Genomic DNA, 114,360 nt, shown 5'->3' with positions numbered 1-114,360 from the left:
AAATCTGACTGTTTTCTCTCACACCTAAATCCCATGTAAAGCATTTTGTTTCATTGATTATTATCTTACTGCATCATTTAATTCATTATAATTTTGCTTGTAGATCAGTACCTCCTGCTCCCGTGTTCTTCTGTCTCAAGCTTTATATGTCTACACACGTCTTCTTGGAGGTGAACATCATACTCATTTTTCCCAGGTCCTCTAGAAATTCTACTCACATTGTTTCATATTTCCCCTTCCCACTCCCAGTACACCTGCACATCTCCACTACATGGACCTATACTGAGCTCTTCTGCACTGTGCTCTCAGAGCAGTTATACCACTCTTAATGATGCTCCTGTCATGTTGTGCTGCACTGTAGCTGTTGCTTGTCTATCTGATTTCTCCCATCCCCCAAACCTGAAACATCCCACCTCCCTGTGTTCGTCCCAGTTGTGGGGGATCTGTCTTCTTCATCATTATATCCCAGATGTAGTGCATGAAACATATAGATGAACAAAATGTGTGATGACTGAATAAGGAAATTATCATATCTGTCAGAGCTTGTTTCCTTAGTTATATGTGAGGATATTAATATTATATATTAATATATATTAATATATATTTTATAATATATTAATATAATATATAACATTGATATATTAGTATATAATATTAATATATAATATTATATATTAATGTATATTATATAATATTAATATTAATTTCAGTGAGTTGACATGAGGCACAAAGAAGGTATAAGGGCAGTTGGCATGGTGTGCTAGCAATAAGACTCCACTTTTCCTACTTTTAGAATAGGAGTGTAGGTGTTTTCTAGTAAACAAGAGTTTAAATGTCAGTCATTAATTTGAGTCCGGGATCCAACAGTGACTAGCTATGTTTGCTTACGTCTTGAGTGTGGAGAGGGCGACCTAAGTAATGAGAAGCAGCCAGGTGGTGGAATGAATTTGTGCCAGTAGCACTACCCACCTCACATACATTAATGAGAATAAAATGAGATAGGTTAATCCCACCCAGTGCTTGGCCTGCAGCAGACATTCAAATATGAATTCTTTTTTCCCCAGCACATAATTTGTTTGAAGATCTAATCTGTCAGAACAAGAAACATCAAGTGGAGTGTCTTCAGCTGCAGTGCTCCTTCCAGTGTTTAATTTGATTAAGATTTCAGTAAATGTGTAAATTAATGAAGGAGTTAAAGCAATCCCATAGAATCAAAATCAGATTCACAAACAGGTTCATTTCACCACACAGTTACCTCCTGTTCCTCCAGGTCAACCCCCAATACAGAGGACAGACTCTTGGTTTCATCTTTTAGTTTTCTCTCAATTCCAATAAATGTTTGTTTTTAACGTGAACTTCGGTTAAATGATTAGTGAATGTTTTTTGAAAGATGTTTTCTCTAGGCTTTTTTGTTTCTTTTTTTACTGCCAGTTTTTAACTTATGTTCTCTTTGAAAAATTCTAGCCTTATTCTGAATAAACTGAGGGAAAAGGAGTTCACCCAGACCTCTGCAGTGATACTAGAGAGAGCCAGTAATCTACCCAGGGTTCCATCCAGGACTGAAACTAGAGTGAGGCAAGAGAGGAACCCAGGGTAGAATGGAAATTGAGAGTGAGAGAGTGCTTAAATTTTGTACTCTAGGTGCCTCACTTGTTTCACCCTAATTTCAGCCCTACTTTCAGCTTCGGCTAAAAATCCCGAGGAATGGGCCAGTCCATCTCTAATCCATTGATTACAGAGAGAAGGGCAGCTGAGATCACTGGGTCTCTCTTGCCTGGCATTTTCCCCTGACCCTTTCCTTTTAGCTGGCTCATCTTTGGCTAAGAGAATATGTCTTTTGAGGGAGTCTTTTGAAATCTGGTGGGTGATACTTGCCAACGAAGAAAGGGGGTGGGTGGTATTTCTCCTCTTGCCCTCTTCTTTCTTTTGCCTAGTCAAATAATTAAAATGACATAAGACAGATTAACAGTAGAAAATCAAATTTAATACATATATATGGAGGATTAACACAAGCATGAGAAATTTGAAAGACAGTAAGGCAAGATGAGGTACATTTATTTATTTTACAGGACTAAGGAGAAGGAGGTAGGGGTCTGGGATTTCAAAGGGAAGTAAGGTGATTCACAGGGAAATGTAGAGATTTAATGTTTGTTAAACAAATGTTTACTGGGCCATCTAGAGAGAATAGGATACAGAAGGACTTTGATCAAACTGGCCTTGCTACCACTACCCTGTCTACCACTCCTCGTTCATAATATACTGTAGTTATCTATAGTGTTATATAGTTATCTATCGTGATATCTCCCTCCTGGAACAGTCTGTCTATATTAAATTATCTTAGGCAGTTAGGTGGAAGTTCCAAGGTTCTTCCTGAGTCTTTTGGACCTTGCTTGTCTGGAAATAATCTGCATGGCAGCATGGCACATCTTGGGGCAAGCTTCACTGAATCCCATCAAAAGAGAGGAAGACGGGGAAGAAAACTCAGATAACCTAGGTGTTTTAGTAAAAACACAGTTTTCCTTTGTTTCAGTGCCAGATGCATGGAGGGTTTTCCCCACAGCAAGCAATTCTGCAACACCAGCCTGTTGTCCTACAATTTAACTTGATTCTGACACTATGTATCTTCCTAGATATACTGTTGGATCCCACAGTTTAAGGGCTCAGTCCCAGGAGACTGCTGCTGGCTTCAGATGCCAATTGCAAGTAGTAGGTCCCCAGGTTACCCTCAAATTCTGTCTGACTTGGCTACAAATCAGAAGTTCCCAAGACCGCCTCTTCAGGTTTGATGTATTTGCTAGAGCGGCTCAAGGAATTCAGGGAACACTTACTTATGTTTACTAAAGGTCTGGGTGGGTTTTGAGTGCAGGAGATTCTGTCTCTGTGGAGTTGGGGTACATCACCCTCTTGGTATGTGGATGTGTTCACCAAACTGAAAACTCTCCAAACCCCATGCTATTGGGATTTTATGGAGGCTATCACACATAATATTGATCTATTGTTAATTTCATTTCCAACCCCTCTCTCCTCTCTGGAGAATGGAGGGTGGAGGCCTGAAAATATGAAACTTCTAATCATGGCTTTGTCTTTCTGGTGACCATCACCCATCCAGGAGCCCACCCAGAGTTGCCTCATTAGAACAAAATATACTTCTACTACTCTTATAACTTAGGAATTTATGAGTTTGGAGAACCCTGTGTCAGGAACTGGGACAAAGATCAAGTATATATTTCTTATTATAAATCACTATATCATAGAGGGAAAGACATTAGTCTCCTTGAAGTCATGTATTTATATGGAAAGTGGACTTAAACTCCATTGTCACCACTTTCTAATTATGCAACGTTGGGCCACTCATTTAATCTTTCAGTTTTTCAGTAACTAAGCTGGACCCTATGAGGCCTTCCCAGGACAGAACTGCCTGCCCTCCCATGTGCTCAAACTGCCTTGTTTGTAGAAAAGCTTTAGTCTCCCAGGAGTCCCCTGAGGAGGCATGACTCAAGAATTAATGATTGAAAGAATGTAAACTTGTAGTAACAAAAAAATAGCAGTTGGGCCAGGAGAACTGGTAACAGTAGGTCAGCCATATAGCAAAGTCACAGAATCTTTAGTTCCCTCCTGAAGTACATAGATAATGGTGTCTGATGCAACTTCCTGAGTTGTTTTGCAGATACTATAAAACACCCACCAGATTTAAGAAGTTAACTGCATGATGACTGTGAGCACATGGCCCCCAGACTGACTGGAGTCTGAAGATTGACAATTTTAACCCCTGTGACACCACCCTGTTACCTCACCTTCAACCAATCTGAGAATTATGCACAAGCTGATCATGCACCTGTGATTCTCTCCCTCACCTTGCCTTAAAAAAAAAGATTTTCCTGAAATCCATTGGAGAATTTGGACCTTTTGAGCATTAGCTGCTCATACTCCTTGTGTGGCCCTGAAATGAGCACAGCACATTCCTTCACCACAACCTGATGTCAATAGATTGGCTTTACTATGTGAGTGCTAGCGGACTCAAGTTTAGTTCAGTAACATTTCATCTTACTACTTTTCATTGTATTGATGAAATGAGACAATTCTGGGCTTAACCTAAAGTAGGGGCTCAAAAAATTAATTCTTTCCATCTCTTCTTCCCATTCAAGTCCTGCTTAAAGGACCCTCCAGTGTAAACTCCATCTCAGCCTCAGATGGGGATATTGAAACTGTTTATGAAAAACAGAAGATGGAATTCAAGGAAGCTTCCATCACCAAGCCAAGAGGAGAACCTCCTATGCCTTTCTAGACATTATGACAATTTTTATAATTGATGATATTGAATACTCTAGAATCCAGGATAAATATACACCAATATGAATCTAGAAAAGTAAATGTAGAGAATTTGTAGGGGATGGGGATTTAGGGTGGCCCCTATTTGAAGAACCTGAGGGATTTTCAGAATGGCCAGGTGGAGTGCAAAGGGCAATCAAGTCAGAAGCTTAATTCGGAGGAGTGGCCACCATGGAAGTGGTAAGGATGGACTTAGGGAATAGCTGCCAGTAATATGGGAGCAGTTGTGGACTTTGCTCACTCTGAAAGGGATTCAACTGCATTCTGGTACCATTAGTGAATATTGAGAGCATTAGAAGAGATTACTAATTACTAACGGTACCCCTTGGGTTTGGGGTCATATTGAGGGGGAAGCAGACCCAGGATTTTTGTTAGTTTGGTCAAATAGAGACTTGGAGTTGATGTAATTTGGGATACCATTTTAGGGGAATATTTTTGAACCCTCAAACTGGCTATCCCAGATATCTTGTTTACATATCCAATTCAAGCAAGTCTTATTGGTTCTACCATCAAATATATCCTGAATCAGGCCACAGACCATGTGTAGCACTAACCACCATCCTTATAGAAGCTGCTATCATCTCTTTCCTGGATTGTTGCAGTAGTCTTCTAACTCATTCCCTTGTATTGTCATTGTCATTGTAGTCTACCCCATCTCTCTCAGTCTATTCTCCACACGGTATGGAGAGTGACCCTTTTAAATTGAAAGCAAGATATCACTCCTCTGCTTAGAAGTCTCCAGGAGCTTCCCATCTCACTCTTAGCAAAAGTAACATTTCTTGCAATGTCCCACAAGGCCCTATATCAGTTTCCTCTCTGACCACTCTGTCCCTTGTTTTTGTGTGCTACAGCTATACTGGCTTCCTTGTTGGTCTTCAGGCATGCTTCCATCTTGGGGCCTTTGCTCTTATTCTGTTTGAAGAATTTTTTTTTTCCCAGTCATACCTTCACTTTCTTCAGAATTATGCTCATATTTCACTGTACCCGGAAAAGTCTTTCCTGATGACCCTATATTAAATAGCAATCCTTTATGCCCAGTACTCATTAACCTCTTTATTTTGCTATAATTTTTTCTTCTTAACACTTATCATCATCTAACATGCTATTTATTTGCTTGTTTATTTATTGTCTCTTTCCACTAGAATGTAAGTTTTATAAAAATAGGGACTTTATCTTTTTCTTCGTTTTAACTCTTGAGTCACTACCTTTTAGAATAGTAGCTAGAACAGAGAATGCGGCTCAATGACTTTTGAACATATAAAATAGTAATAGTTTCTTTATTTTACCAAAATTGGATCATATTATATACATCTATTTATAATTTACTTTGTTTATTTAATATGTTCTCATATTTTTTCTCTGTAGATGTACAAGGAGTTGCCTCATTTTTCTTAATTTCTGTATTAAATTCTGTTGAAAAGATGGACCACTTTTCTTCTTAGCAAGCTCAAAGTAATGAACTTTTAAATGTTTTTCACATTTTGTTTTTATGTGCAATTCTATGACAAGTACTTTCCATAATTAGCTTGTATGTGTTTATATATTTACTTAGAATAAATTCCTAGAAGTAAAACTGTTAGGTCATGTCCTTTTTTAAGGCTTTTGATATACATTATGAAATTGTCCTCCAATGTACTAGTTTATATTTCTACCAGCAGTATATAGACTTTTCCATTTCCATACTTGCTGGTTAACAGTGGCATAATTATTTATTTTAACTTCTGTTAACTTTTTATTTTGTTTCTTTTTAAGCTTATTTGGATATTAATGACATCTAAGATTTATTTATATTTTTTATTTCAGCTGTTTGGTTATGCATTTTAATATTCTACCCATTATCCTATGATGTGTTTATTTTTTCATGTTTACTTATACATTTTAAAATAAACTACATATTAAGGATGGCAAAATTTTGTCTTTATTATATACAGCAGATATTTTTTCTTTTCTGTTGTATCTTTAAATGTAATTGTTTTTGTTTTGCTTTATTTTTGCTATGTAAAAGTTTTAAATTTATATGAAATCAGATCTGTCGATATTTTCCTTAATATTGTCTGGTTTTGGTTTTAGGTCTTTCTCACTGAAATAGTATAAGTTACTCAAAATATTTGTCACTTCTATGGGATTTTTGTACATTTGGATTTTTATGTAAAGTATGTGTCATTATCAAATATTTTTCTAAATGATATACCATTTTTTTCCACTCCCATTTGTTGAACACCCCTCCTTTCTGTACTTACATGAAATGCTGACTTTATCTTATATCAAATTTCTGTTTTTGGTCTTTTTCACTGAATTCTTTGATCTTTTAACTTTTGCTTAATAGCATACCATTTTAGTTGCTTGTGCTTTATAAATAAGTGTAATATAGCATAAAATGTGAGCAATTTTCTCATCATTATTAATCTTTTAATTGTTATTTAATGGATATTCTTATAAAATTATCCTTTCAGGTGGTCTTTATAATTATTTGGTCAAATTCTCTTATGAATTCTGAATATAATTTTTAGTATCTTCTTCTAGCCAAAGATCCACCTGAAGGGAACTTCTTAAGGTCTCTCTCTCTTTCTGCCTCTGACCTGACCTCATCTTTTTGATGACTTTATAAGTGGCTGTGTGATCTTTTTAGTAATTTTTGTTTGTCTGTCTGTGCTTTGTCACTCCCACTAAGGATGTGATGCTCTTGTATTCATTTTTATTCTGCTTGCAGTTGGCAGAGCTCTTGGATTATAATATGTGGTCAGGAGATAATTTCTGAATGAATTGATGATTTTTCTCTCTGTCCTTCTCTAAACTGAAGTTTCTGCAGCTTTATGGGGGGATAATACCGTGCAGAAGTTTCACTAAGAGAAACAGATAGAATAACAAGTTTAGTGGGCCTAGCACAGGGCCCTACCAAACAGTTAAGCTTTGTTTTTTGTTTCCCTCTCCTTTGCTGTGGCATCATCATGGTAAGAAAAGAATGAGGATTTTTCAGCCAGATATATTTAGCTTCATTATCTTTTTGTTTTGTTTTTGAAGGTGACTTTATTGAAGTATAATTCTTAAAATAAAATTCACCAATTTTAAGTACATAATTGATGAGTCTTAATGAGTATATTCCATCACATAATCACCACTAGGATAACAATATAGAACATTTCCATCATTCACAATTCCCCTCTTGCCCCTGTGCAGTGGATCACCTCTCCCAACCCAGAGCCCCAGGAGACTACTGATCTGCTTTTCATCACTATAGTTGTGTTTGTTGTAGAATTTCACTTAAATTGAGTCATATAGTGCATATTTTATGGTGTCTGGCTTCCGTCATTTTGTTTTTGACATTATGGTTGCATGTAGCAGTGGTTTCTTTAATCACCTGTTTGGTTTTTTGTTTGTTTGCTTGCTTGTTTATTACTGAGTATTCTATTGTATGGATATACCACAATTTGTTTATCTATTAATTCTTGATAGCTGAAGGTTATTTCCAGTTTGAAGTTACCACGAAGAAGCTGCAATGGGCATTAGATTATAACTCTTCCTATGGATATGTTTTCATTTCTCTTGGTTAAATAACAGTAAATAGGAATGCTGTGTTCTGTTTTGTTTTGTTTTCTTTGGCATCTTTATTGGAGTATAATTGCTGTACAGTGTTGTGTTAGTGTCTTCTGTACAACACAGTGGATCAGCTATATGTATACATATATCCCCATATCCCCTCCCTCTTGAGCCTCCCTCTCACCCTCCCTGTCTCACCCCTCTAGGTCCTCACAAAGCTTCAAGATGATCTCCCTGTGCTATGCAGCAGCTTCCCACTAGCTACCGATTTTACATTTGGTAGTGAATATATGTCAGTGCTACTCTCTCACTTCGTCCCTAGCTTCATTATTGAACCTCCCTGGTTCAATACTGTATGGGTTAATGCAGATATATCCCTCATTTTATGGTCTATATCTTAGTCTACACTCAAACCAGGTTGTAATCCTGAAGATCACATCTGGGCAGACAGGATCCCTTTTCTTGTATTTGTAATTTGAACTTCTGTGACCCTCTAGAAGGAAGAGACCACATAACTTGTTCTATGCCTTTCAGGCTTTTCTTCACTATCTTGTGCTTAATTGTGCTCCGATTTGTGAATATGTCTTTGCTGTCCCTCTGTGCTCAGAGGATGCAGTGGGTGGAACCAGACCAGATGTTGCCCTGCTTCTCATTTCCCCGAAATGAAACTTCAGCGTGGCTTTGCAAGTAATGTTTGTTTGTCTCAGTCATTTAAATCATTTAATGGAGAAAATATCCATAGATTCAAAAACAGTCTTACACAAATGTTCACATTTCTTACTTGGCTTCTTCCTTGTTAATCATTGCAGAATTTCTGTTTCATTTCTCAGTACCCAGAAATAAGCCGACTTTTACTGTCAGTAGGGATTTTGGCTAGAGCAGAAAACATTTGTCTAAAATATGGCTTTAAGTGAATAGATATTGTACTCTTTTCTTTACTTCATAATTGAAAAACCCCAGGACATCTCTGAGAAGGAAACAAACTTTCAAACATTGATCCAGTGACAGCTGCCTTTCAACCAAGTTAGAGTTTGGAAAGATAAAGGCTCTAGCATTTGAAAAAGTTGAAGTTGACCTGTTTTTCTAAGTATAAAGTATAGAAATTGTGATATTTGAGTCACCAGGTAGTCTACTCATTTCCCATTTGTAGTATCTGGTGATGTTAGAAGGCTGCAGCAATGAGCTGTCTCCTGATTAGGTTCCCTGGATTTTCACCTGTCTCTCTTTATCTTCCCTCCACTCCACCTTCAGGACACTGGGGGTTAGAAGATTGTAGTGGGTAGGAGATAGAATTCACTTTGTGGAATTCCTGGCTCCAGGCTTTCTGAGCAGGGGAGCATGTTCTTCATTGTATGGGTTGTCTTTGAGTTTCTGACTCAGTTGATTCTCTTGTGTATGTTTGTGTGGGGGTGAATCTGCTCATCTTCTGTGAGCAGCTCAGGCTGTGGCTTACCCTGGCCTGCTTTGTCCACTATCAGTCTTGCATCCATTTTCAAAATCTCCCATCCCCTCACAGACCCTCTTCTGTTCTCATCGTTATATTTACATCAAAAAGGTTTCTGTGTTTGTTACTATCATTTTGTGTTTGTTACTCTGAAGGGAAAGGGAATAAATATGTGAGTTCAGTCTGTCATCTTTCCTTGGAACCCTACTGGCTATTAAACTGGCTAATATCAGGAATTCCCTGGTGGTCCAGTGATGAGGTCTTGGCACGTCCACTGCTGAGGGCAGAGGTTCAATCCCTCGTTGGGGAAGTAAGGGAAGTAAGATCCCGTAGGCCGTACAGCGTGGCCAAAAAAATTAAAAAATATATATACAAAACATACACAGGCTAACGACTCTTTCTTTTTCAAAAATCCCTTCATCTGCCACCTCGTATACGTTCACCTATCACTCTGCCTTCATCCTTGGCTTCTCAGAAACTTTGTGAAAGAATTATCTATGCTCATTATCTTTACTTTCTCACATTCTACTCTCTCCTACCCGCTCCTGGCTGATATCTGCTGTGTCAGTGTACTTAAACAGCTCTGGATACGGCCGTCAGTAGCTTCCATATTGCTCAAGAGGCAGGTTTTCTTTTTTCTTTGTTTTGTTTTAGTGTTCTCCTTATACTTAGGAGGTGTTAAGTTCAACTGAGTAAATTTTAAAGATCTCTTTGGCTTTATTTAATGATTCATGTGCAGGTCAGAGTCCAATCTAGTAGACAGAAGAGATCTCTGAAGAGCTATACAGTGAAGTAATTTTATAGACAGTGGGGAAAAGGAACAAGGAAGCTGTACTAGGCAAAAAGGCAGATTGGTTATTTCCTTATAGGAATGGCAAAGATTTATCAGGCAGATTACCTAACCAGTGCTGATCAGGCAATTCCTGATTGACTGACTCAATTCTGGACCTGTTATCTTGTTGTTGTTGTTGTTTTTGCGGTACGCGGGCCTCTCACTGTTGTGGCCTCTCCCGTTGCGGAGCACAGGCTCCGGACGCGCAGGCTCCGGACGCGCAGGCTCAGCGGCCATGGCTCACGGGCCCAGCCGTTCCGCGGCATGTGGGATCCTCCCGGACCGGCGCACGAACCCATGTCCCCTGCATCGGCAGGCGGACTCTCAACCACTGCGCCCCCAGGGAAGCCCTGTTATCTTGTTTTTTAACAGAGCGTGTGATAATGTTCCTGTTTCTTGAAACCACCATTGACTTTAATGACGCAGCACTTTTCTTGTTTCCCCCTTTGCGAATCTGGCTGCACTTCTCTTCTGCTGGCTTTGCAAGCTCATCGCACTCTGTAGAGACATGCACTACTGTATTTCGTTATGGCCTCATTGTAAAACCTTCCTCATCTACTCTGTACTCTCACTCTAAATGACCCCTTGTCTTCACTGGTCAACCATATGCAAATTATTTTCTTATTTGTCTGTCAAGCGTTGTGTCAGAGTTCTATCCAAGAGATTTATTACAGGGTTGTGATCTCATGCAATAAAATGACTGTTGCATCTGTGATTAGTGCTGGGCCTGAAGCCACCAGGACAGGCACTTGGGGAGGTAAGATGAACATGACATGGGGGAGGATAATGGTAAACTGGAATCCGTGAGGATGAGCTGAAGACTGTTTTGGTCTCTTACAGCCTCCAGTCATCCTATCACCTAACTCTGATAATTCAGGTGATCTGCAAAAGAAGCTGGTGCCCTTTATCACAATATTAAACTCCTACCTAGCTTACATGTCGGAGAAGATGAAAGAGGGAAGCTGGATGGGAGCTGATGGAGGTGTCGCCTGAACCACTGCCCCACATCTACAAGGTGAGTCAGTGACAACATCTGTGAGCTGCAATAGTGTCCCTAATCAGCTTTCTACGTGGAATACAAAGAATATAGCTGCTTCACCTCTGCCTTCTAAATCTCACACAGAATATCTCTGTGGTCTACACTAACCTTGAACTACAAAGGGAAGGAAGTTCTAGAAAATGTAGTTTCACTTTAACTAAGTAGACACAGGACAACTTCACTATAAGTCTTGAGTTACAGGCCCAGAAAACTAGGGTGACCACATAGTTTGCTTTTAAAATGGGGCACTTTGGAGAGTGAAACATGATGGGGCAAATGCTACAATCCTCACAACAATCCAGGCCATCTATTTCAGAACATATACTCTAAACCTGCAAATCATCTACTCTAGAGTGGACCTCTCAAAGTATTTCCTCTAAGTGCAGTTTCTGACGCTAGTCAACTTTACTCTTATTTGCTGTAATCCTATAATCATTCTAAGTTGTATTAAAGAGACACATTTCTATGGCAACCAAAATTTTTTCCCTGGCTTTTACAGTCTCCTGCCATGATGGTCTCTCTAATAATGCGCTCTAAACATATTGTTTTCCTATTTTCCTGTTTTCCATTTACTTCCGCTTTTGTCCCCCATGGAATCTTCTCAGTTTAAGTGAGTTTTAAACTTTGGCTTCTTTGTTTTTTTTTTTAAATCGGTATTTGGGCTTTGTGTACGTACTAATGGCCTTGTAGTTTAATTTGGGGGGCACCATAATTTCAGGAGTTTGTCTAAATTACATCAATTCATTTGGTGATTAAAAACCTATTTGTTTTCAAATTCACATTTGAAAGTTTTTCATTACTTTTGTTTTTTTGCGGTACGTGGGCCTCTCACTGCTGTGGCCTCTCCCGTTGCGGAGCACAGGCTCCGGACGCGCAGGCTCAGTGGCCATGGCTCACGGGCCCAGCCGCTCCGCGGCATGTGGGATCTTCCCGGACCGGGGCACGAACCCGTGTCCCCTGCATCGGCAGGCGGACTCTCGACCACTGCGCCACCAGGGAAGCCCTTTCATTACTTTTTGATCTCAGAGAAGCATCCCACCTAAAATATTTTTCAGAACAGAGATAGAGGATTGGAAATTCCCGGGTTTAGTGGATCTTTTCCTTTGCTAAACAAGATTGTCCTCTCTCTTCAAAATGTTCTCCTTGATGAGTCAATATTCCATCATTCTCAGGAAAATGGGAGAAATTTTAAAAAGGAATTAAAAGCCAGATAGGAAAGCAGAGATTCATGGCTGAATGCTAGAAAATTTATCTCAAATGACTGCTTTATGTTTATAGTGATCATTTAAGAAATATGGATACCTAAAAACTTGGAGGAAAAATCCAAAAAGAGGAGGAAACCAGATCAGGAACAGACTAATGTAAGATGAGCCATGGTCTGAAGTAGAACACAGCTGAATCTGTATTCCATGCATGGAGTCAACACACACAGGAAAATAACCAAGAAGTGACCTTTTCAACAGTATGATTCAAAGACATGTTTGGTAGAAGAGGAAGTCATGTCTTTGAATGACACTGAGAAGTAGCCACTTTAAACTGTCACAAATAAATATCATTACTAGCTTTCTTGGGAAGTATAACTTATTGAAATGATAAATATTTCTTAATTAAAAATATAACTTGAAGCAATAGTTTTCCTGCAGACTAGATCTTGGAGTAACTGTTTCTTCTAGGAGTGGTCAGATTTACCAAGTACGTGAAGAAAAACTTTCTGTCCTCTTGACTTCAGTGCTTCCACCTGCACAAGTGGAGAAGGAGCCCCAGAGCTCTGTGTTATCTTGGCAAGATCCCTTTACTTCTCAGTAGTTTCCCAAACTCACAACTCTGCCGTCACTCTCTGCCTTGAGCCTAAACAGTTAACCCCAGATTTACGGGTTGAATTGTGTCCCTAAAAGATACGTTAATAAATCCTCACCGCCCCCCCCCAGTTGCTCAGAAGGTGACCTTATTTGGAAATAGGGTGATTCCAGATGTAATTAGTTAAGATGAGGTCATATTGGAGTAGGGTGGCCCTTAATCCAATATAACTGGTATCCTTGTCAGAAGAGGAGAAAGAGACACACAGGCAGAATACCATGTGATGATGGAGGCAGAGATTGAGGTGCTGTAACTGCAAGTCCGGGAATGCCAAAGGTTGCCAGCAAATCACTAAAAAATTTGAAGAGGCAAAGGAAGATTCTTCCCTACCGGTTTCAGATAAAGGATGGCTCTGCTGACACCTTGATTTTGAACTTCTAGCCTCCAGAAACTTGAGACAATGAATTTCTGTTGTTTTAAGCCACCCAGTCTGTGGTACTTTGTTACTGTAGCCCTAGGCAACTAATATACACGGTATATGCTTATGTCCTTCATCTCTATGCTTGATACAAGAAACCCACGGCGTACAGTTCAGCATATACCTCTGTATGTTAAATTCTCATACGATTTAAACAGCCTCCTTTTGACTATATCTCATGCCCCTGTCTAAATCTGAAATCTTTTTCTTGTGTCCTGTGGAACATGAGGTCAGACAGCAAAACGAAACCAGACTTTCCTGTGAAGTCAAAGCTTCCTGTACTAACATCTCAAATACATCTGGCACATTCCCTTCTAAGGAATTTTAAACTTGCTGTTATCTTCGTTCAGAATGCTCTTCTCTCAGATAACTGAATGACTCCCTCTTTCAATTCCTTTAGGTCTTTAATTCAATATAACTTTCTCAGAAAGGCCTTTCTAATCACTTTATGTGAAGTTGCCATCCTATGCTTGCTATTCCCTTTCTATTTCTCTTCCCTGATGTATTTTTTGGAAGTATAGTTGATTTACAATATTATATTAGTTTCTGGTGTACAATACAGTGATTCAATATTTTTATAGGTTATACTCAATTTAAACTTATTACAAAATAATGGCCATATTTCCCTCTGCTGTACAATATATCCTTTTTGCTTATTTATTTTATACATAGTAGTTTGTATCTCTTAATCCCTTACCCTTTTCATCCCTGATGTGTTTTTTACCTTAGCACTTTCCACCATAAAATGTAATTTATAATTTGTTTGGAAGGAAAAATTCAATAGGGTGTTGTATAAAATTGATATAAACACCTAATAATAATGAACTATTAAAAAGTGCTGACCTGAAAGAAATAGACTGTAAGATATTTCTCCAACAAAGATGGGTTTATTCAGGATTAGCAGAGAATTGCAGTTTGGGGTCTGCATCTTTGGCAAGCCACATGCAAGTCCCCACACAGTAAGGGAAGGAGAATACTTTTATAGAAGGAGCAAGGAAGTTGGGAAGGCCATAGTAAACAAAGAATCCATGGCTTTTCATTTTGAGTCCTTGACAGGAACAAAGAGGAATCTTCCTTCTTCCTGTTGGACTCTGCTATTGTCCCAGAGTGTGAGAGCTTCCTCTTTGGTCTCCTGACTCTATTTAATTGAGGTTGCTGTTTATTATTTTTTTTACACTTTTCCCCTTTTTATCAAGATTTTTCTCTGAAAGGATTGCTGATCGAGTCAGGTTTTCCAATTTCAGTGGCTTTTTTGCCCATCTGTGCCAGGAAGCACCTTTCTTCCTGTAAGTGTACTGTGAGTGCAGCGTCTCACATTGGAGGGAAAGTGCACAGATTGGAAACCTATTGGAGTCACATCTGAGTAACGAGGGGTAAGAGGGAGAACTCTCAGGCACTTTTTATCTGAAGCCCATATGTTATCAAGATCATAGACATTGGAGGTCATCTGAAGTTTTACGTCATCGTCAAAGGTTTGGTGACAAACTTCCAACAAACCTAATCTGGATATCTTGGGAAAACTGTCTCATCCAATGTCATCTGATTCAGTTCTGTGAAATCTTTACTTTCAGGTCACCAGTTGATGTGCTGTCCAATCAGGATTTGATGCTTTCTTTACATATGTCATGTGAATCCAATCTTGGAGTTTGGTGACACAAGGATTGGTTAGCAGTGCCTGAAAGAGACCTCTCCAACTAGGTTGAGGAGACCTCTTCTGGAGGTATCTTTTCCAAAAGATGAAATCTCCAGGTTGCAAACTTTGATGCTTAAGATCTTTGTCTCTTGAGAGTGCACTATGAAATGATTGATGTACCAAAATATGGTTATTTTTAATAGAAGCAATTAGGCCTTTGCAATATCAGAGTATCTCTCCTTTTATCAGTTTTGGATCAAAAGAATCAGGAGCCAAGTGCATTGGGCATCCTGTGACTCTCTCAAAGGGTGAGAGCTTATGAGTTCCAAAAAGGGTAGATCTGAAATGTAGAAGGACCAACAGCAATGATATTGGCCAAGGTATTTGGAGGGCCTGTACAAATTTTGCAAATTGAATCTCGATAATGCTCTTAGTTTGTTTGACCAAACCAGAACATTGAGGGTGATAAGCAAAGTGAATATGTTGTAAAACCAGCATAGTTGTTGAAGTATCTGTCCAGTAAAATGGGTTTCTTGGTCATTATTAAGTTTGAGAGGAGTTTCCTAGGTAGGGATTATCTTTTCCAGAAGGACTTTGGCCAGAGAAAAGGCCTTTCTGCAAGGGGAGGCTTCAGTCTAGTGTGAAGATATACAGATCATGACTAAAACATATTTCTACCCATTAGACAGAGGAAGTTGTATGAAATATATTGACCAGACCTCAAATGATCCATTAGGCAGTTTAAATTGTTTAGTAACAGTACAAACAGGCTTCCTTGCGTTGCACTTTGGGCAAGTGGAACAAGTGAGGTAGGCACTCTTTGCAACCTTGTTACTCTTTCCCACCAATATTGATTCATGAATGCCATCATTTTGTCAGTGGACCAACAGTGGTGAGGAATGGGCATTTTAGAGTCTCCAGGAGGACTGGTGTTACTGAACCAAACTTGGGTCTGCTTGCCCATGCACAGTAAACTCGATATACTGACACCTGGCTGTGGTGAAGAGAATTGAAGCATTTATTGCAAGGCCAAGCAAGGAGTATGGGCAGCTAATGCTCAAAAGACCAGAACTCCCCAATGGATTTAAGGGAAGGGTTTTTAAAGACAGGGTGAGTGGGAGTGTTGCAGGGTGCCTGATCAGCTTGTGGACTTTCTTCTGATTGGTTGGTGGTGAGGTAATTGGAAGTCAACATCATCAACCTTATGGTACCAACTGTTCTGGGTCTGCGTGCTTGTGGTCAGCATGCAGTTAACTTCTTCTACCTGGTCGTGGTTTCAGTATCTGCAAAACAGCTCAAGATATGGCTCAGATATTATATATAGCCTTTGAGAGGAACAAAAGTCCTTGACTTTGTTGCATGGCTAAACTATTATTGTCTTGTCTTGCTTGACTGTTTCCCTTCGTTTCTGTATTTTCTCAGTTCTCTGATTAAATTTACTCTTTGGAACTTGGGCGAGGCCTAGGAGGCTAAAGTTTTTCTACAAACAAGTGACAGGGGACATGGCAGGGTCCTGCTCAGTTACACTGGGTTTTTACTTAGTCCAAAGTGGAACTTTCTCTTGTTATAAAATCCATGATAAGAAGAAATGGGACTGTGGCTTCACAGTCAGCTTCAGTTGAAACTGTCTAATCTCAAATCAGAACAAAGTACCAAATGAGTACTGGCATAGAGAACAAGGCCTTAATGGGAATGTTAAACCTCAACATAAATCCTGAACAATGCCTTGAGAGCTTCAAACGCAAAGACAGCATGAGCTCAGATGCAGGAGAAAGAAATACCTTCAAACTCCAGGGTCAGTGAGAAAAGCAGTGAGCCTATGGGGTCAACTGTGGCTATGGCACCTGTTTACTCACCATCTCCACAGCCTTCAGGGGTCTTCTCTGGTTCTTATATGGGCCACCAAAATGTTGGCCTAAAATAAATAAACTGCCAGATATTTCTCCAGCAAAGATGGGCTTATTCAGGATTAGCAGAGAATTGCAATTTGAGATTGGCAACCATGGCAAGCCATGTGCATCTCCCCACACAGCAAGGGAAGGAGAATGCTTTTACAGAGGGAGGAAAGAAGTTGGGAGTGCTATAGTAAAAAAAGAGTCCATGGCTTTGTATTTAATTTTTGCCAGTTTGATTAATATGTGTCTTGGCGTGTTTCTCCTTGGGTTTATCCTGTATGGGACTCTCTGTGCTTCCTGGACTTGATTAACTATTTCCTTTCCCATATTAGGGAAGTTTTCAACTATAATCTCTTCAAATATTTTCTCAGTCCCTTTCTTTTTCTCTTCTTCTTCTGGAACCCCTATAATTCGAATGTTGGTGCGTTTAATGTTGTCCCAGAGGTCTCTGAGACTGTCCTCAGTTGTTTTCATTCTTTTTTCTTTATTCTGCTCTGCAGTAGTTATTTCCACTATTTTATCTTCCAGGTCACTTATCCATTCTTCTGCCTCAGTTATTCTGCTATTGATCCCTTCTAGAGTATTTTTACTTTCATTTATTGTGTTGTTCATCGTTGCTTGTTTCATCTTTAGTTCTTCTATGTCCTTGTTAAATGTTTTTTGCCTTTTGTCTATTCTATTTCCAAGATTTTGGATCATCTTTACTATCATTATTCTGAATTCTTTTTCAGGTAGACTGCCTATTTCCTCTTCATTTGTTAGGTCTGGTGGGTTTTTATCTTGCTCCTTCATTTGCTGTGTGTTTTTCTGTCTTCTCATTTTGCTTATCTTACTGTGTTTGGGGTCTCCGTTTTGCAGGCTGCAGGTTCGTAGTTCCCATTGTTTTTGGTGTCTGTCCCCAGTGGCTAAAGTTGGTTCAGTGGGTTGTGTAGGCTTCCTGGTGGAGGGGACTAGTGCCTGTGTTCTGGTGGATGAGGCTGGATCTTGTCTTTCTGGTGGGCAGGTCCATGTCTGGTGGTGTGTTTTGGGGTGTCTGTGGACTTATTATGATTTTAGGCAGCCTTTCTGCTAATGGGTGGGGTTGTGTTCCTGTCTTGCTAGTTGTTTGGCATAGGGTGTCCAGCACTGTAGCTTGCTGGTCGTTGAGTGAAGCTGGGTGCTGGCGTTGAGATGGAGATCTCTGGGAGATATTTACCGTTTGATATTACGTGGAGCTGGGAGGTCTCTTGTGGACCAGTGTCCTGAAGTTGGCTCTCCCACCTCAGAGGCACAGCACTGACTCCTGGTTGCAGCACCAAGAGCCTTTCATCCACACGGCTCAGAATAAAAGGGAGAAAAAGTAGAAAGAAAGAAAGAGGATAAAATAAAATAAAGTAAGGTAAAATAAAATAATTAAAATAAAAAAATAATTATTAAGAAAAAAAAATTTTTTTAAGTAAAAAAAAAAGGATGGATAGAACCCTCAGACAAATGGTGAAAGCAAAGCTATACAGACAAAATCTCACACACAAGCATACACATACACACTCACAAAAAGAGGAAAAGGGGAAAAAAATAATAAATCTTGCTCTCAAAGTCCACCTCCTCAATTAGGGATGATTCGTTGTCTATTCAGGTATTCCACAGATGCAGGGTCCATCAAGTTGATGGTGGAGATTTAATCCGCTGCTCCTGAGGCTGCTGGGAGAGATTTCCCTTTCTCTTCTTTGTTCGCACAGCTCCCGGGGTTCAGCTTTGGTTTTGGCCCTGCCTCTGCGTGTAGGTCACCGGAGGGCGTCTGTTCTTCGCTCAGACAGGACGGGGTTAAAGGAGTCGCTGATTTGGGGGCTCTGGCTCACTCAGGCCGGGGGGAGGGAGGGGTACGGAGTGCGGGGCGAGCCTGCAGCTGCAGAGGCCGGCATGACATTGCACCAGCCTGAGGCGCGCCGTGCGTTCTCCCGGGGAAGTTGTCCCTGGATCCCGGGACCCTGGCAGTGGCTGGCTGCACAGGCTCCCCGGAAGGGAGGTGTGGAGAGTGACCTGTGCTCGCACACAGGCTTCTTGGTGGCGGCAGCAGCAGCCTTAGCGTCTCATGCCCATCTCTAGGGTCCGCCTCTGGGGTCTGCGCTGTTAGCCCCAGCTCACGCCAGTCTCTGGAGCTCCTTTAAGCAGCACTCTTAATCCCCTCTCCTCGCGCACCAGGAAACAAAGAGGGAAGAAAAAGTCTCTTGCCTCTTCGGCAGGTCCAGACTTTTTCCCGGACTCCCTCTCGGCTAGCTGTGGCGCACTAACCCCCTGCAGGCTGTGTTCACTCCGCCAACCCCAGTCCTCTCCCTGGGCTCCGACTGAAGCCCGAGCCTCAGATCCCAGGTCCGCCCGCCCCGGCGGGTGAGCAGACAAGCCTCTCGGGCTGGTGAGTGCTGGTCAGCACCGATCCTCTGTGCGGGAATCTCTCCACTTTGCCCTCTGCACCCCTGTTGCTGCGCTCTCCTCCGTGGCTCCGAAGCTTACCCCCTCCGCCACCCGCAGTCTCTGCCCGAGAAGGGGCTTTTAGTGTGTGGAAACCTTTCCTCCTTCCCAGCTCCCTCCCACTGGTGCGGGTCCCGTCCCTATTCTTTTGTCTCTGTTTTGTCTTTTTTTTTTCTTTTGCCCTACCCAGGTACATGGGGGAGTTTCTTGCCTTTTGGGAGGTCTGAGGTCTTCTGCCAGCGTTCAGTAGGTGTTCTGTAGGAGTTGTTCCACATGTAGATGTATTTCTGATGTATCTGTGGGGAGGAAGGTGATCTCTGCGTCTTCCTCTTCTGCCATCTTCCCCCTCTCTCCCATGGCTCCAAATTATATTCATTTATTATATTTCTTTATAGCTACCATGTGCTAGATACTATTCTGGGCCCTGGTAATAAAATGATGAACAAACAAATGTGATCCCTAGTTTCATGGAGCTTATAGTCTAATTAGAGAGACTGAAGATTAAATATACAACTGCAATCAGCCACTCCACTAGTTCAGTGTGGGCACTGACCTTGGTAAATCAGGAAATGAAGCTCTAAACCCCTGTAGTCCAGGAGGTGATATGTTGCCAATACAAAAATCCACAGTTTCCTATCTCCTTGCCTTGTAATTCACACTAGGTGATCACATGGGGCCCCACTACATCATAGGCTACAGTTGGTGTCCTTCGGCTAGAAGACATCTCATCCAGAGGTCTCCTGATGCTTTTCCATAATGAAGCCTGTGTTTCCTTGAATGGCTTCCTCCTTCCACTTCCCTTTTCTGTATCTTCTGCCTCAGAGCTAAAACCCAGTAACAAACCCAGGAAGAGCCATTTAGAGAGATGCTAGTTCTACATTTTTTTTTTTTGCTTTAAATATTCAAGTTCAGTCATGCCTTGTGCTCATAGTCATCCCTTTCCACCCCACCAGGATGCCTGAGTCATGAACCTGCTCTACGTAAATTACAATAGAGCAGACAACATGGGATCAACTTCTAGCCTGTATGTTAAGACCTTGTCTGGAAGAAATCCAATTTCTAGCTTGTAATCCACCTCTCTTCCTCCTAAACTAGTTCTTTGGTGGTACCTTTGAAACTCTAGTCCCTAATTTAGGCGCTAAGAGCTCCTCTGGACTTTATAGAAGACATAGATCCTGAGTTTAAGAGCATTATCTAAGATTTAACACCTCCCTTCTACCCAACACTGCTAGCTTTCCCAGGCTTAGCATCACGGCCCTGGTATAGGCACGGAGTACGGCATAAGGCTCTCTTTACCTCTTGGTTGCGCAAGCAGTAAATGATAGGGTTGAGCAGTGGTACAATGACAGCGTAGAGTACAGGCACCAGCTTGTCGGTGTCAAAAGCTGAGATTGCCTTTGGGCGGGCATAGACGAAGATACTGGCTGCATAGAAGATGACCACAACAGAGGTGAGAGGCACAGGTGGAAAAGGCTTTATGGAGCCCAGAAGCTGAGGGAACGCACATCACAGCACTGGTGATGGCCATATAGGAGGCCCTGGTGACAGAGAGTGGCCTCAGCAGTATGAAAATGGCCAGGACAAAGTCTGTAAGCTCTGCTGTGGACATGTCAGTGCATGAAAGGTTGAGCAATGGGGGAGACATCACAGAAAAAGTGGTTGATGTTGTTGGGGCCACAGTACGAGAGGTGAGAAATGAGAAAAACTTTGACCATGGAGATGCCAAAACCTCCAGCCCAGGAGCCAGCTACCAGCTGCACACACAGCCGGCCACTGACGATGACAGGGTAGTGGAGAGGACGGCAGATGGCCACATAACAATCATAAGCCATAACTGCGAGGAGGACACACTCAGTGCATCCCAGGCCCAGGAAAAAGCAGAGCTGCGTCATGCAGCCCTCAAAGGAGATTAGCTGCCCATGGCCCTGTTTGGAGCCAACAAAGCCAGCTAGCATCTTGGGAATAGTGATGGTAACGTACCAAATCTCCAGGAAGGACATGTTGGCCAGAAAGAAGTACATGGGTTTGTGGAGGCTGGGGTGGTTCCTGATTGCCATAATGATGAGTGTGTTCTCAGTCAGCACCAACACATGGGCCAGCAGAGGAAGGGCAAATAATAGTGCCTGCAGTGGCACAGGAGCTGGGAAGCCCAGCAACACAGACTCACTCACTCTCCCACTCTGGTTCTTCCTCTCCATGGTGTCAGTCATGCCTGCTGCCCTTCAGAAGAGAATAGAGTGTCCTCAGGAGGCAACAGCAGCAAGAACCCAGACTTCCTCTCGCTGGGTTTGTATTAGTAGAATGCAACGTGTGTAGTGCGTATAATTCATCGCTGAGCTGAGGCCGTCGTTCTCTTCTGTAATCTGGGAATGAGCTAAGATAAAAGTGGACAAAAATAAGCTACTTTGTATTGGGATAGGATAGGAGTGTATTCTGGCCCTTGGAGAAGTATGTATTGATAAGCACCAGTTGGTCCCTTAAAAACACAGATCAAAACCAAAATATTAAGAGTCTGGGCTGCCCTGAAGTGAGAGTTTGTCTATGAGCTGGATTATGACTCTGTTTTGAGGAAATAAGTTACACAGTGGATGAATAACAGTAACATATAACACAATTAAGTGTTTACAATGTGTTATTAGTACAGGAACTATTCTGAAAAATTTATAGATATTAATCCACCTAATCTTCACCCTATGAGTAAGTACTGTTATTAACCCCACTTAACACCTAAGGGAACTGACGCATAGAGAGATTAAGTGACTTGTTCCAGCTCACACAGATAGTAAGAGATGGAAGCAGGAAGTCAGAACCTCAGAGCTTCTAAAATATTCAGGCAACATGAAGGAGGGACTGTAAGATACATCCTGTATTTACACCCAGAGCGGAGGGTCTCTGGGGCTCAGCTAGGGATGCAATTTCCTCCTGCAAGGAAGAGGGAAAAAGTAGAACCCAAGGAGGTTATGGCACCTATAGAATGAAAGTCCTACATAACCTTGTACTTAAGAGGAGGATGTGGGACCCATGTGGAAATCATATTAGGAAGTGGATTCTGGATTTCTGAAGAACTGAGAATTCCTTCAGTTCTGAAGGTTGTGCTAACTATCTTGGAATGAGAGTAGAACACCTTCCTTTAGTATCCCTAACAGCTAAACCAAGTGACTTTAAAATTTTCAATAGTTTATTTGAGCAACATCGATTTATATCGGGCAGTGCCTAACTGAAAATGGTTAGGAGCACTCCACTGTCAAAAGCTAGGGGCAGAGCTTTCATAGAGCAGAGGCTGAAGCAATGCAAGGACATTATTTGATTGGCTATAGCTTGAGTGGTTGCCTTATTTGGGAATGCCTAGTTGGATGTTTGTGATTAGTTCTTAAATTTTGTTGTTTTGGACATAAGTGCATTTGCAATTGACTCTGGTGTAAGGTTTGGTTTGCTCATGTAGGCTACTAAAGCGTGAGAACCACCTCAGTTCAACAGCCTCCTTGTTTAGTTACTTTGACTGTAACAAGATCAATACAAAAGCATACATTTAGTAGAGTACTCTCTTTGTTTACCTTGGTATCAAAAATATAATTTGCCCCTTCAAAACTTCAAGCCTCTACTGGATCAGATGTGGATCTGACATATCCACGTGGGAGTTGGTATGAAGAAAGGGTTGTTGTCACCCTAGTGTCCCTGTATGATCATAAAATTGGATGGGAGTATAAAGATTAGAAAGAATGGGGGAGAACCAGATGAACAACTGGGGGCTACTTTCCCTCAGGAGAGTCTTTACTTTTTAGTCTTAGGCGTGTTCCTTTGAGATTAACAGGGACAGAATGTGCTCACACATCAAGCTTCAACTTGCTAATGATTTTTTCCCAGCTTTATTGAGATATAATTGATATATAACATTGGATAAGTTAAGGTGTACAATGTGATGATTTGATAGAAGTATATATTGTGAAGTCTTTACCACATTAATTAACACATCCTTTACCTCACACAATTACCATTTTGTTGTTACGGTAAGAACGCTAAAGCTCTACGCTCACAGCAACCTTCAGGTATACAATATAGTATTATTAACTATAGTCATCATGCTCTACATTAGATCCCCAGAACTTACCTTACAACTCAAAGTTGGTACCCTTTGACCAACATCTGCCATTTTCCCCAGCCTTCAGCCTCTGACAACCACTATTCTACTTTCTGTTTCTACGAGTAGCCAAGACGTGGAAACAACTTAAGTGTCCATCAATCAATGAAAGGATAAAGAAAATATATACATATACAATGCATTGTTATTTAGCCATAAAAAAGAAGGAAATTCCGCCATTTGTGACAAGATGGTTGGATCTTGAGGGCATTATGTTAAGTAAAATAAGCCAGAGAGAGAAAGGCAGATACTGTGTGTCTCAGTTATATATGGAATCTGAAAACATCAAAACTGCAGATGACTTTATACCTGAGTTCCTCTTCTCTTTATGCTCTGTGAGCAAAACTTGAGCATTACTCAGTACTTGAGACCTTGGCATTCCTCTCAGTACGAGAGTACTTTAATGCAATTACAAAATGCCATATCCCTGGCTTACATTTCCCATCACTCCCAACCTTACTTTCCACACCCACCATTTATTTATTTCAAAAGTATTGCTGGATCAAATATGGCCCAGACCGCAGGCTAAGAGTTGTGGTACAGAAAAAGGTAAATAACACATGTACTAAGTCTTCAAGGAGCTCATTGTCTGGTGGTAGAGACATATCTTTGTCTTCTCATCCCTGAAAGTTTAATCTGCCACGCCTATTCTTACACCATATACTAGCTTCATGTGGGAACCTCTAAACTACAGTTGTTATCCATAACCTTAGCTTTGATCCTTTATCCTCAATACCTGCCTCATATGCCAGTAACTGTTTATTTGACCTTGTTGGCCTCAGACCTTTCTGCTTATCTGTTAATCTTCTCTGCCTCTGCCTTCACATTTGATGTTCTACACACTTGAAAAAAAAAATTAGCCTCCTAATTGGTCTCACTGCCTGTAGTATCTCCCCTAATGCTCAAATCTGAGCATTTCACTACCCTACTTAAAACCTTCCATAGTACCACATTGTCTACACAACCACGTTCAAGCTATTTAACAAGGCATAAGTGCTTCATGACCTGCTACTGCTGTCATCAAAACCTTACCTCTTGTCACGACCTACATTGTATCTTACACCCTGCAGCTCTTGACGTACAGCATGTTTATCACCTAACTCCTCCTTAACCTTCAAATCTTGACTCATGTGGCATCTCCTCATAGAACCATTAGTTGTCCTTTCTTTCTTTTCCTTTTCACTGATTTGGTAATGGGTTCCTCCCATTACTGTTCCCATGAGAGCTCGTGAAAGCCCATATATCATTTACTAGCTGTATCACTGCTGCTACTGCTCAGGTAGATATAAAAGAGGTACTATATGCCAAAGTGGCCACATACATCCTTAATGGTATAGCAAAGAGTGGATATAATTCCCTTGATGCCACATGGGTCCCTCAAATACAATATGTCTAGAAAAAATTGTCTAAGCCTGTTCTTCCTCTATCACAATGAATGATACTAGTTTCTCTGCAGTATATACTGTACTGGAGATCCAGAATTTCCCTATATCTTCTATACCTATCCTCCCCACCCCAACCCCACATCCCACTCACAACTAATCCAGGTTTTATCTAAACTTCCTCTTTAATTATCTCCTAAATTTGTCCCCTTTCTCCTGTCCTATTTCTACTGCCTTCCCCCTAGTCCTTTATACCAGTCACGTCCTTGTTATTTCTTGACTTTATTTCAATAGGCTATTGCCTGGTCTTTTTCCCCCAACCTCAACTTCTTTCAATCTAATTTCCACTTGTTTCTTGAGTGAAATTTTATGTAGAAATTTGACTCCAAGAGCATTTGATTTTGGGGAGCACATACAAAATCCCTCAATAATGTGTCAAATGTGTATTTCCTTTTAACTGTCCTACAGTAATCCAGTCATTGCCTACTACTTTCCTTTTTCTAAACATGCTGTGATATTCTCTAACTCTATGATTTGCACATACTCTTCCTTCTGTCAAAAGTACACCTAGGAATTATTTATCTTTCACATTTCAATTTCTTGGTTATCACCTTCCAAAACTACCCATATTTCTACCGATATAGATTATTTACTGGTATTTCCATCTCTTCTTTTGACAATAGTCCTTATTTTAGGGTCTGCTTTAGCAACTAAATAGTAAACGTGTTATAATGGTTGCATAGATGCATGGATGGAGGGGAAAATTGAGAAAGGAATGATATGGGCAGACTAGATGAATTGCAAATGATAGGAATCAAATATAAAGAGAGCAAAATGTAAAAAGGAGTTGGGTGGAAATGATCAAGAGTAGAGAACTTAAATCAGTTACCAGAAAATCTGACAGAATTGGAATAATATGTAAGGAAAACAGACATTGAATATAGAAGAATCAGCAGACCCACAGAGACAAGATAAAATGTAAGGAAGTTAGAGTAAGAGCAAAGAAATTGGAACTTCTGTTGATCAAATGGATGATATTTGGGTAAAATAAATGTGCTATATTGACAAGAGATTCAATGAGAGAAGATAAGTATAATACAAAGGATATAATTAGGAATGGGAGATCATAAAAGCTGTAGGGAGGCTAGGCAGAGCATGAATGAATACAGAAACAAGCTATGAGTGGAAAAGATAAAGTCATACGGGTCTAAGTATCAGAATGGACCAGACATGAGAAATGCTGATAAGGGTTTGGGTTTTATTAGGTGTAGAGGGGACTAGGAAGATGGGTGTATTGGACAGAAAGAAAACATGGGAGACTTGACCGTTGAAGAGGAATGAAGCAGATAACAGAATCCACTTACTTTATTCAGATGTCTTTGACTCCGGGTCCTCCCAAGATGACCAGTTGGTGAGGAAAAGACTTAGAGAGTGTATACGAAAGAAAGTTGAAGCATCAAGACAAAGAAAGATGCTGCAGAGACTCCACCTTCTCTTCCTCCCATGATCAGAGAACACTGCCACACCAGGAAAGTTTCTTTTATCTTGTACCTCCCTTCTGTAGTCCCCATTTTGCCCTCCTCCTTCTGATGTTTTAGAATGATTCTAAATCCAGAGCCCAAGGGACCACTAGAGATACAAGAAAAAAAAAGACTGGGGAAGAAGACAGGAAAAGATGTGTTTGGGAAGTAGGAAATAGAAGTTTACATGAAGCAGAGGGTGTCTACCCCTACTACCTCGTAGCTTCTTCCCTTGCCTTCTCCTTCCTTCTTTCCATCCTGCCACATTCATGCTCAAAAGAAAGCCTTTGACTTTAGGCCAGGCCAATCTGGGCTTATATTCTGGCTCAATTATGTAATCTTAAGCAAGTTACTTAAGTTTTTTGAGCCTTAGATTCCTAACCTGTAAAATGGAAATAATATACCTCACAAAGTTGTTGAGAGGAATAAATGAAGTGATATGTATACAGTGCTTGGAACATGATAGGGTCTCAACAGTGCTACCCAGTTTCTTCCTTTATCTCCTGAACCCTTGTGGGTAACGTCCCTTTAATTACATGATGTCATAGAAGAAGCACTGAATTGAAAGTTTCTGGGGTTTAGTTCCACGTTTGTAATTGATATTATGTTTAATCAAGGATTTTGTTATATATCAGTTTATTTTCCATAAAATGATAATAACATATACTACAGATGTTTTGAGGATTAAATAAAACAAAATTTGTGAAAAGGTTTGGTACAATCTCAGTCCCTAGTAAGCAGTGTATGTAGAGGTTAATAACGTGGGCTCCACTGAATGTAAATTGATACAGCCACTATGGAGAACAGTATGGAGGTTCCTTAAAAAACTAAAAATAGAATTACCGTATGACCCAGCAATCCCACTACTGGGCATATACCCTGAGAAAACCATAATTCAAAAAGACACATGCACCCCAATGTTCATTGCAACACTATTTACAATAGCCAGGTCGTGGAAGCAACTTAAATGTCCATCGACAGATGAGTGGATAAAGAAGATGTGGTACATATATACAATGGAATATTGCTCAACCATAAAGAGGAACGAAATTGGGTCATTTGTAGACACACAGATGGACTGAGACTGTCATGCAGAATGAAGTTAAGTGAGAAAGAGAAAAATATCATATATTAACTCATACATGGAATCTAGAAAAATGGTACAGATGAACTGGTTTGCAAGGCAGAAATAGAGACACAGATGTAGAGAACAAACATGTGGACACCAAGTGGGGGAAAGTGGGGGGTGGGATGAATTGGGAGATTGGGATTAACATATACACACTAATATTACACTAATATGTATAGAATAGATAACAAATGAGAACCTGCTGTATAGCACAGGGAACTCCACTGTACAGTAGAAACTAACACAACATTGTAAAACAACTATACCCCAATAAAAAAAAATTTTAAAAATTGTGTACATATTTAATTGACAAAAGTAAACAATTAAAAAGAAAAAGCTCTATAATAACCCTCAAATATATAATTGAAAGTGAAAAAACACTACTCTGAAAATTAATAGACAACATTTACACGAATGCTGAAATTATAATAGCTTCACAAGTGTGTGTGCATGTGTGTGTAGCACAGGCTTGGCTTCCTGTGTTGGGAGACAACAGTCCCCAGTCATCTCCCATTTCTGCACATCTTCTAAAAGTTTTTGTTCTGAACTATCTATTCCAGGATGTTTAAACACCCCAATTAAAAAATGGGCAGGGCATCCCTGGTGGCGCAGTGGTTGGGAGTCCGCCTGCCGATGCAGGGGGCACGGGTTTGTGCCCCGGTCCGAGAGGATCCCGCATGCCGTGGAGCGGCTGGGCCCATGGGCCATGGCCGCTGGGCCTGCGCGTCCGGAGCCTGTGCTCCGCAACGGGAAAGACCGCAACAGTGAGAGGTCCGCGTACCGCAAAAAAAAAAAAAATTGGGCAGAAGAACTGAATAGACACTTTTCCAAAGAAAAAAATGTAGATGGCCAACAGGCACATGAAAAGATGCTCAACATCGTTAATCATCAGGGAAATGAAAACCAAAACCACAGTGAGATATCATCTCACACCTTTCAGAATGGCTATCATCAAAAAGAATGCAAATACACATGTTGGCAAAGATGTGGAGAAATGGGAACACTTGTACACTGTTGGTGGGAATGTAAATTGGTGTAGCCACTGAGGAAAGCAGTATGGAGGTGTCTCAAAAAACTGAAAATAGAACTACCATATGACCTAGTATTTCCATTCCTGGGTATATATCTGAAAAAACCCCCAAAATACTAATTTTAAAAGATACATGCACCCCAATGTTCATAGCAGCATTATTTAAAATTGCCAAGATATTGAAGCAACCTAAGTGTTCATCAACAGATTAATGGATAAAGAAGATAAAGAAGATGTGGTATTTATATACAATAGAATAGTACATATCCAAAGATTGCATAAAATTTTTTTTCAAGTTTTTAAAAGAAAAAAAATTAATGTGGACTCCACCATCACGCTGCTTGTGTTCAACTATGAGACTTGAAAAAATTATTTAACATCTCTGTGCCTCTGTTTTCTTCTCTGTGAAATGGGAATAATTCTAATATCCATCTCACAGAATTGTGAAGATTAAATAAATATATGGATGGAAGTTTCTTAGAACAGCACCTGGAGCACAGTTTTCCTCAAAAAATGTTAACTAGTGTTCAAGAAATATTTGTTGAATCTGAGTCTGTTGAAACTGAAGTGGAATTATCAGTGGGAACACTGGAGATTAAGAGAAGGTTCTTTGAGATTCTGAGTTTAAGAGATTCTCATCAGTAACTGGGAGGAAGCTGTTCCTAAAGTTTGAATAATCAGAACAAAATGAGTGTGATTGGGCAGTTTTCATTGTCTGGATTAGTGTGCTGTCCATAAGCCTCACTGACCCCATGATAAGAACAAAACTCAGTTCTCCAGGAACAGAAAAAAATATTGAGATAGTCAAGAGGAAGTTACCATAAGAAAATGATGTAGCAGTGAAGAGGGGCAGAACATAAAATATCTACAAATGCTCTTAAAAACCTGATTTTGAGTGAAATACTGCACCATAGACATTGTAGTAAACCCTATTTTGTTTGTTGTTGTTTTTATTTATTTATTTATTTGCCTGCGCTGGCTGTTAGTTGTGGCACATGAGATCTTCGTTGCCTCATGTGGGATCTTTAGTTGCAGCATGCGAGATCTAGTTCTCCGACCAGGGATTGAACCTGGGCCCCCTGCATTGGGAGCGCTGAGTCTTAACCGCTGGACCACAAGGGAAGTCCCATAAACCCTATTTTGAACAAAGGAAAATATGTATGTGCATAAATACTATTGCCATACTATGCTGTTAGTTAAAAACGATCAAACCCAGCACCTGTTTGAATTAGCATTGATTTGGTTGATTGTGGTAGTATTGTTTAAATGAGGAATATTTGCAAACCTCATTTAGATTTAGAGGTTGTTGTCAGTTTGCCTTTAGTGATTATTATCAGCCAACCGACCACACCAATAGGCTAAATTTAAAAAGCTATAATCGTTCAATATATACACTGTTAAATCCATTTGATAAACATTCATGAGGATAAAGGGGATATGTCCTTAAGATAAAAAAAATACAGGTTTAAATTTCTTTATCCAAAAAAAACATGGGGCACTTGAATTTTTCAGGTTTTAGAAAGGTAATATGCTGCACACACCATACGTTTCCTATCACCTCCAGAGAGTTCTGAAGCAGTATTCTATAATCAAATGCATCAATATCTCTATAGCAAAATAATGTATGACTATACAATGTAGAATAAATAAAGATTATAAATAATCAGTTCACAACAGATTTTTCATCCAATGTGTTAAGACCCCAAACTTAGGAAAAAATACTGTTTCCAAAGCTGCTTGGATTTTTGAATCACAGCTAAGGGCTTATGGAATACATACCTATTTATAACCAAATGCATATGCCAAGAGAAAAAATACTAGATATGTTCTTATTAAAAGAGAAGATGGCAAAAATATTCTTTATCCCCATTATCTCATGTTGCTTTGGTACTTTTTGTCAATAAGATACAACCTGAAAAAAGTGAATAATATTTAAAAGGTAGATGCAAAGTATTATTTGCATATATGATTATACTCAAGAAAAATAAGAGTACTAAACTAAAAACTACTCAGTAGTTATAAGAAATACTATAGAAAGATTCCATGTACCCTTTGCCCAGTTTCCCACATAGTAACATGTTATGAAACTATAGTACATTATCACAGACACGGTATTCACATGGTAATAGGCCGGATACAGAATATCTTCATCACAAGAGTCCTCATTTTGCCCTTTTACAGGCAGACCCATTTCTCTCCTGCCCATATCCTTTCCTTAAGCCCTGTTAACTACTATCTGTTCTCCATTTCTATAATTTGTCATTTCAGAAATGTTCTATAAATGGATTCATACATTATATAATCACTTGAAATGGGCTTTTTTTCTTAGTATGAGTCTCTGAAGATTCATTTCAGTTTGTTGTGTGTATCAATAGTTCTTTTTTTTTTTTTTTTGTATTGCTGAGTAATGCTACATGCTGGATGTACTTAGTTTGTTTAAACATACGCCAGCTGAAGAACATCTGGGTTGTTTCCAGTTTATGCTATTATGAATAAAGCTGCTATAAACATTTATGTAGAAGTTTTCATGTGGCAAAAAAAATCTTGCTCTGATTTTGAGATAAACTGCATTAAACTTGTATATCAATTTAGGGAGAATTGACATCATTACTACTTCAGCATTCCAGTCCATGAACACAGTATGTTTCTCTTTTTATTTAGATCTTCATTCATTTTCTTCGTCAGCATTGTGTATTTTTCAGCACACAAGTCTTGTAAATATATTTTTAGATGTACACCAACTAAATATTGTGTTATTAATTTCAGTGTCTTTGTGTTCATTGCAACTGCATAGAATTACACTTGATTTTTATATATGTTTATTTTGTATCCTGTGATCTTTCTGAACCCACTGTTAGTTCTAGACTTTTTTGATTCTGAGTTCTGATTCTCCACTAGGCATCTTCTGACACAACGTAAGCATTAAAGAGACAGGCGCCTTATTACTGCTCAATGGGTGTGGAAGTCTAGGCTCTCCACTGACACCTGGTGGCAGTGGGGATGAAATTCCTGGCTCCCACCCAGCCTGGTGAGGGTGGAAGTCTAGGCTCCACTGGATTTAACCACAGTTTTTCCTGTTGTGTTTGGATGAGTGGTTATCATCTAAAACATTTCTGTCTTGCTAGGTTGCCCCTTTTCTGGGTCATCTGGCTATAGAGAGCACATTTTGGTTTGGGATTTTTTGTTCGTACATGTTAGATTTTCAGATTTCTGACTTCTCCAATAACAGGCCTAGGATATATGAAGCCAAAAACAAACCCAGGGAACCCACTACCTTTTCATTCCTTGGTCCACAATGTTGCTACCCACTCGCCTTCTTTTTTCTACCTTTCAGAGTCTTATGTTTGTTTTATATATAATATCCAGGGCTTTTTAGTTGTGCTTGGTGGAATCAGTAAAAATGGGCAATCAACTTTTATAGCGAAAATAATAACAATGTGTTGTGTAATTCATAGAAAATGTATGAGTAAAATGTATGGCAAAATGTATGTATGACAAAAGAAAGAGATGTAAATGGAAGTTCACTTTTACAAAATGTTACATTATACATGAACAGTTATGTTTCTTCAGGGTAGATTGCTACATGTTAAGGATGCATATGGTAAACCCTAGAGCAAACACATAAACAAAGAAACAAATAATTTATAGCCATAGGTGAAATAACAAAAGAGAAGAAAAAAATTGGCACACACCCAACTATATCAAAATTTGTAAGTTTAATCTATTTTAACAGAAGTTGAATTTTATACTGAAAAAATTTCACAATAATAAGCAATTACTTGAATGTAATTAGGGAATCATTATATAGTGATCTTTATGTCTACAAAATTTACTTTGTGGGTTATTGATGATAAATGAATAGTATTACTTTATGACACCTATCATGACAAAAGTACTTGTAGATTAAAATATTTCCCATATTTAGAATAAATATTTAACAGAAGTAGACTAAATATTCCTATTAAGAGAGATTGTTACTGTAGATTAGAGCAAGAAAGCAAGCAAGAAAGGAAGGAAGAAAGAAAGAAAGAAAGGAAGGAAAGGCGGAAGAAAGAAACGAAGAAGGAAAGCTAGGAGCAGCTGAGACAAAATCTTGCCATAAACCCCACCCTCAGCACTGTGACCACAGTTGGGAGGGAACTCACAACCCCAAGTTTCTCCCTGAGGAGTGAAGGGTTTTAACTCCACACCAGCCATCCCATTTTAAGACCTGCACCTGAGAGACAAGCCCCCAGAACATGTAGCTTCAAAAGCCAACAGGGCGGGCTTCCCTGGTGGCGCAGTGGTTGAGAGTCCGCCTGCCGATGCAGGGGACACGGGTTCGTACCCCGGTCCGGGAAGATCCCACATGCCGCGGAGCGGCTGGGCCTGTGAACCATGGCCGCTGAGCCTGCGCGTCCGGAGCCTGTGCTCCGCAACGGGAGAGGCCACAACAGTGAGAGTCCCGCGTTGCGCAAAAAAAAAAAAAAAAAAAAAAGCCAACAGGGCTTGTGTCCATGAGACCCACAAGGCTATAGCAATCTGAGAAACAGTTCTTAAAAGGCCCATGCAGCCTCACCCACCCCACAGCCCCAAGGCCCAGAAAAAGGGCCCTGAAAAGAGCTCAGAGGCACTGAGGCAGCTGAAAAGTGCTCAGGCTTTCTGTAAAGTAGGCCTATTTGCTTGTCTTAAAACATTAGCCTGAGGGGCAAGCATGTAATTTAACACACATCTCTCTCCAAAGACGGAGGCCAGCGGGTGCCATCTTTGCACTCTCCCTCTGCCTCACTCCAGCTCACAGGTATCTCTTGAGAAGGAGCTTATGTACTTGTCTGGTACCCTGATTTTTGAGGGTTGTCACCCAGAGGACACCTCTTGGTCACCTGGTTCTGGTGGCCAGCAAGGCTTATGCTCTGAGGTCCCATAGGTCTGCAGTAAACAGAGAAGGAGTTGTTAACTGGCTACCTCCCAAGGCACAGCAGAAAGGCAATAGACTAACTGCCCAGTCTTTCTGTAAAAGAAGCCTGTTAGCTTATCTTCATAGACGCAGCCTGAGGGGCAGGCTTCCTATTAAACACACATCTAAGGGCCCACTGTAATCCTCTTCAGAGACCTCAGACAGTAGGATCTATCTTTGAGCTCTCCCTCTGCTGCACTCCAGGTCACCAGTATCTCCCAGAAAGGAGTCTCTGCCCATATCTGTTGCCCCAGGTGCTGTGGCTGCCACCCAGGGAAAGCCCCTGGATTGCCTGGCTCTGCTGGCCAATAGTTCTTATGTTCATGGATCCCTAGGACTATAAAAAATGGAGAAACATTTCTTAACTGGCTGCTGCCCCCTGGGGCACAGTACAGAGACAGCAGACTGAAATGCACCCCTGTCTTTCTGGGAAAGAGGACGATAAGCTTATCTTCATAGCTGTGGCTTAGCGGGTAGGCTTCTAATTAAACACATGTTGAAGGGCTGACTACAGTCCTCTCCGGAGATTGGGGAATCTAGCAGGTGTCATCTTTGCCTTCTCCCTCTGCTCCTCCCACAGGCCATCAGTGTCTCTGAGAAAACTTGTATACACATCTGGTACACTGACATTTGTGACTGCCACCCAGAGGATACATCCCTTGATAGCCTGGCTCTGGTGGCCAGTGAGACACGTGTTCATGGGTTCAGTGGGATGGTAATAAACAAAAAACAGTTCTGAACTGGTTATCACTCCAAAACTCAACGCAGAGGGAGCAGATAGAAATGTTCATCTCCCAGTCTTCTCCTGAAAGATGTATATTTGAATAAAAGTTGCTGCCTACAGGTCTGACTTCCAATTAACCTGAATCTAGGTGCTAACAGGGATTCTCCCCTTTGGGACACTGATGGCTCTTGGCATACCCTCAACTACTGGGAGCCCACTAACAATAAAGTAGGCTGCTTGGACAATCACAAGGGTTTGAGAGACAGCCAAGAGCTAGAGCAGCATTGAACAATAAGTTTTATCTCCTATATGATGCCACTCCTTCAGACTGAGCGAGGTGGCTGTTTTATCTAATGTATAAAACCCCACACAGAGTCAAGGAAAATGAAGAAAAAGCGGGATATGTTCCAAGTGAAGAGCAAGATAAAACCTCAGAAAAAAAGACGTTATGAAATGGAGATAAGTTATTTACCTGATAAAATTTAAAATAATAGTCATAAAGATGCTCACTGGGCTCAGGAGAACAATGGCTGAACAAAGTGAGAATTTAAACAAAGAGAAAAAGAATTTTTAAAGTAGCAAACAGAAGTCACAGAACTGAAGAATACGTTAACTGAAGTGAAAATTATACTAAAGGGTCTCAAAAACAGACTAGATGAAATGTAAGAAAGGATCAGTGAACTCAAAGATAGGTTAGTGGAATTCAGTCAGAGCAGCAAAAAGAAAAGAGAATGAAAAAGAATGGAGATAGCTTAAGGAACTTAAAGGGCACATCAAGCAGAGTAACATTTGGATTATAGGAATCTCCCCAGAGATGAATGTAATAAGAGACAAAGAAGGTCATCACATAATGATAAAGGGCTCAATCCAACAATATTTGTAAATATTTATGCGCCCAGCTAGGAATACCAAAATATATAAAGCAAAAATTAAAAGACCTTAAGAGAGAAATCAACAGCTATACAATAATAGTAGGGGACTTTAATATCCCAACTTCATCAATGGATAGATCACTCAGATAGAAAATCAATAAGGGAACATTGGCTTTAAATAACATCATAGACTGGATAGACTTAACACACACATAGAGAACATTCCATCGAAAAACAACAAAATACACATTCTTCTCAAGTGCACATGAAACATGCTCAAGGATACTTCATATGTTAGGGCACAAAACAAGTCTTAATAAATATAAGAATATTGAAATTATATCAAGCATCTTTTCTGACCACAGTAGTATGAAACTAGAAACCAGTTACAAGAAGAAAACTGGAAAATTCACAAATATATGGAGATTAAACACCATGCTACTGAACAACCAATGGATCAAAAAAATATATAAAGAAAAAATTTTAAGAAATACCTTGAGACAAATGGAAATGGAAATACACATAAAAAAACTTACAGAATGCAGCAAAAGAATTTCCAAGTGGGAAGTTCATAGCAATAAATGGCTATAATAAGAAACAAGAGAGGTCTCAAATAAACAGCCTAACTTTGAACCTCAAGGAACTAGAAAAAGAAGAACAAATGAAGCCCAAAGTTAGTAGAAGGAGGGAAATAACAAAGATCAGAGTGGAAATAAGTGAAATAGAGGCAAAAAGATAATACAAAATATCAAAGAAACTAAGAGCTTGTTTCTTGAAAAGAAACACTAAATTGGCAAATCTTTAGCTAGACTCCCCAAGAAAAAAAAAGAGGACTCAAAATCAGAAATGAAAGGGGAGATGTTACAACTGATACTACAGAAATACAAAGGCTCATAAGGGATTACTACAAGCACTCATATGCCAACAAATTGGACAAATGGGTGGAAGAAGAAATGGATAAATTTTCAGAAACATACAGTCTACCAAGACTGATTCATGAAGCTATAGAAACTCTGAACAGACCAATTACCAGCTAGGAGATTGAATCAGTAATCAAAAACCTCCAAAACCAAAAGTCCAGGACTAGATGGCTTCACTGGTGAATTCTACCAAACATTTAAAAAAGAATCAATACCAATCCTTCACAACCGTTTACAAAATATATGAGGAGGGAATACTTCCCAACTCATGTGAGGTCAGTATTACCCTGACACTGAAACCAGGAAAAACAATGTTTGTGAATAAGGACAAGAGAGGTAAAAATTGACTGAACAGGTAAGAAGTCAGACCATTCAGAACTTCTTTTTGACCATGTGATAGATTTTAGATATTAATCTAAATGCAGTGGACCACCACTGAAGCATATTAAGCAAGGGACAATTTTTTTAAAAAGATAACCATGTCTACTGGGTAGATAATTTATTGTTAAGTGGCAAGAATGTAAAGAGAGACTGGTATAGGAATGGCAGAAGATCGGGTAAAAGCTGATGGTTTAGGATTGAAAAGGTGTCAAGGCCTATACTCATATTTCTTGCATGAGCAATCATGTTGATAGAGATACCTTTCACTGAAATGGTAAAGTAAGGAGGACAAGCATATATGGCTGTAGAGGCATGGCTGTGAGAGAGGTCAAGAATTTAGTTTCCAGTTTCTCAAAGAGAACACAATATAGTGTATGTTTAAAGTAATATAATAAATACTGAAAGATTCGGTAAAACCGCAGTAACGGTTACTGAACCCAGCTCAATCCAAGCGTAAGAACTTTCAGTCCAGTGGGGAGCAGACATATAAACATTAGGACAATAGGTAATAATACACGCATAATGGTTAGAAGTAGTAGCAAAGTAAGAAGTATAAGAAGGAATGGGAGCCAAGGTTTAAGATTGCATGTGAGATAGGCATTCCAAGACAAATAAGTAGTAAGTGCAGAGGGTACAGAAGTAAGTCTTCTTAATGTGTAAAAGTGTAAACTCTGAAGCCAAAATGCCTGGGTTGTAATCCTGGCTCTCTTCCTGAGTAGCTGTAAGACACTGGACAAATAACACCGCATATGTTGACTCCGTGTCATCTATAAAATACAGATAATCACAGCACCTATTTCATAGCATTGCTGTGAGGTTTAAATGAATTAATATATGTAAAACACTGTTGGACACTTAAGAAGCACTATGGAAATGTTCATTATGCTGATATAATCATGATAATGACGATGGTGATAGCAGTGGTAATAATGATGAAAATAACACGGGAGAGATGTCTGGAGGAGATGAGGGTGGGGAGATAGGCAGGGGCCAAATATTCAAGAGTCTTCTATGCTAGGACTCTGAAACTTATTGTGAACTATCTTCATTTAAAAGTTTTAAGCATGAAGTAACAATCAGCTATGTGTTTGGAAAGACTTTCCTGGTAGTATTGTGGAGAATGGGTGGCTAGGGGACAAAGCCTGTGGGACGGAGACCAGTCAAAAGGCCTATACAATTGTCCATGAGCCATAAACTCAGGGCAACACAAAATTACTTCTTAATCTCAGAACTTGAAGTCCTCCATCAAAATGGGTCAGCAGAGGAAGCAGTAAGCAGACCTGACTGATAAGAGGAAACTCACTGCTTCCCTGGATCCCAGCCACTCCTGTAAGCCTGCAGGCCAGTGAGGACTTGAGCTTCAAAGCTGGGCTGCTTGCCAGCAGGAGTTCATTAAGTGTGGCTCTGCAGCCTGAGTTCGTTAGCCCTCTCCCCAGATCTGATCCTGTCTGTTCACCTAAGCTCTCCCTCCAGGCGCCAGGAGGAGGCCACTGGGAGCCTCCCTCAACTGTGTTCCCTGAACAGCAGTGTGTCTCATTAACAGCTTTTTAATGAGGTCATGGTCTGTGACTGCTCATTAATAGGCTGGTTAGTCTGCAACCCCAGGGGTGGAAGAGACTGAGGATAGAAGCCAGGGGGAACAGAGCTCAGCCCAGCTAGAGCTGAGGAGAGGGAGAGAGAACTAACTCTCTTTAGGGAGAGATTCCAGCCCTGTGCTCTTGGGTCTCCAGGGTCCCTTCCAGCTCTCAGTGACTATGACTCTGCAGATTGAAGTCTGCAGGGACCAGGGACAGGGGTGGGAGGAATTTCAACAGAGTCCAGTGACCCCAGGCTTGGACCAGCTCTTGGTCTAGAGAGACTCTTGAGGAAATCAAGTACTCTTCAGGTTTTCTTTGATGCTTGTGTAAAGGGAATTTCGCTCTTGAAACTTTTTATCATCTTGCCTTCCATAATCATGGATTCCTTTGCTACCCCCTACATGCCCAAGGGCAGATTCTTTGTGCTGTTTTCCAAGTCCTTTTAAACTATACTGGTCCTAGGAGTTCAATTGTTGGCCCTCTTCTCTCTTCCTTGTGTACTATCCCTTAGAGATCCCACCATTGCCAGGGTTTCAACAAATCACTACTGTGAGATGAAACTTCGGTATTGGCTTATATCTCCCACCAGGATTATTACTAGTGCCTCCTAATGGGTCTCCCAGCTTCCAGTCATACTGAAGACTTTCATATACACCCCATTCTCATTCATCCTTCTCACTGTCTCCAGAGTTCTTTCTAAATACATATGTGATGATCTGTCATAATCATGCTTTAAATCCTTACAATTCATCCTCATCTTCACAATGAAACTGTGTTCTTAGCATGTCATACAAGCCCATGTATAGTCCAGCTCAAGCTTATCTTTACAATCTTGTTCTTTCCATACCCCAACCCTGCAGTTGAATGCATAGTCAACAACTATCACACTGATCTATCTTCTTTCCCCTTATACCAAGCATTTCTAGTTTCTCTAAGCATAGTCTTTTTTTTATTCTCCTCAACAATTTAGAGTCTGAAAAACCTGGATTCAAATCCTGTGTCTGGTACTTAACAGCTATGCAAGTTCATAAAAATAACTCTAAATATCTGTCCTTATATTTCATAATCTGTACATGGGATATAATATAATTATATAGCACATTCATAACCAAAATTAATACATAATATATAATAAAATTAAAATTACATGAGCCAACCACTTCCACTCATGGAGCTGTATGATCTTTCTGTAGTATCTTTCAATTGAAAGGGGGGGATTGGTTATGTAGAATTCTCAAGGATGTTTGCTGTAATTGTAACATGAGAAATCTACTTAAATTCTGTCTCCTCCCAGGAAGCAGGGTGAATTAAGTAACTAACATTTATTGACAGAAAAATATGTTACATATTTGTAAATAAAGTATTAATTATTCCTCATGGGTTTCATCACAATTTTTAAAATAGGTAGTTGTTTCAAAAAAGCAAGTAACTTGTTTAATTGTCACAGCAATTTAAGTGTCAGAGCAAGAATATTAATCTAGGTATGAATCCCAAATATCATGTACTTTAAGATTGGGATTGGCATATGTACACTAATATGTATAAAATGGATAACTAATAAGAACCTGCTGTATAAAAAAATAAATTCAGAAAATTCAAAAAAAAAATAAAATAAAAATATTGCATATTCCTTCTTCTAAAATACAGAGGTAGAAGCTCAAAAGAAGTTGTATGAAATAAGTAAATAAAATAATGTTTTACACAGAGATTAAAAGAGTTCTTAGGAGAGTGAAAATTAGCAAAGAAAACAAAACACAACAAAAAACAATGTTGAGATCAACTTCAGTGGAAATTATCTGATCTATTGTGTGATGAGCTATTTCTTTGGGAGAACTAAAAGTACTTATACAATTACTTTTATTTTCTGAATGAAGAAGATACCTGGCACAGAGTAAGTGTTCAATAAATGGTAGAAATTATTATTAACCTGTTGTATCTTTACACATTTTTTTCTGTCTAAAATTCCTCCCTCTCACCACCTCCTCCCCGTACTAAGTTAATTTATACTTACCTTTCAAGACTCAGCTCTAATTTTATTCTTTGGAATACAATTCTAAATGTTTTTCTTCTAGAAACACTTCTAATTCCCCTAGACAAAGCTGAGGTCACTTGCCTTTGTCATACATATCTTGGTCTTATATTACTACTAAAGCATTTAAGATAATGTAATTAATTGTATTTTACATGCATATCTATCAGGTGAGTATAAGGACAACCTCTCATTATGTTCAGATTCCTTTGCCTGGCACTCACTAATACTCAATAAATGTCGAAATGAATGATTAAGACCCAGATCATTACCTCTAGCAGTGATCTCTCACCCAAATGTGTTTCATGTTTCCACGTGCCTCCAAGACATTTCTGCTTAGGCAGCAAGGTATCTGTCTATCACAATGCTCTCAAACTAATGTATGAGATAAACTTTTATGAAGGATGCTTCCTTCTCCCTTATAACAGTGACAATAAACACAGCAAAGATATTTTCCACTAATTTTCTCCCCCAAATGATCTTTTGCTTGTAAATGTTTTCCTCAAAAGCCCCCCAAATTTTAACCCCCAAAGCCCACCAGAATTGTTATCCAAAATGTCCACAAAAAGATGTAAGCACGACTATCCCTTTACTAGTAAACATGCATTGTTTGTGAGGGTTTATTTCCATGCAGTGATATAAACAAGCCACCCCAAAGTGATATCTGCTGTACTCCAAAGTTTTAAACAACTTACGTTACCCATAACGTAACGTAGGAGGACACTTTGAGTACCAACAATCAAAGAGGAATGATGCACCCATGAGTTCATTAGGAAGAAAGAATAGGCATTATATGATATAAAATACTATACAGCTCTTACATTGAAAGGAGGGAAAAAAGTGCATTAAAACTACTACATTCTATAGACGTTCTTCCTGTGCACCCCCTTGCCACTTTTTCTCCTATTTGAGTCACCTCAAAACAAAACATGAAAAAACACGACTTTTTCTACTAATATACACTCTCAAGTTATCTTAGGATTGAAGTCTTTAAATGTATACCAAAAAGGTAAGTACAGCTTTGGGCAGTAGATGGAGAAGATAAACACCATGAATCTTTGAAGAAGGGGGATATATAATAGGTATACATGGAAAATTTATACTGTTTTCCATCTAACTCCACTCCATTTCCGCAGGACACCTTTCATTTAACCCTGCTAAAAAGGTATTAAGTGTGCAGCAGAAAATGGGTGTGTGTAAATGATCTGAGTTGTTTTAGCAAATATGGTAACAAAGTGGAAAATGGATCACAAAGAATAAGAGTGGGGAACAATAAGCCATTTCCCATTTCAGAGCTCAGGCTCTGGCCTTTCTTCCTTGTGTCTTTATTCTTAGACAACACAAGGCCCTTTCTCTTGCAACTGAAATCCTGATCTTGCCTCTTTCCCTGACACTAAGAAGGAGTCTGAAACACAAATCCAGAATCTGACTCTTCCAATCGAGAATCTCTCTCTATGACCACAGCTCGGAATTCATTCCTATATCAATGGCTGAAGGAAACTGGACAAGATTTAGTGAGTTTATCCTCATGAGTTTCTCTTCCCTACCTAGTGAAATACAGTCATTACTCTTCCTGATATTTTTAATCATCTACCTGGTCACCCTGCTGGGAAACAGCCTCATCATTCTGGTTACCTTGGCTGACCCCATGCTGCACAGCCCCATGTAATTCTTCCTCAGGAACTTGTCTTTCATAGAGATTGGCTTCAACTTAGTCATTGTGCCCAAGATGCTGGGGACCCTGATTGCCCAGGACACAACCATCTCCTTTCTTGGCTGTGCCACTCAGATGTATTTCTTCTTCTTCTTTGGGATTTTTGAATGTTTCCTCCTGGCCACAATGGCATATGACCGCTATGTAGCCATCTGCAATCCCTTGCACTACCCAGTCATCATGAACCCTAAGACATGGGCAAAACTGACTGTTGCCTCCTGGTTTCCAGGCATTCCCATGGCTACTGAGCAGACCACATGGCTCTTCAGCTTTCCATTCTGTGGCACCAAGGTGAATCACTTCTTCTGTGACAGCTCACCTGTGCTGAGGCTGGTCTGTGCAGACACGGCACTGTTTGAGATCTATGCCATTGTTGGAACCATTCTGGTCGTCGTGATACCCCGCTTGCTGATCCTTTGTTCCTACACTTGCATCATTGCTGCCATCCTCAAGATTCCATCAGCTAAAGGGAAGCACAAAGCCTTCTCTACCTGCTCCTCCCACCTCCTTGTTGTCTCCCTTTTCTATGTATCTTTAAGCCTCATCTATTTCCGCCCTAAGTCCAATAATTCTCCTGAGAGCAAGAAGGTGCTATCACTGTCCTATACTGTTATGACTCCCATTTTGAACCCCATAATTTACAGCCTGAGAAATAATGAGGTGAAGAATGCCCTTGTCTGGACCTTCTGCAAGGCCCTAGGCCTTAGAGACTGCATCCCATAGACATTAAGAAAAAGACTAAAGTCTTTCGAATAGGGAACAATCAGTTTGATACTTAGAATTCCCCTGCCTCTGCCTATCTCCATTGTGATGAAACCCAGCTGCTGAAATGACTATTGGAAAGCTCAGTGAAAACAGCACAGAGGTAGTTTAGACCTGTCACTACCACCTGGAAACCTCCTCTGCCTGCCCATTATGGACTTACATTCTTTTTCTTATCATCTTGTTAACACTTCTGTGGCCAAGTAATTCCAGATATTCACATTCCTGTGTGCACACTGTGAACAGTATGAAACTGCTTATAATCCTAACATGGGAACACACATAATAAAAGAGAGCACAACCCATCAAAAATCGCCTTGTGACTTTGTCTTCCTTTGGGCAAATCTGACTGCATTCATCAGATAGGAAACCCTATGAGTCCTCCCAATGCATAACTCTCCTCACTGCCTTATTTTAGTTCTCATGTCCTTGAGGGAGTGTTCGTTCTTTCAAGCTCACTCATATGTGTTGTATGGATATATGAAAGTGGGTCAATAATTCCCATACCTATACCTTTATAAATCCAACAGTGATTTATTCCTCATTCTATTTATCCCAGGAAGAATGACCTGAGCTTCCACAGGCTCTCTCTCTAGATTTGGGGTTTCAGTGGTTATTTGTTTAATGATCATTCTTAATCATTAACTTAGGTTCTTACACCTTGTTGAAGTAATATCATAAATTTCAATCATGATGCTGCTTTCATTAAGGATTAAAATGGATCCAGCTAACTCCAACATAGCTCTTCTTTAACCACAAAAAGATTCCTCATTCTTTTTATAACTTCATAGTACTCTGCTTTGTAGATACACCATAGTTTATTTAATGAGTCTTTTACAATTAAAAGAAAAACTTTATGCATGTGCCTTTTTATGCTTTTGCCAGTGTATCTGACATATGGAAATCTAGAAATTGGATTTATTGGGCCAAGTGTAAATACATATATAGTGTTGCTATATTGGCACATTTCCCTCCAAATTGATTGTACCATTTTATACTCTCAACAGCAATTTATGAGAGTTCTTGTTTCCTCACAGCCACATCAATAATATTTGTCATCAGTCATTTGCAGTTTTGCTTATATAATAGGTAAAGAATAATTAAATTTTAATTTGAATGAATAAATCTTGAAGAATACAGAGGGAATACGTGAGTAAATCAGAGAAAAGTCATGCATTTCATTTAGACTTCTGAGTTCATAGGTTAGATGATTAGCAGTTGGTGATGTCTTGGTACTCTATTTTCTCTACTCAAAAGGTTCTTTTGACCTTCATTTTAGCCAAATCCATCTCATCTTTCATGGTCTACTGCAGTTCCTCAGGCAGCATAAATTGCTCATCCTACATGCGTCTATTCTAAGTTTGTCAATACCCAAGTTAAATTCTGTGTCTACTATCCTGTACTTATTTTTACATGTTTGTCTTCCCCCAATGTACCTGTAACTCTTTGAAAATGAATACTGCACAAATGTTTCTGTTTTACTACAGCATAGGCATTCCTGGAAACCTTTTGTTCTGAAAAACTCACACTAAAATACTATGGAGAAATAAGGTTAAGGCAGATCACTGAAAATATATGCAAATTTGAAGCCAGAGCATTAACATAAAGAATAACTGGTACATGGAGAGACAACATAGACTGTCCAGGCATGCAGCTTAGAGAGGCTGGAGATTGCCACAGTAGATAGTCAACATGCACAAACAGTAGAATAAAATTGCCAAAGATGGTTTATTTAGAAAAAGAGTATTTGGTGCTGAGACAATGCAGATGGATGTGATGCTGTAAACCAGTGGGGCAGCCCTTATATGGCCACAGGAGTCAGTACCACTTTCCAGGAGCCACAAGCTACACAGAGCAAGGGGTGCCCCTTTCTGTGGATGAAGCCTAAGGTACAGGCATACTTTAAAAATTCTCTTAGAAACAACTAAGAGAGCTCCTGGTGCCAAGGTCTCAGGACATTTACTTAGATATTGAAGGCTATCACTTTACTCAATCTATTCTGGTTTGCTTTGCCCAATTAAAAGTTACATACAATGAAATTATTTTCCATTTTTTCAATAGTATATGCAAGATAAATAAATGAATGGATAGTCTAGCTGAGAAACGATGATGACTTGGAATAGAGTGGTATTAGTAGAAATTAATTCAAAATATCTTTTACAGGAAGAATTGATAGGACTTGATGGTGCATTGCATGTGGAGAAATATACCACTCAAGAGAGGGGGGTTGATTCTAGAGCTAGACCAGTTCCTATGGTAGAGCACAGGTGTTCTGAAAGTCTAGGGGAGATCCATAAAAGAGGTACAAGAGAGATTTTTTTTTCCAGAAAAGTCAAGCCTAAAGCTTTTTCCTTCATATGCCTGTTATGAATCCCCTTTCACTTTTTAGGAACATCCACCCAAACATGCAGTAACTGATCTTTCCTTGTGACCAGATACTTTCATCATAGGCCAGGTTACCCCAGAATCGGATATGGAGCCAAGGATTCAAGTACAAGTTATATATTAAGGAGAAGCCATTAAGCGAGTGGGGAAAGTGAAAGGGGAATGGAGAACAAGATAAGCAAAATAATTTCAGGGGAAATCCCAGTTCCCTTATGGATCTCCAGAGCATAAATAAATCAGAGTTTGTTCTGCTTCAGGTCATAGGAAGGAGGCCTTTTCATACTCCCAGTTGTAGGGAAGAGGGAGAACTAAAGCCAGGTCGCCAGTGCCCGGGGGCATTCTTCTGAAGGTCTCATTTACAAGCTATTAGAAGTTAGCTTGTAGAAGCTGACACAGAAGGTTGCACTGAGCTGGGCAAAATGACTCAAGGACAGCATCCATTACAATCTGCCCTTCAGACATGCTTTCCGTCATCTGAGTGTTTTGAGTCAACCAAAAACTCCAAGCTTTTAATCAGAACATTAAAAAATGACCACTAAAGAAATGGCCACTGAAACCCCAAATCTTTTTTTTTTAAACATCTTTATTGGAGTATAATTGCTTTACAATGGTGTGTTTCTGTTTTATAACAAACTGAATCAGTTATACATATACATATGTCCCCAGATCTCTTCCCTCTTGCATCTCTCTCTCCCACCCTCCCTATCCCACCCCTCTACGTGGTCACAAAACACCGAGCTGATCTCCCTGTGCTATGCGGCTGCTTCCCACTAGCTGTCTATTTTACGTTTGGTAGTGTATATATGTCCATGCCACTCTCTCACTTTGCCCCAGCTTACCCTTCCCCCTCCCCATATCCTCAAGTCCATTCTCTAGTAGGTCTGCATCTTTATTCCCGTCTTCTAGGTCCATCCACCTCACTACAAATAACTCAGTTTCGTTCCTTTTTATGACTGAGTAATATTCCATTGTATATATGTGCCACATCTTCTGTATCCATTCATCTGTTGATGGACACTTAGGTTGCTTCCATGTCCTGGCTATTGTAAATAGAGCTGCAATGAACATTTTGATACATGACTCTTTTTGAATTATGGTTTTCTCAGGGTTTATGCCCAGTAGTGGGATTGCTGGGTCGTATGGTAGTTCTATTTTTAGTTTTTTAAGGAACCTCCATGCTGTTCTCCATAGTGGCTGTATCAATTTACATTCCCAACAACAGTGCAAGAGTGTTCCCTTTTCTCCACACCTTCTCCAGCATTTATTGTTTGTAGATTTTTTTTTTTTTAAAGAAGATGTTGGGGGTAGGAGTTTATTAATTAATTAATTTTTGCTGTGTTGGGTCTTCGTTTCTGTGTGAGGGCTTTCTCTAGTTGTGGCAAGCGGGGGCCACTCTTCATCGCAGTGCATGGGCCTCTCACTATCGCGGCCTCTTTTTTTGCGGAGCACAGGCTCCAGACGCGCAGGCTCAGTAGTTGTGGCTCATGGGCGCAGTTGCTCCGCAGTATGTGGGATCCTCCCAGAGCAGGGCTCGAATCCATGTCCCCTGCATTAGCAGGCAGACTCTCAACAACTGCGCCACCAGGGAAGCCCCTGTTTGTAGATTTTTTGATGATGGCCATTCTGACCAGTGTGAGATGATATCTCATTGTAGTTTTGATTTGCATTTCTCTAATGATTAATGATGTTGAGCATTCTTTCATGTGTCTGTTGGCAATCTGTATATCTTCTTTGGAGAAATGTCTAGGTCTTCTGCCCATTTTTGGATTGGGTTGTTTGTTTTTTTGATATTGAGCTGCATGAGTTGCTTGTATGTTTTGGAGATTAATCCTTTGTCAGTTGCTTCATTTGCAAATGTTTTCTCCCATTCTGAGGGCTGTCTTTTCGTCTTGTTTATGGTTTCCTTTGCTGTGCAAAAGCTTTGAAGTTTCATTAGGTGCCATTTGTTTATTTTTGTTTTTATTTCCATTTCTCTAAGAGGTGGGTCAAAAAGGATCTTGCTGTGATTTATGTCATAGAGTGTTCTGCCTATGTTTTCCTCTAAGAGTTTGATGGTGTCTGGCCTTACATTTAGGTCTTTAATCCATTTTGAGGTTTTTTTGTGTGTATGGTATTAGGGAGTGTTCTAATTTCATTCTTTTACATGTAGCTGTCCAGTTTTCCCAGCACCACTTATTAAAGAGGCTGTCTTATCTCCACTGTATATTCTTGCCTCCTTTATCAAAGATAAGGTGCCCATATGTGCGTGGGTTTATCTCTGGGCTTTCTATCCTGTTCCATTGATCTATATTTCTGTTTCTGTACCAGTACCGTACTGTCTTGATTACTGTAGCCTTGTAGTATAGTCTGAAGTCAGGGAGCCTGATTCCTCCAGCTCCGTTTTTCTTTCTCAAGATTGCTTTGGCTATTCAGGGTCTTTTGTGTTTCCATACAAATTGTGAATTTTTTTGTTCTAGTTCTGTGAAAAATGCCAGTGGTAGTTTGATAGGGATTGCATTGAATCTGTAGATTGCTTTGGGTAGTAGAGTCGTTTTCACAATGTTGATTCTTCCAATCCAAGAACATGGTATATCTCTCCATCTGTTTATATCATCTTTAATTTCTTTCATCAGTGTCTTATAGTTTTCTGCATACAGGTCTTTTATCTCCTTAGGTAGGTTTATTCCTAGATGTTTTATTCTTTTTGTTGCAATGGTAAATGGGAGTGTTTTCTTAATTTCACTTTCAGATTTTTCATCATTAGTGTATAGGAATGCAAGAGATTTCTGTGCATTAATTTTGTATCCTGCTACTTTACCAAATTCATTGATTAGCTCTAGTAGTTTTCTGGTAGGATCTTTAGGATTCTCTATGTATAGTATCATGTCATCTGCAAACAATGACAGCTTTACTTCTTCTTTTGTGATTTGGATTCCTTTTATTTCTTTTTCTTCTCTGATTGCTGTGGCTAAAACTTCCAAAACTATGTTGAATAATAGTGGTGAGAGTGGGCAACCTTGTCTTGTTCCTGATCTTAGTGGAAATGGTTTCAGTTTTTCACCATTGAGGACGATGTTGGCTGTGGGTTTGTCATATATGGCCTTTATTATGTTGAGGAAATTTCCCTCTATGCCTACTTTCTAGAGAGTTTTTATCATAAATGGGTGTTGAATTTTGTGAAAAGCTTTTTCTGCATCTATTGAGATGATCATATGGTTTTTATCCTTCAGTTCATTAATATGGTGTATTACATTGATTTACTTGCATATATTGAAGAATCCTTGCATTCCTGGGATAAATCCCACTTGATCATGGTGTATGATCCTTTTAATGTGCTGTTGGATTCTGTTTGCTAGTATTTTGTTGAGGATTTTTACATCTATGTTCATCAGTGATATTGGCCTGTAGTTTTCTTTCTTTGTGACATCTTTGGTATCAGAGTGATGGTAGCCTCATAGTATGAGTTTGGGAGTGTTCCTCCCTCTGCTATATTTTGGAAGAGTTTGAGAATGATAGGTATTAGCTCTTCTCTAAATGTTTGATAGAATTCGCCTGTGAAGCCGTCTGGTCCTCGGCTTTTGTTTTTTGGAAGATTTTTAATGACAGTTTCAATTTCAGTGCTTGTGATTGGTGTTCATATTTTCTATTTCTTCCTGGTTCAGTCTCAGAAGGTTGTGCTTTTCTAAGAATTTGTCCATTTCTTCCAAGGTGTCCATTTTATTGGCACATAGTTGCTTGTAGTAATCTCTCATGATCCTTTGTATTTCTGCAGTGTCAGTTGTTACTTCTCCTTTTTTATTCCTAATTTCATTGAGTTGAGTCCTCTCCAATTTTTCTTGATGAGTCTGGCTAATGGTTTATCAATTTTGTTTATCTTCTCAAAGAACCAGCTTTTAGTTTTATTGATCTTTGCTATAAGAGTATTTTAAAATCCTGGAGGAACACAAGGGAGAGAGTAATTAATTATATCCAGTTGGGGATAGGAATGATCAGAAAAGGTTTTATTAAGAAGTTGACATTAGATTTTGGGTTAAAGAATGAGTATGAGTATTAATATGGTTTATCTGCATTTCACTAAGGCATTTGATGAACTCTTTCACAAGACCTTTGTTACTATGTTAAAGAGATATGTTCCAGATGACAGTACATTTAACTGTGTTTATTTATACCCAACACATGTCTGAAATGATTTAAAGTCGCTGATAGAAAAAAGGAGATAGCTTTGCTATTTGCCCAAAGGGTAGAGATTAAAAATTGGTGTCAAACCATTTGGGAATATAGCTTAAGTGATGTGCCCCTAAGATTTGGCTCTGTCCTAAGAAATATTTTGATTAAATATTTGAGGGAATTGGACATTTATGGCACACTGAGTGATGCAAAGCTGTTATAATCGAGTAAAGCTTTAAAAATGTCTTTTCAGCACATAGCAAAAAAAATAAACAAAATAAATATACCTTGGAAGATAAAACCTATAAAACACACACACACACACACACACACACACACTCATCTTATATGACTGTTGGCTCAACTAGAGATCCAATAGTATCATTAAACTGCTTTGAAAAAAGTTAAACCTTAGGCTACATTAATTACAAAACACCTAGAGTTAAGCACTCTGCTGTGTGCAAAAGATACAATGATGAATGAATACATTTGTACTCATGATGTTAATAATTATATAACATAAATAGATGCACACATACACAATTATAAAAATGCTCTAATAGCAGTTTACACAAAGTGTTAAAAGAGAGTAAAAGAATAATCCCTTGATTTGGCCAAGCGAAGACAATGAAACTTCACAAAGAAAATGATTTTTCTGATGAGAGATGAGCAGAAAAGTTATACGTAATTGCAGGAAGATGTTTCCGAGGATAGAGAGCCACATGCACAAAGGCAAGGAGGGGTGAGAGAACACGATGTGTGCACAGAACAGAAAGTATTTTGGTGTGATCAGAGCATCACCTCTGTAGGGGATTTCAAACTGGAAAAATAAGCAGAAATCAGAGAAAAAGACCTTGTCAAGGGTTATACTTATTCCAGGAACAGTAGGGAGTGATTGAAAGACAGTGAGCAGGTAAATAACCCTATCCACGTTGCTGTCAGATCACATACAAGTGAAGGATGGTTTGAAGAGAATGAGTTGGAATCGGGTTCCTACAGTATTCCAGGCCAAAGAAAATAAGAACCAGAACCGAAAGCCGTGGTGACAGGGATGGAGAAGGTGACACTGAATCAGCGTTTAGGAAGAAAAATAATCAAATTTGGGGGACGAATTAAAGGACTTTGATCCCAGTTTGTGGGTTACACAGCTAGGTGGTATCATTTCCTGAAGTGAGGTAGATAAAAGCAGGGAGGTTAGGAAGGAAGAAGATGATGAGCGTAATTTATGACTCTTCACTCTTTAAATCTAAGGCTGTATTGTTGATATATGTAGTCTTTTGTGTCTAAATTCCTTATGAATGTGGCTCACTGTGCCTACACTCTGCCTATAGAGATATTTCCCTGATTATTTTCCGTATCTTCTTCATTCAATAACAATTTACTGAGCATCTACCTTGCAAGGCATTGGGATAAAAAGTTGATTAACATAATCTCTGCTCTCAAGGAGTATACCACCTAGAATATGAGATGAAGACATGTATTCATGATTATTCTAAGATAAGGACTGTAAAAGTGGTATTTCAGGTCTCCAGTGGTGCTAATACCTAGAAATGCTCTGTCCTCCTAGAAATTGTCTTACTTTTTTCAACTTTGCTTCCATCCTATGCCAAACGCTCCACCTTAGTCTCACCTGTGAGCTCAGATTCATTCCCATTCTTAGAGAGTGGGTGAAAGTGCCACCTGACAGGCAAATCCATGGCTTGGAGTCAGACTGACCAGGTTGCATATCCTGATGCCATTTGTTGGCCGCCTAACTGGGAAAATTGCTCCACTTCTCTGTGCCTCAGATTCCTTGGCTGTAAAGTGAAGCTAATAATAGTCCCTACATCTTCCGGTAGTTTGCATAACACTTGCAAAACGCTCAGAGTACTGTCTGGTACTTACTTGGTGCTCAATAAATGTTCATTCTTACTATAAAAATAAATAAGGTATCAAAAAAGTTTTCATAAAAGAAGTGATGGCCAGCTTGAGGTTTCTAAAATGAATAGGAATCAGCAAAAATTTTTAAATAAATCTTTCTCACTATTTTTACTCTTTACCTTCCTCTTTCCTTCACCACCTTGACTTCATGTCTTGCACCTGCTCAGGATTTTACCTAAAAACCATCTCAGTGAAACCTTCTATGACACTCCCAACACCCTAAATCCTGTCTTCTCTACTGCTTTATTCTTCTCTGTTATTCTTGTCACCGTCTAACATACTGTATATTCTATTTACATAATTTGTTATAAATCTGTCTTCCCTGTTAGAAGGTGAGTTGTACGAAGGCAGAGATTTTTGTTTGTTTTATTTACTAACATATTATCTTCAGAATCTAGAGCAGTGTCCGGCACACAAAAGATAATCAATATTTATTGAATAAATTATTTTTTTCCCTTAAGGATTGAAAAGAAAGGGCTACAGTGAGTTTGGGCAATGGGTTAGATAAGAAGTAGATATTGGAAGGTAGATTTAGCTTTATATCGTAATAATTGTAATGTTTAGCATTCATTGAGCATGTATTATAAGCCAGTCACCATATTACGTGATTTAGATTTATTCCTCCATTTAAGTTTATAGTCATCAGAAAAATTTTCACAGTTCCAATTTCGAAGCTTAGTTATTGATGCAGTGGTGAAACCTTCTGATTCTTTTTCACAGGATTTAATAGTATTAGTCAAGCTTGCATGTTTGAGTTGGTCTTTATTTATATGTAAAATTTGTTTCATATTTCTTGAGAGACAAGACAAAAGGCAGCCAGTGGAAGCTAATGAAAGGGTGTATACAGAACACACCTGGATTCTCTCTATTGTCTGACAGTATCTTGAGTCTGTGTTCCCTTTGTCTGATCACATATAGCCACATGGAGAATATTTAGCCCAGTGATCAAGATAAACCACAACTCTATATTATGCATCTTCTTGCTTAAACTGCAATTGTTTGAGTTTAGAAATGAAGATGTCTCTAATATGCTGAACTCTTCCCAAGTATGAGCTGCTCCAGATTAGGACACATTCAGGTCTCCTCCTCAGGGTTCACTGGTAGTTGTTGGTTCACTTTCCTTGACTTTCTCCTTCCCACCCTTTCGTTTTGCAGAAAACATGCCCTGGCTCACCTCACCACTTTTCTGTGCATTAAGACCCCTCCCTTCAGAAATGGTTGGCCTGGCTTCTTTTTAGCACCACTGACTGCTGAAGAGAGATAGAATAGGAGGACAAAAGTGAAGCTGTGACTTTGAACATCCTCTGTCAAGCAAAGAAAAGTTGAGACATTATAGATATATACGGTGTGCCTGAGTTCAGTCTGAAAAAAAGTTAGTATTCTTCAAAGAAAGATGTGAATCCCTTAGTCAGACTTGTTTTTTACATTTTGGAAAGTACAGCTGTTTGACCTTCAACAGCTATAACAAGAGGTTGAAGAATGAGGCCGCAGGAGTTTCCCTTTCTAAGGGTGTAATAGAGGCCTTAGTAACATACGGGGACTTCCACCTTCCTGGAGTGTGGATGCCCAATGAAATCCTGGGCAGAAGAATAACATGGAGAAACTGGACAATTGTCAATGAGTTTGTTCATGTGGGCTTCTCAGCCCTGTCCTCTGAGCTACAAGCTCTGTTGTTTCTCCTTTTTCTGATCATTTACCTGGTTACCCTAATGGGAAATGTCCTCATAATCCTGGTCACTACAGAGGACTCTGCCCTCCAAAGTCCTATGTATTTCTTCCTCAGGAACTTGTCTTTCCTGGAGATAGGTTTCAACTTGGTTTTTCTGTCCAAAGTGCTGGGGACCCTGGTCATCCAAGACACAACCATCTCCTTCCTTGACTGTGCTACCCAGATGTACTTCTTCTTCTTCTTTGGAGCTGCTGAGTGCTGCCTCCTGACCACAATGACGTATGACCGCTATGTGGCCATCTGTGACCCTTTGCACTACCCAGTCATCATGGGTCACAGGGCCTGTGCCCAGCTGGCAACTGCCTCCTAGTTCTCAGGATTTCCAGTGGCTACTGTGCAAACCACATGGATTTTTAGCTTCCCTTTTTGTGGCCCCAACAAGGTGAACCATTTTTTCTGTGACAACCTCCCTGTCATTGCACTGGGCTGTGCTAATATACCTCTCTGTTTGAACTGGAGGCTCTGACAGCCACTGTCCTATTCATCTTCTTCCCTTTCTTGTTGATCCTGGGGTCCTATGTCTGCATCCTCTCCACTATCTTCAGGATGCCCTCAGCCAAGGAGAAGTGCAAAGTCTTCTCCACCTGTTCCTCCCACTTCCTGGTTGTCTCCCTCTTCTACAGCACTGCCATCCTCACATACTTCAGACCCCAGTCCAGTACCTCTCCTGTGAGCAAGAAGCTGCTGTCACTGTCCTACAGGGTGGTGACTCCCATGTTGAACCCTATCATCTACAGCTTAAGAAATAGTGAAGTAAAGACTGCACTGAGGTGGGCCATCCACAGGACCTGGGACCCTCAGAAACTATGACTGACTTAGATGGAAACTGAGCGGGTAGAATGCAAGGACAAAGGAAAGAAAAGCACGTTCCTCAAATAAGTCTTTTGTCTCTACTCTTTCCAGTAGCCACAGTATACCCACTGGGATTTTGGACTTTCCACTGGGAATGAAAGAACATGAGTGATGAATGAACTTCAATAGGCCCAGTATTCTCTGGGACTGGGGTACCAATGTCTCTGAGGATGCTACTAGTTTACACAAATTAGCAGCCTATCGAAGGCTGACAGTTTCACTACAATTTGCCATTTTTTAATTTGTTTTAACTTTTCTTGAACTTCTTCATCCGTGTCATTTTATAATTTTCTGCTTTGCTTTCTTCTATATGTCCAAAAACTCTACTGGTAGCTCAAAGATCTTTTTGTTTATGAGATAAAGTAATGATAATAAATAGTAGTGTTTGTTTCATTCTTTCGCTCATCTTTTAAACAAATTTTTAGTTTAAACTCAAACTTTCAAATTTTCAAAAATTTCAAATTCAAAATTTCAACAAATTTTTATTCAGCGTTCAGCATGTGTCAGAGCTTATTTAGACCCTGAAGACACATGGGTGAATAAAACAGGCTAATTTCTTGCCTCATGAAATTTATATTCTAATGAGAAAAAGAAAATAAAAAGATACTTTAAATCCTCCACTGTCTTGTTAGGTACACATGTTTAGAGGGCTATCAATGGAGGACTTTTTCTGCTACCATAATTGGTCTGTGCCTCATCTGGAGAAAGACTACTTTGCATTGATGACTACCTCAATCTCAAATTATACACCTTGGATATGAGAGTTACTTGACAGAATGGGTGTAAAGGAATCCAAGTTAAGTATAAGTGGATAAATGATGGGAAACTGCTGTGAATAACCCAAAGATTACTTGTTTTCTAGATTTTTTGTGATTTTTATTGTGATTGGATGAAATCAACTGTCCTTTTTAAACTTACATGTCCCTCAACCAATTTAACAGCCCCTCTTTTGATTTTGTCAGGAAACATAGCCCGGTTCTGGATTCTTGGCAAAGAGCAGACTTGGGACACGGGCACCATAGCTTTGTGTAAAGTATTCATAAGAACTTATTGACAGTTAACAGCGTAAACTAGCATTTACTCCATAGACATGTCCTCTCCTCAAGCTCTACAAACGGCTCTCCCTCTGTGTGCCAGGGAGGTACCAGGACCAGTTCGATCTCCCACACAGGGTATCCTTCAGCTCTCGCATAGCAAGGGCTCCAGAAGGACAGCACATTCTGAAATCCCCATAGGAATTTGCAAATGAAAAGGCAGATCAGCGGTTCTATTTGCATGGTGGCAATCACACAACTAGGCAGATTGGCACTATTATAAAATGTTTAGCAAGCTTTTCTCTTTTACATTTATTTTACTTGACCTTGGTATAGTAGGCAGACTAACGGCCCCCCAAAGATGTCCACATCCTACTCCCCAGCACCTGTAAGTATTTTACCTTGCATGGTAAAAAGGACTTTGTAGATATGTTTAAATTAAGGCTCTTCAGATGGGGAGATTATCCTGGATTTTTTTTTTTAATACAGTAACAGGAAATTGGAAGGTAGGTAGAGAATGAGCTTGAAATATTTAAGCTCATGAGGCTTCCTCACCTCCATATACTTAAGTCCACAGCTCCTGTCTGCTGGTCTTTTATATACAGCTACCCTCTCCAAGTTCCAGTTGCCTCCTTTTGCTCCTTTAGGCCTAGGATTGGTAATAGCTTCTCACTCTTCCACCCCTTAGATGTCACTATTTCTTGTTGGTTTCCAAATCCCTGTGTTTACCATTATAAAGAGGTGCCCCAATGGATGCTCATGTCTCTAATAACAGTGTGAGAAGAAGGACAGCAGAGCTCATGTATTCTGCTTCATCATACCCATGCTCTTCATCCTCAACCTCAAACACACATGCAGTTGCATGTACACATACACATACATGTAACACCTAGCTCATAGTAAGTGACTAAGTACTGTTTGTCAATTTATTGGTTATTTGATGATGCAAAGAGATTCAGAAATACCAAAAGATAAAGGAGTTGGAGTAGGATCTTGAATAGATAGATAGTAGTATATAGTATTATTTTTAAAAGATAGATTTTACAGGTTCCCAGGTTTATAAAATGGGAGTGTTTCTCAAGGGATTTTTTTAAATCCCCTGGTACTAAAAGACTGACCAGAAGGAAGCAGACTCTTCTTCCTAATGCTCCATGAATTATTGTCCTTCTTCTTCTACAAAGGTAGTGCTGGATAAAGGATGGAGAGTGAGTCCATGGACAAGTCTCAAGGATAAGAACTGTACCATATTCCAGTCTTGCTGAGGGACCAACTCAGCGATTCTTACAAGTAGGCAGCCAGGAAGGTCTCACTGTCAGTGGAAAATTCCAAGTCTGCAAGGGAAATTCCTTGTGGCTACTTTTCACAGAGTTCCCTTCACATCCTTGTTCCTCAGGCTGTAGATGAGGGGATTAAGCATGGGGGTCTCCACTGCATAGAACACAGAAACCAGCTTTTCCTGTTCTTTGGAAGCCTTTGGTGCCATGTAGGTGACAATTGCTGATCCATAAAAAAAGATGGCCCCCATGAGGTGGGAGCCACAAGTAGAGAATGCCTTGAGCCTCCCCGCAGCTGACTTCATCCTGACCACAGTCACTATGATGTGGCCATAGGATACCAGAATTAGAGAAACAGGTGTGAGGAGAATCACAATCCCCATGAAGAAAATGGCTATCTCTGAAGTGCGGGTGTCTGTGGATGCCAGGATCAACAGTGCAGGGGCCTCACAAAAGAAATGAGCAATATTATTGCTGCCTCAGTAGGGTAGCCTTTGTGTGAAGGTGCTGTCCACCTCAGACAGCAGAATGCCACTGGTCCATGATCCTACAGCCAGCTGGACACACACCCTCCAAGTCATGATGCTGGGGTAATGCAAAGTGTTGCAGATAGCCACATACCGATCATAGGACATCACCGCCAAATGGGCACACTGTGTACACCCAAAAATGAGGAAGAGTAGAAGCTGAGCTGCACAACGTGTGAATGAAATCACTTTCTTACAGGATAGCAGGGCTCTAGGGCCTGAGGAATGATGTTGGCAGAGAAACAGAGGTCAGTCAGAGATAAATTGCAGAGAAAAAAATACATGGGTGTGTGAAGCTGGGAGTCAATCTGAACGAGGAACATGAGAAGTAAATTTCCAAGCACAGTGACCAGGTAGACACCCAGGAATAAGACGAAAAGCAGCTGCTGGGTGTGTTGGTCATCAGAGAGTCCCAGAAGGAGGAATTCTGTCCCCTGTGTCTGATTAGTTTGTCTCTCTTTTTCAGTATGAAGTCACTACACACTATATATAGCCTGTAAAATTATATAATTCAGAATTGGAGGGCTTAGGAATTGCCCGCAAACACTACCAACCATTTCAAGAATCCCCTTTACAAGGTTGTTAGACAATGATTGTGCTGTTTAGTTGGAATGTTTTCAATGTTGCAAAACAATACTTTATAAGATGGTATATTCATTTCTAGTGTCATCTGACAAGGATATAGTAGATCAAAAGACTCATCTTCTTTATTTGAATATCACACTTCTAGTAATACAACAATAGATTGAATTCACCTTTAAAGTTATGCAATTTAATTTCTCTTTATTATTGACAAAAACATTTGAGTCGTATTTTGTTCTTGCGACACCTCCCCCATCTCATGATGGTGTAGATTTTTCTTTTTTAGTCCTTTGGTTGTACAACTCTTCCTGTTGTCTCTTCCCTGAAAATAAAAAACCAAAAACCAGTCACTAAGATATAAGAAAAAGAGCCAAAGTACCTTGCTGAACTGATGGTTTTTCTTGGACAAAATAACCTATTTTGAAAGAGCTAGGAAACCAAGGGATAACTCTGGATGGTGTGCCATAATCTTTTTGACAATCCTGTCCCCAGCTTCAACTGGAGCTCCTGAATATAAATCTTAACCATCAGTGAAACAAAACTAAAGTTTCATTCTACAAAACTGTCTTTTGACGGTAAATTATCTCCACAAAAGAAAAGCTTTGACTTTATGTTCAGTAAAAAGTATACAACTTTAATATAACAGCACACCCTGTTGTCATGTTGATATTAGGACAGCACTAACCAAATTAAACTCCACCACTTAAGGTGATCACATGGCACTAAAACAACCATAAATTGAAACGAAATGCAAGTCCTTCAGCCAAGTTGCATAACTCAATAAGAAAGTGGGCATCTGCATAATACAATATCTGTTCATTTTCATTTCTATTTAATTATCATATAAATGAAAACACAAGTTTTGATGACTTATGAACCTCTGAGACTATATCTGCTGACATCATTTGAATGACAGTGGTATAAAGTTTAAGAGAGGTGATTATGATTTGAAGGCTTTAGTCTGTGATTTCAAATACAACACAAAGTGCCCTAAGGTGTCTCAGAGGATGGAAAGATAATAAAGTTGAAGGATCTTGAAGCTCCAGGGAATGCCCTGTTAACATGAGTCTCAGGACCTCACCTTTAAATGTTCCCTGGAAGGAAAATCCTCTGTTCAGAACTGGGACCTAAGAGAATTGGAGTTTGTACTTTGAATTAATTAGGGAAGAAAGGCTTGGGATGGAGTCGAACTCATAGAATGACTCTAGTGTAGACCTTGGGAGACACTGCTTAGAAGCCTATCCACAACTGGTGATGTCCTTTAGAGTAGATATGCAGGCTATAGAAATCACTCCATCTGGCACTTGATCCTCAGTTCCTTCACCAGTGACTCCTCAGCTTTATCTCTGCCCTCTGGTGAGAGTGAGAAAGTTTGTGATGGACCTCCATCTATAGGATTTTGCAACACTGATTGAGGGTTGAGAGGTGAGCATCGTGTTGGGAAAGATGAACTTTGTCATTCACGCTCTTGTCCATTAATTTTTTTCCTTTCTAGACTCCCAGAGACAATTCTATTTCCACTCTTCTCCTCCAGAATCCCAGCCCCCAAATCCTCTTCCAGACTTTCTCCTTCATTGATGAGGCTGTTTCCAGAGAGATCACGTTATTTTCCTCTTGCTATTGAAAAGCAGCTCTGCCTGATTCTCCCCTACCCTCTGCTGTCAGCTCTTTGGTCTTCACTGTTTTCCCCAGCTTGCATTTGTTCCACCATCTCCCCTTGAACAGGCAGAGAGCTGGAAGGATACTAGGAATCTTGCTTTGAGGAATGCCTTCAAGAGCTTCTTGCCTGTGAACATGCTTTGGGTCTAGGGGATGTGAAGGAACCCAGACTGTATGGTAAACTGTTCCAGGAATGCCGTCACTGCTGCCTCCAATCCCCTTGATGAGTTACAGCAGATGGAGAAGGGTGGGTCCAGCTACATTCAGTGCTGTCCTTCTAGTCCGGAGGAGGATACTAGCCTCCACTGCTAGTGCCATCACTTGTATACCCTGTTTTCCAATCTTCTTCCCATACAAGTCAGGCATGGTGGCTTCCCATATGACCCAGCCTTGTCAGTATCCAATTGGCTCAGTACCTCCTCTGTGACTCCTTTTGTTATGGTACAGATTTGGTGGCCATGAGAGTACATAAGAATATAAAATACTCATGTGAGCATATCCATGATGTGTAGATGTCTGCGTGTTTGTGTGAGATATTGCTTGTGAAGCTGATTGAGTAGGTATATGTAGCACTGTTGTATGTGTATGACAAGGAATAATTCCCATGTATGCACTTGTGTGCACGTGAGACAAAGTCATTAAGAGAAGATATCTGGAAAAGCCATACTGGTTACAATGTTATTAGGGCCTCAGAGGTATAAAAGTTTCATTGCCTGTACTTTTAGTTTGGGAAAACAGCCAAACTTATAGATCTCTTCCTGTAGTCCCTTCCTCCCGCTGCTTTTCTCCACATCTCTGGATTCCTGTTCTCTATGTTCAGCTTCCCCTCCCTGCTTGCTTCTAACTTTTGTTCCCATTCTTTTATTTTTCCTACCCATTTTTCTTCCTCACTTTCTCTCTGTATTAAAGAGAATTAATTAGTCAAGTTGACAAAGTTATATGAAAATTTAGAGTGTGAAAGAATAATTATCCCTGACCTTCCTTGGAATACAAATGATAATACAGTTCATCTTATTTGGCTCCTTTTTCACTCATGTATCTCCTTTCCTGCCTGGAGATTAAACCGCATTCTTCCCCAACCCACATATACACACACATGTGCATTAAATATACAAATCCTACCTTTGACAGATAGAGAGATAACCATTCTTTACCTATACTTTACAGTTCTACCTGGATTCTTAGTTGTTTTTTCTTGTTGTTGTTTTGTTTTTTTCTGCGGTACGCGGGCCTCTCACTGTTGTGACCTCTCCCGTTGTGGAGCACAGGCTCCGGATGCACAGGCTCAGCGGCTATGGCTCACGGGCCCAGCCGCTCCGTGGCATGTGGGATCTTCCCGGACCGGGGCACGAACCCGCGTCCCCTACATCGGCAGGCGGACTCTCAACCACTGTGCCACTAGGGAAGCCCTGGATTCTTAGTTTTATTGTGTGTTAAAAGTTTATCAATGTGATAAGGATGTTATTTAAAGGAATCACTGAGAGAGAGAGAGAGAGAGAGAGAGAGAGAGAGACATACACACACACACACACACACACACACACCCATACATGTTATTTTGTAACCCACTTTTTAAACTCAATTGTGTGTCAGACATCTTTCTGTGGAAAATATCGATCTACTTACCTTTTAATGGCTTATGGTTGTTGTAGCATCACCATCATAAGCATAGCAGGCATTTTTTTAATGTAGCTGCCAGACATTGAGCAAACTATTTTCCATTAAGTTCTTAATTAAATCTTTATATTTGTACAGTGAAGTTGTGACGTTATGTTCATTCTACATTAGGAAACTGTCACATACAAGCAAGAGCTAAATAAATTGTCCAAGGATACAGATCTAAGAAATGAGGGGAAAAGGATCCAACCCATGTCTGTGTGACTCAGTCATCTTCACTTTTACCTGTTTCTCTGTACTGTATAGATTATGTTAAGTAGGAAATCTAAAATTTATTTAACATATCACCTATTGTTAGACTTTTTGTCTGGAGACATTTCTATATGTGAATATCCTTTGAAACAAAAATTTTGCATATCTATAATGCTTTCCAAAATATAAAGTCCTAAAATTAGCGTTGTTCAGAAAAAAATAAAAAAAGCTTATTTTGGAATTTTGTAATATTTTCAGATTACCTTCCAGAGAGATTTTGTAAATATACATGCCTACATAGTTCATATCTGTTTGCCCCACTCTCCAATATAGAGTGGGTGGTTTCAATCTATTTTCACCTTTGCTAATCTTCTTATACAGGATTACATTCTGAGCTGGCTGTTGTTCAATGTCTGAAAGTGACTGTTCTATACTTTGTTTTATATTGGGGGTTTTTTTGTTTGTTTTTTAAGATTTTTTTTGATGTGGACCATTTTTAAAGTCTTATTGAATTTGTTACAATATTGCTTCTTTTTTTTTTTTTATGTTTTTGTATTTTGGCCACGAGGCATGTGGGATCTTAGCTCCCTGCCCAGGGATCGAACCCACAACCCCTGCGTGGGAAGGCGAAGTCTTAACCACTGGACCACCAGGGAAGTCTCTTGTTTTATATTTGCTCCTAGCAAGATGGCTAGTCCTATACTACTTACTTTATCAAGGCTAAAAGTAGAAGCAATAAAGTGACTTCAGTTTAAAGCATACTGTTGAGATTTTCCTACTTTTATATTTTTCCTACATTGTAAATTTATATATGGCCTTTTAAAGAACAACTTTAAAGCACTAAAACATTAGAAAAGAAGAAAAATAAGCCACCTATAATTCCATACCCAGAGTAAACCACTCTCAACATTTTGGACATTTTTTGTTCAGTCTTTTCTTTACATTTTGAATATATGTATTAGCATTGGTCCCTAAGGCACTAGCAAAACCACTTTTGGTAAGTACCAAAGGAAGATTATTGTCACTATTATTATTATTGATATTGATAACCATTATTTGTAGGGTACAGAAGAAATGGTGCTCAGATAACACCTAGGCAACAAGAGAAGGGAAAAAAGAAAATGACAGACTTTACTTTGAAGCTGACATTGCTGAGAACAGGTAAGTTATTCCCTGTAGAATTTCAGAAACAATTGTGGGAGAGGAAATTGTTCTTTGAATAACTGTAGGAACTATGGTGTACAGTACATCTCTAGGACCTACTCACCTTGCATAACTGAAACTTAGTATCATTTGACTAATACCTTCCCATTTCCTCCCTCCACGGCCCCTGGCAACTACCATACATACCACTCTTTGCTTCTATGAGTTTGACTATTTTAGATTCCTCATATAAGTGATATTACGTAGTATTTGTACTTCTGTGTCTGGCTTATTTAACTTAGCATAAGGTCTTCTAAGTTCATCCATGTTGTCACAAATAGCAGGATTTCCTTCTTTTTTAAGGGTAAATAATGTTCCATTGTATGTATATCCAACATTTTCTTTATCCATTTTGTATTGAAGTATAGTTGATTTACAATATTATATTAGTTTCAGGTGTACAACATAGTGATTCAATGTTTTTATAGATTATACTCCAATTAAATTTCTATCAAATGTTGGCTATATTCTCTGTGCTGTAAAATATATCCTTGTAGCTTATTTACTTCACGCAGAGTAGTTGGTTCCTCTTAATCTCCTACCTCTGTCTTGCCCCTCCCTCTTTCCCTCTCCCCTTCAGTAACCACTAGTTTGTTCTCTATATCTGTGAGTCTATTTCTGTTTTGTTATATTCATTTATTAGTTTTATTTCTTAGATTCCACATATAAGTGAAAACATACAGTATTTGTCTTTCTCTGTCTGACATTTCACTAAGCATAATAACTTCTAGGTCCATCCATGTTGTTGCAAATGGCAGAATTTTATTACTTTTTATGGCTGAGTAATATTCCTTTGTGTGTATGTACTACATCTTCTTTATCTATTCATCTGTTGATGGATACTTAGGTTGCTTCCATATACCATAAATAATCCTGCTATGAACATTTATCTTTTCAAATTAGTGTTTTCATTTTCTTCAGATATATACCCAGGAGTGGAATGGCTGGATCATAGGGTAGTTCTATTTTTAGTGTTTTGAGGAACCTCCATACTGTTTTCCATAGTGGCTGCACCAATTTACATTCCCACCAACAGTGTACACGTGTTCCCTTTTCTCCACATTGTTACCAACACTTGTTATCTTCTGGGTGTTTTTTTAATAATAGCCATCCTAACAGGGATGAGGTAATTACTGTGGTTTTGATTTACATTTCAGTCATGATTAGTGATGGTGAGCACTTATTCATGTACCTGTCGGACATTTGTATGTCTTCTTGGAGAAATTTCTATTCAGTTCCTTTCTCCATACTTTAATTGTGTTATTTGCTTTTTCGACATTGACTTGTATGAGTTCCTTATATATTTCAAATATTAACCTTTTTAAAAAATTTTATTAAAGTATAGTTGATTTACAGTGTTGTGTTAATTTCTTCTGTACAGCAAAGTGACTCTGTTATACATATATATAATTCTATTTTTCTTTTTTAGTAGGATCCAAGCTTTATCTTCAAGATACAGCATATATGTATATAAATATGTGGAAATGCAATGTAAGGACATGCAAAATGGCAGGGTATACCATTTACTTTAAATGGTACAGTACCATTTACAGTTTGTAAATACCATTTACATTTTGTAATTTTTCTTTATCTTTTTTTATATTTGAATGTTATTTTATTTTTTGATACAGTAGCTTCTTATTAGTTACCTATTTTATACATATTGGTGTATACATGTCAATCCCAATCTCCCAATTCATCCCACCACCACCCCCACCCCCTGCCACTTTCCCCCTGCCACTTGGTGTCCATATGTTTGTTCTCTACATCTGTGTCTCTATTTCTGCCTTGCAAACCAGTTCATCTGTACCATTTTTCTAGATTCCACATATATGCATTAATATACGATATTTGTTTTTCTCTTTCTGACTTACTTCACTCTGTATAACAGTCTCTAGGTCCATCCACATCTCTACAAATGACCCAATTTCATTCCTTTTTATGGCTGAGTAATATTCCATTGTATACATGTACCACAACTTCTTTATCCATTCGTCTGTTGATGGGCATTTAGGTTGCTTCCATGACATAGCTATTGTAAATAGTGCTGCAATGAACATTGGGGTGCATGTGTCTTTTTGAATTATGGTTTTCTCTGGTTATATGCCCAGTAGTGGGATTGCTAGGGCATATGGTGGTTCTATTTTTAGTTTTTTAAGGAATCTCCATACTGTTCTCCATAGTGGCTGTATCAATTTACTTTCCACCAACAGTGCAAGAGGGTTCCCTTTTCTCCACACCCTCTCCAGCATTTGTTGTTTGTAACTTTTCTGATGATGCCCATTTGGACTGGTGTGAGGTGATACCTCATTGTAGTTTTGATTTGCATTTCTCTAATAATTAGGGATGTTGAGCAGCTTTTCATGTGCTTCTTGGCCATCTGTATGTCTTCTTTGGAGAAATGTCTATTTAGGTCTTCTGCCCATTTTTGGATTCGGTTGTTTGTTTTTTTAATACTGAGCTGCATGAGCTGTTTATATATTTTGGAGATTAATCCTTTGTCAGTTGATTCGTTTCCAAATATTTTCTCCCATTCTGAAGGATGTTTTCTCATCTTGTTTATAGTTTCCTTTGCTATGCAAAAGCTTTTAAGTTTCATTAGGTCCCATTTGTTTCTTTTTCTTTTTCTTTCCATTACTCTAGGACATAATGATCTAGGACAAAAAAGATCTTGCTGTGATTTATGTCATAGAGTGTTCTTTCTATGTTCTCCTCTAAGAGTTTTATAGTGTCCAGTCTTACATTTAGGTCTTTAATCCATTTTGAGTTTGTTTTTCTGTGTGGTGTTAGGGAGTGTTCTAATTTCGTTCTTTTACATGTAGCTGTCCAGTTTTCGCAGCACCACTTATTGAAGAGACTGTCTTTTCTCCATTGTGTATCCTTGCCTCCTTTGTCATAGATTAGTTGACCATAGGTGCGTGGGTTTATCTCTGGACTTTCTATCCTATTCCATTGATCTATATTTCTGTTTTTGTGCCAGTACCATATTGTCTTGATTAATGTAGCTTTGTAGTATAGTCTGAAGTCAGGGAGTCTGATTCCTCCATCTACCTTTTTTTCCTTCAAAATTGCTGTGGCTATTCAGGGTCTTTTGTGTCTCCACACAAGTTTTAAGATTTTTTGTTCTACTTCTCTAAAAACTGCCATTGGTAATTTGATAGGAATTGCATTGAATCTGTAGATTGCTTTGTGTAGTATAATCATTTTCACAATATTGATTCTTCCAATCCAAGAACATGGTATATCTCTCCATCTGTTTGTGTCGTCTTTGATTTCTTTCATGAGTGTCTTATAGTTTTCTGAGTACAGGTCTTTTACCTGCTTAGGTAGGTTTATTCCTAGGTATTTTATTCTTTTTCTTGCAATGGTGAATGGGATTGTTTCTTTAATTTCTCTTTCTGATCTTTCGTTGTTGGTGTATAGGAATGCAAGAGATTTCTGTGATTAATTTTGTATCCTGCAGCTTTACTGAATTCATTGATTAGCTCTAGTAGTTTTCTGGTGGCATCTTTAGGATTCTCAATGTATAGTATCATGTCATGTGCAACCAATGACAGTTTTACATCTTCTTCTCCAACTTGTATTCCTTTTATTTCTTTTTCTTCTCTTGTTGCTGTGGCTAGGACTTGCAAAACTATGTTGAATAATAGTGGTGACAGTGGACATCCTTGTCTTCTTCCTGATCTTACAGGAAATGCTTTCTGTTTTTCACCATTGAAAATGATGTTTGCTGTGGGTTTGTCATATATGGCCTTTATTATGTCGAGGTAGGTTCCCTCTATGCCCACTTCCTGGAAAGTTTTTATCATGAATGGTGTTGAATTTGTCAAAAGCTTTTTCTGCATCTATTGAGATGATCATATGGTTTTTATTCTTCAATTTGTTAATATGGGGTATCACATTGATTGATTTGTGTATATTGAAGAATCCTTGCATCCCTGGAATAAATCTCACTTGATCATGGTGTATGATACTTTTAATGTGTTATTGGATTCTAGTATTTTGCTAGTATTTTGTTGAGGATTTTTGCATCTATATTCATCAGTGATATTGGTCTGTAATTTTCTTTTTCTGTAGTATATTTGTCTGGTTTTGGTATCAGGGTGATGGTGGCCTCAGAGAATGAGTTTGGGAGTGTTCCTTCCTCTGCAAGTTTTTGGAAGAGTTTGAGAAGGATTGGCGTTAGCTGTTCTCTAAATGTTTGACAGAATTCAGCTATGAATCCATCTGGTTTTGGACTATTGTTTGTTGTGAGATTTTTAATCATAGTTTCAATCTCAGTGCTTGTGATTGTTCTGTTCATACTTTCTGTTTCTTCCTGGTTCAGTCTTTGAATGTTATATCTTTCTAAGAATTTGTCCATTTCTTCCAGGTTGTCCATTTTATTGGCACAGGGTTGCTTGTGATAGTCTTTTATGATGCTTTGTATTTCTGTGGTATCTGTTGTAACTTCTCCTTTTTCATTTCTAATTTTATTGATTTGAGTCCTCTCACTCTTTTTCTTGATGAGTCTGGCTAAAGGTTTATCAATTTTGTTTATCTTCTCAAAGAACCAGCTTTTGGTTTTACTGATCTTTGCTATTGTTTTCTTTGTTTCTATTTCATTTATTTCTGCTCTGATCTTTATGATTTCTTTCCTTCTGCTAACTTTGGGTTTTGTTTGTTCTTTTTTCTCTACTTCCTTTAGGTGTAAGGTTAGATTGTTTATTTGAGATTTTTCTTGTTTCTTGAGGTAGGATTTTATTCCTATAAAATTCCCTCTTAGAACTGCTTTTGCTGCATCCCATAGGTTTTGGATCGTCTTGTTTTCATTGTCATTTGTCTGTAGGTATTTATTGATTTCCTCTTTGATTCCTTCAGTGATCTCTCAGTTATTTAGTAACGTATTGTTTAGCCTCCATGTGTTTTGTGTTTTTTACGTTTTTTCCCCCTGTAATTGATTTCTAATCTCATAGTGTTGTGGTCAGAAAAGATGCTTGATATGATTTCAATTTTCTTAAATTTACCAAGGCTTGATTTGTGACTCAAGATGTGACCTATCTTGGAGAATGTTCCATGTACACTTGAGAAGAAAGTGTAATCTGATGTTTTTGGATGGAATGTCCTATGAATATCAGTTAAATCTATCTGGTCTATTGTGTCATTTAAACTTGTGTTTCCTTAGTAATTTTCTGTCTGGATGATCTGTCCATTGGTGTAAGTGAGGTGTTAAAGTCCCCGACTATTATTGTGTTACTGTCGATTTCCTCTTTTATAGCTGTCAACATTTGCCTTATGTATTGAGGTGCTCCTATGTTGGGTGCATATATATTTATAATTGTTACATCTTCTTGGATTGATCCCTTGATCATTATGTAGTTTCCTTCCTTGTCTCTTGTAACGTTCTTTATTTTAAAGTCATTTTATCTGATATGAGTATTGCTACTCCAGCTTTCTTTTGATTTCCATTTGCATGGAATATATTTTTCCATCCCCTCACTTTCAGTCTGTATGTGTCTTAGGTCTGAAGTGGGTCTCTTGTAGACAGCATATATACGGGTCTTGTTTTTGTATCCATTCAGTGAGCCTGTGTCTTTTGGTTGGAGCATTTAATCCACTCACATTTAAGGTAATTTTCCATATGTATGTTCCTATTACCATTTTCTTAATTGTTTTGGGGCTTTTTTGTAGCTCCTTTTCTTCTCTTGTATCTCCCACTTAGACAAGTTCCTTTAACATTTTTTGTAGGGCTGGTTTGGTGGTGCTGAATTCTCTTAGCTTTTGTTTGTCTGTAAAGCTTTTGATTTCTCTGTCGAATCTGAATGAGATCCTTGCTGGCTAGAGTAATCTTGGTTGTAGGTTCTTCCCTTTCATCACTTTAAATATATCATGCCACTCCCTTCTGGCTTGTAGAGTTTCTGCTGAGAAATTGGCTGTTAACCCTATGGGAATTCCCTTGTATGTTATTTTTCATTTTTCCTTTGCGTTTACTAATTTTTCTTTGTCTTTAATTTTTGTCAGTTTGATTACTATGTGTCTCGATGTGTTTCTCCTTGGGTTTGTCCTGCCTGGGACTCTCTGCTCTTCCTGGACTTGGGTGGCTATTTTATTTCCCATGTTAGGGAAGTTTTCGACTATAATCTCTTCAAATATTTTCTTGAGTCCTTTCTCTCTCTCTCCTCCTTCTGGGACCCCTATAATGCGAACGTTGTTGTGTTAAATGTTGTCCCAGAGGTCTCTTAGGCTGTCTTCATTTCTTTTCATTCTTTTTTCTTTATTCTGTTCTGCGGCAGTGAATTCCATCATTCTGTCTTTCAGGTCACTTATCCGTTCTTCTGCTTCAGTTATTCTGTTATTGATTCCTTCTAGTGTATTTTTCATTTCAGTTATTGTATTGTTCATTTCTGTTTGTTTGTTCTTTAATTCTTCTAGGTCTTTGTTAAACATTTCTTGCATCTTCTCGATCTTTGCCTCCATTCTTTTTCCAAGGTCCTGGATCATCCTCACTATCATTATTCTGAATTCTTTTTCTGGAAGGTTCCCTATCTCCACTTCATTTAATTGTTTTTCTGGGGTTTTATCTTGTTCCTTCATCTGGCACATAGTCCTCTGCCTTTTCTTTCTGTCTATCTTTCTGTGAATGTGGTTTTCGTTCCATAGCCTGTGGGATGGTAGTTCTTCCTGCTTCTGCTGTCTTCCTTCTGCTGGATGAGGCTATCTAAGAGGCCTGTGCAAGCTTCCTGATGGGAGGGACTGGTGGTGGGTAGAGCTGGGTGTTGCTCTGGTGGGCAGAGCTCAGTAAAACTTTAATCCACTTGTCTGCTGATGGGTGGGGCTGAGTTCCCTCCCTGTTGGTTGTTTGGCCTGAGGCAACCCAGCACTGGAGGCTACAGGCTCTTTGGTGGGGCTAATGGCAGACTCCAGGAGGGCTCATGCCAAGGAGCACTTCCCAGAACTTCCGCTGCCACTGTCCTCATCCCCACAGTGAGAAACAACCACCCCCTGCATCTGCAGGAGACCCTCCAACACCAGCAGGCAGGTCTGGCTCAGTCTCCTATGGGGTAACTGCTCCTTCTCCCTGGGTCTTGATGCACACACTACTTTGTGTGTGCCCTCCAAGAGTGGAGTCTCTGTTTCCCCCAGTCCTGTGGAAGTCCTGCAATCAAATCCCACAAGCCTTCAAAGTCTGATTCTCTGGAAATTCCTCCTCCCATTGCCAGACCCCCAGGTTGGGAAGCCTGGTGTGGGGCTCAGAACCCTCACTCCAGTGGGTGGACTTCTGTGGTACAGTTTTTCTCCAGTTTGTGAGTCACCCACCCAGCAGTTATAGGACTTGATCTTGTGATTACACCCCTCCTACCATCTCATTGCAGCTTCTCCTTTGTCTTTGGATGTGGGGTATCTTACTTGGTGAGTTCCAGTATCTTCCTGTCAGTGGTTGCCCAGCTGTTAGTTGTGATTCCGGTGCTCTTGCAAGAGGGAGTGACTCAAATATTAACCTTTTATCTGATATATGGTTTGCAAATATTTTCTCCCATTCCACAGGTTACCTTTTCATTTTGTTAATTGTTTCCTTTGGAATGCAGAGACTTTTTAGTTTGATGTAGTTTCACTTGTCTATTTTTGCTTACGTTGCTTGTGCTTTCACTGTCATATCCAAAGAATCATTACCAAGACTAATGTCCAGAAGCTTTTTCCCTATATTTTCTTCTAGGAGTTGTTTTAATTTATTTTGAGTTAATTTTTGTATATGGTGTGAGATAAGGGTCCAATTTCATTCTTTTGTATGTGGATATCCAGTTTTCCTGACACCATTTATTGAAGAAACTATCCTTTCCCCATAATGTATTCTTGGCACCTTGTTGACCATATATGTGTGGGTTTATTTCTGGGCTCTCTATTATGTTTCATTGGTCTGAATGTCTGTTTTTAACCATTATTTCATGACTATGATGTGATAAACGTATTTTCTTCAATTTAGAGTATTTATTTAGAATGGGCTCCTAGAATTGGATTTAGAAATTGGGATAATGTTTGCGAGTAGTAGATGATATTAGGCCTCGGGGATTCAGGAACTCCTAATACTACTCTATTCTTAGTCATTCCTCTCCTTAGAATTATACAAAAGAAATGTGAAGTAATGAAAAATAAGACACTACTTTTTATTAACCAAGCTAGTCCCTAATGTCACTGAAGTTCAGAGCTCTGATAAGCACGGATTGGGCTATGTGGTCTAGTCTACAGTCATTTAAGGCTCCCTTATGGCTTAAATCCATATTGTATCATCATATTACCTTCTGGCTGGCAACATGATACACAAGAACAAAGTGATGTTGAGTACTCCTAGGAACTATTCAAAAACGAGAGGACAGAGCAAGTAAAGTTCTTAAGGGGGACCTTGTTCAGTTTAACAGTCCAGTCCCAGGAAGAAGAGAAGTAGAAATGTGCATGACCTTTTAAAGCACAGTAATCCTACCCAGTGGTAATCACGGACCAATCAACATCCTCAAATGTTATAAATCATATTTTTACTCCTCATGGGGAGAAAGGACTAGTAAAAAAAAAAAAGGAATTTCTCCCTTACCCATACTATTGAGAACTGGGTCAAAGCATATGAATATTTGAGTCATTTAATATATTTGACAAAATTGTTTCTCAGAAATGTTGTACTAACTTTCCTACTCACTTGCATTGTACAAAAATGTCTTTTTCTCTGCACCTTCATTATACATTATACAGCTAATTAATTCTGCCATTTATTAATTGCGTGATTTAACCTCTCTTTGCCTCATTTTTCTTATCTGCAAAATAAGATAAATAGTGTCTACCTCATAATGTTATCAGGACAATATAATAATATAAAACCCTTATAGTAATGCCTGACATGTATTAAATGCTCAATAAAATACTAGTTATTATTTTTTGTTGTGATGTTGCTATTAAAATCTTAGCTAAGGTAAGACAGGAATAAAGACGCAGACCTACTGGAGAACGGACTTGAGGATATGGGGAGGGGGAAGGGTGAGCTTTGACAGGGCGAGAGAGAGTCATGGACATATACACACTAACAAACGTAGTAAGGTAGATAGCTAGTGGGAAGCAGCCGCATGGCACAGGGATATTAGCTCGGTGCTTTGTGACAGCCTGGAGGGGTGGGATAGGGAGAGTGGGAGGGAGGGAGACGCAAGAGGGAAGACATATGGGAACATATGTATATGTATAACTGATTCACTTTGTTATAAAGCAGAAACTAACACACCATTGTAAAGCAATTATACCCCAATAAAGATGTTAAAAAAAAAATCTTAGCTAATTTCCCGGGTAAAAACTGTATCTCTCATTGTTGTAATTGTATTTAGTCATAATAATATTGAATATTTTTCTTATATTTAGTAGCTATTTGCATTTCTTCTTTGTAAATAGTCTTTTCATGTCCTTGGCCCATTATTTCTTGGACTCAACAATTTTCATAGTGTTTTATATGGAATCATAATCTAATAAAGTATTTTAACTTTTATCTGATGTCTCCCTAAAATATTTTCCTCAGTTTGTAGTTTATCTTTTAATTTTGTTCATGATATTATTATCTCACAGAAATCTTTCAGTTTATGTTGTAAACTCTACACATGTTTTCCTTCATGGTTTCTTAGAAGGCTTTTGTGATTTTCAAGTCTGATCCTATCCATATATCACAACAACTTTAACCTATTTTTCCTTTTTTGTATTGTTTTACTTTTAATATTTTATTCTTTAATCCAAACAGAATGGTCCTTAGTGTTGATATGCCAAAGCTTTGTTTTTAAACCCAAGAAAATTTTGTTGTTTTTTAAGAGGTCAAATTAAATTGATGCCCAGAAACTGTTTCATGTTTTTCAAGCATATGTTATAATTAAATATGTGGCATTTTGAACAATTAGTGGTGGAGTTTTATGCAAGGTGGTAGTCCTAACAGTATACATGGTCATTTCCTAATAATATGTGTATAGCAATTTAGTAAAATCCACAGGAACTCTAATATCCTCATATCAGAAGTAGCCAAGAAGGCTTTAACAACATCATGTTCTATCTATAAATAAGAGGCACTGGGGAGAGGAGATTTGGGGAAAATGAGGTGGATTTAAATTACAATCAACTAATAAGAATAAAAATATTCTACTTAGTATCAATTAGAACAAGCTGGATAGCAAAAAGCTAGAAATATCTAATTGGGTTTTTAAATTGAGCTTTAAATGCGCCTCTTCTACAGGACTTGATGTCATAAACCCTAAGTCTGTTCTATTTGTTTGTGCCAAACAGGTAAACAAGCATAAATCTCAATGGGAGAAGAAAACCACACTTTTGTGGCTGAGTTTATCTTCCTTGGCCTTTCACAGGACTTGCAGACCCAGATCCTGCTGTTTATTCTTTTTCTTATCATTTATCTGTTGACTGTGCTTGGAAACCTGCTCATCACTCTTCTCATCTTCATGGATTCTCGACTTCACACCCCCATGTACTTTTTTCTTAGAAATCTCTCTTTCACAGATCTCTGTTTCTCTACTAGTATTGTCCTTCAAGTGTTGGTCCACTTCCTGGTAAAGAGGAAAACTATTTCTTTTTTTGGGTGTATGACACAGATCATTGTTTACCTTCTGGTTGGGGGCACAGAATGCGCACTGCTGGCAGTGATGTCCTATGACTGGCATGTGGCTCTCTGCAAGCCCCTGCACTACTCCACGATCATGACCCCACAAGTGTGTCTCCAGTTGACCATAGGGTCCTGGGCCAGTGGTGCACTGGTGTCTCTGGTAGATACCACCTTTACTTTTCAACTTCCCTATCAAGGACAGAACATTATCACTACTTTTGTGAACCCCCTGCCCTCCTGAAGCTGGCTTCAGCAGAGACTTACAGCACAGAAATGGCCATCTTTGCAATGGGTGTGGTCATCCTCTTAGCTCCTGTCTCCCTGATCCTTGTCTCCTACTGGAATATCATCTCCACTGTGATCCAGATGCAGTCTGGGGAGGGGAGGCTCAAGGCTTTCTCTGCCTGTGGCTCCCATCTCATTGTTGTTGTCCTCTTTTATGGATCAGGAATATTTACCTACATGTGGCCAAATTCCAAGACCACAGAAGAATGGGATAAAATGATATCTGTGTTCTATACAGTGGTGACTCCAATGTTGAACCCCATAATTTATAGCCTGAGAAACAAGGATGTCAAAGGAACTCTCAGGAAACTGGCTGGAAGAAAGTCCTTTTCTCAGAGACGGTGACCTCTAGGTCTGACTTTTTGAGCTATAGTAACATCCTTAAAAGAGGAGCAGGATTTCAGTCGACAGTTACAAGTTAGGTCATTTCAGGAAGAGGCATAAAAGTAAGGAACATGTTCCAGAAACTGTGAATACACCACCCTAAACATACGGAATAAATAAAAGGATGAAAAGTTAGGTTATTTCTTGATTATGAAAAGCACTACATGCTATTTTGAAGGAGTTTTTGGTTAATTCAGCTAACATGGACATGTTTTAAGCTTGATCACCCTTGAATTTAAGAGATTTAAACTGGATTATCCAGAGATAATGTCTAATATGAATTAAATACATGATTCTAACATTAAAGACTTTTCAAGTTTGGATGTCCCAGTTGTACAAAACCAGGAATCGTCTAATCAAAACCATCAGTGTATTTAATACTGGTCTCATTCACTGCCCAAAGCATTTCAGCTTGTAGAAAGGTGCCAGAGGCCACACTACTTCCTAGTTCATGACGTTCTCTCCTGAAAGCTCCAGACGATGAGTTTTTATATCATCACCCCAACGTCCATATAAACACAGACGATCAGAGTAAAAAGTGAATTCAACAGTCATCTAATCCAGACATATGCCTGAGGATTCAACCACTCCATGATAGTGCCATTGAGTAATTGTCCAGCATTCGCATAAACAAGAACGGTGTAGCTAGCGCTCTACGTTCTAGGATCATTCCCTTTCATATAGGTAGATAGTTTTCTTACTGTTAGAAAGATCTTCCTTATGGTAAGTCAAAATCAATTTTCCTATAACTTCAACCCACTTTCCCTAGTTTTACTCCTAGAATAATTTTCATTATCCTTTTATACCACAACTCACTGAAGTCAGTTTCTGTATTTGCCCAAATTCAATTTTCACAGCCAACCACCCACTTGTTCCTTTAAAATTCCTTTATCTAACATGCTTTGGTATCCAATATTCATTCAGGTCATCTTCCTCTGTATGAACCCAGTTAACCCAATGAATATCTCTTCTGAAAGCAAAATGAATTAGAATTTTAGAAATTGGAGTTTACCATCCCTAGACTGACCCCTTAAGCTTAGATGCCTCTAACCACATTTCACTGTGGCTCAACTTGTCTAGAATGGTCAATTCTAGAGTCCACTTTAGGTTCTCATAAACTCTTAGTCCAAATAAACAGACTGACAGCTGCTTCACTCTTTTTTTTTTTTACTCTTTATAATATAATATTTATTCACTTAAAAATACAGTAGATACAAAAAATAAAATGAGGGGGGTGGAGGGAATGGATTGGGAGTTTGGAAGTAGCAGATGAAAACTATTATATATAGAATGGATAAACAAGGTCCCACTATATAGCACAGGGAACTATATTCAATATCTTGTGATAAAACATAATGGAAAAGAATATGAAAAAGAATATATGTATATAAATAACTGAATCACTTTGCTATACAGCAGAAATCAACACAACATTCTATATCAACCATACTTCAGTAAAATAAGTTTTAAAAGATTGAAATTGAAGGGGCTTCCCTGGTGGCACAGTGGTTGAGAGTCCACCTGCCGATGCAGGGGACGCGGGTTTGTGTCCCGGTCTGGGAGGGTCCCACATGCCGCGGAGCGGCTGGGCCTGTGAGCCATGGCCGCTGAGCCTGCGCTCCGCAATGGGAGAGGCCACAACAGTGAGAGGCCCGCGTACCGCAAAAAAAAAAAAAAAATTGAAATGGAAAACAAAAGTTTCCCATCAGATAACCCTTGTTGTTATTTAAAAAGCTACAAAAGTATAGAAGTAGAAATTTTGAATAGTACAGAAAGATATAAAACAAAACATGATAGCCACTCCCTTCTTCCCATGTCTTTCTCCCCATAGATAAATACTATTCTGGGAAAGATAATTTTCTTGCTCATTCTGTCTCTCCCTTTCAATTTTAATTGGAAAATAGAGCACATAGCTTATAAAATGGGGATATGCCCCTCTATTTTTGTCATAGTTTTTATATGACTTTTAGATAATTTTAGAAAGTCCTTTTTTGTTTGTTTTTTTACTTTTATTTTTTAATTTTTTAAAAACATCTTTATTGGAATATAATTGCTTTACAGTGTTGTGCTGGTTTCTGCTGTATAACAAAGTGAATAAGCTACATGTATACATGTATCCCCATATCCCCTCCCTCTTGCGTCTCCCTCCCACCCTCCCTATCCCACCCCTCTAGGTGGTCACAAAGCACCGAACTGTTCTCCCTGTGCTATGCAGCTGCTTCCCACTAGATATCTATTTTACATTTGGTAGTGTATATATGTCACTGCTACTCTCTTCCTTCGTCCCAGCTTACCCTTCCCCCTCCCTGTATCCTCAAGTCCATTCTCTACATCTGCGTCTTTATTCCTGTCCTGCCCCAAGGTGCATCAGTACCATTTTTTTTTTTTTTAGGTTCCATATATGTGTTAGCATATGGTATTTGTTTTTCTCTTTCTGACTTACTTCACTCTGTATGAGAGACTCCAGGTCCATCCACCTCACTACAAATAACTCAATTTTGTTTCTTTTTATGGTTGAGTAATATTCCATTGTATACATGTGCTACATCTTCTTTATCCATTCATCTGTTGATGGGCAATTAGGTTGCTTGGCTATTGTAAATACTACTGCAATGAACATTGTGGTACATGTCTCTTTTTGAATTATGGTTTTCTCAGGGTATATGCCCAGTAGTGGGATTGCTGGGTCATATGGTAGTTCTATTTTTAGTTTTTTAAGGAATCTCCATACTGTTCTCCAAGGTGGCTGTATCAATTTACATTCCCACCAACAGTGCAAGAGGGTTCCCTTTTCTCCACACCCTCTCCAGCATTTATTGTTTGTAAATTTTTTGATGATGGCCATTTTGACTGGTGTGAGGTGATACCTCATTGTAGTTTTGATTTGTGTTTCTCTAATGATTAGTGATGTTGAGCATCCTTTCATGTGTTTGTTGGCCATCTGTATATCTTCTTTGGAGAAATGTCTATTTAGTTCTTCCACCCATTTTTGGATTGGGTTGTTTGTTTTTTTGATATTGAGCTGCATGAGCTGCTTGTATATTTTGGAGATTAATCCTTTGTCAGTTGCTTCGTTTGCAAATATTATCTCACATTCTGAGGGTTGTCTTTTCATCTTGTTTATGGTTTCCTTTGCTGTGCAAAACTTTGAAGTTTCATTAGGTTCCATTTGTTTATTTTTGTTCTTATTTCCATTTCTCTAGGAGGTAGGTCAAAAAGGATCTTGCTGTGATTTACATCATAGTGTGTTCTGCCTGTATTTTCCTCTAAGAGTTCTATAGTGATTGGCCTTACATTTAGGTCTTTAATCCATTTTGAGTTTATTTTTGTGTATGGTATTAGGAAGTTTTCTAATTTCATTCTTATGAAACTAGAACACTCCCTAACCACTTATTGAAGAGGCTGTATGTACTCCATTGTATATTCTTGCCTCCTTTGTCAAAGATAAGGTGACCATATGTGCCTGGGTTTATCTCTGGGCTTTCTATCCTGTTCCATTGATCTGTATTGCTGTTTTTGTGCCAGTACCATACTGTCTTGATTACTGTAGCCTTGTAGTATAGTCTGAAGTCCGGGAGCCTGATTCCTCCAGCTCCGTTTTTCTTTCTTAAGATTGCTTTGGCTATTCGGGGTCTTTTGTGTTTCCATACAAACTGAATTTTTTTGCTCTAGTTCTGTGAAAAATGCCAGTGGTAGTTTGATAGGGATTGCATTGAATCTGTAGATTGCTTTGGGTAGTAGAGTCGTTTTCACAATGTTGATTCTTCCAATCCAAGAACATGGTATATCTCTCCATCTGTTTATATCATCTTTAATTTCTTTCATCAGTGTCTTATAGTTTTCTGCATACAGGTCTTTTATCTCCTTAGGTAGGTTTATTCCTAGATATTTTATTCTTTTTGTTGCCATGGTAAATGGGAGTGTTTTCTTAATTTCACTTTCAGATTTTTCATCATTATTGTATAGGAATGCAAAAGATTTCTGTGCATTAATTTTGTACCCTGCTACTTTACCAAATTCATTGATTAGCTCTAGTAGTTTTCTGGTAGCATCTTTAGGATTCTCTATGTATAGTATCATGCCATCTGCAAACAGTGACAGTTTTAATTCTTTTTTTCTGATTTGGATTCCTTTTGTTTCTTTTTATTCTCTGATTGCCGTGGCTAAAACTTCCAAAACTATATTGAATAATAGTGGTGAGAGTGGACAACCTTGTCTTGTTCCTGATCTTAGAGGAAATGGTTTCAGTTTTTCACCATTGAGAACAATGTTGGCTGTGGGTTTGTCATATATGGCCTTTATTATGTTGAGGTAGGTTACCTCTATGCCTACTTTCTGGAGAGTTTTTATCATAAATGGTGTTGAATTTGTCAAAAGCTTTTTCTGCATCTATTGAGATTATCATATGGTATTTATCCTTCAATTTGTTAATATGGTGCATCACATTGATTAGCGTATATTGAAGAATCCTTGTATTCCTGGGATAAACTCCACTTGATCTTGATGTATGATCCTTTCAATGTGCTGTTGGATTCTGTTTGCTAGTATTTTGTTGAGGATTTTCTCATCTATGATTATCAGTGGTAATGATTATCAGGCCAGTGTGACGTTGCAACAGACTGAGGCGCGCCGTGCGTTCTCCCGGGGAAGTTGTCCCTGGATCCCGGGACCCTGGCAGTGGCGGTCTGCACAGGCTCCCGGGAGGGGAGGTGTGGATAGTGACCTGTGCTTGCACACAGGCTTCTTGGTGGCTGCAGCAGTAGCCTTAGCGTTTCATGCCAGTCTCGGGTCCGCGCTGATAGCCGCGGCTCGCGCCAGTCTTTGGAGCTCCTTTAAGCGGCGCTCTTAATCCCCTCTCCTCGCGCACCACGAAACCAAGAGGCAAGAAAAAGTCTCTTGCCTCTTCGGCAGGTCTAGACCTTTTCCCGGACTCCCTCTCGGCTAGCCGTGGTGCACTAGCCCCCTTCAGGCTGTGTTCACGCCGCCAACCCCAGTCCTCTCCCTGCGCTCCGACCTCCGAAGCCCGAGCCTCAGCTCCCAGACCCCGCCCGTCCCGGCGGGTGAGCAGACAAGCCTCTCGGGCTGGTGAGTGCTGGTTGGCACCGATCCTCTGTGCGGGAATCTCTCTGCTTTGCCCTCCACACCCCTGTTGCTGCGCTCTCCGCCGTGGCTCTGAAGCTTCCTCCCTATGCCTCCCACAGTCTCCGCCCGCGAAGTGGCTTCCTAGTGTGTGACCTTTCCTCCTTCACAGCTCCCTCCCAGAGGTGCAGGTCCCGTCCCTATTCTTTTGTCTCTGTTTTTTCTTTTTTCTTTTGCCCTACCCAGGTACGTGGGGAGTTTCCTGCCTTTTGGGAGGTCTGAGGTCTTCTGCCAGCGTTCAGTAGGTGTTCTGTAGGAGTTGTTCCACATGTAGATGTATTTCTGATGTATCTGTGGGGAGGAAGGTGATCTCCACCTTCTACTCCTCTGCCATCTTGAAGGTCCCTCTGCTTGGCTCTTTTACCCAAACGTTAATCAATCACATGTTTAGAGGGGATTCCATGGTAACCATTCTACAGTTACCATGAACATAGGTCCAGGAACAACACACCTCAGATTGACTTTGCAGGGGAAGACCTCCCCAGTGAAGAGATATCTAGTAACCAAAGTTCTTATTTCTTTCATTCATGCATTCATGCATCCCTGGAATCATTTTAAAAGTATTTATTGAACTCTTATTTCATTTTATCTTACCATTTTATCAGAGCAATGACTGACACATAATGTGTTTTAATACACACTTTTGCATTTGTTACTATCCTTTTAAAATTACTGGAACTGCACTACAATAGACAAACTCTAATCTGGGGTAGGAGGATCAGAGAAAACCCTCATTCAAACAACATGTGCTAGATGAGGTGATGTAGACAAGGACAAAAAATTAATAGTTGAAATTGGTGATTTGGCTGTCATTGATGATCTAGATGAGAGCTACTTCAGTAACAGCAGAAAAAATAAGAAAATGTAAGAAGAAAGTACAAACACTACCTTAAATATTGCCATTACCGATAGTTGCCATCTCCACCTTCCAAATTCTGGAATCCTAAGCAAATAAAATGATGGCTGTTTTAAGGCACAGAGTTTTGAGATGGTTTGTTATGCAGCAATGGATAACTGAAACTCTTGAGAGAATTGTGCTCCATCACATTCAAATAGACTCCTGTGCGGCTTATTCACATTACCAATAAAAACTACTACCCACCCTCGTGGCGCAGTGGTTGAGAGTCCGCCTGCCAATGCAGGGGACACGGGTTCGTGCCCGGTCCGGGAAGATCCCACATGCCGCGGAGCGGCTGGGCCCGTGAGCCATGGCCGCTGAGCCTGCGCGTCCGGAGCCTGTGCTCCGCAACGGGAGAGGCCACAGCAGTGAGAGGCCCGCGTACCGCAAAAAACAAACAAACAAACAAACAAAAAAACTACTACCTCTCCTGCTATGGAGGGAGAGGGGGAATAAAGGGCCAAGAAGCTTCTAAAGAATCATAATAAAGATGATGTATCAGTCAGGGTTTGTAGTTGCAAGTAACAGAAACTGACTATGCATGATTTAAGCTAAAAGGAAAAATACTGAATAATAGTAATTCCGATTCTGCAGCCAGAATCACGGGCCAAATTCATTAACACAAATTCATTAACACGATGTCAGCTAAGGACATCACTGCCATTTAGCACTAGGTGGCGCAGTTTACACTGCCAACACCCTCAGCACAGGCCCTGCTGCTGGAGCTGCATAATTCCCTGAACCTGGAAATTGGAATGTTGCTGCTCTCTCTACCGCTGACAAAAAAAGAGAAGAAATTGCTGCACTACCTCAGCCAGGTGACCAAGGTTAACATAAATAGTGTTAAGTCCTGTTGTTAGTACGTTCCCTTGAGATGATATGATGGAAATAGCACTTTATGATCGGAAGATCCCTCAAACCCATAACCTCAGTCTAATCATGAGAAAAACAGACAAATTCTCATACATGGGCTTCCTATAAAATATACAACCTGTACTCCTCAAAACTGTAAAGATCATCAAAAACAAGTCTCAAAAACTGTCACAGCCAGGAGGAGCCTAAGGAGACAAAACCTAAGCAAATTCAAACAAAGTATAAAGTTTAGTTAATAATAAGGTATTAATCTTATTTTCTTAATTGTAGCAGATGTGCCATAATAATGTAAATAATAACAATGTAAGTCAATAGTGGGAAAAGGGGGGTAATATCAGAACTCAATGTACTATATCTTCTCAATTTTTCTGTACATCTAAACCTGACCTAAAAAATAAAGTCTGTTTTTTTAAAAAGAAACTTTTTGGTGTCCTTGCTTTTTCACATCACTAGCTCTTAATTCAAAGTCTAGACTGGGTATATCTAATTGATCGAGTCCTAGCTGCAGTGCAGACAAAGGAAGTTAATATTAGATGTATTCAGTTTCCATGGATGGAGACAGGCTCCAACTCCCTCACAAGACTCAACAGAAGATTATAATTTTAGACAGTGTATTCAAAGGATCAGAAGCCAAAAACTGACAAATGTCCATAACACATGGCCCATGAAACCAAATCACCCCTATTCATATCTTGACTACAAATTCCAGACTGACCAATGCAACTCACAATCTACACAACACAATATTCTGAGGATGTGCAGAACACAGAACATTGGGTGAAGAAATACAATAGCTTAGCATATGGAATGCTTCCACTGGTCATTAAGCCAGTCTTCATTTGATTGCGTTTACTAATATATTTTCAATTGCTAGTACAGTATTTGCCACATATTAAATTCTTAATAAAAATTGGCTGAATGAATATATAAGTGGTCTAGGAAAAGTGTTGGCTTAACTCAGGTCAAGTTTTCTCTATATTTTTTTCTTAAATACAGAGAAGATCTGGATTTCACAATGATAGAAAAGAATGGAGTTTGTAGCAAACAAGTCTATGCATCTTAAGGATCTAATCCCAGATGGCTTTACAATGAAAGTCATATATTGAGAGAAACCTTTAAAATTGTGCCATTAAAAAATAGCTGGACTTTAGTGAGGTGACTGCAAAATGAAAATGGCCCTTCTTCAATTAGAAAGCAGTGTCTAGGCCTCTGTGGACCTTTGAAGACACATGGTCAGAAACCTCATATCTATAAGGTATGAGAGGAAGGCTGGTCATTCCGCTTCATACTTGGCACCCTTTCCATTTCCCTGAAATCTTAATTAGCTAAAGACTATGTTTGAGCCTGTTTACTGGCAATACTCACAAGTTAAAATTTTTATTTTGCCTAGCTATTAACTGACTTTTATAAAGGTCAACCCCATCACAATTCATGGCACACACCATACTCCCAATCTTGGAAAATATCATTCCACAATTCTGGCACATCTTACTAATGACCCTCTAAATCTTGAAGCGTTGAGAGAGCAGCAGTGGGACAAGTACGAAGTGATCTGAGCTTGAAGCTCAGCTTCGCTGTCTTTTAGTTTCCATAAATTTGGGGATGATAATCTCTTCCTTATAGTGTTGTGGTGATGAGTGAGATGACATTTATAATTTGCTTATGATAGTAATGAGTACAGAAGAGGTTGGTTAAAACAAAAATCTGGTTCCTATCTTGTTTGATCTAGATTTAAAGCTCCCTTCCTGGTAGACAGTCCCTGGTTTACTAGTTTGAGCTCTTCCTCTGGGGCTCAGTCCTAGACTCCTCCTCCTTCTACTGTTTTCTCTCCTTCTCCCTGCAGTCTCATTCTCCCCCTGCCCCCCCGCCATAGTATCGAGTACCATCTACCCGTTACTGACACAAATTTTACAAATCTGGCCCCATACACCTCTAAGCTCTCACGTCCAATTTGACAATGCTTCTTGGATGTCACAAAGTATCTCATATGTAACAAGCCAAAACTGGACTCATGATCTTTTGCAAGATTTTCTACCGCGATGCAAAATTGAATAAATGAGTGAATCAGCAAGTCAGTAAAAAAACATGTTAAACCATGTTATATACAAGACCATGTCTTTTCAAAATTACTTCACTGTTTTTTGATTCCAAGAAAATGGAGGAGGTGGGTGGGTGGAGTGAGAAGGTAAAAAAAATTTGGCCAGTTCTCCTAGATGGGGATGGAGGAGGCCACAGAAGTTTGACAAGGCCTTTTCCCACCTACCCTAAGCATGGCCCTTGGTTCCTGGCCCTAGGGTTGGACTCACGTCTATGAAGCGGGCGGGGTCTGGGAAAGGGGCGGGATGGGCAGAAGCCCCACCCCGTCTACTTTACAAACTTGGGCCGCGGGGGCTTCTGGGGGCTTCCACGGATGGTGCGCGTGCGCGGGAGTGCGCCGGCCTGCGTCTTGGTATTTAGTAGATACTGAGCTGGCGCTGGCGTGTAAGGGACAGGTATGGCCCGCGCTGCTTAGTTGTGGCGTGATTACTAACGCAAGCTCCCTCCCCGGGCTGGGAGGGCGACTTCTGAGGCTCCTCTGAACTGGCTCCTGGGTGTGACTGAACCCATCCCTGGCTAGGAGCGGTTGTTTGCAGGTATCACGCGGATCAGCGGGCGGTGAGGACGCGGGTGCGTGGAATTGGGAATCCTGCTTGAGGGCGTCCACGCGGTCTCCTCGGCTTGTTCGCTGTTACCTGGATTCCAACTCTGTGCTCTGCAGTCTCTGCGGGAGAAGCTGGAGGAGGGCGCGAGCTGACAGAGATGGAGGCGTGGGCTGTGGTGGGAAGTTAGTGCGTGAGAGAGGAGAGGTAAAAAGGGCTGGGGTGGGAAACAGGACGGTTAGGTTCCAGATCCAGGTCTGCTGTCTCCTTTTCCATTCTGGGATGGGGGCAGTTTCCAGGCGTTTAATCTGGTAAATATATTTTGCTCAGCTGGTTTTGGAATGACTGATATGGATTCCCGATCCAGTGTGACTGGGTCAATCGACTGGAAAAGAAAATGGAGAAAAGTTCATTCCAACTTGCCGTGCTGTCCCACTCATTCCTGGCCACTCCCTAAAACCTCTTTATTTCAGATGCTCATTTGCACACTGCTCTATGCTACTTTTTAGAAGCTAATCTCGGAAGGCGAAAGATTCTCCTTACCTCAGGCTACTGCTCTGCCTATGACCTATTTGATTAAAACAACCCTTTTTCACAGATACTACCTTTTCCCCATAATTAGTGCCTGTTCAAGTTCCTTGACGCTGTAAAATCCTATGAACTTGTGTCAGCTGGTTATTTGATCTAACTCTCCAGATTCCTGCCACCTGTGCCTTACTGAGCCCTTCCTTCCATTGGTATTGGCTCAGCGTTTTAAATCTTCATTCTGAGTCCTACCATCATCCTTAAAGGTGTCTGTTTAGTACTTTAGAAGTACTTTAGAGTTTAAACTTTAACAGTTCTTGACTTTGTTTATTCCATTGGTGGTCACTTACAGACCACTTAAGCTATTCTCAGTCACAGTCATACCTTGGACCATTTATCATCCAGACTGTTCCTCTTTCGAAATCTTAAGTGCTAGCATATCATCCTGAACATCTCTAACCTGTCCTCCTAGCTCTATAATTATTTATACTGAGTAATTTATTAATTTTTAACCTATAAACTCCTAGTATATTTTGTTGCTTTTTCTCACTTTGAGTTGAACGTTTAATTCATCTCATTCTTGTTTAATTATATATATAAGGCTTTGCTATTGCCTAACAGTAGAACTTGAGCTGTTAGATTTTGAAGTGCAGTGTTTTTAGTGTTTTTAATTTGAGTTGTTTTCCAGAAGCAAAAGTTAAATTTCAAAGTAGTTGAGATTTTTTTTCTATTTCTACTTGATGTTAAGATCTAGTTTTCATTCTGGTAATAAATGTGGTTTGTACCGCTTTTATTTACTTTTTATTTATTGAGTTTTTTGGTAGCTTAGTAAATAGCGGCTTAGTGCTTGAATAGAAACTACATTCTATCTGGTTTTATATATCAGGCTAAGCATGTTATTCATGTCCTCTATACTATCAATTTTAGCTTACTTGTTAAGGACTGAGAAAGTTGCCTTAGTCTCCCATTTCTGTGGTGGTATTGTTGCTTGCATCTCTTGTTTTCTGAGGGTTTTGCTATAAATATATTTCATTGTGTTATTTGATACACTTAGTAGCAGTCATATTTCATTATGAGTTGTACCTTCAATCATTTAAAGTTTCCTCTTTGTCTCATTTTATTCATTTGTGCTTTTAATTCAATATACATCTTAATTCAGTATATCCCTGCATATTACTGTTGTTTACATTTGTTTGTTATTTTTTCTATCACCGCTTTAAGCTTTGGAGTTCTTTTGTTTTGGATGTCTCTTAATTTTTTACATAGTTGAGTTTAAATTTTTACCCAGTGCATTTATTGTTACAATGGATATTCTTGTTGTTAAATCTGCTTTTTTTTTTTAATGCTTACTTGGTTTTTTGTTTTGTTTTTAATATGTGATCTGTGAATGTGTTTTTCTTCTTTCTCCCTGTATGTTAATTCTGAAAGTATCTGGGCCCATAGTTCATTGTTCTGCTGGAACTCAGTGAGTGATACCTCTTAAGCACTTCGGAACTTTCTTTTTTCTTTTTTTTTTTGGTAATGAACGTGTACTTTCCTTAAGCTTTGGAGAAGGTTTGTGTTGGACCTCAGAATGTTCCTTCAGTTGTTCCACTTTGCCCTGTGTCCCCATGTAATGGGGATACTAATGAGTATATAGATGGCGTCAATACATTTCTACAAGACAGAAAGTGAAAATATAGTTTACAGAAGCAGTGTAGAAAAGGTCACAACTTAGAATATGCTAGGAGGTGACCACAGTGGAGGTGGAAACCCATCTGCCTATGAGAATCTTAAGCTGTTTCAACAGAGTATGGCAGTGAGAGTTAAATAGAACATAGGAATTGAGTGAAGGGTTACATGTGAAACATCTATTCCAGTCATCTCCCCAACCTCCCAGCCCTCTTCCCACCTACACAGAGAAGCAGTTTAGCTCCAGTGCCTTCCTCCCACAAAAAGTTCTTCCCTAAATAAATTGAATAAACCATCTGAGGAGAAGGAAGGCTTTTAGGTTAGGTGTTGACATTTCATAGTAAAACCTTTTCACTCTGTTGTGTGGGGAGCCCACAACTTGACAGCCTGCTCCTCCACTCACCCTAAATCAAAGTCTGCCAATGTGTGTGTCTCACTGATATTCACATGGCTCTTGGTAAGTCTCCCATTCAGGGTAGACACCCATTAGGAAACCAATCTACTGATACAGAAGAAGTAGAAATTCATATGATGATCTGGAATAATCAACCTAACACTTGATTCTTAAATATGAGCAGAAAACTAGGGAATACCAGATGTCTAAAAACCAAGATAAATAGAAACCCTGACCACAGAATCAAAGGGAATTTAGGAAACAGAAAACTCAAATTAGAATCTTCAGAGAAATTTGAAACGATATTGTAACTATACAAGCACAATGCTATGGAAAAAGAACCACTGGCCTAGCGGCTTATAATAAAAATGACTCCTGAATGGTAAATTGCATCTGGACTGGGAGAACTGTAAATCAGATAGAAAGCTGGATCTGAACTTCCCTGAACGTAGTGACTCATAATCTGGCACACTCTTTGGGGAACCCTGAGAGCTGCACTCGTAGAGTTGTTAGATATCAGCTCCTGTAGAAGGCTTTTCAGTCAAGATGCTTTCTGCCCAACCTACATGGTCCACATTTCCTTGCACTTGAGCTATACTCTGTGAGAATTGCCACTGAAGAAAAATTCCAGTTACTCACTCCTCTGTTAGCAAGCTTTGTTTTCTGTCCAGTAGCCTTCTTAGTAACCTAAGTGCCAAATATGACCTGTGGTAGTCCTGCAACGTTTAAATGTTTTGTTGAGCCTAAGACCTCCCTGATTGATGGGCATTGCAGACTGGCTTATAGCAAATCCTAACAAATTAAAACTTTTGATTGTTATAGTCTGGGAATGCACTTTTTGACCTATCCATGTTCATTATCTGTAGGTCATATTTATGTCTTTTTTTCAGTCTCTTGGGTGCCTGAATATTGGCTCTGCGTCTGAAGCTCCTGAAACTTTTCTCACTGCATATATATGTATATAGTACACAAGTGCTTAGCCCAAGCATGAGAATTATTGGAATCCTCTGATAAGACAAATTTGAACTGCAGTGGGAGCTCTGTGTAGGAAGATGCAGCCTTTGAACAAGTTGACGGCTATCTCAAAACCTCAAAACCTGGCTCCTCGCAAACAAAGTGAGGTCCTGAGAGCAGATGTGTCTTGGCAGCCGGAATCCATCCCAGTCGTGGAGACAGATGACTGTGAAGCCTCTCGTCTAAAGTTCAGACGTTTCCAGTATTTGGAAGTGTCTGGGCCTCATGAAGCCCTGAGTCAACTCTGGGAGCTCTGTCTTCAGTGGCTGAGACCAGAAATTCATACAAAGAAGCAGATCCTGGAGCTATTGGTACTGGAACAGTTCCTGACAATTCTCCCTGAAGAAGTCAGGACTTGGGTGAATTTACAACATCCAAAGAACAGCAAAGAAGTGGTGAGCCTGATAGAGGATGTGATTGATATGCTTAAGGATGAAGGTGAGAATATAGAAAATTGGAGGTAGAATAGTTGACCCTTCCCATATGAAGAAAAATTATCTTAAAAAAAATTTTTTTTATGGATGCATAGTTGATGTACAGTGTTTATGTGTTACAGGTATATAACATAGTGATTCATAATTTTTAAAGGTTATTCTCCATTTATAGTCATAAAATATTGGCTATATTCCCTGTGTTGTACCATATATCCTTATAGCTTATTTTATACATAATATTTTATACCTCTTAATCCTCTATCCCTATATTGTCTCTCCCCCCTTCCCTTTTCCCACTGGTAACCACTAGTTTGTTCTCCTATATCTGTGAATCTGTTTCTTTTTTGTTACATTCACTAGTTCTATTTTTTTGATTCCACATGTAAGTGATATCATAGAGTATTTGTCTTCCTCTATCTGACTCATTTCACTTAGCATAAGAACTTTTTCTGAAGCTAGAAGATGTCAAGGGCCAGATCATGAAGAACTTTACTATATTAGGAAGGCTGAACTGAGATCTCACAGATTGAGTAGGGGAGTAAAATAATTTGATTTACCTTTCAAAAATACTGTGTTGGCTTCAGTGTAGAGCAGGGATCAGCAAACTATGACCATAGGCCAAATATTTTTGGAAATAAAGTTTTATTGGAACACAGCCACACACGCATTTACATTTTGTCTACAGCTGCTTTCATACTATGACTAGACTTCTTAGTTATAGCAGAGACTGTATTGCCTGCAGAGCCTAAATAAAATATTTACAATCTGGATCTTTACAGAAAAAGTTTATCAACTTCTGCAGTAAAGGATAGCCCTGAGAGCTCTGAAAATAGGAAAACCAATTAGGAAGTATTGTAGTAGATCAGGTGTTAGAGAATGAGGAAGCATTTGGGAAAACAGAGGAGTTTGAACCTAAAGGGTTTACATGTTAGGTGTGAATGGGACAAATGTTCTGACTTGCATGAATGCAGTGTAAGTAACAGTTTTTGTTGGAGAGGAGATTGATATATTAATTATGTGGCATGTTGAATTTGAGGTCTTTGTGGGACAACCACAGTGAATAATCTAATATATAGTTAAAAATATGGCTTTAGTGTTCAGAAGTATACAATTTCTGTTGCTGCTGTAACACATTACCATAAACTTTGTTGCTTAAAACAATATGAATGTATAGTCCTACAGGTCTGTAGATCAGTGGGTCTCTCTGGGCTAAAATCAAGAAAGAAAAATATGGAAACTTATAGGTATGAACGGAAGTAGGAAAAATACAAATCCTTAGGAAGAACCACTATTTAAGAGCTGGCATAGATCTAACTACCAATTATAGAAAATAGAGAATAGAGGAACATGTTAAGCTATACCATGGGAATGCCATTACTAAAATCCAATCTGTGGGAAACTGCAAGACAATCCGGTTTCTAAAACAAAATAATTGTAAGGGAGTAGGGAGGGGCTATGGAAGAGGGATTTAGAGATTAAAAGAAACATAAAACATGTGTAATTGATCATGTGAATGTGTGGACCTTATAAGACATGAGGCAACTGACTGGATATTTGACTAGGCATTATTGATTAGAGACAGTGATGATACTGGTACTGGGATTATATTTAGTCCTTAGCCAAAAAGGAACTAAAATGAAGTACTGAGCAAAATAAGAAAACTCAGGGAAGCAAGCTAGAAAGGAGTAATCTAGAAAGCAAGGAACCAGGAAAGATTGGTATCTTTAGCTAAGAAAAAAGAAATCTTCAAGAAGGGAGTATTCAACAATGTTGCAACAAAAAGGTCCTGTTAAGATGAGTATTGAAAATAATTTATTGAAATTGTTGATTAGATCAGTGGTCCAACATGGGTCTCCCTGGGCTAAAATCAAGACATCAGCAGGAATTCATTTCTTTCTGGGCCACAGGCTCCCTTTCCCCCAACTTCAAAGCTGGCGATGGTGAGCCAAGTCCTTTTCGCACTGCCATCTCTCCGACACTGTTGTCATGGTGTGTGCTGGCATACATGCACACGCTCACACTCACTCTTTCACTCTCTCTGTCTCACTGACCACAGCTGGGAAAAGTTCTCCACTTTTCAAGATTAATGTAATTTGATTGAGACCACCCAGATAATCCAGGATGATTTTTCTTTTTAATTTTTATTTTTTTGGCTGTGTCGGGTCTTTGTTGCTGTACACGGCCTTTCTCTAGTTGCAGCGAGCAGGGGCTACTCTTCGTTGCGGTGCTCGGGCTTCTCATTGCGGTGGCTTCTCTTGTTGCAGAGCACAGACTCTAGGTGTGTGGGCTGCAGTAGTTGCAGCACGTGGGCTGAGCAGTTGTGGCTTGCGGGCCCTAGAGTGCACGGGCTTCAGTAGTTGTGGCGCGCGGGCTTAGTTGCTCTGCGGCATATGGGATCTTCCCGGACCAGGGATCAAACCCGTGTCCCACGCATTGGCAGGTGGATTCTTAACCACTGCACCACCAGGGAAGTCCCCAGGATGATTTATTCATCTCAAGGATCTTTAACTTTAATATTGCTGAGTCCTTTTTTTTTTTGGCCGTGCCATGAGGCTTGCAGGATCTTAGTTCCCCGACCAGAGATTGAACCCCGGCCCTGGCAGTGAAAGTGCTGAGTCCTAACCACTGGATCTCCCTTTTGCCATGTATCCAAGGATTAGGGCATGGACATTTCAGGGGGCTATTCTGCCTATCACATGGGTCAAAAAAATACGAAGTATGAGGTGGGAATGTGATAATCATTATAGACTATTCTTGAGAAGTTTGGGAAGAAAATGAGAGGTTTCAGGGTAATACAGGACCGAGAAAGGCTTTTGTTTTCTTTTAACGTGCCATGGATCCCTGAAGAACCCACTTAAAGTGTTTGCCCATATTTTACCTACCTTAGACCTCTCAGGGCTGAAGTGGCTACCTGGCTAGCACTTGTCAGAAACATTTAATGAAAAATGTATTAGCCACTGCTACCTGGGACAGCAAATAAACAGTTGGGACAAACACAGACTAAACAAAAAGATGGGAGGAAAGGTGCTTTAGAGAGTAAGGGATTTGAAAGCTCCTACATATTCTTAGAGATCTAGAAGGCTGGGTACATGTTCAGAAAGACCTGAGAATTCCCTGATTCTCACCTCTGGCTGGTCTTCAGGCTCTGCTCGAGCAGGAAATGAAGACTAAGGCAAGGGTGAAAACTATCTGGCTAAGTATTGAAGGCATTTTCTGATGCAGACAGCCCATCTGCAAAGGCTAGGAAATGATTTTTGTTTTTCTGGTTTCAAGCATTTAAGGAAATCTCTGGAATCGCTAGCTAACCACTAAGTTAAGGAAACAGACTTAAGTGGGCACACACAACAAAGAATATAGACTTCATAAATTCAAAAAAAGGTTGAAAACATCAACAACATTGATAAAAGTTTAGCTACAATGACCAAGCAAAAAAAAGCTAAGACCAAAATAAAATCAGGAATAAAGGTAGGGGTATTACTACTGACCTTGCATAAATCAAAAAGATTATCAGAGAATACTGTGAAAACTTAGATGAAATAGAAAAACTCCCAAACTACCAAAAGTGACTCAACTCATCTGTAACGACTAAAGAGACTGAATCAGTCATTTTTAAAATTTCAACAAAGTAAACCCAAGGACAACATGGCTTCACTGGTGAATTCTACCAAACATTAAAACAATAATTAACACCAAACTTTCTCAGACTCTTCTAAAAAACAGAAAAGGCAGGAATACTTCCTAACCTATTCTATGTTGGGAGTTTTAATCTGATGCCAAAGCCAGAGAGAGACATCACAAGAAAAGAAAACTAGTGAACCAAACCCAGCAGCATATTAAGAGGATTATACACCATGACCATGTGGGATTTATCCCAGAAATACAAGGATGGTTCAAATGTGAAAATCAACATTATACACCATACCAGTACAGTGAAGGGAAGAATCACATGATCATCTCAATTGATGCAGAAAAAGCATTTGACAAATTTGTATATGAATGTTCATAGCAGCATTATTCATCATAGCCAAAAAAAGGGAAGCAATCCAAAAGTTCAACTGATGAATGGATAAACAAATTGATATTCATACAGTGGAGTATTATTCAGCCATTAAGAGGAACAAAGAACTAACACATGCTACAACATGGATGAACCTTCAAAATATGCTAATTTAAAGAAGTCAGACAAAAAAGGTCACATACCGTAGGACTGAATTTACATGGAATGCCCAGAATAGGCAAATCCAAAGAGACAGCATGGAGGGAAGGGGAATGGGAGGTGACTCCTTAACGGATATGGGGTTACTTTTGGGGGTAATGAATATGTTCTGGAATTAGATAGTGGTGACGGTTGCACAAAACTGTGAATATACTAAAACCCATGAATTGTGTACTTTAGAATGGTTAATATGGTGAATTTTTTGTTATGTGAATTTTACCTCAATTATTTAAAAGGGTGAAGTAAAAGAGATTACTGGATCAAGCTAAGATTGGATGTTAGATATAAAGGATCAGTGTTCAAGGAATTTCAAGTCTGAAGAGAGTAAATCTGCAAGTGATTTACCATAAAATCCAAGCTGCGTAGAAAAGAAAGTAACTTCACAAGAGGGATGATAGACGGGGAGAAAATTAAAGAAGCAATGTACTATGGTGGAACCTTGATGAAAGGATAGGAAAGTTGAAAGGATAGGAAAATATAGTTAGGGATTGATTCATTCAAGTTTGTTCTCAGAGTAGAACAATTTGAAGTATATAAGGACCCCAGTATGAAAAAGGAAGTAGCTTGATTGCTGATGGTTGTTAGAAACAAGGTTGTCAAGGGTCTTCAGGCTGGGTTGTTGAAAAGATTATGATTTGGTGTGGAAAGCAACAATTTTAGCTAAGTAAAGTTTTTACTGACCTAGTGCAATTACTTATTTAATGTCTCGTTCACGACAAACTATAGGCTCCCTGAGGGCAGGCATTTGTGTGCCTCACACATGGGAGGTACTCAGTAAATACGGGCTGAATAAATGAATTTGCAATAGCTTAGTGTATTACAACATCAAGAAGGCCCTAGCTAAATGGCATGAACCACTATGAAAAATTTTTGTATGAGCGTAGAAAAATCTTTATGAGGAAATGGGAATGGAGAAGTATGAATATATCAAAACAACTACCAAGACCATAGTACTGGAGGATGAGAAGAGGTGGCTTTGATGGTGGCCAAGATCCATTTTAGATTAGAAGGGAGAAAGAATATTTTATAAAGAGCTAGGGAATATATAGGAATTTTTCTTTGAATGGCATGAGAGTTTCAGAGAACAGAACTGTAAAGGTTCAGGAAGGAAGTCAGCAGGAAAGAAGAGTTACGGGAAGGAAACAATACTCAGAGCAATAAAAAAGGGATGGCTGATTGAAGGCTTTTGCATCTTTTCAAGATATCTCGCATATTTCCAAGAATGACAAGAATAAGAAATAATGTGATATTCTACTATGTATAAAATAGATAACTAATGAGAACCTACTGTATAGCACAGGGAACTCTACTCAGTGCACTGTGGTGACCTAAATGGGAAGGTAATCCAAAAAAGAGGGGATATATGTATACGTGTAGCTGATTCACTTTGCTGTACAGCAGAAACACAACATTGTAAAGTAACTGTACTCCAATAAAAATTAATTTTAAAAATAAATTATATAAAGAAAGAATGTGGTATTGACTGTCCTAGGGGTTATGGGACTGAGCAGACTGAGGTTTCACAAAGTGTTATAGGCCTGAATAAAGTTAACAGACTGTAATCTTGTGGCAGTATTCAAATTGCTGAGAAATTTGGATTTTTTTTCAAATCCTGCCTTTATTTATAAAACGTAAATATTTCCTGCATTGTTTCTATTTTTTCTTATTTCACCCTGAATCAATGAAAACTTCTTCACAGACCAGTATTGGCCCATAGTCTGGCATTTGAGGATTAGTGGTGTAATTAATGAATCTTGGAGAAACATTAGGAAGTAGCCCTTGGGTATACGTCTCACCAAAGGGCTGGAGAAGAGAATTGGTTGCTGCTTAGATTTTTATGTCCTGGAAAAGTCAGTAGTCCAAGGTGACCAGACTGCCTGAGTCTGTGTATAGTATACACAGAGCGACTTAGAGGAAAAGAATCCTTGAGTAGATTAATCCCCAATGTCTTTGAGAAAGTGATTGGTTGGGTAAAATATTCTTAGCTCCCAGTAGAATTACAGCCTGTGGTGGCTAAGCTTTAGTTAGGATTTAGTTTTGACAAGATTAAAGTTTTTTTTTTGGATCTGCTATAACCACAGATGAGGCATCAAAATATTATTTTGGCCTTCTCTCTGATCAAGTAGTTCTTGACCCCTGGTAGAATATGCAAATCACTTTTAGAGCTTTTTAAAAATATAAGATCTGGGCCCCACTCCTGGAGATTCTGGTTGCTGGTAGAGCCTGACATCATTAAATTTCAAACTTCTGAAGTAGCATGTTAAAAGTACTATAATTATTAAAAGTTTCTCCAAGGAAAAACTTGTCTCCCTAATGTTTTCCTTCGTCTTCCTCAGGTATAACCTGCAAGGATTCTGCCCTACTCCAGAAGGGGAGCATCAAGCAAGAAAAAATGGAAGCTGACCCACTAACAGGCAAATCCCAGGTAAATTAGGATTCCACTCTATTGTAATGTTCTGCTTTTTCTTTTTAGGTCTGTGAACTTTTGCCAAACATAGTTCCATCTAAGAACATGACTATTTTAGTTGATGATATGCTGGACATTGGATCTATTTTACTTGATGATACACTTTTTGGAAAATATTTAATTTTTGTATATTCTCTGTGCATCTATACCCTTGAGATTGTAGATGATAATTGAAGGTATAGACATAGGGCCTAACCAGGGAATGTTTAGAATTAAAAGTGAAGTAAGCCGAGGGCAGAATCCTGAGCAATGTCATTTAATAGGCAGGAGCAGAAGAAACCTCAAAGGATACTGAAGTGAAAGGACCAAAGTGGTAGAGGAAAACCAGGAAAACATGATGTCACTGTGAAAGCAAGGAATGACCATATTTCAAGGAGAAATCCTTTAAAAGTTCAGAAAAGTGCAGCCTGAGTAGTGTCTATTCTCTTAACATCATGGAGATACAAGCATGCATGGGAATAGAAGCCAGGTTGCAGAGGGTTGAGGAAAGAGGAAAAGTGAGGAGGTAGGCAAAACACATGTAGACAACTTATTCACAAAGACTGGCTCTGAGGTAGAGGAAGGATTTGTGTGTTTCAGTGTGATTGAAGGTAAACTATAAGGACAAGGTTGAGAATGCTGGATAGAAAAGTGCAACAGCTGATGGGATGAAGGCCCTTATAACCAGTATTTATGCAGTGCCTAACATTTCTAAGGGCTGGGAATATGACAGTAAATGAAACAAAATGCCTGCCTTTGTGGAGATTACATACTACTAGAAGTAGACAAACACAAGCAAATAAGATAATTGCAGATGGTAATAATTATTAGGGAGAAAATAAAGAAACAGACTGATTAGGAAGATGGCTACTTTACTGGGCAATCAGGAAAGGCCTATCTGACAAAGTGACATTGGGCTCTGAGACCTGAAGGATGAGGCATTAGCTGACAGCGTTTCTCAGTTAGAGATGCTCCCTGTTCTGCTAGGAGAGCCTACATTTTCATTATAAATTTCCCTCAAATCTGCCTTAAACTCTTCCTATTCTGAACTCTTTCTGTGTAAATTATTTGTACTCTATAGTAATTTTTTGTTCCACAATTATTCCAACCGGTTTTTCTCCTCGGTTAAAATGTAAGCTAATCTAGAGTTAGGACAGCCCTTCATTTTCCTTTCGCAGCCCTCAAAGAGTACCAAGTTGATAGGCCCCTAAGGTAACTTGATTTTTATCACTTGGAACTCCAAACGTTGTCCTATCAATTTTTTTTTGTATATTCTTGCCACCCACCCTGTTCTTTCCAAATTCATTCCTCCTCTGGTAATATCTTTGAGACCTTTGATTAAAAAGGAACTTAATGTTTTAGGAGCCAGTGACATTCAAAGATGTGGTTGTGGAATTCAGCGAGGAAGAGTGGGGGCGACTGGACCCTGCTGTAAAGAACCTGTACAGGGATGTGATGCTGGAGAACTATAGGAACCTGAATTCATTGCATAAAGGTGGCGTCTGCGTATTTACCTAATCTGCCCTTTAGTAGTCTCTTCATCTACTGTTAAAAACTACTGTTGAAGTGGTTGAGGGCATTTGGGTTTCAGTTTAGGTTTCTTAATAACTTCTGGGCACAATAGCAGATTTTCTTGCTGTATGTGATTGAAAGTCTTTTCTGATGTAGAGCTAGAAATACACAGGTCCATTGGCCTTATCTTTTAGCAGCTCTTAGACTACTACTTTGGGATGGGATTCTCTTCCCTATAAAAATGTCTGAAATGTGTTTGTTTGTTTTCCTTTTCCCCATGTACAGAGCATCTACTTTCCAAACCAGTTGGGACCTCCAGGTTGGAGAGTAAGGAAAAAAGTTGGATAATGGAGCAAGAAATTCTAAGAACTGTTTTTGGTAAGCAACAGGTAGATCTGAGGCATTTGTAAGAAGCTTCTGTTCATTAAATACACAGATAATGTACAACCCAGGGTTTGAGTTGTTGGTTGGGAGGTGACAGCAAACCAGCTAAACTTTGAAGAAGAAAAGTCATTGCTTTTTGTTCACAGATTCCTTTTCTTATATGGACATGCAAAAAAGTGGTGTGGGTTAGGAACACAGACTCTTTTATTTTTTTTTAATTGAAGTATAGTTGGTTTACAATGTTGTGTTAGTTTCTGGTGTACAGCAAAGTGATTCAGTTATGCGTATATATATATATGTGTGTGTGTGTGTGTGTGTGTATTCTTTTTCATATTCTTTTCCATTATGGCTTATTATAGGATATTGAATATGGCTGCCTGTGCTATACAGTAGGCCCTTGTTAGTTATCCATTCTATATATAATAGTTTGCATTTGCTAATCCCAAACTCCCAATCCATCCCTCCCCTCCTCCCTCCCCCTTGGCAACAAGTCTGTTCTCTATGTCTGTGAGTCTGTTTCTGTTTCGTAGATAAGTTCATTTGTGTCATATTTTAGATTCCACATATAAGTGATACTATATGATTTTTTTTTCTGATTTACTTAGTGTGATAATCTCTAGGTCCATCCATGTTGCTGCAACTGGCATTATTTCATTCTTTTTAGAGCTGAGTAATATTCCATTGCATATATATATACCACGTCTTTACCATTCATCCGTCAATGGACATTTAGGTTGTTTCCATGTCTTGGCTATTGTACATAGTGCTGCCATGAACATTGGGGTGCATGTATCTTTTCAAATTATAGTTTTGTGTGGATATATGCCCAGGAGTGGGATTGCTGGATCATATGGCAACTCTATTTTTAGTTTTTTAAGGAACCTCCATACTGTTCTCCATAGTGGCTGCACCAGTTTACATTCCCACCAACAGTGTAGGAGGAGGAACACAGACTCTTAACACAGGCAGAGTTGCCTGGGGCAGCCTCCCTGCCAAGTTTCCTCTTCTGTAATGTAACAGTGTTTACCTCCACATTACTATGAGGATTAAATGAGTTGATATGTGTAGCACACTTAGAACAGCATCTGGCATGTGGTGTTATATAAGCAAATGTTAGCCAACCTAACATTAAATCATATTCTCTCTTTTAAAGAAAAGGAACTGCTTTATACTAGGGTGACTCCAGTAATCTTCCATTTTTCCTTCTTTTACTGTAGACCTCCTTAACTTGTGCCTTCCTACCTTCAACGTAATCTCTTTATTCTTATTAACATTTTGTTTGTGAAAAATTAGAAATTGTTGTGTGCTTAATATAAATTTTAGTAAGTAAAGTATGAAGAGGAATATAACTCACCCTGTTACCTCACTACCCAGAGCTATGCAGTATTAACATCGTGGTTTGTTTTCTTAAGCCATTTTCTTTGTGATGATGTGTGCCTATGGCTTGTAAATATCTTTCAACAAAACTGGGATCATCGAGAATGTGTCATTATGTATTCTGCTCTTCTCACCTCATGTGATATCATGAACAAATACCCATTTAATTAGTCTATGAAAATGTGGTTTCTAATTTGCATATGACAGCCCCTCACATACATGTATAACAATTAACCATTCCCCACCCCAACTGTTGGACATTTAGTTTGTTGCCAGGCTTTCAGGCATATATGATTCCTTTCACAGGATTCCTTCTTAGAAGAGAAACTTCATCATCAAAGGGTATAACTATATTAACTGTCTTGTTACATTAGGTTATATTGTCTACAAAAGAACTATGTTGTCTACTACCAACTCATACTCACTAATAATGAGAGTGTTACTATCACTTTAGTTATTATATCTCTATTATCACCTGAGCAAACACTGGGTATTATTTACCTGAAATCTTTATTAATTTGTTAGGCAATTGACTCCATTTCTTCTTTCATAAGGTAAATCCTCTCCCTGATTATCCTTTCAACCACATTTCTCCCTGCTTTTTTTAACTTATATTTTCACCATTTCTGCCTCATTCTCCCATTAGCTTTTTAACATTTTCAGGTCATTATTAATTTTTTAGCTTTCTCTCTCAACCCTACACCCTCTTCTAATACTCTGTTTCTCACCTCTTTATAGCCAGACTTCTCCGGGTGTTTTATACTTGCTTTTCTCTTTTCCTCACCTTTTATTCCTCAACCCGTTCCTGTTGAGCTCTTACCCGAAATACTAATCTTAAACAGTTCTTGTTCAAGTCACTCATGACTTTATTGGAGCGAGCTTCAGGGGACACTTTTTAATTCCTTATCTCATTTGACTTCTCAACAGCAAGTGACACTGTTAACTGCTGCTCGTTCTGAAAACACTCCTAGGTTCCTGTAATACTCCTGAGTTTCTTCTCTTTCTGGCTAGTCTATCTGTGTCTACTGCAGACCTGTCCTTCTCTACCTATCTAATACATTTCAGTTTTTCAACATTTGATCTCATCCTGTCTTCTCTTTTGACTCTGTATTTTCTTCCATCTACAACTGAAGCTTCAATTATCACACATTTATAGCAGCTTACAAGTTCATATCCCCAGCTCAGGCTTCACCTCTGAACTAAAATTTATATACACATGACATTTCTCTTGGATGTCTCAAAGATGCCTTAAATTTCATAAAACCCAAGTGATTTTTTTCCTTTCCAGTATTCTTCCATTGTTCCCTAGCTGGATGAGCTGCCATCCATCCAGTTATACAAGTATAGTTTAAGTATTATCCTTGACAGCCTCTTCTCCTTCACCTCTCTAATACTTGTTTTTTATCCTAAATATCTCTTAAATGTCTCTACTTGTCTATCTGCAATGCCATTACTGTAGTCCATGTGCTGTCATCTCTCACCTGAACTATCACCATAGCCTCTTGTCTTAATACGAGATCTTGGCTTCCCTCTTAGCTCTGTCTCCCCTCCACAACTCCAGTGTTTGAACCACACTGCAGTCATGGAGATCATGGTTTATCATGTACTTGCTGAAACTTCTGTACTGAATTCAGTTTTGCTTACTTCACAACACACTTGTCCCTACCTACTTTTCCAGCCTCATCTCACAGTACATCCTTTTTGCACTCAAACCACACTGATCTACTCTGTCAGCCAGCATCAAATATGTATTAGCATCTACTGTGCCCTGTGCACTCTGATAGGTGTTGGGGTTCAGTAGAGAAAAAACACTTCCATAGGGAACATATTTCTGTTGTCCCTTGAGTGTGGCTTGCCCTCTCCCATCACAGGACCTCTGTGCTTGTTGTTTCTTTACTTAATGCTCTTCCTCCTATCTTTGCGTCGTTGACTCCTATTCCTTCAGATCTCAAATAGGTCCATATCTCCTCAGGGAAGCATTTCTTAACTAGGTTAGTTTTTTCTATATACTCCCATAGCACCATATTCTTTTCCTCTTACCATTTATCACAAATATACTCTACATGTGTCTCTGTGAGTCTTTGTCTCACCCTAGGCTTTGTGTTCCTTGAGGGAAGGCAACATGTCTCTTTCTGCCTACATTTATATCTGTGCCTTTTGCACATATGTAGGAACCAAAGAAACAGATAGATAGATGGATAGATACTGGATTATGAGAAAAGTAAAAATTATTTGTTTTGGTCATCTGTGATTCAGTAAATGGTTCTTTTATGTCCATTATCAAGATTTTAGAGGTTTTTAATTAGTATATGATAAGCTTATGTTAAATTCTCACTATTGACCATATTTGTGGCAAATGAGATGTGTCTGAAGACATTTTTAAAAATTATTTTATTCATGGAGCCTGCCATATTTTTTATGTTATCATGTATCTCCCCCATTGTTTTATATCTGTTAATTTTATACATAAGAATTTTTCCATCCCAAAACTAAGGAACATTTTTTCATTTTATTCTGACTCCATCTACTTCATTATTTAAATATAATATACCTTAATCAATCTGGAATTTACTTCAGTAAATGTCATTTATTTTACCAGTTAATGGATTTTGGTGGATTAATGATGGCCACAAAATCTTTGTCACTCCCTCCATTGAAGTGTAGATGTTGTTTTCCCTCCCCTTGACTCTGAGCTGGCACTAGATTCTTTGATCAATAAAATGTAGCAGAAGTGACACTGTGCCAGTTCCAGGTCTAGCCTGTAACAGGACGTGCAGCTTCCGCTTCTTTCTCCTGGAATTCAGCAGCCGCTAGTTTTAGTACCCTGATACCACTATGCTTATGAGAAGCCCAACTTGGCCACATGGAACATGTATACACACACAGAAATACACACATGCATCATGTATTTTTTTTAAGATTTCCACATTTTTTTGAATTGAAGTGTAGTTGATTTACAATGTTAGTTTCAGGTGTACAGCAAAGTGATTCCATATATATATGGAATATATATATATATATATATATATTCTTTCTCAGATTCTTTTCCCTTAATGGTTATTACAAAATACTGAGTACAGTTCCCTGTGCTATACAGTAGGTCCTTGTTGGTTATCTATTTTATATATAGAAGTGTGTATATATTAATCTCAAACTCCTAATTTATCCGTCCCCCCTTCCCCTTTGGTAACCATAAGTTTGTTTTCTGTGTCAGTAGGTCTATTTCAATTTTGTATTTAAGTTCATTTGTACCATTTTTTTTTTTTAGATTCCACATATGGGTGACATCATGATATTTGTCCTTTTCTTTCTGACTCATTTCATTTAGTATGATAATCTCTAGTCCATCCATGTTGCTGCAAATGGCATTATTTCATTCTTTTTTATAGCTGAGTAATATTCCATTGTATATATGTACCACATCGTTTTTATCCATTCCTCTGTTGATGGACACTTAGATTGCTTCCACGTCTTGGCTATTGTAAATAGTGCTGCAGTGAACATTGAGGTGCATGTATCTTTCTTAATTATGGTTTTGTGTGGATATATGCCCAGTAGTGGGATTGCTGGGTCATATGGTAGTTCGGTTTTTAGTTTTTTAAGGAAACCTCCATACTGTTCTCCATAGTGGCTGTACCAGTTTACATTCCCACCAACAATGTAGGATGGTTCCTTTTTCTCCACACCCTCTCCAGCATTTATTATTTATAGAATTTTTGATGATGGCCATTCTAACCAGTGTTAAGGTGATACCTCATTGTAGTTTTGATTTGCATTTCTCTAATAATTAGGGATGTTGAGCATCTTTTCTTGTGCCTTTTGGGCATCTGTATGTCTTCTTTGGAGAAATGTGTATTTAGATCTTCTGCCCATTTTTTGATTGGGTTTTTTGTTTTTTTGATATTGAGATATATGAGCTGTCTGTATATTTTGAAAATTAATCCCTTATCAGTTGCATCATTTGCAAATATTTTTTCCCATTCTGTAGGTTGTCTTTCTGTTTTGTTTATGGTTTCCTTTGCTGTGTAAAAGCTTTTAAGTTTAATTAGGTCCCGTTTATTTATTTTTGTTTTTATTTTCATTACTCTAGGAGATGGATCCAAAAAGATATTGCTGCATTTTATGTCAGAGTGTTCTGCCTGTGTTTTTATAGGAGTTTTATAGTATCTGGTTTTACATTTAGGTTTTTAATCCATTTTGAGTTTATTTTTGTATATGGGGTTAGAGAATGTTCTAATTTCATTCTTTTACGTGTAGCCTGTCCATTTTTCCTGGCACCACTTATTGAAGAGACTGTCTTTTCTCCACTCTATATTCTTGCCTCCTTTATGGTGGATTAATTGACCATAGGTGCATGGGTTTATTTCTGGGCTTTCTATCCTGTTTCACTGATCTGTATTTGTTTTTGTGCCAGTACCATACTGTTGTAATCACTGTAGCTTTGTAGTATAGTCTGAAGTCAGGGAGCCTGGTTCCTCCAGCTCCATTTTTCTTTCTCGAGATTGCTTCGGCTATTCTCAAGATCGTCTTTTATGTGTCCATAGGAATTAAAAAATATTTTGTTCTACTGTGAAAAACGCCACTTTCACAGTATGTATGTAGTAGTGTGTATATATTAATCTCAAACTCCTAATTTATCCCTTCCCCTTTCTCCTTTGGTAACCATAAGTTTGTGTAATGCCAATTACACAAAATGTAATTTGATAGAGATTGCTTTGAATCTGTAGATTGCCTTAGGTAGTATAGTCATTTTGGCAATATTGATTCTTCCAATCCAAGAACATGTTATATCCTTCCATCTGTTTGTGTCATCTTCGATTTCTTTCATCAGCATCTTACAGTTTTCAGAGTACAGGTTTTTTGCGTCCTTAGGTAGGTTTACTGTTAGGTATTTTATTCTTTTTGATGTGATGGTAAATGGGATTGTTTCCTTAATTTCTCTTTCTGATCTTTTGTTGTTAGTGTATAGAAATGCAACAGATTTCTGTGTATTAATTTTGTATCCTGCAACTCTACTGAATTCATTGATGAGCTCTAGTAGTTTTCTGGTAGCGTCTTTAGGATTTTCTACACACACACGTGTGTGTGTGTGTATATATATATATATATATGTATATATATATATATACACATATATATACACATATATATATATATATATATATATATAAATTTTTTTTTTTTTTGTGGTACGCAGGCCTCTCACTGTTGTGGCCTCTCCCGTAGTGGAGCACAGGCTCCGGATGCACAGGCTCAGTGGCCATGGCTCACGGGCCCAGCTGTTCTGCGGCATGTGGTATCTTCCCGGACCAGGGCACAAACCCGTGTCCCCTGCATCAGCAGGCAGACTCTCAACCACTGCACCACCAGGGAAGCCCCACACATGTATATTTTTAAGGCTCACCAAATGTTTCAGATATAGAACAAGAATCAACGATCCAAGTTTACTAGAGACAGTATAGGTAAATTTGGATAGAGAATATAAAGCCAGATTTTGGAGAGTTTAACTAACTAGGTGATTTGAGAAGTTGGGGAAAATTGTTAGGCCAAAGAAAGGCAGAGGTGGTTTGGCATGGCTGGTCTCCAGGAGAGAAGTAGGCAGAGACCCAGAATTAGGATTATAGGCTAAGGTTTAAAGTGTTTATTTTTGTTTTAGGTTAGAGACAGGAACAAAGTCTTATAGATAAAGCACAGTTTATGAGTTTGGAATTAATGGTCAGGAATAAGCCAGTGATTTGAAATCTATTAGAGCAAAAAGAGAACAAATCATTGGTTAATATTATGTGTAAAGATAAACAATGGTATTAACACTAAAATCAACAGATTCTTAGGCCTGTTACCATAATTATTTAATATTTACCTGAAGGTTTTAACTAATGAGAGAAAAATAAATGAAACAAATGAGAAAATTAATAGAAAAGAGAAAAATCTATTTGTGTATGATAACTTTCTACTTAGAAAATCCAAGAGACTCAGTATCAAAATGATTGTATCTGTTTAGAATTTCGTTAAGGTGGCCAGATATAAAATAAAAATATTAGCAGCTTTTCTACATATTAGAACCAAGTGACTTGAAAATAACAAAATACATGAGAGTGATTTTAAAAATAGAAATAAGGAAGTTGCATGAAAAATGAGTTGTACAAATATGAGGAGAACATAGATTTACTTAGGGAAATACAACTAGGAATTTTGCTATTTAATAAATACTACTAGAACAAAATTACGGTTTTGGTCATCTATTATTCCTAACAAATTACCCAAAAACTTAGTGACTTAAAACAATTATTTTATTAATTCTCACAATTTCATGAGTTGACTTAGGAATTCTTACATTCCATATGATGTTCACTGAGGATGCAGTGTTCTGGGAGCTTGACTGGGATGGAATGGCCAAGATGACTTGGCCATTACAACTATGATCACATAGATGGAAGTTGATGCTAGCTGTCACTGGGAACTTAGCTAGTCCTGTGGACCACAACACCTATATATGGCCTCTACTGAGGCAAGGACTTCTCACAGCATGGCAACAAGGTTCTGAGAGGGAACATCCTGAGAGGAATTGAAAGCTGTGGGTCTTTTAAAGGCTAGGCCCAGGGACTTCCCTGGTGGCGCAGTGGTTAAGAATATGTCTGCCAATGCAAGGGACACAGGTTCGATCCCTGATCCGGGAAGATCCCACATGCTGAGGAGCAACTAAGCCCTGAGCTTTAGAGCCCGCGAGCCACCACTACTGAGCGCATGCGCAACAGCTACTGAAGCCCACATGCCTAGAGCCCATGCTCTGCAACAAGAGAAGCCACCGCAACGAGAAGCCCGTGCACCACAATGAAGAGTAGCCCCCTCATTGCAACTAGAGAAAGCACAGTGAGACAAAGACCCAACGCAGCCAAAAATAAATAAATTAAAAAAAATTTTTTTTAATAAAATAAAGGCTAGGCCCAGAAATAGCCTAGTATCACTTCTATCACATTGTGTTGGCCAAGCAGTTGCAGGATCAGCCCAGATTCCAGGGGAAGAAAAATAGACTCCACTTCTCTATGAGGAGAGTATCAGAGAAAGTGCCATAATTCTGATCTGCTATAGTCTGTCCTCTGGCCACAAATTAACTTTATTTTCCTCCCTTGTTAATTACATTTACTGTCTCCTAAGATGTCATTTCATTATGGCATCAATCTTGAAGTCCAGGAACTCATCCTGTAAATTAAGTCCAGGTTTGGAAGAGGTTCCTATCTCTCTGAAAACCTGTGAGTTAAAGGGACAAGTTATCTGCCCCCACACATCCAATATACACTGGTGAGGTAGAGACAGGAAAGCTACAATCGATATTTCCATTATATTCCTAGGCTTCATCCTAGGAGATTCTGATTTAATTGTCTAGTTTCCAGTATGGGTATTTTACAGACAAATAATGATTTCTCGTAGAGATTAGACTAAAGAAGCCTGAACTGATATATACTTGACAGAGCTGGATGTATCAGTGAGAGCTGCTTTGAGGTAAAAGTCATTTCATAAAGTAATAGTACCTAAGGACAGATTAGATATGAGAGATAAAGAGCAATGGTTATTCAAGTTCTCTTCATGAACTCTAGTGTAAATGTTAGAAGGCCAGTGACTCACTGAATGAAAATGAGGACATTGAGGGAAGTTCTTTCCACATGGAAGATGATAGTCTCTCATTTGTTGAGTTTTGGAAGAGAGTAGAGATGGTCAAGTAGAGGTGTTCTAGTGACTGTGTGAAACTGCAAAGCTGAAGGTCTTGCTTGGCTACCAATAAAGTATAGAAGATAAAATCATTAGATATATCTGATGTTATGTGGAAAAGGAGAAAGAAGGGAGGTCAGTTAAATTTAATTTTTTAAAAAAATGCTAGAATATACAGTATACTGGGTATATTTATATAGAAACTAAGTGAAAAAGGAATTTGAGAAGGAAACTGGAACTCTGTCAAATGAAATAGAGAAAATGAAGGCAGGTGAAAACAGAAGAACCCAACCTGAATCAGAATAGGTAAAGTTTTGAGTTCTAGGAAACACATAGAAGTGTCTGAGCATTGTTGAATCAGGAGTGATTATTTTGAGCCCAGGATAAGACTGGTTTCCCTGCTATCATATATTACAGTTATTTCTGCCTCTGTTACATGCAGGGAATAATTGCTCTGTATGGAAAATAGGGGCACTGTGATTGCAAGTTTGCTTTTAGCTGTTAAGCTATGGGACCTATAAATTTAGACATGTTCCTGAAGAAATGATTAAATTGGTATTTTTGAAGGGCTATTATGTGGAACACCTTGGGGTAAAAGAGACAGGATGCTAGAGAAAGGAAGATTAGGTATAACTTTCACAGACTAGTTATGAACCAGTGATGGCTTGAACTGTGATATGCCATGCCATCCCAGTTCATATGCTGATATTTTACCTAAGTTCTGTGTATTCTCCTTAGTATTCTTGAATAGCTCTTATATTTTATGATCTCCTGATCCTTTTAAAAATATTTTTATCCCATTTATTTCTTCTTTAATCCTTGTTTTCTAACCTTGCCTCACATTTCCATTCTGTATTTAAAGACCCATAAAATATGCGTATACCCTTATATGGCTTAGTGTCCCTTTCCTAATTAAGCAGTTTCCCTTCTTCTAGTTCATGGAATTTTAAATTTATTTTTAGACAGAGAGATAATTTCAGAAAATCAGGATTTAGTTCCAAAGCAGAGAATTTCTGGAGAAGAATCATCCCATGCAGTGATTATGACAAGACTGACTGAAAATGGACATCCTCCTTTAGATGCCTGGAAAAGTGATGATTGGTTATATAAGAACCAGGAACACTGGGACATAAATTTGCCACAAGAAGCTTTCGTTCATAATGCAGTCTACACTGAGGAGGGAGTCTTTGAATATAGTGAAAATAAGGAAAGTTTTGATGTTAAGTCAGTTAACTCAACTTTTGACACACAACAGGGAGTTCCTATGAGAAGGGGTTCCCCAAAGTGTGATCAGCTTAAAACTAACATCGAATTTAATTTAGACTCAGTAGGTAAGCAACATTCAGAATATAACGGAAGTGGGAATGCCTTGAACTTGAATACAAATACTCAGCACCCAAAAAGTCATGCCACAGTGAATTCCTATGAATGTTATCAATGTGGGAAGGCCTTCAGCCGCAGTTCGTCTCTTGTTCGACATCAGATCATTCACACAGGAGAGAAACCCTATAAATGCAATGAATGTGGAAGATTCTTCAACCGACGTACAAACCTTACTAAGCATCAAAAAATTCACACTGAAGCAAAGGCCTCCGAAGGCAATAAATATGTAAAACTCCTCAGTCAGCCTGAAGACAGTAATAAAAACCCAAGATTCTGTTCTGCAAATAATCCCTATGAATGTGTTAACTGTGGAAAATCCTTCACCCGGAGCTCCTCACTTATTCGACATCAAGTGATTCATACAGGAGAGAAACCATTCAAATGTAAGGAATGTGAGAAAACTTTCAACAGGAGTTCAAACCTGATTAAACACCAAAAACTTCATACTTGAGAGAAGTCCTATGACAGGAAGAATGTGGGATTATCTTCAGTCAGAACTCATTCAAAGTCCATGAATTTATTCTGGAAGGAATCCTGTGAATATAGTAAATGAAAGAAAATGTTTGTTGGAGATTAATCTTTAATTGATATGACTGAATTAATATGGAGATAAATCTGTTATTGGATAGAAATCTGAGGGAGCTTTTCCAGGCTTCAAATGAAGTCATAAGGGTTCAGAGTTAAACATATCCACATGATAGTGTTTGTCTGTCATTATTCCGATATCCATTACCATCATCTTCCCCTAGTTCATAAATGGAACCTATGGAATGCTTATATTCACCTGATCTATTGATGAAGTAGATATTAGGGAGGAGCCAAGCAATACCCTTGGAGTTGACATCTAATAAAACTCAAACTTTCAGTCCTTATAAGAAGGTCACAAGAAACCAGGAACTCACAAGAATATATCCATAGAAAGACACTTCTAAGGACTGACTCTGAATTAATGGCAAAGACCACAGTGACAGCCAATTACTTCACACCTAGTAATATCCTTAGGTGTCCTCGTGTGGAGTGGGGACTGGAATTGGAAGAGGGTTTTCAACTGCAATGGTGGGTGGATGTGTTGTTAATCTACATGTATTCTCAAGATCTGCATTTGTTGAAGTACTGTTTGGGATGTAGGCTTGAGAGACATCCATAGCCTTGGGCTGTCATTTATCCCAAACATTAAAAGGTGAACAGAGTGTCCTAATACTCTGTGTACCAGAACTGCCTCTTTTTTCTGTAAGCTACATCAGGATCCCAAAGGGTTCTTGAGACAAGATGTTTATCTTAATTTGCCCCCAAAGATTCATACTGGAGACATTGCCAATGAATGTTGATGGTGACTCTTGTCAGAGTTCATATGTTATCCAAAAGCAGAAAACATTCTGGAGTGAACTCCTATGATGAGTTAATAAATGTGAAAATTTATTCTATGTTCATTTGTTCATTCTTTACATCACAAGCTGTTAAATTAAGACAAAACCCCACACAAGTATTGATAATTGACAGGGAAATTCATATAAACATAAGGCAACTTGTGGAGAATCCTAAGAGAAAAACACTCTGAACATAGGAAATTCTTGAGGTATATAGTTCAGTCACTCATCAAAGCAATGACATGTTTACTATAATGGATTATGACATTCTCCTTTTAGGCATTCTGAGTCTAATAGTTCACCTTTTTTATAAGCTATACTTTTCTTTTGGCTGGTTGAAAGATAAAAGTACTATTTTCATTTGTTATCTTTTTTCTCAACAGCTAGCTATTTGGGCCTAAGTAAAATACTTATTTTTACTCCTAAATCTCTACACTTTCCAAAAATTAAAAGATCTATATACTATTTACTAAGCTAAACATACTTAGATTCGAAGAAAACCCCTTTAGAGTACACTTAACATTTAATTTTTGCAGAAGAGTTACAGCCAGTTAACATCTTCCAGCCTTTTTCCATAAACCTATTAATAAACATTTGAATATCATCATGTGCATTCAAAGGCAGGTATCTAAGCTGAAACATGAAGAAAGTGAAAATTAGCTAGATTGTGTGTGGTGGAGTGTGGGAATGTTAGAAGAGATGAAAAAGGAGAAACAGTACAGAGCTACAGAGTGATGAGGGCATGGCATCAGGAAACACGTTCACTGACTGGAAAGTGGCACTGGAAAAGAGTGGAGCAGGAATACACAGAGGAGAAATTAGAGGGAGACTCAAAGGCCAGATCGTGAAAGGCCTTGTAAGCCACCTTAGAAGTTTGGGCTTCATGCTAAAGCTAATGGCAAAAAGTGAAATTCCTGTCACCACAATTATTCAGTGCTCTGAAAGTGCCAGTTGGAATAATGAGAAAAGGAAAATAAATGGAAATTGGAAAGGAGAAAATCATTTGCTGATGATGTGGTAGACCATTAGGACAACCTAAAAAAATCAACTGAAAAACTTAAATTTAATAAGTTAATTCAGATATACTACATATACCCCACTTCCCTCAAGAAGTACCTTGAATAAATGGAAACATGTTTCTGGATGAGAAGATAATTGTAGAGATGTTCAATCTCCCCACATTAAACCATTCTAATCAAATATTTCATTAGGAAGATTATTTCACCAAGTGATTATAAAGTTTATTTTGTAGAAGTAACAAGTTAAAATAGCTATATACCTTTTTATTAAAGGGGGATGATAAGAGGAGTCTTACTACTAGTAACATAGTGCAGTACTAACCTAGGAATTGACATCTCTGGGACAGAATTGATTGTAACTAGACCTAGGTGTTTGTAAGAATTTAGCATGTCATAAATTATCACATCACATTGGTGTGGAAAAAAGAATAGTTAATATTACATTTATATCATATGCAGGTATATTAATTAGGTGAATATATAATATAGGCTGATATTAAAATCAAAAATTAAAAGTTGAACATCAATGAAAACTGGTCTAAAAAATTAACTGCCAATTCATGATAAAAGTATAACCAATAAACATGGGGGAAAATACTATCTTCACCAATAATAAAAACATAACACTTGGGGCTAATAACATATGAAAGGAATATTAAAGCTCAGTTTTAGCAGGACTGTCAAAATGGCAACTCATAACCACTAACAGGAGTGTAAATAATTCCTACCTTTTTGGAGAGCTGATTTGATGTGTATGAAGAGCCTTTAAAAAGTCAGTACACAGAGGGAACAGATCAGGAGTTAAGGGTTCAGGAACCTCAGGAATGCATGTGTTTCCCCAGAGGGCAGCACTGGATGCACAGTCTACAATAGGAAAGTGCAAGAAAGCTGCAGAAAGGACCAGGCATCCAGCCTACAAAGCAAGGGAGTAATTGCAGAGCTCAACCTGAGATAGCAAAAAAGAACAAGTGTGACTCGAGAACCACCAGACTCAGCAACAGCAGCAGCAACAACAGTCACTGAGGAACTAGGTCGGAGATGAGCTAGGGGTGGGGCTTCCCTGGTGGCGCAGTGGTTAAGAATCCGCCTGCCAATGCAGGGGACACGGGTTCAATCTCTGGTCCGGGAAGATCCCACATGCCGCGGAGCAACTAAGCCTGTGCACCACAACTACTGAGCCCATGCGCCACAACTACTGAAGCCCACGCGCTCTAGGGCCCATGTGCTGCAACTACTGAGCCTGCACTCCAGAGCCTGCGAGCCACCACTACTGAGCCCATGTGCTGCAACTACTGAGCCCACGTGCCACAACTACTGAAGCCCACGCACCTAGAGCCTGTGCTCTGCAACAAGAGAAACCACCGAAATGAGAAGCCCACGCACCGCGACGAAGAGTAGCCCCTGCTAGCCGCAATTAGAGAAAGCCCACATACAATGAAGACCCAGCACAGCCAAAAATAAATTAAAATTAAATTAAATTTTAAAAAAGATGAGCTAGGGGCAAGGCAAGCATATCACCCAGGCTCTCTTACATATACTTAAATATATCAATAAGCACTTAAATATTTGTCCATCTGTTTCATATTTAGGAAGCTGTGGTCAAGTTGTTACTGGCACAGATTCCTCTGGATCAAACAAAACACTGTTAATTCCTACCCTCCTGTAACTTATTGCAGTAATTATGGCCCTTTGTCTCTAACACATGCCCACCATCTGTCATCTGCCACTTTTGAGTTATATGATTACCGTTAAGATCAAGAAACCCATTTCCATTGCAGCAATTTTCACCATCATCTCTAGCCTACACAGAACAGACACAGCAAAGCTCTTCAGGAATGTCTTTGCTCCTCTTTCAAAACATCCCTTAACTCTGGAGAAGAGAGTAATAATAAATCCTTTCCAATATTCCACCACCCTGCACCTCTGAACACTATTCTCTATGGTATTCGAGAAGTTATGTTATTAGAAGTAGGTCAAGTTTGATTCCAGGTTTTAATTACCCAGTTTAACAGAATAGGTTGCTCTTTCAGATGTTTAAAGCAACACGTTAAACTCCAGGTTCCAGATGTTTGCACCCATGACGATGAATTCAACCCAAATGTAACTTACATTTGGTCCATCATAGACTCCCACACTTTCTCTCCCGGCTCTTGCTAATGTAATTACTGAGGTCTTGTAATTCGTACAGTACTAATTGGTATCTCCTCTAGGAGCAGGGAATGCTTGCATTTTTTTCTATCAGGGTTAAGTTGGGATCTAAGACTCATTATGGGCCTGGAGCCACTGACAGTGGTGGGGAAGCGCACTGAAGAGATGTGGTATCAGTTTGTGAGGCAAATGCTCCAGATGTAATCAAGAGTAAACTTGAATGGAGTGGAGGTCTGACACCCTTGAATAAGCAGATAAGGGATATTGTTGTTATTGACAAGAGAGGTTCAGAGGAATGGGGTGGCCGTGTTCTTAGCCTCACTGGTGTCTACCCAAATGCCTATCCATTGCTCTTCATCAGTTCTCTTACCATATCTCTGACCAGGTTATGAATTTAATTAGTGCTGCAATTTTGCAACCATTTCAGTCAGAGTGTGATTTGGTCCTCAGCCGTATTTGCCTTGCAGCCGTTGATAACAAGCGCTAAAAACTGTACTAAAAAAACCAAAACAACAACAACAAAAAAACGGACAGACAGAACCCTAGGACAAATGGTAAAAGCAAAGCTGTACAGACAGAATCACACAAAGAAGCATACACATACACACAAAAAGTGAAAAAGGAAAAAATATATTAAAAAGAAGAGAGCAACCAAATCAATAAACATCTACCAATGATAATAAACTCTAAATACTAAACTAAGATAAACATAAAACCAGAAACCAATTAGATGCAGAAAGCAAACCCCAAGTTTACAGTTGCTCCCAAAGTCCACCGCCTCAATTTTGGGATGACTCGTTGTCTATTCATGTATTCCACAGATGCAGGGTACATCAAGTTGATTGTGGAGCTTTAATCCGCTGCTCCTGAGGCTGCTGGGAGATATTTCCCTTTCTCTTCTTTGTTCTCACAGCTCCCAGGGCTTAGCTTTGGATTTGGCCCCGCCTCTGCGTATAGGTCGCCTGAGGGCGTCTGTTCTTCGCTCAGACAGGACGGGGTTAAAGGAGCAGCTGCTTCGGGGACTCTGGCTCACTCAGGCCGGGGGAGGAGGGGGGGGAGGAGTGCGGATGCGGGGCGAGCCTGCGGCGGCGGATGCCAGCGGGACGTTGCACCAGCCTGAGGCGCACCGTGCGTTCTCCCGGGGAAGTTGTCCCTGGATCCCGGGACCCTGGCAGTGGCGGTCTGCACAGGCTCCCGGGAGCGGAGGTGTGGAGAGTGACCTGTGCTCGCACACAGGCTTCTTGGTGGCTGCAGCAGCAGCCTTAGCGTTTCATGCCCGTCTCTGGGGTCCGCGCTGTCTCTGGAGCTCGTTTAGGAGGTGCTCTGAATCCCCTCTCCTCGCGCACCCCGAAACAATGGTCTCTTGCCTCTTAGGCAGGTCCAGACTTTTCCCCGGACTCCCTCCCGGCTAGCTGTGGCGCACTAGCCCCCTTCAGGCTGAGTTCACGCAGCCAACCCCAGTCCTCTCCCTGGGATCCGACCTCTGAAGGCGGACCCTCAGCTCCCAGCCCCGCCCGCCCCGGCGGCTGAGCTAGATGGCTCCAAATTTTTAAAATCATTATTTTCATCATAGCAACTGAATGTCATAGCCACTTGATCTCTCAACACCTTGCCCTCTACCTGCACTTTTCTTCAATTCTGCCACTAGTGATAATTTGAGAAATCTCTATACCCTAAAATTAATTTTTTCCTCCAGCAAGGAGGTTATCTCTGTGCTGCTCCCAGTAACCCAATCCTGAACCCCATTTAGAGGATCTATTTTCTAGGACCACTTTGGTCCCAATAAGTATTTCAGTCTGGGTCCCAGCAGGAAACAGGTTCTAATTTTAAAATAATTTGATAATAGTTTAACAATCTGGGACTATTTAAAGAGGTGTGGGCAGAGTTTAGGGAAACCACAAGAAATAGGGAAGTATTCCAGTGGTAGTAACAAGGGGGTGTTTTATTCCTAGGCCTGAAGAGGAAGAGGAAGGAGCCATCTCCAGAAACTGGAAGGGAGAAAGTCATGTAAAGAAGGCACTTTGGTAAGAGCTGTGACTTCAGATCTAGAAGAGCAGCCAGTCAAAATTAACCCTCCAGTCTGTCAGGGCTTCCCATTGGCCAAACCTAGTCAAAGCCAGAGGGCTCGGGAGCCTATTGATATAGTCCATTTAGGCCAGCCTCCCAATGTTGGAGAAGGATAGGAGTGGATTTAGAAAGGCAAATGGAAGATGTCTGATACAGGATCCAAAATGACCTGATGAGGGACTTTTAGTGGACCTTAGTCTTCCTGAATATATCTATGATTCACATCCTTGGGAGTCCAGCTCTCCCTGGACTAGCTTCTGTACCCAATTAGGTTATCTGTAGCATAAGTAGAAGTGTTTTTGTTTGTTTGTTTTTGAGATACAACTGACATATAACATTAGTTTCAGGTATACAACATAATGATTCAACATTTGTATATATTGTGATCACAAGAAATCTAGTTAACATCCATCACCACACGTTACAAATTTTTTTTCTCGTGATGAGAACATTTAAAATTTACTCTCAGCAACTTTGAAATATACAATACAGTATTATTAACTATAGTCTCCATACTATACATTGCATCCCCAAGACTTACTTATGTTATAACTGGAAGTTTGTGCCTGTTAACCACATTCACCCATTTCACCCCCCCTCACTCTTGACAACCACCAGTCTGTTCTCTGTATCTATGAGTTTGGGGTTTTTTTGGGGGGGGGTTAAGATTCCACATATAAGTGAGATCATACAGTATTTGTCTTTCTCTAACTTATTTCACTTAGCATAATACCCTCAAGATCCATCTGTGTTATTGCAGATGGCAAGATTTCCTTCTTTTTATGGCTGAATAATATTCCATTGTGTATAAATATACATACTGCATCTTCTTTATCCATTTATGCATCAGTGGACACTTAGGTTGCTTCCATGTCTTGGCTATTGTAATTAATGCTGCTGTGAACATGGTAGTGCTGATATCTTTCCGATTTAGTGCTTTCATTTTTTTAGGATAAATACCAAGAACTGGAATTGCTGGGTCATACAGTAGTTCTATTTATAATTTTTTTTAAGAACCTCCATACTCTCCTCCATAATGGCTGTACCAATTTACATTCCCACCAACAGTGCACAAGGGCTCCCTTTTCTCCACATCCTTGCTAATACATATTATTTCTTATCTTTTTGATAGCCATTCTAATAGATGTGAGGTGATATCTCACTGTGGTTTTGATTTGCATCTCCCTGATGATTAGTGATGTAAAGCTCCTTTTCATGTACCTTTTGTCTTTGTAAAAATGTCTATTCCAATCCTCTGCCTATTTTTTAATTAGATTGTCTGTTTTTGCTATTGAGTTGTGTTTATTATTGCTATTGAGCAATAGCCTGGCTCAGAAATTAACAATCAACCCTCCAAAACATCAAATGCAATAAATTCTAGTTCCAGGGATGAAGGATTCCTCAACTGTATGTGTTCAGGCTTTCTAAGAGTCAAACTTCTTTTTCTGTGGAAGAACCTGTAGCACCAGAATTCATCATAGATAGAGCAGTTCATGTTTAGACAGGGATAAATCCCACCTTACCCCACCACCTACTTTAATATATTGATATTTTCAATTATGAAATGGTTGGAAATTTTCTTTCAAAAGGAGAGAGGCATGCCTTTACTTTTCCCATCTATCATTGAACCAGGAAAGGAAGGTAACAACTCTTGGAGACCTATTCAGAGCTAAAATATAAACTACAGAAAAATCCATTCAAAAATCCTGTGCCTGTGTTAGTACTCTCAAATATCTGAATGTGTGTCTGCGTTTATACATGTGAATGCAGGCTTACCAAGGATAGCAGACAGTGACTAGATCAAAGCAGTTATTTCTAAAACAACAAAGTCCAGCAAAAACTAACACTTGGGAGCATATTCACCAGTTGCCTGACAATCTAAAGGTGGGTACTGATGGGGATCTGCCCAGGTGGAAGACAGCAGGAGAGCAAAGGGGGCCTTTTGCCCACTGGAAGATAAAACCAAAGATATCTGGTCTAATACTAAAATATAGGCATAACTTGGAGATATTGTGGGTTCGGTTCCAGACCACCTCAATAAAGAAAATAATGCAATAAAGCGAGTCACATGAATTTTTTTTTTTTTTGGTTTCGCAGTGCATATGAAAGTCATGTTTACACTATACTGTAGTCTATTAAGTGCACA

At 39.2% G+C, this 114,360-nt stretch overlaps 6 protein-coding genes across 6 annotated transcripts; 4 read left to right on the top strand and 2 right to left on the bottom strand.

The window, feature by feature from the left end:
- The first annotated feature begins 11,047 nt into the window (after positions 1–11,047).
- On the top strand, positions 11,048–45,627 carry LOC111169189 (olfactory receptor 10A2-like). The gene is given in 2 exon segments (XM_089915213.1): positions 11,048–11,157; positions 26,326–45,627. A coding segment is annotated over 1 exon segment (951 nt). The 5' UTR covers positions 11,048–11,157; positions 26,326–41,556; the 3' UTR covers positions 42,508–45,627.
- On the bottom strand, positions 18,118–21,663 carry OR6A2 (olfactory receptor family 6 subfamily A member 2). The gene is given in 3 exon segments (XM_089915211.1): positions 18,118–20,879; positions 20,881–21,068; positions 21,070–21,663. Coding segments are annotated over 3 exon segments (993 nt in total). The 5' UTR covers positions 21,643–21,663; the 3' UTR covers positions 18,118–20,647.
- A 1,790-nt stretch (positions 45,628–47,417) lies between the features above and the next one.
- On the top strand, positions 47,418–60,797 carry OR10A4 (olfactory receptor family 10 subfamily A member 4). Its single transcript, XM_089915212.1, is given in 2 exon segments — positions 47,418–53,162; positions 53,165–60,797. Coding segments are annotated over 2 exon segments (975 nt in total). The 5' UTR covers positions 47,418–52,559; the 3' UTR covers positions 53,537–60,797.
- OR2D2 (olfactory receptor family 2 subfamily D member 2) lies at positions 55,817–61,993 on the bottom strand. Its single transcript, XM_089915863.1, is given in 3 exon segments — positions 55,817–56,622; positions 56,625–56,870; positions 61,930–61,993. Coding segments are annotated over 3 exon segments (1,008 nt in total). The 3' UTR covers positions 55,817–55,924.
- Positions 61,601–111,881, top strand: ZNF215 (zinc finger protein 215). The gene is given in 6 exon segments (XM_089915216.1): positions 61,601–61,684; positions 86,031–86,592; positions 93,141–93,229; positions 94,613–94,745; positions 95,048–95,140; positions 105,193–111,881. Coding segments are annotated over 5 exon segments (1,689 nt in total). The 5' UTR covers positions 61,601–61,684; positions 86,031–86,192; the 3' UTR covers positions 106,167–111,881.
- Positions 61,679–77,667, top strand: OR2D3 (olfactory receptor family 2 subfamily D member 3). Its single transcript, XM_089915214.1, is given in 2 exon segments — positions 61,679–72,538; positions 72,541–77,667. Coding segments are annotated over 2 exon segments (939 nt in total). The 5' UTR covers positions 61,679–72,021; the 3' UTR covers positions 72,963–77,667.
- Positions 111,882–114,360: the final 2,479 nt, after the last annotated feature.

This window comes from Delphinapterus leucas, chromosome 7, assembly GCF_059928025.1.
Source record: "Delphinapterus leucas isolate spDelLeu-1000000601 "Yukka" chromosome 7, BTC_Dleu_Yukka2, whole genome shotgun sequence".
Classification (NCBI taxonomy): Eukaryota; Metazoa; Chordata; class Mammalia; order Artiodactyla; family Monodontidae; genus Delphinapterus; species Delphinapterus leucas.
This window is presented reverse-complemented; position numbering and strand designations above follow the sequence as displayed.